At 38.4% G+C, this 137,089-nt stretch overlaps 2 protein-coding genes across 2 annotated transcripts in view; both read right to left on the bottom strand.

Annotated features, from left to right (window-relative positions):
- Positions 1-22,091: 22,091 nt before the first annotated feature.
- On the bottom strand, positions 22,092-117,422 carry DERA (deoxyribose-phosphate aldolase). The gene is made up of 9 exons (XM_054591392.1): positions 117,297-117,422; positions 83,521-83,618; positions 82,243-82,390; positions 80,688-80,783; positions 78,568-78,702; positions 64,712-64,840; positions 27,489-27,601; positions 23,054-23,203; positions 22,092-22,688 (listed from the first exon to the last, which is right to left on the bottom strand). Exons 1-9 carry the CDS (start codon positions 117,325-117,327, stop codon positions 22,632-22,634), a joined length of 957 nt encoding a protein of 318 aa, XP_054447367.1. The 5' UTR covers positions 117,328-117,422; the 3' UTR covers positions 22,092-22,631.
- Positions 117,423-126,157: 8,735 nt separating this feature from the next.
- Positions 126,158-137,089, bottom strand: part of STRAP (serine/threonine kinase receptor associated protein) — a 22,018-nt gene continuing 11,086 nt past the window's right edge. Inside the window, exons 5-10 of the mRNA XM_054591393.1 lie at positions 136,226-136,322; positions 135,411-135,548; positions 133,052-133,188; positions 128,540-128,689; positions 127,939-128,004; positions 126,158-127,219 (exon numbers count right to left, since the gene is read on the bottom strand). Of these exons, the coding sequence (XP_054447368.1) occupies positions 127,158-127,219; positions 127,939-128,004; positions 128,540-128,689; positions 133,052-133,188; positions 135,411-135,548; positions 136,226-136,322 (650 nt within the window). The 3' untranslated portion in view covers positions 126,158-127,157. The remainder of the gene's footprint in view (positions 127,220-127,938; positions 128,005-128,539; positions 128,690-133,051; positions 133,189-135,410; positions 135,549-136,225; positions 136,323-137,089) is intronic.

Raw genomic sequence — 137,089 nt, forward strand, 5'->3', positions numbered from 1 at the left:
AGCATTACTGTAAACAACCATCCCCTTAATCTTGAGACACACATCCTCATTTACTAGAGAATGTTGGAAAAGGTAAACAGTTGGGAAGTAAATTTAAACCTAGTTCTATTAAAATATCTTTAGTAAGCAATTTTTTATATGCTAGAAAATTGTCACACAAAAGAAAACTCAATACAGCAGCTTTGAGTGGTTTGCTGTAGTTCTTGGAAACATAAAGGAAAAATGGGATTTGCAAGCCATAAAAGGTAGTGGGTCTAATAACCATTACTTTTAAGAAAAGAAACACAGACAGCTACTGTAAATCAAACTTATTTAGCAATGATGTCTTTCTACAGAATTTAGAGAATGAACTTGATGAGTACTAATCCAAAGAATGTAGGAACGATGTTGTTGAGAAAGGAGAGGGGTCAGAGGTACAATGATGATAATAAAAATGATCATTATAATGCTAACTAGTATTCCCTGAACTTTTTCAGTGAGCCAGGCACTTTCTAAGACTCTATGTAGTGTATTAATCAGGTTTCTCTGGAGAAATAGAACCAAACTGTTTCTCTGGAGAACTCTGACATATATACATATACACACGCATATACATACACATACACAAAAATATGACATATATGTATGCATTTATATGTATATATGAAGAAACAGACAGACAGAGAAACACAGTGACAGATTTATTATAGGAATTGGCTCAAGCAATTATGAAGGCCAAAAAGTCCCATGCTCGGGCTGTCTGCAAGCTGGAGACCCAGGAAAATTGGGATATAATTTAGTCCAAGTCCAAAAGCCTGAGAACCAAGGGTGCTGAAGTCCGAGTGCTGATGTCCAAGTGCAGAAGAAAACGGACATCTCGGCTCAAGTAGAGAAAGTCAATGTGCCCTTCCTCTACCTTTTTTTTCTATTCAAGCCCTCAAAGGGATGATGCCCAATCACACTGAATGTGGTCTATCCATTTAAATGTTCATCCCTTCTGGAAACACTCTATAGAACCCCCAGAAATAATATTTTACCAACTATCTGGGCATCCCTTAGCCCAGTCAAGCTGACATAAAATTAACCATCATAGGTGGTTACTGTTATTACCAACCAGCTTGACTCCCCTTTTCAGCACACTGTTCCACTGCTTATCTCCCCAACAAAATAGAGACACACATACTTTAACGCGTGTTAACGTATTTATGGACGAGCATGAGATTTCCATTGGTATTAAACTATAAAACATAGAGCCCTTAATTGCTATACTCTTTACTTAATAAATGGGAACAAAAGGAAAACAAATATTTAAGATACTCTGATTTGCCAAGCAACATGGTAGGTGATTTGGTGTAAACTATCTTCTTAAAAAGCATTCCCGATGTCGTGGGTGGTAAGCAGGAGTTGGTTTCAATTTTTACCCTTTGTCAATCCTGCCTTCTGATGAGAGTATCAATGCTTATAAATGCTGGGGGATGAAATAGATGTCTTGGAAGCTCATGAATAAATATGTGTTGTGGTGTCGCAACTCAGAGCGGTTTGGATGAAGCAGAACAAAAGCCCTTCAAAAAAGAGTCATAGTTTCCTTGAGATTCCTTTGGCTTTATATAACAGAAACTTGCTCAAACATGTTTAAGAAAAAATAAAGAAGGTTTCATTATAATGCCATAGGGGGTTCCCATGGAAATCAACTGCAAGAAGTGTATCCAAGTCTCCTGCAGATAAGAACGGGGGAAGAAAATGTTGACTGAGTTTGCTCTTCCCTTCTTACCAACGGTCCCTCCTTCCCACTGCTCTCTACAGTGATTCTTCTGTGTGTCAACCTACTGCCTCTTCTCTTTGCTCAGTTGTCTCTGAGCCACCCAATCCCAAGATACCTCCGGCAGCCTTGGGAGAAAGGAAATGTTTGGTCCCTCCAGCTTTTGGATGATCTACCCTTATATCCAATTATCTATGACCCAAGACGTAGGGTCAGAGTCATAAAATATAAATGTGCAGCTCTAACGCCTCCACCTACGGCTGATGACTCTATGTGGGAATAGGGAACTGAAGGTCTTGCAAGCAATTTAACCAGAGTCTAGTCTACCTCAATACTAGAAGGTTACTGCTACACTGCTTCCCATGGGAACTTGAGTAAGATGCCTGACCTCTGTGTATCTCAGTTTCCTCATCTGTGAAATGGGGGTAGTAAGATTTTTGTGAGGATTCTGGGATTTAATTCACATGACATGCTTAGAATGGAATACAGTTCACCTATTATTATTATTATTGTTTGTTGTTATTGTCTGGGGTCAACTCTTAAACCTATATATTTAATAACGTAGAGATTCAACACCATTCAGCATACTCCTTATTTTACTGAGATAATCACTTCTTTCCTACATGAAAAATTTAGTATTCCATAGATATGGGGGTGAAAACATTGAAAGATTTCAGAATAAGAGGAATGAGAGGTTTAACTCTTTTAGAAACATCGTTTTAGGTGACTCACACTTTTGCACTCTTTAAGCATACATAAAAAATGTTATGGTAGTTAAACAATGGAAATTTTTGGATTCCAAGGAGGAACATATAGAAAAATGAGGCCCGGGCAGTGGTCCTTAGGGCAATTGGCCGAACTACTGTAATGGGACTGTCCAGTCAATTAGTTCCAGCAACGAATTTCACTGGCTTTACCATTTAATTGGCTAGTAGCTCTGGGATGCGGGCATTTTTGAACAAAGCAAAACAAAGTGACCCATTAAAATAGATTGCAATGAAAGAAACTAGGCTCTGTCGGGCGCTGATTTTAAATAAACTGACCCATTTTGAATAGCGGCAGCTTTCTTTTCAAATCTTCATTATTTGAAGTTATTTCATGATTTCTGGTGTAGATATAGTCTTGGCAACATTCCTCGTCCTTTGATACAATCTCCCCTCCATTTCCAGGGTTCTGTGTAACATCGTTGACAATTATTTTAATTCTAGTCAGTGTCTTAATTCTTATTCTTTCTCTGAAATCTAAAATTATACACGTCTTTTAAAGAATTTAGATAATTTCTGCTTTTTTTTTTTTGCTAGATTGGTGTCCCTCCCCCACCCCCCTTTTATTAACTTATCATTCACTTTTTCTGCCTTTCTGCATCTTCTGTCAAAAAAAAAAAGCTATTTTTTTCATTCTTTCCCTCTGTACTGTCACTTCAGATTCACAGTTGCTGAGTGTTCCAGGAGCCCATGAAAGGGACTTTCTCATGGTGTGATTTGCAAACTTTGAAATAACACCCACCAGCAGAAGCACCATATGCTCTGAAGTTACACAGTAAACTGACAGGAGCATCTCATTTGTCATTTGAAATTCAGAAAATGTCAGCAATTTTCATACCCAGCAATTGCCTAAATGCCTATCTGGTTAGCAAGGAGTAACATTTACTATAAAAGCACATGAAAATATGAAATTTTATATTGTGATTCTAGAGGAATAATAATAGCAATGCCAGTATTAAGACCTACACAACTTGATGAGCATATGGACAGACATATCAAATTTATATACTCATTTTATATTCTATGTGTGTAACTCTAGATGAATGATTTCATCTGTAAGGTTTATGGCATTTAGGCTATTCACATTCTATAACACTGGTAATTCAAATGTGCCTTTTTATGATAAAATATAATACCAAAGAATATTTTTTAATCCATTGAAGGCAAATTTAACATAAAACACAAGCTGTTCCCTTTGTGATTAAGCTAAATTTTCATCCAGCTGCACTTAGCTGCAACAGAGCAAGAGTGAAAACTACTACTTGGCAATTCTTCCTAATTAAAGGATGTTAATTACTGCTAAATACTATACACTTTCCATGTTATAAAGGTTCATCTAAAGCAGAGTTATTACAATACTAAAGAAATTAATGATAATTTCAAATCTAGTAAATGTGGCCAAAGTACCCATTAGTTCATACTTTTAAGTGACTTCACAATGAAATTTCTGAATCGGTATTATAGAAAGACCGGAATGGCCTCACGCATTCAGCACATCTTTTATGCATTAAACACAGCACCTGGTGGTGTCTCTTCTGCAGAAGCAGGGAATGTGTGACAATGAAGAATGGAACACAATAAAACTCCAGGTGTTTCCTTCACTCCAAATTCGCCTTGGCCAGCATGGCCTCCCTGGGATAGAGGATGTAAGACTGAGCACTCCACTACCTCTATGACCAGCAGATCATAGCCAGAGGGTCAGGGAAACTAACATTTACTGAGTCTTGGAAGCTTTCTCGTTTGACACAACAGTCCTTCAGGGTAAATATAAATACCTCTGTTTGCATGTGAGGATTTGGGGGTTAGAAGTGGAAGCTGCTGAGTATAACCAATTAATGGGTGGCAGAGCTCTACTTAGTGCCCATTCTCTCTGACCTCAGTTCATGGGTTCTTTCCATTTTTTCCCTATTACAATACATCAAGAAAATCTGAAAACACTTTTGCTTATGAGCAATTATTCTGCTTTCCCTTATCACTTGGCCACAAGTCCTGCTATGTCTATTTGAATTTTGGCTCAAGAGGCGACTTGTAAAGAGAACTCAGACTTGGCTCTACCCCTGATGGAAAGTGTAACATAGAAAAGTCACTTCATGCCTTTGAGCCTCGATTTCCTCACCGACAAAATGATTAATGACCCTAAGTCTCTCCTAAGATTGTGATGATGATCAAATAAGGTAATGTATTGGAAAAGAAGGTATTTATAAAACTATAAAGCATGATACAAGACAACATACTTTGGCAATGTGCTCCACAAGAGAATGAGTATAGAAAAAGAGCAATTTGGACTCTTTATAACCCACAGTTGGTAATTATTTTTATATAATCAAAATCCACCAATGGTTCTAGGCAGTTGCATAGCTGAGTTATTACAGTACTGAATACTTAAAAATGTGAGCTCTTGGGTCAGAAAGATAGACCCGAGTTCAAATCCAGGCTTCTCCAATTTCTGTTTGTTTGAACTTAATATGTGACTTAACCTCTACCCCCATCAGTGTCTCATCTGAAAAACAAAAAATAAGGTACTATATCATAGCGAGAGATGACTTTATAGACATGCACCCTGAATACTTACATAAGAACCCATGCTCAGAAGGTATCCACACATGGCTTAAATGCTCTGCTGACACTAACTTGAACGTCTTAATACTTTCATCTTTGAACTTGTGCTTTGTAAGTGAAGTTCAATGTGACAATGGAACATGCACGTGAGAAGAGAAGATATGCATATGCATGTCTACCTGAATTTCTTGCTACTCCCCTGTGGTATAACACTCAGGATGCACTATGAGCACAGAGTCATGCATGGGAGTTCAGTAAGATTCAAAGCAAGCGCAAGATGAGCATGTTAGTTCTATGAGTGAGTAAATGGAAGCACTGTTCTTGTCTTTTGACCTAAAACTTCTTTGAAATAAAGAAAGAAGTCAAGTGCATTCAAACAAACAGAAACAACCAAGGAAGTCTATCGTATTCTTTCTTACATAAACGTTACTTCCCTGTATTAGCCAACCACTTATCCTGAAAATGATGGCACTGAAGGAAAGGAAAAGATAAGACAACCCACAGGGTCTCTCCTTTCAGTCCGTCCTTACTCATCAGTAAACCAAAGGTAGAGAGTGTGGAAGAATGTGCATATTTCAAGAAGTGAAATAAGAATACTTGAGTTAGTTTTACACAAAATTCTGCTATTCTGATAAAAAAAAATATACAGACATGTATGAGATACAGAATACAAACTGTATAATTTTTTGATTCTGCATATGAGATAAATGTTCTTATATTTGTATTTAAAACTGCTAATAAATATGAAGATGAAGGTAAAATTTATGTTAATAATTAATAAAAGTTTTTAGTTAGAATGACAGAGGTACCAAATAAGAAATACCATTCCCATGCCTAGAGAGATCATAGAAGAAAAGAAAAGGCTTTATATTTCAGTACTTTTCTGAATAAAGGACTCTGCATCTTCATATCCCTACAAATTAAGTACCCATCTCTGCTCTTAGCGTTTGCAATTGGGAAATCATTTGGTAAAGTGTCTGATACTTACTCAACACGGACTAAACGCTGGCTACAATTGTTGTGACTGTTCCTGAAGTTTTATGTTGTTAAAAGTGTAAAAGTGTGCAATAGAAAACAGAGGTTAAACATATATGCTCTGCATTCAGACAGCCTACGTCTAGGCTAAAATCCATATTCTTTCACTTTGTAGCTGTGTGATCTTGGGCAAGTCACTGAATTCTTCTGAGCCTCAGAAAATGACAGGGCAGACATCACAGGGTTGTTACAGAGAATCAGTGAGTCAATGTGCCTAGAATAATGCCTATACAACATGTAAACATTCATTGCATTTCAGCAACTATTAACTTTGCTACTGTTTTTGTTATTGGAATACAGACGAGGAAGAAATTAATTCAGTTTTGGAGAATTCAAGGAAGGCTTTACAAAGGAGATAACATTTGAGTTGTCCCTTATGAACTTCACATTCGTAAGCAGAGAGTGGAAATGAAAAGCCAGCCATATGGACAGCTTGAAAGGGCCTACACCATTTACTGACTCTGAGGGCCAGGCCACGTTAGTCAGAGACTCTTCCAAACTTTCAAATAACTCTTGTAAAACTATTAAGGCCAGCATGCTATTCTCTTTACATGTTGATTTATGTTCTTAGGAAGACCATTATAAGAAAAAATAAAATTCTTTAAAAACACAGAGTTGTCAGAAACAATCCAAGTTTCCCTCACTGGAAGACTGCATAAGAGAACCTCTTAGCAGAATAAAATTGCTCTTCATGTGCAGGCATACACAGGAATCAATCAGCCCTTTCCCGCAGCTCTTGTCTGTTCATTTTATATAGTTGCCCAGTTTGACAAGAAATCCAGAAGAAGGGTTGAGGAGTGTTGTCAGCATAAAGATGGGAGAGAAGTGATGTACTAGGCTAATAAAAGGACTCACAAAGGTCCCTGAAGTCATAAATCCTTCTTGTGGCTTTTAAAATCTGTTCCTTTGTAGGATTGCAATGATGGAGCTTTGACAGAGTGCCCTTTCTATCCTCTCCCCTACATGCCGGGAACCCTGAGCTAAGTGTGTGGAAAAAAGACAAAATGCAATATAACTTCCTGTGTTAACTATTCTGCTCTCTCTCTCTGAGGGTCTCTTGCAGCCTTGCTGATGGAGACAGTGCTGCCTGGGCCTCCCTGATTTTCTCTCACCAGCGCCCTGCCCTCCTCATTAATTCTCAGGCTTGCCTCCTTCCCACGTGCGCTTGGAGAACTTACCTGATTCTCTTGGGCATCAGTCTAAATCCTGGCACTAATCCTTAGCGGTTTTTATTAAGTAGGTGGGTTTCTTTTTGGTTTCAAGTCAGGTTCTCAGGTGAAGCATCAGGAGCCTTCTGTTGTCTGGTCAACCAGAAGTCACGACTTCTTGGAGTCCTCCAACAGGGTGACCATTGCTCCTGCTCAAAGATGACCTGTTTGTGGAATTCCTGGGCACGGCTCAAACAGTGCGCTAAGTCAAAATCCAGTGCGTGATTCGCAGTGTTCCCCAGGCCAGGTTCACCCCTCCCTGGTCCATGGAATACAGGTTTTGCCCTCTGTTTTTGTAGCTAGAGTCTTTCAAGGACACAACCTTGAGGGAGTAGTATGTTCTTGATATGGCCAGTGTACGTGACTGACCCCAGTTAAGGCCTCTATATAAACTTTTAAGATGCTGGCTTGTACGTGCAGAGATTGACTTGTCCTGCAAGCATCCAAAACAAGCCTGTTTTGCAAATCCTGTTGCTTTTAAAACTGCTACCTACCAATTAGTCGTGGTCTGACTCTATTTTCTGTCACTCCCTGCCCTCTCAGGCTGGACTCTCAGGCTGGAGTGTCAGATTTGGAACTCCTGAGGTTTCAAACCAGTATGCAGACATACTCAGTTGCCATGTTTCTATGTTTGGGATAATCTGCTTTCCCACACTTGTAAAATGCAACTGATGTTTATATTAATTCAGGTAAAATGCAATTAAGAAAATAAATTGATAAATGCCACTATAAAAATGTACTACTCAAAGGAAAATACTAATGTCTTTTTGTTGGTGTTTTTATTTACCTATATATTGGGTTGGCCAAAAAGTTCATTTATTTTTTTTTCTGTAAGATGTCTCTAGTAGTGCTTAGATACTACTAAGCCAATACTACTTTTCCTTACAGAGTGTAAATCTTTCAAAGTTGCTGGAGATACACAGGAACCTAAGTGCCCTTCCCCCAATGAGGACATTTAAAATAAATCAAAAAAGGAAAATCTACCCTTTTAAAATAAATCTAAATTAGCGTTTCCTTCAACCATGTATGGTAACCAGTGTATTTATTCCACCTCCACCGCTCATGCCCCAAATATTTGTGGGTGTGTGGTTCCTGTCTCATGTTCCTCTCTCTGGAGCCAGGTCCCAGAGTGACAGAGCACGTGGAGCAGAATCACAGCTGACCCAAACGTAGTGGGAGCGAGATGTGGACCTGCTGCACATGAAAGCATCATCCCCTGATCTACGGTGAGTAATTCGATGCAGCGTTCAGTGCTTTAGGAGAAATCCAGCCTCACCGCTTTATAGTCACTTTTCCATCCTTTATTTTTCTTGAGCCTACATGTCATTCACTGCATGTCAGTCACGGTTAAATGACTTCAGGCTGTTTTAACAAATTAATTTTGCTGTTAGAGGATGAGGATCACTCCATAAAGTACTTAGTGGCTGCTCATGGGAATGATGAGCGCGTGTATTTGATGTGTAGTCATGTCTCTAGGGGTTGGACGGGACCATGGTTCCTAGGGTCAAGCTGAACCAAGAGAGTTTTTGCCTAAGCTGCTTGTAACACCTTAAGCAAGAGGAGAATCAGGATCATAGTCAAGATGAGAAGTGAAGATTACAGCTAAAGTTGTGGAGCTAATTGTCATGTCTGAATTATATAAGTGAGTTGTAAATGGGAGATTGTGATGAACTCAAAAACTTGGAGGACCAGAATAGAGTGAGGGTATGAAGAAAGAAGAAACCCAGGATAAGAAGCCTAAGACTTAAGGCAATAAATATTTGAAGCACGCTTTTTTGTGTGGAGCCACAGAATTCTGAAGATATTTAAAAGAATGTTCCTAAGACTCTGAAGGCAGTTCCAAAATAGCAATTCCAAAAATGCTTTTATCAGCGACAAAGTAGCATTGAAGTGTATAATTGTTCCAAGATGCCTACTCTGAAGGAAAAAAAAAAAAAGTACCCATTTTGGTGTGTGAATTCTGATATATTTGTTAAACATAAGACATATTAGTTTGGAGTGACTCTTTGAATATGCAATATGATCAGACACAGGAAAAACCAACCTGGAACACTGGTGTATTTTATTTCTGTATTGCTAGAGGTCCTATACTTTTTTTTGTTGTTGTTTTTCTCAAAATACAGAGTCTTCTTAGTTGAAAATATTTATGTGTGTATGAGAGCATAGGAGGTTTTTGTGCATTGTTCTTTGAAACTTTTTTTCTACATGACTGCATTCTCACACATCTTTTTCCATGGGGCAGAATCACTCTGTTTTTCTTTGTAGCCAACCATCACTTCATAAATCCACAGGGACCCTAGTTCTGAAAGATTGGGCGGGGAACTATATTAACTTTATATCAGCAGATGAAACGACTTGGCTTTATTTGAAACTTTTGTCAGTCTGACCCCATATGGAGAAGTACCTCGTTGTGCTAGGTTGCAGTAGGTCTGGTGACATATCTGATGACTGTGATTCAACTTACACTCTGGATTTCACCAGTTTGCTTTGAGATTTGGGCTAGGTCACTTCACCTTCTGGAATTTGTTTCTTCTCCTGGTGTTTCCTACTCACTTCACAGAGATCTTGTAAATATTAACATCGAATGTCATTGAAGCACTCCTGAAGAAAGGCATGCCTCCAAATACAAGGCTCCACTTCATGATTATCACATAAAAAAACAAAGAGTTTTACCAAGAGCACAGTCACGTTTTACTAAATCCAGCTAAATAATGAAAAGAAAAATGCATGAAAGAGATAGAAACTAACATTAAGTCCTAAAGATGTATATACAACAATACTTTAATCAGGGTGAGAATAAAAGTAAATCAATAAGCAAACTGTTTGCAGAAGGTATTTTACACTGTTTACATGCTTGATTTTAAGTTATTGTCTTTCCTGTTTGGTCAAGGATATAGAATATAGTGCAGGGGACAAAAATCTAACAAAAAACGTAGTGGTCACCAGAGAAAACGCAAATTAAGTCGCAATGAGATAACTACACACCCAGCTGAATAGATAAAAATAAAAAGACTGGCATTACCAAAGGTTGATGAAGATGTTAGGTGGTCAGAAAAATAAATTGCTGTGGTAGTGTTAACTGGCACTTTCTTATAAAGTTAAACATAACCCACACAATGACCCCACAATTGCATTTCTAGATATTTACTCAAGAAAAATGAAAACATATATCCACAAAAAGACTTGTACAAGAATGTTCATGGCAAACTTTTTCATAATAACCCTAAACCGGTAATAACCCAAATGTGTATCCACAGATGAATAAATAAAATACGATATGGTCATACAATCAAATACCATTCAGCAATAAAAAGGAAAAAACTGATACAGCAACAGAACGGATACAACTCAGTCACTGTGTTGTGTGAAGGAAGCCAGACAACAGAGTGCATTAGATTCACCTTAACTATTCTGCTATCACATCCACATAGACTGTTGCCCATTTCTGGTCATAATATATACCTATTCACACACACACACTATTTGTAAATGTTAGAATGTAAAATCAATTAAAATAACTTTAAATTTTTGAGTGCTTTCTATATGCCAGACACTATGATAAGTGTTCTATATGCACTGTATCACTTAATGGGTAAGGTACTATTACTTTTATACTTCATAATATTTTTTGATAGCACTTAATATTCTCCTATGATATTCTCTGGTATTCATTTAGTCATTTTTCTGTTATTATCCCATATGATTTCTTACTATAGACAATGTTTGATGAATAGTCTTATAGATATGTTTGTGCACATCTTTTTTTCCTAGGATAAATTCTTCCATGTGAAATTACAACTTTTTGGGTGTGTGTTATCAAGTTGACCTCCTTCCAAATTTTGTCAAATTAGCCTTCTACTAGAAGTAGATGGAGCACCTAATTACCCACTCACTTGGCAACATTTGGGATCATTACATCCATTGTTAATCACTGCCAGGCTGAGAAATAGAAATTGATGTCTTCTGTTTGCTGTTTTTTGACTGTTACTGAGTTTCTACAACTTCATAAATTTAGCTTCCTATGTTATACAAAATACATATTCCTTTTTGCCCCCTTTTCTAGTACAATGTTCTATTTTGTATATCATCTTATATATCAGGGCTTTGATTTTTTTTTTCCTTCTTGTGTTGCAAATGTTTTCTCTAGATTCTTTTACTTTAAAAAAACTTTATTTTTAAATAGTTATAGATTCACAAGTTGCAAAATGTAGTACAGAGTAGACCCTTCATCAAGGTTCCTGCCTTGGGACATCTTACATTAACTCTAGTACATTATCCAGACCAAGAAATTGACAATGGTACACACTGGCTATAGACTGCAGACTTATATGAATTTCTTCATTTATTTTTTAAGTCTACTAAGGGAGATTTGAGACAAATTTTAAAGCATTCATTCTTTTTTTTTTTTTTAATTTTCCATTTCTAGTTTCTCGTTTCACATGTAAGAAGCTTGGAAGTGGCCACACCATCTTAACGAGTAAAAAGCTGAAGATACTGAAAAATCAACAACTCTTCTTGGATCCATAAGAGAGAGGAGGACTCAGGGCAAACTGCTGCCCCCAAGATTGGAGATATGGACAAATAGAGTCATGGCTATTGAGAGCAAATACTCACAAGCAGAAACCACTGCGGAACCAGTGCTGAGGTAGGAAAATCTGAACTGTAATTGACGAGCTGCTGGAGGTTCAGTGCAGATGAGTCTGAGAGCTGCAAAGTCTAACGTTAATTTTCTACCTACAAACCCCCTTGGTAATCCTCAAACATTACCTATTGTGTGAAGCTTTAACTTCTGTTATAGTCTCCCTCTACTTACATAACATGTTTAATCATATAAGTAAATTCATCAAGTAGTAGGAAGGCTGTTACATGCAAGGTACCGGGGGTACAAATACAAATAAGGCAATATTTTGCCTTTAGAAACTTGGGGTAATGATATCTATGATGGCATTTCTGACATAGTTCTCATATTGTTACCGTCTGCATTTATTCTGTCAGCAAATTGGGAAGCACTAAGCACACAGGCACTCTTTTTCTATGAAAGAATTTACCCATGTCATGGCACCCTCTGAAATCTCTCTACATCATTTGAGCCTCACAAATCTGTACTCAACTTTCACGATGTCCCTGATATTTTTCCAAACTACTCTCAAGATCTAACCAGACCAGCGTCACCAGTTAGGGTATCCCCTAAACCTAACAATTCATTTTTTATCCTTCCCATTTCCCTAGTAATTTTATACTTGGGTAGATGCCTTTGTGCGTTTGTGTTTTGTATTTATAGCTACAGTGGTAGAAACCTACAGTAACACAGCTCATTATATAAGGATGTGGAAATCACATGGGCCAAATCCCAGGTCCTAAGACTCAGCAGTAAATATAATAAAAGCCTAATATAACATATTTAACCTATAAGGAGGGCACTGTTTCTGTCCCCGAACAGCTCATTACAGAGATTCCACTGCATTGCTGGTTCCCCCCATATCCATGGCAGCCTGCAGACTGCTTGAGAGTATGACCACTGGCAGGATGGTTAAATGACCATTGGGGATTGGTTTTCACCCCCCTGATTCTATGAGTTTCCTTTTCTTGGAATTATGGCACAAAGGCTGCATTTTACCAAAGCGCCTGGCACATAATCCGTACACAGTCGTTAAAAGTGCAGATGCTGGAGTCAAGAGTAACTAACTAGCCTCAACTCTCAGCTATATGCGTGACCTAAGTCATGTCATGTGTCTCTGTCTCCACCAACTCATCTGTAAAATGATAATAATCATACCTAACTTATAGGTATGTTGTGAGGTTTAAATAGCCATAACCTATAAAGCACTTAGAACAGTGCCTACCACATACTAAGTATACAATAAATTCTGAATTATTAGGCAGTACCAGAAATATGTTCAAAAATTCTATAATTCCATGAATTCCATTACTTAAGATATACATTTAATAAGAAACACTGGAGACTAATTTGGAATCTGAAATTTATAAACTTATCCAAATCCTTTTAAATACCTTGTTTCATTAAATTGAAAAGAATTTTAAATTAGAAAAGCGGTTAGTCTTTTTTGAAAACTAATTTTCAACATATATACCCGGCAGATACATGTTGAGTCTACCAAGGACTCCTAAGTCTATGCTTGCATAATTTTATATTAAAATATTTATATCCATTTTTTAGAGCTCAAATCAAGCATTTATAGAACTATAATATCTCTTGTCAAAGATTTGTCGCAGGTGTGTCAAATGTTCTACTCGCCCCACCGGGAACAGGCACTGACTGCAGTCTGAAAGACAGTATCAGGCAACATATTAAGTAGTTTTGAAAGCTTGGAAAGGGAAGCTAACTTTCAACCATGGAATGGCTTAAGCAGTGGGTAAATTTGGCACATTTGCTCTTAGGTCATTTAAAAAGCATTAAAACATATTTTAAAGATTTCAAACATGCAATTATTTTTGCTGCCACTCAAAACATAAAATAAACATTGCCTTAAAAAGATGTGCTTTTTTTTTTTATCTAGCAAAATAAACAACTTAATGAATAAAAACCATTTTCCCAAACGATTTTTTCATATATCTGCAACTCATCCAGCAGGTTTTAAGTCTAAAATTATAGAAACTCTTCTTAAAATGTATCATTGCCCTCCCCCAAATTAAATGCATTAAACTCGAGTTGTTGTTATTTTATGAAAAACTCCTCTGAAAATATGTATCATGCATTTATTTAGGAATTCCATTCACTAGCAAAACTGTATCTTGTCCACCTGGATGGCACTGATTTTTTGGTGCTTATCTGGTAGATCAGTCTTATTTTATAATAACCTTCCTTGTATTTATCTAGACTAATAAATATCTTCTAAATTCACTTTACAAATTAATCTGGCGCATCTATCTGCTTTAAGGTATTTTCCTACATATTTTAAGAGGTTTAAAGCGATTACAACAGGCTTACTTATCAGAGTTCCCACTCAGGCTGGGCATAAAGGCCTTGCAGACAGGCAGACTGAATACAAGACTATATGCTCTGTCCCTGTCATTTTACAAGTTTCGGGCATAGAGTCATCATGATAATGAGAGAATACACAGGCCAACCAGACCACTGTCCTAGACCATCCTTGTTTACCACCTGTCCCCAATTTCTTATTCTGTGATCTGGTTTTAAAAATCTCTTTTCCTATACCTGCCCCAGGCTGGCATGTTTGTTGAGCGATTCATTTAGAACCTCTTTGCTGGCTCAGATTTCTTTCCACTCTTAAGTCCCAGACTTGCAAAACTCCGTGTAAGAAATCTGTGTGCCTGTCCCAACACTACCTAGTGAAGACCCATTCCCCATCCCTTATCTAACCTCCCCCCAAAAAAGCCTTTTTTTATGGCATAAAAAAAGAATCAGAAAAAGACACAAGGCAATAATTTTATTATAAGAATTATTTAAAGAATTATAGAAACCAGTCTTCATTATTAAGTCAGAATATTGAGAGAAATGGATTCTGATTTTGAATCTTCTTTTCTGATGATGGATGGGCTTCAAGGATGACCAGTAGGAGGAACTGGAGAAGGAGAAGCATATTTATACTCATAAAAAGATTAGATTTCACCCTGGCTGGTGTGGCTCAGTGGATTGAGTGCTGGCCTGCAAACCAAAGGGTCAGCAGTTCGATTTCCAGTGTAGGGCACATGCCTGGATTGCAGGCCAGGTCCCCAGTAGGGGGCTCACAAGAGGCGACGACACATTGATGTTTCTCTCCCTCTCTTTCTCCCTTCCTTCTCCTCTCTCTAAAAATAAAAATAAATAAAATCTTTTAAAAAATTAGATTTCTATTACCAAAACAGTATATTTTAACACAGCTGATTTTCCACTTTTTTTTTTGTAGTGTCATCATGGTAGTAGAAAGAATAACTGGAACTTTTTAAACAGCTTCTACATGCCAGACACTTTCCAAGTTCAGTATTACTTATTATTCCCTCCATAGTCCAATGCAGAAGACGTTTGACCTGGGGATTAGATATGAATCATGCCATAAGCCTCAGACACTACAGTTTCCACCCCCATTTCTCAGCACTTTCAGTTTTAGAGTTGCTGTTCTCTCTATTAGTGACTTTAAAGTGAAGCAGAATTTGCATTCATCGCAAACACAATTATCAGCTTCTTCTATTCAAATATAACATTTATGCAAATTCTAAATCCTTTGCATCAGAAAAAGTCAGCAGATCAAAGTAGGTGTCACACCTTAGGCAGGTGGACCCATAACTTCTATGGACCAATCGGGACAGGTGCATAGACCAGCAGCAGGAATTCCCTGGACCCAGGAATTCTCTTTGTTTGTCATCAAAGAGAAGCAGAGGAGTTAGGGTTAAAGGGGGAAAAAAAAATCATACAGCAACTCCATATTTGCAGGAAGCAGTTTGTTGTTGAGGCAGAGCCAGAGAACCCAACTATAACATGAGTAGCCCTACAGCCATTGTTGTCTGGTAACAAAGGATAATTAAGGCCAAAAATAATTCACTCAAACACTCAATCTGTGTCATAAGGAACTATGTGTCTGTCTGTGAACAGTAAGAATTTTTGCTGGCCCAGGATACGGACATGGCATCTCTCCCATGCTCACTTCCTACAGTACCTAATTCAGAAAAAATCCACACCATCTATGCAAGGCTACTGCAAGAAAGTAAGAGAGGAAATGCTCAGAGATAAAATGGAAGACAAAGAATACTTACCAGAAAACAAAATGTTTCCATAAAGCAAATAAAAACTGGGGCTAAACATATTGCCAGACTTTAAAAAAATAATCCAAACAAAGCTACTTTATCTATAAAGCAAGAGCTCATATCAAATAAACAAGAGCTTGCGGAAGATACCTGAAGACAATAGGAAAAGAGAGACAATTTGGCAGAGCCCAGGAAACATATATTTCACTAGCAGCAACCACATCCTGCTAAAAAGTAAAAACATGGAAAGAAACAACAATGTTAGAAATAGACAGTGCAATTCTTTTAAGAAGGAAAAAAAGAATTCAAAAGAATTATTAAAAAATAATAGCTAGACAGAACAGATAAACAAAGACCTTACTATATGCAATAACCTGAATAAACTTCAGTATCCTGAAGAGGTGCAAAATAATAAAATAAGAAAAAAGTTAAAGATATACTCCAATATAACTTCCCAGAAATATAAATCACGAGTCTATAGCTTGAGAGGGCACACTGGACTCCAGGAAAAAAAATCATACAAAACATTCAACACTAAATCACTAAAAAACTACAATCAAGTTTAAGTAGAGTTACTGGAATTGGAAAGAAAAAAATAACTGTTGTGAATCATGGCAAAAAGTTTAAGTCACAATGTTACTTTCCACAGCAATGCTCAATGTTAGAAGACACTGGAGCAATAGAACAGTCCTCGGGAAATAAAGTGTGTGATCCAAGAATTATACACAAATAGCCATTAAAATGTAATGAAAATGAACATTTTTTGAGCTTGCGAAAACTCTGGCAATAGGCCCCAAACTCTTCTTGAAGAAACTGGTATAGGTCAAATTTTGAAAAGCAAAAAGATAAATGGAGTGTTGGTCCTCAGTATTGACTTCACTTGACTGTAGGACTAAAACTAAAATGATTACGGAGATTATGGTTACAGAACAAAATTACATGTTACAAACTCTAATGACGTAGAAAGAATATAGCACAGGTTTGGGGTGGAAGAGCACAGGTGATGGGTAGTCATGTCAATATGCTGACTTTCTCATCTGGTAGAGCTGGGGAGAGGAAGATTATTGAACCTGATAAATCATGTAATAGAGATATTAGTTATTTCTAAGTTTAAAAAATATAATATGAAAAATGATATAATCATCGAGAATAAGGTGAGTTTGGGAAGAATTGGAAAAAAATAATTTTATCATTATTCCCAGTAGGAAGTCAATAGATAGCTGTCTAGAGATATAGATATTTAAGTATTTTGGGGAAGGCGCACTCCCCTATGTCCCTGGCGAGTGTAAATGTAAGGGCTTCGGGGACTTCTCTAGACCTGTCATATGGAGCCAAGAGACAAGGGGTGGCTACATGTAGAATTCAGTTACAGGGACTGACCAGAAGTAGAAATACAGCCAAGGGGCAATGAGTCTTTTCCTATCACAAAGTCTGAATGATCACTCCAGTACCACCTTGTCATAGTGTAGTTGAAAACTACCATTACCATGTGCCATTGAATACCATGCACCATTTCTCTCCAGAAGGCCAAACATGTTTTCCCCGCATCTTTTATAGCTAGAGCACTGGCCTGTGACTGAGGCTCCAGCAAAGCAGACCAGCCACACAGGTGTTTGTTACCCAGGACAGCAATGGAAGAGTCCATCTCTGGCCACTGCGACAAAGAAGGGTTTCGGCTTGCAAGGGCAGCGAAGGCACCAATTTGGGTATCCAGTGCCCAAAGGAGGTAGCACTGGGTCTTCCCTGGAGCAGTTCTAAAGAGAGGTTTGGATGTTATTCCTAGCTGGCTGCCTCTGTGCCCAAGAATGTGGCCTTCCTATTCTGTAAGATACTCAATACGCTTTAAAAATAAATCTCTTTTCTGTTTAAACTAGGTAGAGGGGAGTTCTGTTATCTGCAACTAAGAACCATGCCAGACTGTGTATAGTCTGGCAGAACACACACTTAAAAAGACAAAATCAATCAATCAATCAAACATCTTTCTGTGTTAAAAAGAACAAGGATCCAATGTTTTTATTAACCCCAGCCTGGGGATCCCTTACATAGTAGCTTCAAATTTAGAAGCCAAGTATCTGTGAAATGTCCCTACTCTAGAACCTTTTATCTAGTTCAAATATAAGTTAAAGAATGGGCTCTGTTAAAATGGGTCTTGGTTTTAAGTGTAATTACAGTGGAATCACCAAAAGTTTAGGCATTCTAAACAGGTAAAAAATCATTCAGCTGGATCTTACTATGCCGGCTTGGAAGATTTTGGGGATAATGAGTCTAACCCCACCTGAAATGTTTATTCCAGGCTCCAGAGCTTGCTTTTAAGCCCAAAGTATAATCAAGTTCACTGCCTACTGTAAAAGGATTAAGAGGTAATGTCATTTCCATTGTTCTGTCTCTTGTTCTTGGCTATGAAGTACAATAAAATATACAAATTCATTCTAGAGTTTCATGATTAAGAGTTGCTGCAGCTGGTGGGCTTTACTACGGAAAGATGCATTTACTTTGGAATCTAGCTGTTGAGTGCAGGCTTTCTAGTTGAGTGGTCCACAAAGTGTGGTTCCTAGGTCATAGTATTAAACATCAATTGGGAACTTCTGGGACACAAGAATTCTGGAGCCCCATAGCTGACTTACTGACGTGGAAATCTGGGACACACGAATTCTGGAGCCCCATAGCTGACTTACTGATTTGAAAAGTCTGGAAGTGAGGCCAGAATTCTGTGTTTTATAAACTCACCCAGTACTTCTGTTGTATACTAGTTTGGGAAAATAGTTAGGGCACTGCTTTCTTTGACAGCACAACTAAGCACTCCCATCAAACACATTTCTGTCAAGGAACCATAGAAAATAATGCCACAAAACCTAGACTGCTTCTATTCTACCTATGTTTTACAGTACAAGATGTATCAATACTTCTTAAAATAAAAAAATCAAACTTTATGTCCGTTCTTTCCAGAGATTCTGATTCCTTCAGCTCACCTGTTCTTCCTAAAAAAAGTTTTAGTTCATTGTAAGGTCACTAAGTAGTTCACATATATTGCAATCAACATTCTGATCCTCATTTGTCCTATTAAATTAAGAACTGACCAGATGGCTATTCCTCTGACTCTCTCTCCCAAGCAGGTTTTAGTTAATTAAAAATGATTATTTTTACTACCTATTTTATATATCAGCCAGATGTTACCTGTGGTCATTTCTGGAAAGGATCATTTGGTGGAGGTTATAAAATATATGTGTTCTTTTGGGAGGCAAGACTCCTGCGCATGATCAGGAAAACAACCGCAGAAATTGATTTCACCTCATACCTTTTTCATAGTGCCAAAATGAGCATAGTATTTCGTTTCCTTAGAAAGTACATTCAAATTCTTCTTCTTTCTATTTCTGCACTCTGGCCACATTTATGTTGTATTAAAAAAAATGATCAAGTTGATGGAAGAAATATTAACATTGGTCTCCTTCTGAACTAGAAGTACAGGTTGATTTTTCCAAAGAAACTGATATGGTTTTTCTAGATTGGGTTTAAGACATATATGTATAGCATAGCAAACTATTCTGCTCCATCTGAACAGGCACTATGTCGTGTTCCCATGAGGATGCACTTCCAAGTAGACATTTGAAACAGTTTCCACTTTGCTTAGTTCTCCTCAGATGCTGAATTTCATACAAACTAATTTGCCTAAATTTCCCATTAGTGATAAAATAATCCACAGTGAGAGAATGATACTCAACTTATGAAATTGTTTTGTTATTACACTAGCCATTTTCTCTCCTTGTAGACAAACTAGAATCCAAATAAGTCCCCCTTTTTTTTCTTAAAAGAAACATCGAACTTCCTTTAAAAAAAAATTCAGTTCTTGAGGTCACCAAAAATTCTGAAAGTCTAACAGATAAAGTTAACAGCATTATCACTTGGGTTACATTTAGATGGTTGGTCTTTGCCAAAACACTACTTAGAAGGCAAAAGTGAGTCTTTTCAAAGTCTAAAGTTCACATGCTGACAAACATATTAAGTATGGCAGGATTTATAAAAAAATTAAGACACTTTCAATTCCAAAGTACTGGCTATGTCTTGTAGAATATCTCATGGCATGATGTGGATCTAGGTTATGTGCTCAGCTATGACTTTCTATGGGACCTTGCAAAAGTGTCTTTTCTCATGTAAAAAGTGATGGAAAGAACTATATACTCCCTAAAGTCACTTTAAGCCCCTAAACTTTATGATTGGTTGTTTTAAAATAACTTTAAAACTTAATATGCTTTATTGAACAATTGTGACAATTTTCAGGGAGATTGCTTTTATTGACTTAGAAGCTTTAAGCACAACACAGCAGAACTCATTTTCTGATTGCATAAAGCATCTGATCCCAGGGTTCTCAAGTAGACAAATCTGCCTGTAGTAAATCAGTCACCTCAAAAGTGACCTCTTCCTCGTATGCTCTCATAGCAATCAGCATTTACTGGGGGCTTCCTATTAGTCATCTTGGTTACATTTCATTTCAAGACCCAGGTAAGGTGCAGACATTCCCGATGAAGAGGCCAATAGTCCTTGGAATAAGCTGTCCCCCTAAAATACAAGATTATCTACCTTTAGATCAAGCCATGTTCATCAGTCTCTAATAGGTTTGAGGGACTCACCAGTCTTAATTTCCTATGTGAATCTATAATTGTCCACAGAGGTCAATTTCAGTGGATGCCTCATATGAATTAGAATTGAAGATAATGATGCCTGTTCACTTGATCAACTAAAATGACCAGCTGGGTCTAATAGGAGGAAAACAGAAACCCCTGTGAAATTGGAATAGCTTCAAAGGTGTTAGAATGTAATTATTTACTATAAAGTTTCTTCTCCAAAGGTGACTGGCCACTGAGCTGGTGGGCACCTGGGCCAGCATGTTATGAAGGGGGATATAGCATTTGGAGCCACAGACCATATCTAAAGGCATAAGTCAAAAGTCAGCTTTCTGCTAGGTGTTGGATAAAAACAGGATTACTTTTCCATCTTATTTTAGTCGCTTCACTTATTTAGAGAGGTGCTTTGAGGGATGTGCCTAACTGACTCCTGAGAGGCAAATTCTAATATAGATTGCTACAATAAATTTTTCTCTTGATAGCCATGAAACATTTTCTTGGGTTTGTTATAATTATCCTTAGGGTGGTATAATTCTAGGGCTGAAAGCACCATGATATCACCTGCTTCAACCCCTTCATTTTACAGATGAAGAAACTGAGGTCCAGAGAGGTGAACTGACTGGACTGAGGTCACAGAGCTAGAGAGAGGAAGAGGCTGGGCCAGAATTCGGCAGAGGAGAGATGCAAAAACAACGGACTCCCAGCCTAGCATCGCTTACTTATGAGTAGCTGGAGGTTCATTCAGGAAGGAAAAGATTCCGTTAAAAAAATCACAATTTAAGAACAAGTAGGTTCTATAATGTGGTAAAGGTGCTAGCAAGCAAAACAGAAGGGGGTGTAAAGTTGACAGAGGACTCAGTGGGTGAAGGAGCCAGTAGACGACAGTGCAGACCGTCATTCTGCATCGCTGACAGTGAGCTCTGTTTCTGTGACTGTGTGGGCGGAGGGGCAGTTATACACGGGAGTGACGCCGCAGACTCCGGAGCCGTACTGCCTGCCGGGAGTGATCCCGGCCTGCTAATTTTAAGCTCTGTGACCTTTGGCAACTTACTTAAGTTCTCAGTGCCTCAGTCCCTCCTCTCTATAAAAGGATGCTAACATCAGTATTCATTCGGAAAGGATTTAAACCTTAATATACTTACATAACTGTTGAAGAGATTAAACAAGGATTAAATAAAGTGATGTGTAGGGTTTAGCACTTATTGTGCTATATTATTGTCTGCTCTTTTACCCCTATTCGCTATACCAGAAAAATCATCAAAGTTTCAGAATATGTACATAAATTGTATTCACTAATAATGTGCTGGGAGGGGGTGCTTTACCTAAGATAAATGCCCAAGGAGCCTACTAAAGATTCAGGATTCAGAAAATCATTAATAAAGCCTCTTTATATGTTTCATGGATTAATTTTTCAATATGTACTATTGCAATTAAAAGTTAAAAAAATAAGCAACTGCAAGGGTTTGTTTGTTTTTATTTAAAACATACATTGATATCCATAGTTTTGTATATGACAGAAACTTCATTAACAAAACAATTAATAAAAGAGCATATCTGTAGCAAAAATTAAAGGTGGATTTTCACATTAGGAAATTAGTGCCTAGTTAGTGACTCCCAAAGTTGTTTGAGTGCAGCGGCAGGTCAGGATGCTGCATTTTCTTTTGCTAGAGAATGTTTCTTGGGCAGTTTAACGCTTTTTCCCTTCAAATTTAATGTTGTCAAAGCTATCGTTAACATATTACTCAGAGTTTTTAAGAGAAAACCTTCACAAAATTAACAGTGCAGATCTAGTAATTAAGACCATTTCACCTGTGCCTGAAATGAGTACCATGTGTGGAATAGCTGATATTTTTCTTTCATTCTTTGAATTACAGTCAATGAAAATTTTAAGGGAAAAAAGACAGTTTCCTGTTCCCTCATTTTTTAATGAAGTAATTTTAGAAATTATGTAGAAAAATAATTTTTAAACATTGTAAAAAAACAAACTCTGGAATTTGTTGCTGATTTAAGGCATTGGAAGATCATGATAGGCTGCATATCTTCCAGTCACGTGATGATAAATCTGTGAGGAAAGCAATTTCGTTAATTAGTAATTATTATATTATTATACATATCAATTAATAATTACACTATTATATAATAATTAATAATTTTAATCAATGGTTCATAATTATACTATTATATAATAATTAATAATTTTAATTAACATTTCATTATAAAGCCCTACTTTTATGCAGTTCAGCAAAATCTCCATCCAACCTACTTCAGGAAGGAGCAGGTTTGCTCAGAAGAAGGCAGGGATTTGGGTACGATGATGTAAATCAGAGGAGTTTTCAATTCTAGTTCTTATAGACCTATAGGTGACTTTTCGTTTCTTTCACAAAAACACTTGTCAGCTTTTTCCAAGGACAATGGGTTATCACTCACCTGCCTTTCGATGTCCAAAAGCAGAGCACTGGCACCTATTCGGAAGAGCTCTGGCTTCAGCCACTCATCCCCTAGCTCCTCCTTTACGAGAGACAGCCAAGCAAGGGAATCCTTCGCAGTGCGGATGCCTCCTGCGGGTTTAAAGCCTATCTGAAAGGGAAGGTGGGAAAGGGAACAATGTTTGTTGTTACTGGATTACTTTTGAAAATGGGACTGCATTAATACAAGTCTCGATTCTTTCACTCTCCTTTTTCCTTCTATTTCAGTTCACCCAGCAAAAGAGCTTAGATCACTGACTCACACCCATTCACACTACAAAATGACTTTCTCAAGATTAATGGGAAGAATGTCACTGCTTCTGAGGAGACTAATGAGTGAATAACCTTCATTAACACTTCACTTATTGTAAAGTTGTAAACCTCAAACATTTAGACTACAGCTGTGAACCTGGGATAAACAAACAAAAAGAAAGTGTCAGTAAAAAGGAAAACATATCACAAAAACCCATTCATTCTATATTTCTACAAGTAAGCCTGTATAGACACCTTTCAGCCCTTCCTCTTGAGGTGCCAAAGATGCTTAAGTGTATTTAAAACCAGAGGAGCAAATGAGCGAGGTCACACCAACCAAACTGGCAAAAATCAGCAAGGAGGGTTGACAATTGTTTCATCAGCTTAACTGCAGGGACTTTCTTCCCCTGAGTTGTAAGTAGGCAGAGTTATACAAGTTCTGTCTGGAAAGGAAAGTCCAGCCATTGTTAATATAACAAGAATGGTTTGCACAATATCAATGAAACCTGGCAGCCAAAGAGAGTAGACTGGAATGTGCATGCATGGACAATGACAACTTCACTGTACTAGTCAGTGGAGGAGATAGATGCCATTGAGTGAGCATGTGTACTATGCGGCAACAGCATTCAAAATGGCTGAACGAGAAGAGCGATGAATCTACATCAGATTTTGCATTAAGCTTGAATATTCCTCTGTGGAAATTATCCAAAAAACTCAAAAGGCCACAGCTATGGGCAACTGGTGATTGGCAGCTTCATCAGGACAATGCACCATACATGCATCACCTCTCATGCAGAGTTTTTTGACAAAACATCCAATCACCCAGGTGACTCGGCCCCACTACAGCCCAGATTTGGTGCACTGTGGCTTTTGGCTTTCCCCCAAACTAAAATCACCTTTGAAAGAGAAGAAATTTCAGACTGTCGGTAAGATTCAGGAAAATATGACAGGGCATCTGATGGTGGCTAGGAGAACTGTGTGAGGTCCCAAGGTGCCTAGTTTGAAGGGGACTGAGGCGTAATCGTTCTATGTACAATGTTTCTTGTATCTTCTTCAATACATGTCTCTATTTTTCGTATTATAAGGCTGGATACCTTCTGGACAAGCCTTGTACAAAGCAGCCACGCCGGCCAAATAAGCACAGTAGAAAAAGACAGGGTAGGGGCTCTCCACACTTTAGCAGTTGTTTAGGGTATCCATAAACCAACACACTAAACCAATATCTGATGTTTACAAATGATGTCCCTGAATCCATTAGAAAAGGGTAAGTATGTTTTATATACAGTAAAATCTGCTTATCTGAATTTACTTGTCTCAAGAACTTGACCATACAGGAGAATAGAGACTCTATAGATAGGAGCAATAAAGAAAACACCCTATGGCCCAAACACTTAAGCTCATGCACTTGACCACTCAGAACTAATGGTTTCATAGGCAGCATCATCAGAGGGTGACTGCTAACAGAATTCTAGAGAAGGGACACAATAATAAATGAAAGGTCCCACTATCAACCCAAGCTAGAGACCTCATAGTTAATTTGGACTCTACCATTTTCCTCACCACACCCCACTCAATTGATCAGCAGTCAAGCCCTACCTTCTTCACTTCTATATGCCCCATGCACACTTTCCTCTCTACTCTCACTTCCACTGTTTTAGTTTAGCTTCTCAACAATTCTCACAAGGATTATCAGTAAAGACCTCCCAACTGGTGTCCCTGCCTCAATCACACAACATCATATAGCTAAGCAGCAGCTGTACAGAGAGTCTAACAATGTCGGTCTATTGCTCTAGAACCCAAGTGACTCTGTAAAAGTGAGGGGAGTTGGGGCAGGGGGGTGGGGTGTGGAAGATAAAGGAGATGCGGTTATTTATTAAGAACCAAAAAAAAAAAATATTAGCTGATACTAGCACACATGTTAATCCCAGGAGCATTTCTATCATTGAGGCAGTTCTGCAATAAAGATTTTTCTATATGATTCAGTTGTGTCAGCCAGTCTGTTTAGCAACAGTTCTAAAGAGAAGTTCTAGCATAAGTGTACTTTTTTAAGGGACAGAATATGGAAAACATAAATCCGCAATGAAATTAGTTATGAAATATTAAACCTCTGCTTCTCAGGAGTGACACTAATCATGGTCTGGAAGGCAGCTGATCACATTTTAAAACGCCCCTTAAATCAATGATGTAGAAACTTTACAGTCTAAGGGAGGGCTGCCCAGGCAACAACCTGCAAGGATGTGCCTGATTTGCCAGATACACATAGAGCACCTTACCGTGTAAAATTAAATGTGATCAACATGAATATAGTTTGACTCATACCTGTCCATATCCTAATGAAACTGGCATGACCTTTGCTTATTAGCTGAGGAAAGGGTCAACACAATTAAAAAATAAAGTGCTGAAAGACAGCAAAATGTCTTTCACTCTCTATACTGGTCTAGAACATTAAGCCTTTAAAACTTTTATTGAAATTATTTGCTGGTTGTCTAAGGGATCCCCGGGGAAGAGACTTGTTCATTTTTGTGTCCTTAGCATATAAGATAGGTTAACATGGCACATAGTTAATGACTCAAGAAATGGTTGTTGAAACTAAAAAAGGATTGGGTTCCCAAAGGAGAGTTTTAGTGCCAACTACGGAGGTTATGAAATGTGGAGATGCCTGAGGTCTACCCTGGACCCAGAACTGCAGGAATGAGGGCCCAGGCCTCCATACAGATAAAAAGCTTCACATCTATTTGTATGTTCATGGGCTGAGAATAAGAAGCTCTGGTCTAGTAAGTGATGGGCCCACTCACTCAGTTGTGAGAGGGGGGTGCCAAAGATAGAGTTCTCCCATTTTTTATAGCTTTACTTAAATTTTTTTTTAAGTTGGATCACTGCAGAAAAGTTACCAAGTAGAGGTTATTCAAGTTGGGTTAACTTTCCTATGTAGGTCACAGTAGGTACCTACATACACCTATTCATGCTTTTTTTTAAGATAGGAAGTTATTCTGAAGAAGAAAATTCTGGAAGGAGTTCATTTACTCTCAATTCTAGTACATTCTAAAAAAGGTCTCTAAGTCCAAAATAAACTAAAGCTATGGACACATATAAAGTCATCACATCCGGTTGGCAAATGATTAAAGGGCTTTTGGGGGGGGTTCTAGTTGGCAGAAATCAGGAGATTGGTTTTAAAAGATGTTTTCTGAGGAAGGGAAAGTCCCATTAAAAAAAAATTACCCTTCTCTCCAGTAATGTAAAAAAAAAAAAAAATTCTTTGAGATAATTTGCAACTAAACAAGCAACTTGAAGTGAAAAAGGGAAATCCAAACTCATTTTAAAAAACACCTCATACGCATTTTTTCTTTTAACTTCATGTTTCAAAAAATATGTATTATTTTTCGAAAAGCTGACAAAAGCTAGCATACACCCTCCTCAGCTTAACAGTCTTCCAAAGAGCACATCTAACTGCCATAAAACGCAAAAATGGATATTTAATTCAAGAGCTATATAACGTCTAGCTACCTTTTCCCTGCTGTTTCACAGCATTTCATTATTTTGTTTAATAAGTTCATCTCCTCAAGAATTTTCTCTTCACCTCATATTATTAAAAGTAATAAGTTTTTCTGGACCGGGGGTTTCCCAACAGAAAAACCAATTTATGTGTGTCCTTCAATAATGACAGGAAAAGATTATTTCCCATTATATTGCATACTTTTCATATCACCACCACAGCTTATCATTCAATAAATGTTACTCTGCAATTCTTTCCATTCCTCAAGGAAGTTTAATTTCTGCATTAACCTGTTTTCGCTGGCCAACGCCTTACCAGAAAGCCTCTGTGTTGCAGCAGAATTAGTTCATTAAAGAACCCATTTAGGAATTTCTTGTCAGTGATAAAATTGTCTTCAGTTAATAAAAAAACATAAAGTAAGTTTACATGTTGATCACACATACTTACTCCCACACTCACACTTATTTTCTGTTAATCACACATTTTTCTCCATGAATGTGTTCTTTTGTAATGAAAGGTAAATTAAACATTTATCTTAATAAGGGTAACTCATTCACACCTTCTGCATATAAAGACAGTTATCTTGGCTCTGACTAGTACCATAAATAACATTATCTATACTTTGAAGACAGATTTGCTAGCAATAAAATACCTTGTTTCCAGTTTTCCAGAAGAAATCTCTAATGGCCCGTAGCATTACTATAGCTACTGGGAAGGTGGCATTTACTGTTTCTTTTCCAGTAGAAGTCTTAATAAAATCTGATCCTAAAACAAAAGGAAGAAACACTGTATGTTAATTTAAAGGCTTATTTTTTACACTTTTGAGTCAATGGAAGAAACGAGTAACGGACATTTTTCCCCTGAGGAACACAACAGTATTTTTCATGAATTAGTTGAAAAACTTTTTTAAAAAGATATGTATATTCTTTTAAAAATAATTCTTTCCATACTTTTTCTTCTCCTTATTATAAGATGAATTAAATTAAGCACCAGATGGATTCTCACGAACCCCTGGGGCTCTTGCCTCTATATTTCCATATCACCAATTAAAATCAAGTTGGTTTATTTAAGGCATAACTAAGATGAATAAAACAATTTTAGTCCCTCTGCTTAACATCATATAACACTTTACTACAAAACTGGCGTGCCAACTCATTTTCCCCTCACTTCCTTATGCTTGCTAGAAAGTTCGCGGTACAGCTGTGACAGCACAGACGAACCCACATTCGCTGATCGCCACTGACTTGTTTGTTAATAAAAGCGCTGTCTTCTAACCAGATTAGAGTTTTCATGACAGGCACCCTGCTATTTCATAAGTCGCAAATATTTTAAACAACTTCCTGTCTCTCAAATATATCTTATACCTATGGATGTTTAACAGAATAACACAAGGAGACAAAGAAACAATAACAGCAGTTAACATTCCCTGCGGGTGATGCACTGTGCACTACTGTAGGTGCTCCAAAAGGATCAACTCAGTCAATCCTCATGACAAAAGTTAAGTACTAAAACGATCCCGTTTTTAAAGAGGAAATTGAGGCCCAAAAAGTTAAGTACCTTGCTTGAGGTTACATAGGAAGCAGAGGAGGGAGAATTTTAACCAAAGCAATGTAGCTTACCCAATATGCTACAGTGTCTCTGAGGAACTTACCCACAGTCACATGGTCAGGCAGCCAAATGGAATTTCTGCCTTTCATGTGGTGACCTATTCCCAAAATACTCAAAGTGTGATCACAGACCAGCAGCACAGGCACTGCCAGGGGGCTTGTTAAAAATGCAGACTTCTCAGGCCCTGCACTAGACCAACTGAATCTGAATCTGAATATCAGCAAGGTTCCTAGCTGATTCCTACGCAAATCCACAGCCCTGGCCCACCGAGTCTGTGGACGCATGGGTAAGGCAAATCTCTGATTCTCTCAATGTCTATCCAAGAAGGGGTCGATGCAAGTGGAGGAAAGGAGTGGCCAAAACTTCCCTCTCTAGTTTCAGATGGAAAAGATACTTCCATGACGATTCTGTGGATTGAAAAGTTCAAATCAATACATCTTTAGTAAGTGCAATGTGTGTAAAGCACCGTCAAAAATATAAAAACAAGTAACTAAAACCCTTGCCCTCAAAACTATATACATTCAATGTGGAGATGAGGCATAATTCTGGGTAATCACTTGATGAGCTAAAAGTCAGCAGATATGGTTTCTAGCTCTGGCTCCGAAATACCTCGCAAATTCCATCTCCCAATAGCTCTCATGTGTAAAATAGATCTGAAAATTCTTACTGGCTTCATAGTGTTATCCAAGGAATCAAAAGAGACAATCTAATGTGAAAGCACTCTGAAAACTGTCAAACATTATACAAATATGACTGGAGCAAAAATCTAGGTAGGCTTGCAATCTGTAGAAATACCATAGGAATTCTGACATATTGACAGGTCAATGGAAGCCTTCTTTTCCTTCAGTCTGTAGGTAGGCCCATTTGGGCGAAATGAAGACATACCTGTCATGCCTGCAATTCAACAAATATTTACTAAGTGCTTACTACGTTCTACCAGGGATGTCCAACCCACAACTTGTAGGCCACCTGCAGCCCAGGATGGCTATGAATGCAGTCCAACACAAAACCACAAATTTACTTAAAACCTTTTTTTTGCTAATCAGTTTTTATTAGTGTTTGTGTATTTAATGTGTGGCCCAAGACTACTTCTTTCAGTGTAGCCCAGAGATGCTAAAAGTTTCGACACCCCTGTTAGGCTGTTTTAGATGCTGCGAATAGACCACTAAACAAAACAAAGTTCCAGCCTTACTGAGAATTTCTAGAAGAGAAACACAATAAACAAACAAATATATAACAAAAGCCAGGTGAAGATAAGTGCTATGAAGTAAAATAAGAAAAGTAAAGAGAGTGATGGTTTGGGGAGAGGTAGCTATACTTAAATAGAATCTAAAGGACATCTCTGATGAGAGATATTCAAAGAGTAAATAAAGGGAATCTGTAAAAAGAACCTCACAAGCAGGGAAATAGCAAGTGCAAAATGCAAATGCTACATTGATTAATAAATGAATGAATGAATGAATGACCACAGAACCTAGCATCTATGACATCAGAAGACAATCAAAAGAACAGATCAAAGCCTCCAAATAGATGTAAGGGGAACACCCTAAAATAATTCACAATGAGCCCAAAATGTGTTTGCTAATATGTGACAGTGCTGGGATTCACAAGAAGGCTTTTAGGTACAACACTGGACATCATCTGAATTCTTTTAAGCACCTTGGAAAAGATGATTATTGATATGAAAGACAGAGACCACATTTAGAGGCCTAAATAAAAGGTATGGTCATTTAAAAATCACACCATCTAAAGTTAACCACAAGAAGCAAGAATTTGGAGGAGGGGTCAGAGAGGAGGCTCTCCTGATATATTTGGGAGGAGCAGAGCAGAACACCTACCATGGCAGCAACAGTAGTCCAGGAGTAGTAACGGTGGCCTACACATTATTTATCTGTCTTCCCTTCTTGACTGTATTATAAGCACATCAGAGGGCAGGTGCTATATCTTTCTTATGCATGTCCCTAGAGTATGACGCACATGAGAAGCTCAATAAATACATTGTAGATGGATGGGTGGGTGGATAGATGAATAAATGGATCGATGGCCAGCCATAGCGACCAGGAAAAGGCATACTATTTTCCACCTTGAACTGTCTAGTTGGGGAAAGGAAGACAGTTTGGGATTTCATTCCAGGCTCATTATCAAAGGTGGGCGGGTAGGTCAGAAGAAAATATTGTTTTAGTTATTTATTTTTAAATAAACTTAATTTTAGAACAAATTTAGATCCACAGAAATATTATGAAAAGGTAGTGCAGGGAGTTTCCATGTATCTTATACCCAGTTTTCCCTATTATTAACAACTTAGTATGGTACATTTGTTACAATTAATGAACGGATATTGACATGTTATTCTTAACCAAAATCCATATTTTAGAGTTCCTTAGTTTTACTCAGCATCCAATCTCATCCAGGATCCGACCATACATTTGTCATGTCTCCATAGGCTTTTTTTGGATGTGACAGTTTCTTAGACTTTCCTTATTTTGATGACCTCAGTAGTTTTGAGGAGTACTGACTGGGTATTTTGTAAAATTTCCCTCACTTTGGATTTGTTTGATGTTTTTCAGATTACACTGGGGTCTGAGATTCTCGGGAGGATGAGCATAGAGGTAATAACATGCCATTGTCACCATGTCATATCACATGTACATACTATCAACATGACTTACTACAGGTTGATGTTAGCCTTGGGCACTTGGTGGAGGTAGCGTTTGCCAGGTTTCTCCACTGTAAAATTGCCTGCCTTATCGTATTTTCAATATTGTACCATTTGGAAAGAAGTCCTTATAAGGAATAGGGAGTCACAATCCACCTCCTTTAGGGAAGAATAACTACATAAATTATTTGGTATTTTTTGCATGGGAGATTTGTTTCTTCATCCATTCACTTAAAATCATTTATTTATATCAGTACATACTCAAAAGACATTTATTTTATACTTGGGTTTATAATCCAGTATTACTTTATTTTGCTGCTCAAATGGTCCTAGCTTTGGCCACTGTGAGCTCTTCCTGTTGCTTCCTGTATTCCTTTGCATACCACCATCATGTGGACTTTTTGGTTTTCCAGCACTTTCTGTTAACAAATGCTCCAGACTCGCCTTGTGTGTTTTCAGCCCCAGTCTCGGAATGAGCTATTTCTCCAAAGACTGCTGGCCCCTTTTGTTGGAGACTGATATTGGAAATCAAGTCAACCTCAAATAACACTTGCACCACAAAGGTACTGTAGGTACCTTTTAACAAAGTATTACTAATTTCTCCCTCTTATCCCTTACAACATTGCTATCATTCATTTCACTTATCCATTTGGTGTAATCACTCAATACATTGTTACTATTATTAAACAGTTCTCTTTTAGATCAATTGAAGGGAAAATTAGTTTTATTCTTTATTTATTCTTTCTCTGACATTCTTCCCTGTTAATATAGATCAGAGTTTCTGACCTATATCATTTTCCTACTCCCTAACATTTTTAAAAAATATATTTTATTAATTATACAATTACAGTTGTCCCAGTTTTTCCGCCTTTGCTCCCATCTGCCTGGTACCCCTCTTCACTCCAGCAATCCCCGCCTTTAGTTCATGTCCATCGGTTGTGCATGTAAGTTCTTTGGCTTCTCTATTTCCTATCCTATTCTTAACATCCCCTTGTCTGTTTTGCACCTATCAATTATACTTCTTAATCCCCGCACCTTTTCCCTCATTCTTCCTTTCCGCCTCCCAGCTGATAACTCTCCAAATTATCTCCCTGTCTATGATTCTGTTCCTGTTCTGGTTGTTTGCTTAGTTTGTGGGGGGTTTTTTTCCAAATTCAGTTGTTGATAGTTGTGAATTCGTTGCCATTTTCATGTTCATAGTTTTGATCTTCTTCTTTCTCTTAAATAAGTCCCTTTAACATTACCTTATCTGGGAAGCATTTTTTGTGCCTTTTCATGCTAAATGATAGCTTTGCTAGACAGAGTAATCTTTGATATAAGTCCTTGCCTTTCCTGACTTTGAATACTTCTTGCTGGCCCCTTCTTGCCTGCAAGGTTTCTTTTAAGAAATCAGCTGATAGTCTTATGGCAACTCCTTTGAAGTAACTCTGCTTTCCTCTTGCTGCTTTTAAGATTCTCTATCTTTAATCTTTGGCATTTTATTATGATGTGCTTTAGTGTAGTCTTCTTTGGGTCCAACTTGTTTGAGACTCTCTGTGCTTCCTGAACTTATATGTCTATTTCCTTAGCCAAATTAGGAAGTTTTCTTACATTATTTTTTCAAATAAGTTTTCAATTTCTTGCTCTTCCTCATCTCCTTCTGGCACCTCTATGATACAGATGCTGGTTCATTTAGAGATGTCCCAGAGTCTTCTTATACCATCCTCGTTTTATCTTTTTGAATTCTTGTTTCTTCTTGCTGTTCTGATTGAATGCTTACTTCTTCCTTAAGTTCTAAATTGTTGACTTGAATCCTGGCTTCCTCTCCTTTGCTGATGGTTCCCTGTAGATTTTTCTTTATTTCCCTTAGTGTAACCTTCATTTCTTCCTTTATGTTGCTGCCATACTCAATGCCATACTCAGGATTTGACCATCCTGACCACCAGTATTTTGAACTCTGCATCTGATAGGTTAGTTATCTCTGTTTCGTTTAGTTCTTTTTCTGGAGTTTTGTTCCTGTCTTTCATTTGAGCTGTATTTCTTTGTCTTCTCAATTTGGCAGCTTCCCTGTGTTTGTTTTTGTATATTAGGTAGAGCTGTTTCGACTCCCTGTCTTAGTAGCATGGCCTATTGTAGAAAAGGTACCTGTAAATTGGGTGGGATGGAGACTTAGGTTATCTCCCGGGCTGGGCAACCCTCTTCACCACTTTGTGGCTGTGTCAGGGGAGGGCTTGGAGAGGGGATAGAGCCACTGTCTGGAGGTTTTCCCAGCACTCGCCCTATTTCCAGTCACTTTACCCACTCCCCATATGTGACTGGCACCTTTCCAGCTATTGCCCTGGTGCTGAATCCCAGAGTGGGTGAGTTTGCATATGTTCTAAGACATGAGGACCCTTTAAGCAGAATCTCCTGAAAACCTGGCAGTTTCTTCCACCTCTCCAATCCCCACTGGTTTTTACAGTCTGAAGTTATGAGGATTTATCTTCCTGGTGCTGGAACCCTAGGCTGTGCAGTGTGGCCTGGGCCTGGGATCGCTCATTCCCAAAGTATCTCTCCTAATTTTTATCCACCACACGTGAATGTGGTACTGACATTCTGCTGCTGCTGCCACCTCTCTGCACCACACTGCATCTCTCTCTGCATCTCCACCCCTCCTACCTATCTGGATGAATATGGCTTCTTTAAATCCTTGGTTGTCGGACTTCCATACAGTTCAATTTTCTGACAGTTCTGGGTTATTTATTTTTTGAGGTTTAGTTGTAATTCTCTCTGTGGTTGCATGAGGAAGGGAAGCATATCTACCTACGCCTCCAACTTGAATGGAAGTCCCTAATATTTCTTTTAACATGTCTTACAGGGAAGGTCTGCTGGCAATGAATTTCCCCAGTTTCTGTATGTCTGAGCTCATTTACTTTAAAGGGTAATCTCACTGGACATAGATTTCTAGGTTGGTAGGGTTTTTTTTCCTCTCTCAACACTTTAAGTTTTTTACTCTATTCACTTGCTGACATAGTCTCTAATGAGAAGACCATGAACTATTTGCTTTTTCTTCTACAGTTCAGGTATTTCTGTTTTTTATTCAAGACTTTCTACTTGTCCTTGGTTTTCTTCAATTAGAATATGATATATCTAGGTGTAATTTTTTTTAAATATTTATTCTGCCAGGCATTCTCTGAACTTCCTGGACCTGTGGTTTGACATCTGTCATTAATTTTGGAAAATTCTTGACTATTACTATTTCAAATATGTTGACTGCTCCATTTTCTTTTTTTTTCCCCCCTCTGGTATTCCAATTACATATATGTCACACCTTTTGCAATTGTCCCACAATTTTTAGGTAGTCTGTTCTGTTTTACTCAGCCTTTTTTTTCTCATTATATTTCACATCAGAAGGTTTCCCTTGACATATCTCCATGGTCACTAATTCTTTCCACAATGTACTGATAAGCCTTCCTACTAATGGGCTCAATCTTGTCTACTGATGAGCTCATAAAGCATTCTTTATTTCTGTTCCAGTGTTTTTGATTTCCAGCATTTCCTTTTGATTATTTCTGAGAGTTTTCCATTGCCCTACTTACATTACCTATCATTTTCTCATGCTGTCTATTTTCCCCACTGGAGTCACTAATATATTAGTCACAGCTATTTTAAATTTCTCTTTCTGATAATTCCAACATCTCTTTTATATTTGAATCTGATTCAAAAGCCTGTTTTGGCTCCACAGACTATTTTTTCTTGCCTTGAGCATCTCTCGTAATTTTAGTTGAAAGCCAGACATGATGTATTGGGTAATAAGATATAACTATTATACTCATATAAACAAGCCTTTAGTGTAAGATTTTAAGTTAAGTTGGCTAGGAGTTGGGCTGTGCTTAATGTTTGCTATATCTATAGGTACTGGAGTCTTCAAATCCTGTAGGATCTTTGGTTTTTTCTTCCTTGCTTCCTTTGGGTTTCCTAAATATTCCTCATCAGATTATCTTCCCCTTCCTTTACCAGAGTCAAGAGAGGATCTTTCTTGGCTCATGACTATGAGAATCTGGGGCTCCTGAAGGTTAAACACACAAAAATCCTGGGGTCATACTCAGCTTCCAGTTATTTGTCAAATTTACTATTTAAGTGTTCCTACCAGTTTATGGCCCTAGCAGGTAAGTACATCTCAATTGTAACTCTCAGGATTTGCCTGTCTCTCCAGATTTCAAGATGACAGTTTGCCCTGCTACCTAACTTCTTTGACGGGTCTTAGAAAATTCACTGATTTGCTGTTTTTTCAGCTTTTTCATGTTCTAAGGGACAGGAATGACAACTTCCAAATTATATATGGTAGTTAAGGTATTTTAGACATATACCAAAAAATTAATATGGATAACTAAAATTGGAAAGATTCAGAGTGATTCACTTTAGATAGAATTATGTATAAACCTTGAACGAGAAATAAAATGTAAAAAAGAGAGGGCAGATAGAAGAGCAACACCATTAGAAAAAACATGACAAGCATAGAAATTATAAGACTCATCCAAAGAGTAATAAATGGGTCCATTTAAGGAAATTCTGTGAGGGGCAGGAAACACAGGTGTTGAGTGATGGTAATATTTAGCGGCTGTGTGTCAATGTGTGTTTTTGAACATGTGACTGTAAAAGTCCGTTAGGAAACATGAGGTCTGATCACTTGAAATCAGTGTTTAAGATGTTAAATTTGTCGTCTTGTTAGATAGTTAGAGGAAAGACAACAAAGAATCAGAGAACACACAAGAAATTAAAATAGTAGTACACACATGCAGGCACCAAGAGCTATTTCTTTAAACCCAGGAATAAGACCAAGCTTTAATTACACAAAATACTTTAGAAAGTACATTGGTATTTCACTACTGTCAAAAGAACAATGGATTTTCCAATGGGACTAAGTGGGCACACGCTTTTGTTTTACTTCTTTTTAATATTGCCTCCTTTGCCCCTCTGCTAAAACAAAGTTACCTCAGAGAAATGAATGCCAGCTTTCAAATATCCAATACCACAGAACACCATAGACTCTCCTCAGAGCTTATGTAAATCCAACATTAACCAAGCTCACTTCTGCTCCACTTGAGGAAAAAACCTTATGAGAAAACATCTCACAATTAGAATAGCTATCCCTATAAATGTTCTTTCATCAGTGCCCACAATTTCAATGAAATTACTAACTTAGGAGATGAAAGGTCTGGAAAGTCAAAAGTAGCACATTAAATGGAATAGTATTCGACTCTAATTAGTTGAAATTAAAATTAATAATAAATTTATAGTATTATATTAAATTGTATTTTTTTATTTTCCTAATTTGAAACCTCTAGCACAATACTTTTTTTTGTGGTCTAAAGAAACTCAAAGCTTTTCTAAGCCCCATAATTACAAGTCTCCATGGTACAGTTTCATTAAAAACTTTCATTAAACAACAGCTGCCCTTGTATATGGTCTTCTAATCAATTTGGTCAAACAGAATGACTTCTAATCAGCTGTTGATAAAAATAGAAGATGAAATTTTAATTCTAATAGATTAACCACAAACTCAAGACAGTCTTCAAAATCCATCTAGCTCTATTCTCCAGTGGATTTAATGACTATTCAGCAACTCATTACTAAATAGAACAAGATGAACATTTTCCAGTTCATTAAAGAAATGTACTATGTATTTTTGCATTGTCCTCATGATTCGTTACAGGGAGTCTTAATTACAAGATAATGGATAATGGTTATTAAATGCAGACTGCAGTAATGAAGCTCTATTCATTTGCGAACCTCAGAGACTGCAAAGAGAGGAAAATAAAATTACTAGCTTCAAAAGATTAACGGATCAAATTATTATTCAATTTTGAAAATCTCATTCAGACTTCATAGAAACAAGAAGAGATTAAAAACTAGTATTAAGACCAAAGTAGTACATTTAAAAAAATAATATCTTAAGGCTATTGCTGTATAATAAGCTTCAGATGTGATTATTAGAAAAACATACAGCTAACAATGGGAAAACATACATTTTTTACTTCTTAAACAACTCTTATTTATGAGATAGGAAGTTACTATTAGGATCTTAAAGAGAGTCTGGGAGAACATGGAAGATACATGCTACTATGCTACAAAAGAATAGCACAATGGAAGGTATTATTAACATTTTATACTTCACTAGTGAAAAATAGGATTAAAATCAACTGCTGCTTGAGAAAGCTTGTCATTAAGTGGAATTCATGCCAACTCAATAATAAGAGCTTCTGGACACATTACTCATTAGCATCATGCTTTCTATCATGCTCTAAAAAAAATTACTCATTAAAGTTAGCAAGAGAGTTTTGTATGGTAATTCTGATACTAATTTATACTTGCAATCTGCAGTGGGACACCTTTTTTTAAAAACAAATATACTGTACCAAAATATGAAGCCCTAATTTAAACATATTCTTTGTATTATTTTCTTCAACAGAGGCCTGAAAATAATTTGGGGAGAGATAAGGATCCAGTGTTATGGTTGAAGAACCGGCCAGAGTAAAGATGAAAGCAGAAGGTCCCTGTGGAGGTATCAATATGGTGTTAATACTCAGTCTGGAGACCAATTATACCACAAAGACATCCTTACATGATCCAGAGATAATAAGTAACCTTGTGAAAAAGAGTGGAACTGTTTTCTAAAAGAGAGAGAAAAAAACGTAAGAAGGAAATTAAAAAATAAAAGCACTTGCTCTCTCAATCTCAATTGTGAGCTCTGGAAATACTTCTCAGTTGGTCCAGTCTATCAGATCAGAAAGGCAACAGTGCACCATAATTAAGCAGTAAGGCATGCTCAAGCTCAATGGCAATCAGAAAGCAATCACAATCTTAGAGTTAGAAAATATTCCCGATACCCCAAGGGTAAGATTGGCTCATGATGACCACATTCCCTGTAGTTGCCTTTGCCTCAATAAAAATAAAAATGTGGCTATTTAAAATAATGCAAAACAGTGTGATTCAAATGGAATACAAGGTGCGGACTATATAATACTTGGTAATTGACAGTAATGTCCCTGGCAGAATTTTTCAAACAATTAGGTTAACCATACAAAGATATGTGCTAGAATCACTTGACACAAACAAGAGTCCTTGAATTATGTCTAATATGCCAGAAGTTTCCTTTCACTTTTAAAACTTAGCTTATTTGAAATGAGCTTCAGCGCTGTAATAACCCTAGAAATAAATTACCAATCAATGAAAATATCTATTTTAGAGAGGATTTAAATTGTTAATATTTCTCTTTTTTAAAAGATGTTATTATTTATAGAGTGTGGAAAGGAGGGAAAAAAAAGAGAGGGAGAGAAACATCAATCTGTTGCCTCTCGCTCACCCCCGACTGGGGAGCTGGCCTACAACCCAAGGCATGTGCCCTGAATAGGAACTGAACTGGTGACCCTTTGGTACACAGGCCAGTGCTCAATCCACTGAGTTATACCAGCCTACATTATTTAATCTTTCAAACAACTCTAAATGTTTGGTTTTTTTTGTTGTTGTTGTTGGTTGGTTTTTTACAAATTTAGTAAAAGACAAAGATTATTCAACTCAAAGGTAAATGAGGCCATACTGTCAGCATTTTGGACCAAGAATCAACAGAATGTCTCCTAAACCAAGCTCTACGCTGCCTCTGATTTTTATATTGCATTAGTGCTCCTGAGAATGTTTGCAAATACCTGCACAGAGTTAGCAATTCAGAAAAAGGTTCCGAAAATGTCATGCTGCACTTCTTAGTTCTCACCTCTCTCACCTCCCTCCCCTATCTTCTGAGGAAGGTTATCAAGGAAGGAGAGTTGGGGGTAGGAGAACCCTAGAAGATAGATCTGTAATTAAAACAAAGGTTCTGAAATTAGACTGTGGGAACAGTTGCATAACATTGTGAATATACTAAAACCCCCTGAACTGTACAGTTTCAAGCGTGAGCTTTAGCTCGTGATAATTATATCTCAATTTACAATAAAAACAGGGAGTGTGCTTATGAAGGAAAAGGCAGGTAAAAACCAGCAAATGAACTCTAAGTAAAATTATCAGTTAGTGGACAAATCAAGTGTACATAATCACCTGGACCTGCACCGCTTTTCCTGAACTCACGTCTAAAGGCTTCTCCTAGGCTTCTCTGCAAGTGGTTCCCCCAGCACAGCACTGTAATCCAGGCCTCCTCCCCAACTGTCATTAATAATGACAGCATTTAGCCATCATTGGTCTAAATAGACATGGTTTTTTATTGATAATGTGTTTACTTTGTAGATGAGTTTAACCAAATGCACAGCATTCGTGATCAAGCATTAAACTACTTAAAGCATTACTTTTGAAGAACAATATGTCAACACGTGTATTGTTATAGTTCCTTAAAAATACTTTTAGAGAGTGGTAGCAACATTGAGAATTTCATGCTGTCCAAAGAGAGAATTTTGACTCAAGGGCCTTTTAGGACACCCCCGTCCCGTGATGCCATCTGGGACACCCCGATTTGGCCTCATGTGCAGGCGAAGACTATACCGTGTGACATGGCAGTCCCTCCCAGTGTGGCTGCTGAGCACTTGAAAAGTGGCTCATCCAAACTGCGATGTGCTGTGAGTATAAAATACACACAGGGTTTGAAAACTTAGTACAGAAAATAGAATGCAAAATATCTCACTAATAATTTTTATATGGATTATATACTGGAATGATATATTGCGGATTTGTCGGGCTAAATAAAATTTATTATTATAATTACTTTCACCTGTTTCTTTTCACTTTACTAATGTGGCTATTAAAATTTTTTAAATTACCTATCTTTATTAGGCAGGAACGGTCTAGAGGTTCAATGAGACACTGAAATCTGTATTCGCCCTGCCTAAGCTACAATTTGATGTCCTTTTAAACTAATATCCTTTAAGTGTTGGTTTTAATTTATTTAGGAAAGAGAGACTTAAATCTGCCCCAAGGTAGAGTAAGAAGCTCCCTGGTAACAGCACTTAACTATTCTCTCTCATCTAAACAACGGGGTTCTGTCCCCACATCTGAATACTTCACTCACCAAACAAAAGTTCTGGACCCACCCTCCCTAGAATGCAGCAAATGTCTATTTGGAGAACATACAAACATGTCCCTACGTCTCATGCCCAATGCCAATCCCATACAGTGGAGGAATTCTAGTAAATACAATTTTCTCCAGTTTTGAACATTTTCAGTGGTTTCAATGCCTCTATGGATTAGCACCCTGGGAAGCTGGCCAGTTGGCTGGCCCCTTAATCCTGTCTGGAGTCTTGCTTTCAGGTTTCAAACACACAGAAATGACTCCACACCACACTTACAAACTGCGTATGACTTGTGCTCACCGCTTTGTGCTCAAGCCAACCACTCTTTTTCCCAATCCTTCAACATCCATTCAGCTAATATTCACCGAGCACCTACAATGTATTAGTACTACTGCACAAAGTGGGAACACACCGGTGTCCAAGACGAGGCCTTCCTTAACGGGCCTCTGCGCTGCGAAGGCAACAATGCCTCAGTTACAGAAGTTATTTGTTTTCTCTCCGTCAGGCTACCTAACAAAAACATCTTTATCTGTCTCCATCACATTACCCCCTGTTTTTCAGAGAGCTGGTGGCACTGCTGAAAAGGAAAAAAAATGAGATTCATGACATTAGGCAAGTACCTGATGATCAAAAGAAAATGCCAGAAATGCCCACAGGCATTGTTACTGTATAGGTACAATAGTTTGAATAAAAAAGGAAAGTGTTTTAGACTCAGTATCAAATGAAAATATCAATCTGTAAACCAAGTTACTGATGCCAAATGCCTCAAAATCAAAATGCTTTCCTTTTTTGGCCAGCCTGTGCAGCTGAACTTACTGGTGAAGGGATTTATTATGTTAAGCAAATGTCCTCTATTGATATGGTAGTTTTTAAAGTCATCTTATCTTAAAATGACACAACCATATCTAACACATTCTTTTTCCTTCTCATTTGCTGGGAGAAAAGAGGGAGATGGAGCCTCAATATGAGGTAAAATGTGATTTGGTATCACTATATTTTGGCAAAGAAGAGTAAAATGAGGAAGCGTTTTAACAAAATAACAAGCTAGATATGCTTTAAACAACTGAATTTCATTTTGATTGTGCTTCCCATTGTCACAAGCAAGTTTGGAATGTATAGTATATATTAGCATTAAAAGTCAGGTATGCTTGTGTGGAATCTATTAACTCGAGAGAAAATTACTCAAATTGAAGAAATAGCTGCTTAAAATGGATTTAGAAATATATTTTACTGAACAAAGCAAGCTAGAAAATTAGGCTACTTTATCAGGATTAGAAAGTGCTATGAATTTTAAACACAAAGCTTTTAAAAACAATGCAGAACATATTTGAGATTATCATACCTCAATGTCATTATAAATCTTTTTTTCAACAACTGATGATGTCTGCAGAGTTACTTTTTTACAGTGACCTGTCTTTCATTAATAAAAAAATTGTGTTAATTTCTCTGTGGGGTTTTATCTCTCGGTGACTGTTTCATTGTACCTGGAGACTCACATGCTTTCCATTAGCAGATGTGTAGATGGGTGAACCTGGAAAAGGCTCTGAAAGGAAACTATTCAGCATGTGGAGCTCTCAGTTTGGCCATGTGGGTTATTGCAGTTACCACTTACCGACCACTTACAGTGACAATAACTGCCTCTCAAACTGTTCACAAACAATTCTCAAGTTAAAATCCTGTCTCTATTTTTCAACTAGTCACATGTTCATTTTAATCTTTGCTCCTTTTCACTCAGCCACCACTAGAGACCTTGATTCCTCAACAAAGAGGGATATGCTGGCAAAGGAGGCCCAGCAAATCTCTGTAGTAAGGGTCTAGTCAGAAAGAGTCACCTCAAACTTTTGCCAAGTCATGGGCATCATCAGGATATGAGAATCATTCACAAATTTCATGAAAACACATGAGGCAAGGAGAAGGGATGGGAAAAAGATGTTTCTGAACTGGGCAGGAAGAATGGTCCTGGCCTAGACTCTGGAAAAGTTATGAATCAATACAACATGCCTGCAAGCTAGGTCCATCCTGCACATTCACCAAAATTATCTAGGAATCTCCCAGGATGTCACACTTTTTTTTTTTCAAGGCACTGCCTTGCCACTGAATATGTGTAAGTGTGTGTGCGTGTATATATATCCTGTAGTTCCCTCATAACAGATGGACTATGGGTTCCTTTTTCAACAGTCTTAAATAGAAATTACATATAACCATATGGTAATGAAGTATGTTTCAGTTAAGTAGTTTACACTACACACTTAATACAGAGGTTTTATCTGCCTCTCACAGAACTTCCTATTAAAAAACTAATAGATTTGAGTTAAAGCTATTGTTCGTTTTTAGATTTCCCTTATCAAAAAACAGAATATAAATCGTTTCTTAATGTGTACAGTTAGATGTTCACCTATCTTCCTTTTAAACCCACATTTAAATTTTTATACGTATTTAATGTTTTTAATACTACCTGTATAATTGCTTTGAGTGTGGCATTTATTTCCTCCCCCTTAAGTACATGTTGTATCATAGACGTAATTTCTTGCAAGTATTTCAGGGGAGTTATTACATGTCGAAATCCAAAGTGAATACATAGGTAACTTAAAAATATAAAACCTAAGTGAAGAACATATTTCAGCTGTTAAGTTTATAACCAAAAATAGGAAATGAAATTTACAGTGATAACCTGTAAGCTAAAAAGGCATTTAGGAAATGAAGTTAGAGACAGTTAACAGTGTCACCTTATGCTGGGTGTCCATTTACTTTTGCTTCTGACACAAATATCATTAAATTTACTCTTGAGAAAGAAGGTTTACTGGGTTGACTTGGCCCAGTTTTTATATTTAACACATGGAAACTAAAGAACACAAAAATTTTTAAGTATGAAGGGCTTAGAAGTGTTGAAATATGGAATGGACAGGTAAGACAGGTTTGTTACTGGCATTTTCATCTCAAAACAGTTCCTTTCTCTGAGTCATTGTTACAAACATAAAACGCTGAGTCATATCTTCCTTAAAATGCTGAGTCATGGTTATGGACTATGCTGCGTCTTCCTAAAAATTCAGTCACTGCTATGAAAAATGCCAAGTCATGTTTTCCTAACGATTCTGAGTCATGGTTATCAAAAACACAGAGTCATGTTTTCATGGAATATCAAGTCATGGCCATGAAACACACTGAGCCATGTTACGTAAAGATGCTGGGTCATGGTCATGGCAAAATGCCAGGTCATGGCTACCAAAATGCTGAGTCATGTTTTCCTAGAATTCTGAGTCATGGGGCATTGTTCCCTCTCTGACTCCTCCCCCACATACAGTGCCACAACACAGCGACGACGTGAGTTGTCCCACCTTAGAGAATACCTAAGGCTCCACCCCTGACAATGTAAAAGGTGTGACAAGACAAAGAAGTATGGCCCAAATGAAAAAACAGATCAAAACTCCAAAAAAAGAATTAAGTGACGAAGAGATAGCCAACCCATCAGATGCAGAGTTCAGAACACTGGTAATCAGGATTCTCACAGAAATGGTTGAGTAGGGTCACAAGATAGAGGAAAAAGTGAAGACTATGCAAAGCGAAATAATGAAAAATATACAGGGAATCAACAGTGAAGGGAAGGAAAGCTTTCTTCCTTTTGAATGTAAACATGATGACTGGAGCTGAGGCAGCCATCTTTCAACCATGAGGAAAATGAATAGAGAATAACAGGCACCAAACGTGACATTGATTATGAATCAAGTAGGAAAGGGGATCCTAGTAAGCTGTAGGTATTATTAGGAAAAGCTAAAATTGAAAAGCCACAGAAAAACAGATTTCTGTTGGAGGAGCAATCGTCTGAGAGACTAATGAATGAAGCATCTATACACTGATCTGCCTGAACACGTTATTGAAGGAAAAGAGAAGGGAACTGTTTTACTAATAAACAAAATATAAGGAGTTCTAGCAATAGTGAAAAAATGGAGGAAGAAACTAAGGTCCAAGTCCTAAAAAGCTTATTGGAAAATATACTGAGCCTGAATAAGCTGAAATATTTTTCAACATATCTGTCTATCCCAGTGAACTCCACTCTTTGAGGGCCACGGTTACCTCACTCACCAGCCTTATAATGACCACATAGAGTGAGCACAGTGGTCACAATATAAACTTAACAAATACAAAATCTAAATAAATTCAGTATTAGGTAAGCTCTAATAAAGCATAATGTCTCTATGGAACACACCTAAACTCAATGACCCTACAACTGTCTATTTGTATAAATAAATACGTTATTATTTAATTAACCTCTTTAAATAAACACTTCTATAGCACTTAGCATGTACTGGGTACTGTTCTGAGAGCTTTATCAATAACCTGACAAATATTAAAAAATTGAGCAGTTCCCTGACACTTCAGGCTCTGACTAAAGCTGTCTTGCTGAGAAAGTTTGGGAGTAAACGCGGCCTAGACCTGTTTTCAGACTATCCAAGAAGTAATCTTTTCTTTAAATTAAACTTATTGGGGTGACACTGGTGAATAGAGTCCTATAGGTTTCAAGCGTACATTTCTATGATACATGATCCGTATATTGCATTGTGCCCACGAATAGTCAAGTCATCTTTTGTCACCATGTGACTGGCCCCCTTTATCCTCTACCATCCCCCACCCCCTTCCCTCTGGTAACCACCATACTGTTGTCTAGGTCTCTGAGTTTTGGCTTAATGTCTCACATATGAGTGGAATCATGGGGTTCTTAGCTTTTTTTGACTGATTTATTTCACTTAGCATAATATTCTCAAGGTCTATCCATGTGGTCACAAATGGCAATATTTCATTTTTTCTTATGGCTGTGTAGTATTCTATAGTATACATGTACTACATAATCTTTATCCTGTCCTCTGGTGATGGACACCATGGTGTTTCCATGTCTTGGACACCGTGAATAATGCTGCAATGAACATGGGGGTGCATATATCTTTGTGTATAAATGGTTTTGAGTTTTGGGGGTAGGTACCCAGAAGAGGGGTTGCTGGGTCATATGGTAACTCTATTTTTAGTTTTTTGAGGAATCACCAGACTGTTTTCCATAGTCTTAATGGCAGCACAGGCTTCTGATTCCCAGCTCCAGAGACCTTTCCTCAGCCTAGTCTGTTCTACCCCAAGTATATGCAAATGACTACAGTGTCCTAGCCTGTGTGCTCAGCAATGATTAACAAGCTTTCCTGCCTAGAAACTGCTCCATTCTGAGCGAGAGCCAGGCATCTGTGCTAAGTGGCAAATAGGAGTGCTAGAAGGAGAGGGACATGAGAAAGGGTACAAAGACAGACCTGGAGTCCACAAGCGGGGTAGATGTGAGGCAGTGAATGGCTGAGGTTTCTTTCTTCAGCAGGGCGGAGTCAGAGGAGCGGTGTATGGAAAGGGAGCAGGTTATACCACTCTCACTAATAGGTAAAGTTTGGGTTTTGTTTTTCTGACATTAGTCCTAGTTTCAGTCAGTTTAACTGAGCAAATTTATATTAAATTTCTTTTGCTCTCTTTTTCTAAGCTATGTATTTAGCCAGAGCATTAATACACAAAGTATCTTAATTGACAACACCGTTTTCGCCCTAAAGGGAAACTTTCTCTTTTCTTAAAGAGTTTCTGATTTTGGTTGAACAAATGTCCTGACTTCGTTTCATGGTGGGGGGCGGGGCGTGGGAAGGCGGGGAGTACAGGGTGAGGAAGGGATTCTAACCTTATGTTTTTAACTCAATGGATATGTTTTCATCAAATATTTTCACAAAGTCCACATCTAATTCTCTTCATCTGTCCACTAGGTTTGCTCAAGTAATGTTACACAGTTACTTCTTTTAAATGGATTTAAATTTTAACAGGCTTAAACTAAAGAATAAGGATCTAACAGTGGAATTTCACACATTAGCCACAGGAACAACAGGAAGGGGGTGGTGTTCAAAGAGACTGCAAGGGAGGTTTTCTAAAATTGGACCACTTACACCAGCATGCTTCTGCTCCTATAGTTATGTGTTCATTGTAATCTTGTCTGCTTAAAAATTTATACTCCCACAGAGCATAATCTTCTATGTCTACAGGACCTGACAGAACCTAATAATATTCACTGACTCTGTTCTTCAGTTCAATATTAATAATGATACATGAGAAAAACCTTGCCATATGTAAAATAAGTGTGGTATGTTGGGCTTAAAAACACAGTTTTCCTTTCTGTAAACTTTCAGGGTCTTTTCTAAGTGCATGTGCACTGTGAATGGCTTACAGGGGTATCTGTTACACAGTGTACCCACAGTTGTATGACAATGTGACAGAGAAGTTTTCACTGAAATATTATGTCACAGAACAGTTTGGATAGCACTGTTTTAAATGGAAATTGTCCCAAAACACACAACCTTTCTTCATGCATTTGGTTGGAGGCCAGCTGGTCTTTAGAATAACCTTTTCAGTCCTGACACTATTTTTCTAATATTCCAAATCATTCGAGGGCAAGTGTTGTCAAATTCATTACACTGGCTAGCTAATGAAAATGTGTTTTCAAGTAGACTACATGAAAAGAAAGAACACAACCTTTTAAACTTTTAAAACTGTTTGGTTTTTTTCTTTTAGCAAAATTTAATTTGAACTCTTTCGGGCATGAAACCAAATCCTCAGTTGCTGTTTCTTCTTTATCAAGTTATTCATATACTCTAATTTTTAAAATAGGTTCATAAACCCCATTAAATTACCAAAAGATGTCGAACCCCTTGCACTAAGAAAAACACATACACAGATGATCTTTGTAATTTATAAATCAATGCTTCCTAACCTTTATTTTCAAAACACCCAGGGTATTTCTATCTTAATCTATAATAAGATTTTCTTTGTCTCAGAAAAATTAATAAACATAATCTATGTTAATTTTTGAAAAAAAGAATGTGATGAAGAACCAAGGCCCCATTAAGTCACTTATTGTCATTGTACAAAGGATTCATTTGCAAATACTGTTTTGTCTTTAAGAATAGAGCATACAATTTAATATGCTACAGAGATAACTAATAAAAATTTAAGAACATGGCTGGTTCTTTTCTTTTTCCTTATGTCAGAAAATAGTAACCCCCTTCTATGTTAGTTCCACTTTTTTTCAGTGCATTAACAAAAATTGAGAATTGTTGCATTTAAAATTAATCTTTCATTAAAAACTGTGAGATGGCTAGATTCATAAATCAAAGGAAAAAACAAAATTTGATGAGGGAACAAGGTTGTTAGACCACAGTTGGTCTTTTTTAGTTTAGTTTTATTTTATTTTGCTTTCTGCCATGGTTCCTTTGCTGTATGTAAGGTCTCTGGGGGAATTATGTGTGCTTTTAATTTTTTCTCTGTATCTATTTATGTATTTTGAATACTCAGATTCATCTTTAATGATCTGTGTATATTAAACTGCTAATTGACTCCACAGATACACCAGTTACATTTTTTACCTTTAATTATTAAATCAAGCAGTTTAATACCCATTTCTCCAACCTGGAGATGGAATGCATTCCCAGAGTTTGTAAATTCATAGCTGGCTAGAAATTAAAACATTCCTCTAAAGATAAACAATATTTCACAGCATGTTCTACCTTCCCTAAAACCAAGTGCTACCAGCCCCTACTAAGTGTTCCCCATATCAGTGTTTTCTCAGGAACCAGAGGAAGGCCAGGCGATCCATCGGTCAGTAAGCCTCTACAGCCCATCACCTCCATCACCTCTGTCATCGGCCAGGTTGGGAACGGGGTCATTCTGAGCTTTAAATTACCAGTGGAGTTTGCATTTGGACAGGGAATCTCAAGACGACAGGTGAGGAGGGCGGGGAATCCAGGTCTTGGGGCAAGCGGGTGGTGAGGAGTTATGGGAGCTGAGAGCTTCTTAGGCACAAATCTCTAGAAATACTTGTCACTCGTGAGTCACGTCCTAGTCACTCTTGCCTCCTGGCACGCCCCCACCAGCCACAGACTCCCTGGCTTTCTCCCATCAGTTCTAAGGTCTACACCCTCTCCACTGTCACTTACTGGGTGTTTTAGCTGATAGGAAGCTCACCAAAGTATATAAATACAATCTTGCTGCTTTTCTACCCAAAACAAGCACTCAGCCCTTAGACACATGAGCAAAATGATCAAAAAAGGTCCTCCCTAAATTCCAGCTTTGCTTTCCTTATTTAGAAATCATTACTTATGAGCTGAATTGTGTTCTCCCCAAATTTCATATGTCAAAGTCCTCAACCACCAGCATGTTGGAATATGACTTTTCTTGGCAATAGGGTCACTGCAGATGTTATTAGTAATTGGAGTAGGGTGGGCCCATAATCCAACATGATGAGTGTCCTTTTAAAAACAATGCCATGTGAAGACACTCACATGCGCGCGCACATGCACAGACACACACACACACACACAGAGAACACCTTGTGAACATGAAGGCAGAATTCGGACTGATGTTTCTACCAGCCAGCACACCGCCAGAAGCTAGAGGAGACGCATGGAACAGACACTCCCTCTCTGCCCTCAGAAGGAACCAACCCTGCCAACACCTTGACCTCAGGCTTCCAGTCTCCAGAACTGTGAATCAATAACTGCCTGTTGTTGAAATCACTCAATTGTTGATACTATTATGTCGGTCTTAGGAAACAACGTAAGAATCGATTTTAAAAAATAAAAACGACATCACAGACCTAAGGCTTAAGAAGTAAGTCTCGAACAGTTCAAGGTTAAGTCACTTACATTTCAGGACAAAGCCAAACTCAACTCACCAGGGTATTTCACCACAGAGCTGGGGACTGAGAGATGAGATGAGGAAGGAGCGCGCAGCCAAGAAACTAGCCCTGGGATGGGCCAAGCGGCGGCTGCCGAGGAGTGGGACTGTTTCACTGTCCGAGACAAGGCGGTGTTTCTGGAACGGATGAGAAACCAGCGACAGGCAGCGAGCAACTAGCCAAAGAAAAAGAGAAGAGGAAGAGGGAACTCCGCAGGGCAGCTCTGAGGAGCAGGAGCATTCCCAAGTTCTCCGCCAATGTTCTGGCTCGTTCCTGGTCATGTGTAGGAGTCCCATTAAAGCCCAGGTGATACGCCCTGGATCCCGCAGCTGTAATTTCCCTAGCAAATAGTCAAAGTTTATAATACAGTATCTGGCAACCATTATCCTACTTTTCTTTGAGGGGCCCTATTTGGAGCACTAAGGAAAGGGGTAGTGTGATTAAAATCCACACTGGGATTTCCTTTTGAGGACCCCAGAGCACCTGCACTGTCAACAAGTTTCTAGCCTAAATGTCTCCTTCCTCCATGTGCCAGCCATTTCTGACTACGGGGATCAGGAGACAGAGCCATCAGTCTTAATGTTCCCCCAGCATGTGACCGCGGCTGCCTCAGAAAATTCTTCCTCTAAGACCATTTACCCTACTAACACTGTTACAACCATGTAATAGGCATACATTCAGACAGGTCCTCTGGAAATTGGTCAAGTCAGTAATCCCATAAATATCTAGAAATACCCAAACACTGTACACCTTAAAGAACATCAGCTACCACATCCCATTAGATCATGAGGCTGTGGCTTCACAAGCATCCGCCTCTCTGTTTCTGAGCCTGAATCTCTTTCTTGTCTCTGTGTGAGTCGCTGCTCCTCTGAGTCGACTGTCTTGAGTAAAATCCCTGAACTTTTCCAGCCTTCTGAAGGGGCAAAGAAAACAGTTAGCAGAAAGGGGTGGGTTTAACTAAAAAGTGTATTCGGCGAGGAGGGCGAGCCTGCTCAGCTCCCGGGAGCATGGGGGTTGAAAAGCGGAGCAGGAAGAAACAGAGTCGGCTCTGCCCGGGTCTGTGTGACGGACAGGAGATGAAAATGAGAAATGTACTTCGGAAATAATTTCAGCGGAAAAGTATATTTAATAACCACTCAATTGAGAAAATACCATCTCGGATGAAAATGCCTCAAAGTAGTTTTGAAGATTTTTATTTTATATTTTTGAAAGGCATTCCACTAATGGGTACCGTAACATGAGAAGGCTGAGAAAGGCAGAAGAAAATGTGCTTTTTACTTGTCTAAGTTATCTAAGCTACAGTCTTAGTTAGAAGCCTCAGCCTCTGTGAATGCAAATATAGGTAACATTATAAACTCTGAGGTAATTTATATGCTTTTTTCTTTTTATTAAAAAATAAACAGGAATATTTTAATTATTCACTAGAATGTTAATATCAAACCAGTGTGATAGCAGCTAACATTCTACAAACAGCCTTTTGCTGGCTTTGTGTGACATGGATGATCTAAATTCTTTCCCATTTCATTGACTATTCAGTGCCTCCTCCGTTGTCCCTGCCCAATTTAGCAGCTTTGTAGCATGGAAAACACACTTTCGGATGCCCCAGTTGATGATAAATTTTTTACAAAATGCGTACCATAACGCTTATTCTTGGGTCGCTAGCAACACAAAGCATCACCCCAATAATTCAGGTAGAAGCATGAATTTCCTTTTCCTCCTGAATCACTAAAACAACTGTATTAGTTCTCCATTTCGCTTCACATGCCTTGTCTTGCTAATGCTTTCGAAACCGAAAAATAGCCTCTCTTTCTTTTATCTCCATAGCCTGAATCAGGTTTCCCTAACGAGGTTAAATAGATTTTTCCTTGTTACAAGAAAAACAAAAAACAACAACAACAACAACAAAAAAAAAAACCAAAGGGAAAGTGGTGAGACTGACAATAAGGAGGAGGTCTCATAAAGGGGAGCAGAGACGGGACCCCCCGCCGGGGAAAAAGCCTTGCTTCTCTTGAATTCCCTATCCTGACAAACGGCATCGTTATGAGTTTTTCTGTCCCCTCCCTCCCTGTTTGGTACACAATCACTCACCAGATTCTAGTCGGTCTGCCCTCTTAATTTTCCATAGCTGTTCACTCCTGTCCATTCTCACTGCACTCACTTCCACCACTCGGCTCCTCATCGTGGTCAGCTAGACTGTCACGATAGCCTCCTATCCAAGTGCCCTGTCTCCAGCCTGCAACCTCTGCCCAGGGGTTATGTTTCTCTAATGAGTATCTAATCGTTGCTCCACTGCCACAGGGTGTTTGGAGTAAGGGTGTCTTGCTGAAGACCTTTATCCCCAGTGCCTGGCACATAGCAGACTTCACTAAATCCTAGTGAAGAAAGGGAGAGAGTAATTAGAGTAAGTCTTCACTTAACACCATCAATGGGTTCTTGAAACTGGGACTTCAGGTAAAATGCCTCATCATGAAACCACTTTTACCACAGGATAACTGACATAAACAAGAGTTAGGTTCATACAGCATATTCCTGGTCATAAAAAACATCACCAAACTTTGAACTAGAAACCCAAAACACTTCTAATATTAAAAACTGAAATAAATCGGAGCTACACATACACTTAAAAAAGATGAATAAAAACAAGTAAGGTTATTCTTTTCCAATCCGTGTATTACGGTCCAGGGTTGCAGGTGGCTGGAGCCTCTCCCCACAAGGGGCACAGGTGGGACCCCACCCTGGCCTGACGCCCTTCCATCACAGGGCACTCCTACACCCACGCCCACTCTCAGGCTGGGACCACTCAGACACACCAGTCCACTTCATGCGCTCGGCTCTGGGATGTGCGAGGAAACTGGGATCCCCAGAGGAAGCCCACACAGATAGGGGGAAAATGTGCAAACTCCACTCACAGTGGCCCCAGCCAGGGATGAAATTTTTTTTTCTCATCAACGTTAAAACAAAACAACTTTGAACAAAACAACATTACTTGAGGACCTGTTGCACTCAATTGCTCATTTCTCAGGGTAAGAATTTTCCCTACCCGCCATCAGGAAACCCAGATTCTTTTCACATGGCATTAAGCCCCAAGCTACTTATCAGCTTGGTTCCCCACCTCTCCTGCCACTCCCCCACTTCCTCTCCATTGCAGGCTTTTTCACCAGGACACACTCCTTCACATCGCGTGAGCTTCTCTGCCTGAAATGCCCTTCCTCCACGTCTGTGCGTAATGACTCCTACACAAATGCCACTTGCTTTGCCAAACTGTTCAATGACATCCCCAAAGAAGATTGGTCAAGTTCCTACAGGACTTGGCTTAAATGTCCCTGTGGCTCCTGACTTCCCAGAAGGGTACATCATAAACCCTATTTTCCACTTCCTCATCAGAGTAATAGCTAATGTCAGTGCTTAAAGGGAAGAAGCTATGTCTTTCTTGCTTTCTTCTCCCTTCTCTTTCTTCCGATCCTTCTACAGTGCCCAGAATATTGTTGGATAAACATTAATGTTCATTAAATCCTTGCTGGATAAGCCTATTCAAAGGAAAGAGAAGTCCCTAGGCATGAAGATGCCAGATAACCTTAGCTCTTCTCTTCTTGACTCACCTCCTTCCCTCTCCCCAGTTCCTCAGTCTTCCCTGCAGCCCCAACCAACCCCTGTCCTCGTTTCCTTCCACTCCTGGCATGGCTTCGAATTAGGCGAGTCGTCATTCAAATCCTAAACCTAATATGTTAAGTATGAAAGAAGGAGAAACGTTGATCTTACTATCAAGGGAGTGAAAGAATAAAAAATGTTCTGCGAGACCTAAGTGGAAAATATAAATGCATGTCCCTCCAAAAGAACACTGTTATGTGTATTGGCTGGTACCTACAGAACGATTAATGCAAAACCAAATTTCAGCTATTCTGTATGCTAAACTCTGGACTGGCCTAGAGACAAAGTATCCATGTATAATCTTGTTTCTATGGGAATACAATAGGTTCCAAATAAGCCATCTGTAACTTAACTAATTACTCAGGCATTCAGTGTGTTAATAGTGGCCTGTCTCTACTAAAGCTCCCCCTCCACGGCTAGAATTTGAAATTCTCTCTCTGGATAATTCCCAGACTACCAGTGTGAGAGGAAAGAATACCTGTTAGTATCAGGGAACCCAGGTTCCAGATCAGAGGTTCACTCATTCCTGCCCACATAGGAGAAGGAAGTGTGGATATTTTAAACACGACTAATTCTCTTGGTTCCATTCAAGACCAGGTGAAATCGGGGCTCTGATGGCAGGATTTTTTTCAACTGTTTATTTAAGAGGCTCTTCAGGAAATCCTGATGTGCGGCTCAGGTTGAGAATCTCATTCTATAATGTGTTTTGACTTTAGCTATTTGTCCCTGAACAAATTCCTTGTGAATTTGACCTTTATGGATCTTGGTTTTCCCACCTATAAAATGAAAGTTTTGTGGTTGATGAGACTTCTTTATATTTTATAATCCTTTTTTGGTTTTCAAAGCATTTACAATCTTTATTTTGCTTCAACCAATTTTTTCCTCAGTTAACACATATTTCCAAGTTTAAAAAATATTATTTCATTTATTTGGCTTATAAAATAAACCCAGAAACCTGCAAATATTTTTTAAAGCAAATAAAGAAATATTCACCCATGCAGAACAAAAGAGAGCACAGGAGAATCACTTGTTCCATTTTCTAACTTTTAAATGTTTAGTTGCTCCATTTCTCTTGGCTTATCTGACAACGTACAAATCAAGGAAAAACAGACATGAATTTGTAAAAACCTTTTAGTGGCTTAGACAAAAGGAGTGGCAGGCAAAATTCCAATATGAAAAGTATGTTTCCCACATACAAACTAGTTCCTAGGAGGACAAAAGTAACATATACAATCACCAATTTTTATGGATTTTTTTGAGAGCCATTATGTTAAATTTTTTAAAAAGGAAAAGAAGCAAGTTCCATACTATTTCACCCCCTCAAATGTATAGTTTCATCATTCTAACAAAGACTTTTTTGCATATGCTTCCATTAAAGTCATGACTGCAGAATAAGCTGATGATTTCAATAACACCCCCTCACTTCTTAAGTCATTTTATTGCATGGCTTGCTGAGCAATTTAACACATACGGTCCCTGATTTCTTCATGCTAGTGATGGCAATACAACCTTTGTCTTGCTTCAACCAATTTTTCCCTCAGTTAACACATCTTTCCAAGTTTAAAAAATATTTTTTCATTTATTTGGCTTATAAAATAAACCCAGAAACCTGCAAATATTTTTTAAAAAGCAAATAAAGAAATATTCACCCGTGCAGAAGAAAAGAGAACACAGGAGAATCGCTTGCTCTGTTTTATAATATTATGGTACATTGTGTAGTCTTCTGTCAGTATTTATTATCAGTCATTTAGTTTATGATAGAGAATAACTTTTGATTACTGATGCTTGTAGTATTACTCACTCTGTCTTGGACTGTTTGAAGATCTGTATTTTTATTACAAAGTCTAATAAAAATAAAGTGAAAAACCCATAGGTCCCAAAACTGATTCCTGGCTTGTGTTGTATGTCACTCCTTTCCAATCTAAAAAGTATTTCTTTCTGCTGTTACTCTCTGTCTCTTGCTCATAAGCAAATTTATCTCCTAATGCCTCATTCTTTATTTTAGCCATTAATCTCCCATTGAGAACCTTACCAAATGCTTTTTGCCGATAAAAATATTTAATACCTACTAGATTTCCCCTACCCACAAAACCATCCAACATTGCTTAGAGGGGGGAAAAAAAATCAATCTTTTGTACCTGGATTTAAGTTTGCTGATTTGACTCAAATAATTTTTTCTCTAACTTCTTCAGGTCTTTACAGGAAATAATAGAACCACAGTGCAAGAACTGTATTTCTCTTTGTTTTTGATTGAATTGTGCCTCCCCCAAAAGATATGTCTAAGTTCAAACCGCCAGTATCTCAGAAAGGGACCTATTCAGGGGTAGGGGCATTTCAGAGGTAATTAGTTAAGTAAAGATAAAGTCTTAATAAGTAAGGTGAGGCACAAAATGAATGGTGTCCTTGTAAGAAAATAAGTGCCATAGACACACACAGGGAGATGATGGCCATATAATAGCAGATGCTGATGCATCTATAAGCCAAAGAATGCCAAGTATTGCCAGCAAACACCATGAGCTAGAAAAGACAAGGAAGGATCCTCTCCTACAGACCTCAGAGGGAGCACAACCCTGCCAATACCTTGATTTCAGACATCTCCCTCCAGAGCCGTGACTATACATTTCTGCTTTTTTAAGCCACCCAATGCGAGGTACTTTATTACACAGCAGCCCCAGGAAACCAATACGCTCCTCTTTTCCCAATGTTCTCACATTTTGGGGCCCTGTCTATTTCACACATGCATGTGCGCGCACACACACACACACACATGCACACACAAACAGAAAAAGCATCTCTAATGGTCACTGAGTATCACTTAATCTATCAGTAGTTCCATCAGGTTGGCATCCAGCTCATGATTTGAATCTGTCTCCTGATGTGGCCCATCTAATTTCTTCCACCAGCCGAAATCCATCTTTCCATGACTTCTAAAGGCTGGTCCCTCCTACCTCAAGGTAACAAAGAACAATCATCCTTTTCCATAATGTGTGTGTGTATGCAAGTATTTGAACACACCAACACAACCCCAGTGATCGTTCTCTTCCTAAATGTAACATCACTCACTGTTCTTGGGAAGGTTTCCATTTTCCCGGTTCTATGCTGGGAAATTCCTCTGCATATGCTCCAGTCCCATTTCCTCTCTCCCATCCCCTTTTATCTCTCACCCACTCTGCTTCTTCATCCTCACGCCGCCCTCAGCTTTGACCTCTCTCCTCATCCTTCATCAGACGGACAAGAGAAACAGGTCCGCTTTTACCATCACACCCTAGCTGTTCTCTGAGTGCCTCTAGTACAGAAGTCTGAAAATAAACAGGAACTTCAGTCCAGTATTCAAGGGCTGTTGTTAAGTCTTGCCCCTGCTGATGTTCCCAGTGCATCACCATGGCACCATCAGCAGAGCAGGCAACCCCCCCAAACAATGGAAATGCCTGAAGTGAGGGTGCCCTCAGCATCCTTTCTCTTCATGGCCGCAAGGATTCACTTGGGCCTATCATGCGCTTGCTTTATCTTTCTCTTTGTTTACTTCCTGTCTATCACCTCCTACAGTTTTTATCCGAACACTGTGTCTCCCCATTGTCTCACTTTCCTTGAACTGTACAAAAAAGTACAGTTCAACATATAAATCTCATGCAGTGATTCTAGAAATGCATCCATGCCTCCAAAGGCTAAGCACAGCTTATGCAGAATATGTTATATACAGAGCAACTGCGGGGTGGAGAACAGCACTGTGCAATAATTAAAGTATGGAATTTGGAGTCAAAGTCCTTCAGATTTCTGCCACATCCTCAATGCATGGTCTTGGTCTAGTCACTTAACTTCTGAGCTGCAAGGCTCTCATCTACTAAAAGAGAGGGCACTTCCCTTATTTCCCTCTAAGGACAACTGCAGAAGGAATATGTAAACTACTAACTTCACACAGTTTATTAACCTTTATTTATTTCATTATTCAACAAATATGTATATTAAGTATACCCATTCAAAAATTCTAATTTCCCAACATTTAAGAGTTTGCTAGTAGATTAGTAACCACCTGGCACAGGCATTAAAGAATAATAGCCATAGTTAATATGTGAAGAATTAAAAACAAATGAATAACATAATCTCAGAGACAAGAGCAAATGTCTACAGATTTAACATCTATGCCATGTACCACAATTTCACTGAGGAAAAAAATGCTTAAGGTTTGTTTTAATGGGAAAATACAGATATATTAAAATATTAAATGTTATACATGTTGTTTATTAATGTATCTATTGATGCCCCTTTACCTGAAAACTAAACCTATCAACAAGCATTTCCTAGGCACTTAGTATGTGTTAGCCTGTGTGCCCAGGAATTTCTCTAGGCAAACCAGGTCTGGGGAAGGCTGCTCTGCAATTCTAAAATAAGATGGATTACATTTTTTTAAATTTCACACAGTAGCCCTGGCTGGTGTGGCTCAGTAGATTGAGCACCGGCCTGTGAACCAAAGGGTCACTGGTTTGATTCTCAGTCTAGGGCACATGCCTGGGGTGCAGGCCAGGTCCCCGGTAGGGGGCACACGAGAGGCAACCACACACTGATATTTCTCTCCCTCTCCTTTTCCCTCCCTTCCCCTCTGTCTAAAAATAAATAAATAAATAATCTTAAAAAAAAAAAATGTCCACACAGTAAACTTTTACACAGGCTACTACAGACCACATAAAACGCTAAGCTTTTCCTTTTCTTTTTATTATAACCCCAGAAGCGAAGTCAAAAGGGGGCAAGGAAAACATTTTATGTCTAAGCGTATAAACTTACACTTTTCTTTAAAACGATACGCATATACCAAATTCACCATCAGTAGTTCCCGCACTGCTAGGAGGCCAGCAAATACTACCTCTCTTCTGCAGAGCCCTTTATTTTGCCCTCAACAAAGGAGAAGGAGAACGTGGGTGAATGGGGGTAAACTTTCTGAAATTTTTGCTTGGGGGTCTCAGTTTAAATTTACTTCCTGAATGAGATGTCAAAGTAATTAGTTTTTACCCTGTATGTGCTGCAATTTTCAGGGCTAGTTTAAGAAACTGCAAATAAATTTACACGTTAAATCCTTTAACTTTTGTCTTATGCTTTCCCCACTTATAAACTTTCCATTGCAGCAAACCTTTCATAAATTGAAATGCTTTTCCTATGAAAAGCAAATCTTATTAAAAAAAAAAAAAAAAAAAGCTGGATCACTGCAGGGGGCTCTGTGCCATCTGGACCAATAGTCTTCAACACACAAAGATTTGCAGCCTAGGACGAAGGACTCGGTGTCACTTGTGACAATCTTTAGAAATATACAGCCACACTGCCATTTATTCTACTATTTGATTCATATTTAAATTTTTTAATTTTTTTTTTAATCTTTGATGTTAATTTGGTACTAATTACGGCATCCTGTTAGGGTTTTGGTTTCCTTCAGTCATGGCAAGTTTCTTACTTTCTTCTGCTTTATTTTTTTAATGGCTTCTCTTATATTTTCTTTTATTTCTCTGCTTCCTCTCATTGTTTCTGTATTACTTGGATCTCGTGGGGTTAAATTTCGAATATTCCCTCCCCTGGTTCCTAGTTTGTCTGTTTGTTTGTCTTATTTTTTTATTTCCTGTACATTACAAAATCCCAGCCAAGTTTCAAACTCATTTTGCATTCTTTCAAGGTCTGCTCTTCTCAAGCCCCATGTTTTCGTGTTAGTTCTCTTCCTACCCGCAGACCTTCATCAGCAATTCAAACCTGATGACATTATGATCGCATCTTGAGTGTTTTTCTACCCCAATCTTATTTATCAGGCCTGCATTATTTCTAAAGATAAGGTCTAGAATAACTTCAGAGCAGAGCTTGTTAACTATTGCGTGTGTGCAAACAACCCAAGATAAAGCCACTTCTCTACATTCTGGCATTTTCCCCAATGTGTGCATTTGCTGGGCTGAAATCCCTTAGCAGGAGATGGGCGTGCTTTTAGGCTTCTCTTTTCTATAAGCATATTTCCCTTTCTATCTTACTTCCTATCACCATGTTCTTGCATAGCTTAATGAAAAAATATGGCTCTCCTTTCTCCTCCCTAGTTATATTTCCTTCAAATTGTTTACTCCCACCTCACCTCCTCCTTTCTTTCTCTCTCTCACCACAGTTCCACTATTATAAGCGGAATATCCATTTGCTTTGACAAAAAGTCAAAACAAAAAGTCTTCATTAGTACTTTTTTTGCCTCTAATAACTACTTCAAAATCCTCGCAAACCTTCAATATGTCCTGCAACTATTTGGATTGTCTGAATAATGCCATCGATATATAATCAATCTCTTGTTACAGGTTTGCTTTCAAAATAACATGTCCAAACTCTGCAAAGTTGTTGCGCACCTGGAAAGATGAATCTCGATCTTAACATTTCACTTTGCTTATTTGCACTTTTCCTGATGTTGCTATCTTTCTTTCTCATTCATTCGTTCATTTGTATATTCCAAAATATTTTCCTAGGCTCTCCCAGATGCCATACACGTAATAAGCACATGGAGTACAGATAAGTAAGATTTAGTCCTTGTCTCAGGGAGGTTCACAGTTTTGAAAAAAAATCTAAAGGTAGAACAATTGATGATAATACTATGTGACAAATGCTCCTGGTATTTACAATTGTCCTAGGAGCATAGCAGTATAAACAATTAATTAATTCCACCTTAGAGGATCATGGAGAGATTTGACATAGTATGAAAATCTTATTTAAATCTTTAAAAGCAGCTAAGGGGAGGGAAGAAGGCTATAACAAACGGAGAAAGCAATACATAACAAAGACAGAAGTACCTGGAATATTTCCAAATATCAATAATGACCATATGGAATAGAAGCAAAATATCCTTTGAACTGATATTCTTATTTTACCATTGGAGAATACCTGCCTCATGGAGTTGTTATGAAGAGTAAGTATAAATATACATAAATCCCTTTAGTCCCTGGCATATGGTGAATGCTCAAAAATTGATAGCAGTTATTATTTTATTATAGATTACATATGTGCATTTCATCTTTCTTTTCTTTCTTTCCCCCCCACCCTGGTTCACGGTTTGGTTTTGGATCATTGTGGGTACTGAGTAAGTGATCTCCAGTTAAGTGACATCTTATTTGGATACACATCTAAGGAGCCGAGGTATCTGTTATAGCTTCCAGAGTAAAATAATCAGGAGAGATGGCAAATAAACATAGCTGAGAAGTGTACCATAAAAAAGCTAGCTAGACCACATCTAATTGTTATTTTCAAACAATCAGACTCTTTTTATACCTTTCTTTTTTAAGAGAGAGTCACAGCTTGACAAAACAAGTTCACATCCAAGATTCATTGAACAATCCTACCAATATAACAAGTTTTGGGATAAGTACAGAATGAAATCCAGCTCAGTATCTTCTATTTCCTAAAACTACACAAAATGTTCTTGAAAACTGATGTTCTGAATAATGCTTTGTAATAATCTGCAGGAAAAAGAGATTCAATTGTGTTCCTTTGTTATTGAGGTGGGATGGGGTAGGAAGGTACACTGATATTTTTTAGTAACTTGCAAAGTATTTAATTTATAGTTTATAATGTAGCCATATACATTACTTTATTTGAATTGATAATCAGATTAACTTATTTGCTCAAGGTCACAAAATGTGCAAGAGAGAAGAGTGCAGGTCTTCATACTCTAATGACCATGCTTCTCCCCCTAAAACAATTGAAAGGCTACTAATCATTTAGTTAACCAAGATGCAAACACCTTGGTTAACTAAGTTTTTATACTTATGATGATGTATAACACCAGACTAACATAATTATATACCTCTACCTCTCTCCCCAGAGAATTAGTTTTGCAATAATCTAAATGGCTATCAAAATTACAAGATAAATTATTAATATAAAGGACAAACCTCTTTTCTTTTTAAAATTTTCATGCTAAATTAATGGGAAAACAGAAGTAATGAAGAATTCCAGGCATGATAGAGTAATTTTTACCAAGAATTGCCTTCTTGCTTTAAATAACTTTACAACTGAAAAAGTATGTAAAGCAACTCTTCAGGCACAGGAAAATTGGCAGCTTAAGATGCACTCTAAGATAATCCAGATATACATCAGCAGATGAGAACTTTGAACTGGCTATTTCAAATATGTTTGAAGACTTAAAGGAATACATAATCTCAATGAGTGAAAAACAGGAAAGCTTAGCAGAGATATGAAAATTATAATAAATAATCAAATGGAAATTCTAAAACTAAAAAATGTAAATAGCATTCATTTCATAGAATGAGCTTAAAATTTGAGACAGAAAATAAAGGTCAATGAATTTAAAGAAAGATCCATATAAATTAGCCAATGGGAAGAACAGAGCGGCAAAAAGATAAAAAAATAAACAGAACCTCAATAACCTGTGAGACAACATCTAACATTAATGTACTTGAGATCCTAGAAGAGAGAGCGAATGAAGTAAAAAATATATTTGCAAAAAAAATTTCTTTTAAATCTTGAATTGGGTGAAAAACATTAGCCTACAGATCCAAGAGGCTCAGGAAACTACAAGTAGAATAAATACAAAGAAAACCCTACTTAGGTACTTTGTGATGAAAGCAGTGAAAAACAAAGAAAAAGAGAATATATTGATTGATCACATTCAGAGTAAAATGAGATGAGACATCAGTTACAAAAAAAAAAAAAAAGAAAGAAATGAAATTCCAAGAAATGGAATGAAAGTACTGAAATAAAAATAGTCATTAGAGGGCGGAGGGATTGAGCAAAAAAGCAAACAAAGGCACAAGGACTCAGGGACATGGACCACAGTGGTGACTGCTGGGAGCTGTGGGGTATAAGAGGACTAAATGGTGATGGAAAAGATAAAGATTAAATCTTAAAAAAGGAAAAAACAATAAAAGAATCAAAAGTACAAATAGAAAACAAAAAATTTTAACATTGTTATGTTTCCTTCCTGAAGTTTTTTGTGTAACTATTGTATATAACTTTTAGCCCAAACTGAGGTCATACTACATACCTTAAAATCTGTTTCATGTTCCCTGTGTCATAAGCAAATTCTAATGTTATTCTAAAATATCTTTTAATTGTTACAAAGTATTTAATAACATAACTACATAATGATGTTTTAATTTTAAAAAAAGACAACGGTCAGCCCAGAACTCTATATATAATAAACAATCCTTGAAACACATGAGTGAAATGAAGATATTTTCAGATGAACAGAACCTAAGAGAATCACCAGTAAACTTGCAGAAAGGAATAAAGATAGAAATGACACATGTGTGGGAAAATATAAAGGACTGGCTTCGCGTAGCTTTTTTTCTTTTAATTTCTTTAAAACACAGCCCTGGCTGGTGTGCCTCAGTGGACTGAGCGCCGGCCTGTGAACCGAAGGGACACCAGTTCAATTCCCAGTCAGGGCACATGCCTGGGTTGCAGGCCAGGTCCCCAGAACGCGAGATGCAACCACACATTAATGTTTCTCTCCCTCTCTTTTCCCCCTCCCTTCTCCTCTCTAAAACTAAATAAATAAAATCTTTTTTTAAAAAAACCCACAAATATTTAAACAAAAATCACATCATTGTATTTAGAAATTCGTAACATAGGCGGAAGAAAAACATGAAAATAATCCAAAGGACTGAGTGTAAAGTGGAACAATATTAATTCTAGGTAGTCAGTGATAAGTTAACAAAATAACAGAAATAGATCTCACCACTATTATCTTTGGTTGGGGGGAAACAAGCACAAAATCTCACATGATGTTCTAAAATTAACAAAGCTAATCTATGGTGGGTGATAAAATCAGATCAGTGGTTGCATGTGGGGCAGAATGTGAGACAAAAAGAATTCACAGGCAAGAAGCACATATGACATTTCTGGGATAATGTAATATACATATTGTCAAAACTCGTCACATTGTACACTTAACACCTGAGCTTGGTTGAATAAAAATTTACATTCAAAGAAATTAATTTTTAAGGAAAAATTAAAACAACCACAAATATAGGAAGCAATGTGAATTTATAGGTCAAAATATTTTTAAATTTAAAAAAATTCTTCAAAATTTTAAAACTACTTCATTTCTTTTACATACCTTCTTAACAGAAGAGGAAGCATAAACTGTGGGCCAGGAAGTGTGCTAGATGCTCTCACATATGATATTTCACAAAGATTGTGTCTTTAATTTATGATAAGATCCAGCACAGTGTCTTGGAAGACAGAAAAAGCAATAAAGCTGGAACCACTTGGGTTCAAATGATGACTACACGTGGTCTCTTGGTTTTGCGACCTTAGGCAAGTCACTTAATTTTCAATTCCATCAACTATAGGACTGACATGAAGATTACAAAAATATTAAAGTAGACAGTGATTAAATGAAGGAGATAAACAACAACACGAACAGGGGACAGGGCTATTGCAGGCAGGAAGATACAGGGGAGAGCCCGGTTCAAGTCACGTGTTTGTCTGTGGATGCGTGGAGGAGAGGGTGGAACAGGAGCATCCAAGCGTGATGACTTAACACCATGTTCCTATTGTGAGCAGTGGGTGCATTGATGAGGATAGAGTCAGAGGATGGCCCAGACTGAGCATACTTTCGTTGTGACCTGAATGACAGCATTCTGGGCTAACAATCCCTTGCTCTGGCCAAAAGCATGACACGTGAGGCTCCTTGGCCACTTCACACTCCAAGGGGCTTTACCCAGTTTCCTAAAACTTGCAGAGAGTCTTCTATTACTATAGATCTTGGAAGAGCCAACACACCAATGACCATCTATTCTTTCTTCTCCTTAGGTTTTCAGAGATTGTGCTCTAAATGAGACAACCAGAATGGAGGTCTTCTGGATACAGTGGCAGTAAGCAGAGCAATGCCATCATTCACGCCTGGTGGGCTGCTCTTCAATTGAGTGCCAGGGAACAGTGTTAGGTGTGACAGAGTATTCTAAAAGTACATGGGTATAAAAATCTAGCGGGTGACTCTAATAGAGGCCCAGAGTTAAGACCTGAGAAATCTCATATCTTCACCCGAATATGGAGCCACTAGAAGGACCCCTAGAAATTCAATACTCTATCACAGAACAGTGCGATAAGTTACCTGATAGAGGTTTTAACAGGACACTATGGAGGCACAATGGAGAGATAATGGACCACGTGGCAGGGAGGAAGCAGTATTGGGAAATGTTCTTGAGAAAAGTGACACCTGCGCTGAATCCAAAGACGTTAAGCAGCTATTTGGGCAGAAGGTATTTCAAGGCAGGGGCACAGGCCAGACAAAGACTCGGAAGGGTTGGACGGTGCCTCCCAAAGAAAGCTGCGAGTAATTCCACAGAGCTGGAGCCACCAGTGCGGAGGGAGAATGAGGGGGCACAGGCAGGGTCTGGGGAAGGACCATTTTCAAAATCAGGCCGAAGGAATCTACCGTCGACCCTGAAGGTGAAGGAAAGCCACGGAAAGATTTCAAGCAAGGAGCACCACAATCAAATCAGCATTTTTAAGAGATCATTCTGGCAACAGTGAGGAGAACAGCCTGGAAGCGGACAAAAGCACAGACAGGGAAACTAGTTCGGAGACTGCTGAAGAGACCCCAGCAGGAAATGACAGTGGCCTGACACGGCAGCACTCAGCATGGAGAGATGTATCAGAGAGAGAAAAGAGGTCCAGCACCCAAGACTTCCTTGTTCTCCGATTTTATGGGAAGGTGAGAGAAAGAAGGAATCAAGCTCGACTCCTGGGTTTCAAGCTTGGATGTGTAAAAGAGTAAGTCAACCTACGTTTGAAAGCTTCAAAAACAATGATACTGCACTAAATTAAAAAGAAAAAGAATTAACACAGAAGCATAGGTTTCCTTAGACAGTACAGGTACACCATCACGAAGAAAAATCAAACACTTAAATTCACAGAGAAGAATAAGTCAGAGTTAAAGAAATTCCTGTCTAACATGTTGATGAATGAATAATCGAAGAATAACAAGGAAGGCAATTCACTAACAAGAGAGCCATCTACTGCCCTACACGGATAGTGCAGCGATGAAATGCCACCAGAAAATGTGGAAGAGAGCCCAGTGTTTTAGCACTTCATACTGTACTTGTAGTCGCAAAATATCTGACCCTTTCCCGCCAAAAATCCAAGTGGGTAGCACTTTTGGCTCGTAATCAAATGTTTTCACTTATTTGTTTCACCTACAAAACATCAATTCAATACATATCATCATTTGAATATAATATGCTTACCTGCCATCATTGCTACCATACTGGCTTTATAGACGTTAGTAAGAGATCCGAGTTCTCCTGTTGCTAGGATGGTTTTGAGATGGGCTGACCCACAAGCCTTGCGAAACTGACGGATCTCATCATACAGGGCTGGAGGAAGAGACAGCGGAGGCAGTTACAAAGCAGGCAAGCCATAACGTGACGTGGCAGCCCTTTAGGGCTGGTAGAACCCACCTCAGATTTAGAAATCATAATACATTTGTCACTTTCTAAAAATCACCCCAATTTAACATAGCTTAGAGCACTGTGTTGCAGGTCTCACCCTGCTACAAGGAATGCTTGGTTGGCTACCGTGAAACAGTTTCCGAGCCCTGGCCCCAGGTCCAGAGGCATGAAGCTTTTAAAGTATCATTATCATGACTTGCAAATTTCAGATAATTTCTACCTCTTCCGGTGACACAGGAGAAAAGAAATTTACCTACCATACATACAGAGGTGTACTACTTTGCAAACTAAAGAAAAAAAAAATCTTCAGGTCCTTATTAGTTCTTCCATTCACACATAATAGGTTCTCTTGTTGGAATATAAAGCAGGCTTCTCCTGAGAGCTCAGCTAATGACAGTAACAACGTAACAGCTTATCCCACTATCTGCCCAGGTACATGTCTACAAACCTGACTAAACAGCGTTGAGGGGCTATTGGATGTACGTGTGCAGAACATGCTGTAGAGGGATTTACAGATGCAGCTTTGAATCTATTAACCCCTGACCCCAGACCCACATCTGGCTTTCTTGGGCTCCAGAGAGCATCCTGAAAACAGCTTGATTGTTACTTATAAAACTATACACAGCAAAATAAAATCGAGGGGCAAAACACTTCCGATTTAAAGTAACAGAATTTTAGTAAACACAATGAGTATAGTAAGTATAAAAGCTTTTGAAAAATTATTTTCCAGTCTTTTGTCCTGACGCCAGCGGATCTGGGCGCCCTCTCGCCCTGCATCAGGTTGGCCACGCTCATGCCTTGAATTTAAGCTGCTGCAAATTAACAGGACTGAGAGCAGGGCTTTTTCTTTCTTCTGTGTGTGTGTTTCATAGCAAGTAGTTTCATAAGCACACAGACTAAACTGAGTAGAAAAGAAACATTCATAATAAGGGTTAGGATTAGGGTAAACACTTTTTAATACAAGAAAGAAAGTTCTGTAATTCATAGGTTTCCTAGAGTACATATAAAAGACTTAAAAGACAGCAAACCCATGAAAGTTACTAGCAAGGACAAAACTTGTCTTCCCAATCCTAGAAAACCTGAACTCAAGTTGAAGCTTGAAAGTGAAAACAATACAAATAAAGACAAATATTCTATTACAAGATGCTAGGTAAATTTCAGTGATTGCTGCCACAAGAGATGGTACTCACATGTTTTTAAGAAAAGATGGAGTATTTTCACAAATCCCTAATAATCTGTAGTTCTGAGTATGAGAGATGAGTTGAGATGCCACACCACCTACCTTATCCTGCCCATCTGACAGTAAATGTGAGAAAATCATCTTTCTAATGCATCCAACATAACAACATGTGTGAGAATGGTATTAGGTATGAACAGTAAAAAGACTATATGACAATAATTTATATTCTTTTAACTTACTGCCTGACTTACTGAATCTAAAATGAGGAAGTTGTTCTCTAAGAAATAGTGACAAAGAAATCTCTTGACCTAAAAATTCAAGAATGCTAATTCATAGTTAACTTGTGATTTCATTAATGACTTTTCTTCCACAGTGCAGTGTCACCATCAAAAACAAGCTGGAGATTCAAATGTGGATTTAAACCCAGCTTCACAGCTCACTGTGTGACCTTGGGCAAGTTGTTTCTCTTAGTCTTGGTACCACACTAAAAGTATCAATAATAATGTTTGTTTTATAGGGTCGTTATGAGGATTAAAAAGACTACACACACACGCACATACACACACAACTTAACACATTGCCTGGCCTATTATACGCACTCCAAACATGTAATTGTTACTAAGCTCAGAATTCTAGTAAAATGAGCTTCCATTACGTTTTGTGTGATGAAAGTCAAATCTTGTTTCATGGCCTGATCCTGGCACTGCACTGAAATTTTTTATAGGGATTAGTGCTTACAATCAGTGAGCCATCAGATAAGGCTTGAAAGTATTTTATTACAGCACTTGTTAAAGTGAACTTTGGCCTGTATAACAAAATTCTTAAAACACTGATCTCGACCATATTTATGGACAAAAGTACCATCCTTTTTCTAAAGAGTATTACCTTTTGATATCCAGTGAATTTCTCCACCTACAGTTAAAATCAGCTAGAAAACCTAGATGTATTTTATGACTCAATTACCAGCCACCTGGAAGTTATGTTCTTTAATCCATGATCCAAACAGAATGAACCAAAAATGATCATTTAGAGCTTAACTGGATTTAACAAACACACAACCAGTGCCGTTTTAGGCTTTAACTGCCAATTCCTCAAACCATTTTACTGACCTATTTCACCACATTAAGAGGGACGGGTTTTACAGAGCAAATATCTTAATCTTTGAAGTTCAACGTTGGGAAAATTGCCGCTTCTTTCTGTTACTCTTTTTCCCAGAGTATACCAGAACAATTAAAGAAAAAAGCATATCTAATCTGGCCTTTATAAAGCGTGGCTTGGGCTCCATCAAGCGAATATTTCAACCTGGGCCTCTGAATCTTAGAGAGCGATACAAAGATGAAAGAATGGTCAGAGATGTTCATTAATACTGCAGCAACGGCAGCAGACGCAAGAGCCCCGGGGCCAGAGCCAGCAGCGTGGTACCGTGCTGGCCAGTGGCAGCAGGACCAGCAGGGGCCCCGTGACCAAGCTCCTTCCATGGTTCAGTCTGCCTGTATCCTCCACTCTTTACTGGTCATACTCATTTTCCAAGCCTGCTTTTCCAGGACTCCTACTAATGCAGAGAGTTACTGCATATCCTCCTAATAAATCCCTTTCAGCTTAACTTAATCAGAATTGATTTTGTTTTCAACTCACAGGTCTAGCATAACAAATATTTACTGAGGAAGGATGGGAGAGCAGACAATAGCGTCAGTGCCCCAAATGTCTGGGTTCATATCCTAGCTGTAAACTTTCTTTGTTATTTGATTCGGGCAAGTTACTTAACCTTTGCCTTAGTATCCTCATCTATAAAATGGGGATAATAGAGGTACCAATGGAGTTATTTCAAGCACCACATAGGTTAATACATATAAAGTGCTAAGGATAGTATTTGTCACATAGTTAACACACAAGAAATGGCAGCTGCTTGTTTTCCTATTGGTGGTAGCAGTGGTAACGCTGTTACTATTGTTGCTGAGTGCTTATGAGGTTCAGACTACACAGGGACTGAGAAAAGCAGAGGACACCTTGATCTATGTATAAAAGCTCTTTGGGGCACTGGCAAAGCAGTCTGGAGGGGAAAAGTTTACTATATCACAGAGAATTTTTTAAAAACTCAGAGCCCATGCTCCTCTGGATGGTACAGACTCCTGAGATAAGAAGACAGTTTGGGCTACTTACTAAATTTGTAAACATGTAGGAATTACTCAATTTTCTAAGCCTAATTACTTAGGGTCCCACAGTTTGTTCACCTATTTTTCTGAAGATTAAAGAAAATAACACATGTGGCTAGAACAGCACCAGGTATACAGTAAGCATTTAATCATTCGATACTAGTTTTTCATATTTCTCCTTATAATACTTCCAGGAATGCAAAAATAACTTTAAACTATAAAACAAATCAAGCACTGCTCTAATACTTACTACAGTATAATAAGAATTTACAAATCTTACATTTAAGGAAAAGAGACCTCTCCACACAAGCCACAGAAGCCACGGGAAAATATCAGAAGTGTCTAAGTAGTTCTGAGCACCTTGGCATGACAATGATAGAAACCTCAGAACTTGATAGATGATAAATGCAAATCGAACAACGATGACTGAAATGTAACCCTGTCAATCTCAAATCATCATGTCCTTTAACATACTCAACTGTCACTTTCCTCTCAATATAAACAAGCAAAACAATTTAAAAAACTAAGGATGGATCTCCCTCTACAGCAGGAAATAACAGCAGCAGGGTGTGGACTTACATAATTGCAACTGAACTGTACATGTGGAGAAAATTACAAGTGACATAATGAGCACAAGAGATCTTCTTTCCAAAAAATTCTTCATATGAAATAATTACTCAAAAGAATGAAAAATGCCCTCAGTTTTCAAAGCATCTTCCTTTAAAAATTCTCAAATTGTTTTCTCTGCATCAAGGGACACTCTTACCAGTGAAGACTGGGAATTCTGGAGGATCTGGTGAGCTCTGACCCGCCTGAGTTCACGATACTGGGCCAGGGAGAGAGCCCACAGGAAAAAGACATTTCTATACAAGGAAATTGGTCAAATAAGTAAATACACAGAGAATGATGGGAGCAAGATTTCTCACTGACAAGAAAGAGGGACATAAATAAAGAAAGGAAGTGGTAAAAACAAACCACGTGATGTCAGCTTGTAATAAAAGTTGTCAGTGCGAACTCATGGGTTCTAGAAAAAAATAGATAAATAGACAATAGACAGACAGGCAAACAGATAAGATGCATACATGTTTAGATGGGCACATTGTATATATGTGAACATTCATGTATTTCCTAGATCTGTCCACTGAGAAGGCCTAGAAACAATAAGATCCCCATACAACCTTCCATTGCATGGTCATAAATAATTTATTCAATCATTTTTCTTTTATTGGATATTTAAGTTTTCTGATTTCTTGCTCTTATGAACAATACTTTGGTAAACATCCTTCTTGTTAAATCTGTGTATACATCATAAACTTATTCCCTAGAGCACCGATTAACTTTGCTCATATACTTACATACAACACACACTCAATGTAAAAATTTCAAACATTACTGAAACTGAAAATTCCCCATTAAAAAAAAAGAAAAAATAATTTCTGCACAACGAGAAAAATAATAATTTGAAAGGCTGTTATAAAAGATGACTGACAAATGAAAATGGAATTCAAACACTACAACTGCAAATTAGTCAGAATAATGCAGAATTTAACAAAACACATATACCAGGGAAGTGGCTGGCATAGTGATGTCACATTAAAAACCTGATAATAAATGTTTTGATGTATAATGAGGTTTTCAGGAGTAGCCAAAGCGAGTGTCCTAGAAACCTGGAATATATTACATTGTAGATGCTTAATCAATATAGTGTCTCAATCAGCAGAAGGGGTTGTCTCCTGTCTGTCTCCCATCATCCCTCCTACTTTTGCCGCATTGATGAGGAAAAATGGAGGTCATAACCCGACCTTTTGCTCATCATTCCCAGCTGAAAAACAAGGGAAGGTGGAGTGTTCACTGACAGGAACCAGAGAACTTAGCCACTCTGGGAACGGTGTGCACGCATGACAATGTAGACCCAAGGGGCCGAGGGGGTCACTCTGCACCTGTTTTAAACAGCATCGAAAACAGGAGGAAATGGGCCTCCCCGTGTCAGCAGGAACTTACAGCTATAGCATTTTACTTTTCTCTATTTAAATTGATAGTGTTTCTCTCCAGCTTCCACCTTAAAGGAAAATATATTCTTAATCTCCAGGCTGCTGACAGTCTGTTAAGTTTTCTGGAAAAGCATGGCTACAGATATAGAAAATTAAGTAAAGCTTTCATGGATAGAAATTATGATTTAAGTAAGAATCCTAGTGTTTAAAGACTGTATTTCCTATCTAAAAGTCATAAAGTAGATTTCCTTTTATAGTTTATGCTACTCAAAGGCACTTAAAAAATAATTGTTAATGAACATATCTAAGCAATTATTTTTTGAGTACCATAAAGATGTTCAACACTGCACAAAAATGGCCTGAAAATAACTCTTTAGATAATTATGTGTACAGTAAAACACTTAATATAAAATTGTACAGCAACTGTTTAAACTAAAAAAGTCACAAAGTGTTCAAGAACAGTCTTCTTCCACCAAGGCATCTAATTAATCTTGTATGAGCAAAACAGAGAAAAGCTAAAACACCAGGTAGAAAATAACCTACAAGAAATAAAACACACATTTTTGTCAATAGTATTTGAAGTTTTGAAGAATCAGAGCATAAAAACAAAAACCATAAAAGCATACAGCTGCCATAAGTATCTCCAGAATTTTTCTGTTATAAACAACCCCCAAACTAAGAAAGCACAGATTTTGGATGATTTCATTCTTCCCCCAAAAGTGTCTATGAATGTAGAGATTGCTTTTCTCGTATAATATTATGGTTAACAGCTCTACAAAATGAAGAAAAACACTAGTTTCTTTTAAGGGATGCTCTTTCTACCACCCCTCTTGTAGAAAAATAAATTGTTGCCCAGATTCAAGACTTTCAGAATCCATTTACATAAGACACAATGATAGACGCTGTAGCTTTGGCCCAAATACTTCTTTCTCTCACCCTCTACTCTTGATAACCATTGGGCATGTGCTCCGCAAACCAAGTTTAGGAGAACAAGTTGGGACTGCAGAACTGAAGAGGTAAAAGGCACACAAGGCTCTGGATACAAGGGACAAACAATATTTCCAATTGCCACATTGAACATTCTATTATGGAAAAATGTCACACACAAAGCCACCTTTTGAGTCATGTCTGTGGGTGCTCCAGGGTGAATAGGGTTTCCAAACACTGGTAAAGGCACATATCTAGGTCCTGAGCTCAACAAGCTAAAAGACTGTTGAATGAGGCAGAATATGATAGCACTTCTATGTCACTAGTAAGATATTAGGTAAATATAGGCAGCAGAGAGGGGTTATAAAAAGGTAAAAAAAAAAAAAAAATGAATACCTCTATATATTTACAGAGCATGGAATGCATTTAATTTTCAAAACCTGCTCAGTAAGATTTATGTGATGATGAATCCCTTTTGCTGAATGCTTTCTTCAAAGAACTACTTAAGGATGCAACTTAGATGTCAATTTCAATATCATTAAAAAATACAGTATTATAAGCACTTATCATGGGAATAATACCCACAGACAAGGAAACGCCAAATATAAAATCACAGGCCATTATGGTTTGGAAGAGCTATAGAAATCCTTAAGTCTTATCCCTTCATTGGTAGCTTATTTAAATGCAGGCAGAGAGAAGTGACGCATTTGCCCAAAGAGTAGATATAATTAGCAAAATCATAAAGACTAAAACCCAAGCCTTTAGGGTTCCACTTCACTGATTCAATACATGCGCTATATGAAGCTTCCTTCCCTTGACACATACCAGCAGGAGGAAGAAGGGGAAAGTGAAGAAAACGCAGTTGGCCTGGAGGGAGTCATCTGGGCTAAGCAACAGGATGATCAATTTACACACAGCATCCCTTTTAATCCTTAATATAACCCTGTGAAGTAGATGCCAAAATACTACTTGCTACGTTACCAAAGGCACAGAAGGCACAGAGCAGTAACTTGCCCAAGAGATAAGAGCTACTAACTAACAGTAGTGCCAGGATTCCAACCAAGGTCTATCTCAGGCAAAGACTCTGCTCTCTACTCTTCCTGTCTACCAGCACTACGCTTCCTTCATGCTCCACAGTCTGTAAGTTCTATATCAGTTCTGGGTCTCGTTTGCTCCAATGATGACTGGTCTACCTGGCTGGACAAGTGGCTGGCTCAGTGCCCCCAGCTCCATCAGTCCAGCACGGCCTTTCCCCACCCCATCACGGGCTGCCATCTTCATCCAAAGCACGGCCATCCCAGAGAAAAGAGACCTGTCTTTTTCCTAAGAGCACAGAAGCAGATGCACTTTCTGGCTAAATTCACCAGAGTAGCATTTTATTCCATAAGCCACCTGCGTTACAGCTGACTGCAGAGCCAGGCTAACTAAATAGAAATACACGGAAAATATGATTTGTACTAATTAATCAGTATGCACATTCAACGACGCTTCAATTATCCTGCAGCTAAAGTATGTGGAGCCAAGAACTAGAAGTGAAAAGAAAAAGTTCCAAGTTAGTGCTTCTCCACAGAGCAATGAGATGGTGAAGGAGTGGGGTGGGGTGAAATCAAAACCACCTGGAGCAATTTTCACAGTATAGGAACTCATTCTTCCCTCACCTCCAACCCCCAATTCTGATAATACACACACGTGGTGCGGGGTGGGGTGCAGTGCAAGAATCTGTGAGAAGAGGAGCTGGGGCGAATAACTTGAAAATGTCTGTCAGTTGTAGACACAGAGAACAGACTGATGGTCGCCAGTGGGGGAATGAAGGTTGGAAGACTGAGTGAAAACGGTGAAGGGATTAAAAAGTACAAATTGGTAGTTGAAAATAGTCCTGTGGATGTAAAGTACAGCATAGGGAATATGGACACTAATATGGTAATAACGGTGTATGGTGTCAGGTGGGCACTGGAAACCCTGGGGGGACCACTTTGTATAGATTGTCTAACCGCTGTGCTGTGCACCTGAAACTAATACAAAATAATATCGAATGTCCACTGTAATTGAAAAATAAAATTGAAAGTTCTTTAAAAAACATGTCTGTCAGGTAATTTGGAGACCCAGCAATATATTCCACACCTTATCCAGTGAAAACTACTGTCCCGAGCTGTAAGTTAGATGGTGTATATTCCTGGGTCCAGATGGAAGGAATGAGGGAAATACTGGCAGGGGAAGACAGTGTGCCAGAATGAGCAAAACAGGAGGTGACAGCACAAAGCTTAAGGGTAAAGGACCAGGCGAAACAACAACTCCAAAAATGTTTAAATGAAAAGACAGAGAAGGCAGAAAGCACAGCAGGCTGGCCCATTAGCTGTGGGGAAAGTAACCTCAGAGATTTCGGCCCCTGCAAGAACCACTGTGTTCCAGTATAATACAATCATGGATACGACAGCGCTGAAATCAAACTCAGAATGTGTTTAAGTCAGAAATTAACTTAAAATTAACTTAAAGTCAAATGTAAATATTTTTTTGAATTTTTTTCTAAAATGGTTAGATTCTCTGATTGGGTCAAGATTCACTGATTTTGAATGTTTACATATGCGGAAATGACAGGTGAAAAGCAACATGGTTTAGTAGGGAAATGGAACATGAGTTTCGGAGTCAGTCAGACCCGGGCTCTGATATTTCGGAGGCTTGGTAATCTTCAGCAAAAGCAATGTAGCCAAAATCAGTGAAGAAGTGTGCAGAGTTGGAGGTGAAGTTTCAGAGCTTGCCAGGACAGGATCTGAGGATCCCAAGACTCAGGGATGCCAGGGCAAGCGGGGAAGCTTATAAACAAGATGGCACCAGAATCTGGGGCAGGGGTAGAAGGAGGGACCTCAAGGACCTACAAGTACCAAAGCCATGACAACAGAGTGTTTCCAAAAAGGGGAAACGCCCACTCTGTCCCATGCTGCTGAACAGTAAAGCTAAATAAACAACCCGAAGAGTATCCCCTGGGCATAATGAAATGAGAGGTCATTGGTATCTTGGTTAGAAAAGATTCAAGAGAAATAAGTAAACTCAAGAGTTTTTGCCATCAGGGAAGAAAAGAAAGGGAAATTTAGCTGGGGATAAGGCGGAATGTTGGCATGTGGGGGTTTTTAATGAATAAGAAAAGCTTACATACGTTCAGATGCTGATGGAAATGAGCAAGAAGAGAGAGACTAAAGATACAAGGAGGGAGAAAATGGCCAACAAATGGAGTAAGGCCTCTGAAAATGTGGAAGGAAATGAGAGCCACGGCACAGCAGAGGAATTGGACTCAGGAGGAAGGAAAGGAAGAAGCAGATCTGATACTAGGACCTTGAGGGAGTTCCTGTCTAACATTTTCTGTCTTCTCTGAGGAGTGGCAGGTAGGTCGTCTGCTAAGAATGAAGGAGTCTCAAGGTGGACAGAAGAGTTAAAAGTCTGAGAAAAGCAGAGATTTTAAATCATCACCACAAAGAATCCAAGAGGAGGAATACGAGCCTCCTCCAATCTCTTCTTTCAGTTCACACCCTAAACTGGGGATCCTTGTGACCATGAGAAATGGTTGAGATGCATTCTGAATATCAGATTTTAAAAATGGGATTCTTTCTTTCTGCAACCAGTGTCCTACATACCTCAGTGCACAGAGGAGAAGGACCTACATTTGAATGTGTAATAGCCCGACAGATATTTCCATCAGCAAATTCCAAGAAATCAATTTTAGACTCATATTTTAATAAACAGCTTATATTAAAACATGAAACTGAAAAATACAATATGTAATCAAATTGAGAACCGAAAGTAAGACAAAATACTGCAGTGGAAAAAATCCTAAGTCATGCTTATTTTTATTTAGAATTAAATTTCTAGTATTAAACGTTCCTTTTCAATTTGTTTTGGGTCAAGAGGTTATTAACACCATAAAAAAGGGTTAATAGAAAAGTATGGTGTAGGACAAAGATGTGTTATTATATTTTGCATGAATGCCCATTATTGGAAAATTATCAGTTCTTAAAAACAACTATTCCTAGTTCATTAATGGATGGCCAATTATATCAGAATCCATTGCCTACTGTATTTTATTTTCCTATTTAGTAGTACTCTGGAGACAAAAGTACAGGTTACAATATAAACTATACTTCTATATCTACAACTTTTTTAAGCTTTTAAGAAAATTAACAGGAATTGCATCCATAAAACAACAGAATGTAATAAAAAGAAAATAAGAAAAATCTCATACAAATTACAAATATAAAAGTAGAAATAACTTTTAAATCAATAAAACAATTTGAAGGTAAAGTTGAGAAAATCTTCCAGCAAGTAGTATAAAAACATAATGATGAAAAATAAAAATGTAAAATATCCACACCAAGGCATACCATCGTCAAATGTCTGAATACAAAGGGTAGAGAAAACCCTAAAAACTTCCAAAAAGAAAAACACAAAGAATCACAATGGCGGTGAATTTCTTAAAAGTAACACTGGACGCTAAAAGACCATTAAGAAATGACTTCGAGACAAAGAAAATATTTACTTCTACCTAGAATTTAACACCTGGACAAACTTTCGTTTCCATATGACCCTAGAACAGAGGTACTGCCAGACACTTGAAGAGTGGTAGCCACAAACGCACCAATATTTGTTCCTCCTTTCCTTCCTGGTACCCAGAAGACTATACTTCCCAGATTTCTCCAAGTTAGGTGAGGCCATGGGTTTGGATCAAGTGCCTGTGAACCGAATGACATGTGCCACTTCCTGGCCAAAGCTGTACAGAGAGGTGTGAACTCCATGTTTGCTGAAGAGGCCTCGTGTTGACATGGTAGAGCCACAAGGTCAAAGCAGTTTGGATCACTGAGTGACCGTAGGAGAAGCAGCTGCCCTGGAGAGTTACCTGATCTCCAGCAGACTTGTTTGAACCATTAATTATTAAATTTAAATTTAAATTAATTTAATAATTAATGGTTCAAACAAGACTTGATACTTGATAAATTAAAAATTGATAAATTAAATCATAAACTACAAGGCTTATTTGTAGTACAGTATGTCCTAACCAATATATAACCTACCGAAGATATTTCTAACTGCACCAGTTCTCAAAAAGTTAACAGCTACCCTGTGACCCAGCAATTCCATTCCTAGGTAATATACCCAAAAGAAATGAGTGCATGTGTCCAAGAAAAGACAGGTACAAGACTATTTGTAGCAGCTACAGTTATAATATCCAAATACTTTACACTTATAACACATACCATAGTAAAAAACAAAGAAAAGATTATTTATAAAAGACATAAATTAGGGCACATAGTTTTTTATCCAACTGAATCACATAGGGTTTATTTCCAGATTTGTCTTAAGTATTATGCTTACTCATTTTTTTCTCTACCTCTAGCCCTAAATCTTAACTGAAATCTGTGACTAAAAGCAGACAGACGAAATTAATGCATAGAAACAAGGGACATCTACTTCAAATAGGCCTTTTAAGATTTATTGCAATTGGCCAAAACACACATGGACTATAAGAAAGGGAACAAAAATTGAAAGTACAAAAAGATATTTGTGACCTGTCAGGAATTTAAACCTGGCCAGGGCTAAAAATATTAATAAATATGGAGGGAAGTGTAAGGCAATGAGAATGCCCTAACATTTTTTTTTCTAGAATATTCAGAACTCTTGTATCCCTGATTGTCTTATCTTAGACACAGCTGACAGTCTTGGGGGCTGAAATCTCTGGTCCAGACTGTTGTGACTTTTGACTTCGTATATCTTTTTATTTAAACATTTTGCTTTGTTTGAGCCAATCCATTGCTGTTAAACTGTTTACTGTCACATCCTGTTTCGCTCATTATAGCACATTGTCCTTCCCTGCCAGTTCCTCCCGCATTCCCTTCCACAGAAATGTACACCAACCTAACTTATTAAGAATGTACAGAAATATAGGTAATATTCCAAGCTAAAAGACTACATTTTCCAGCTCATGTGCAGCCACGCATGGCCCTGTAGCCCAGTTACGGTCAAAGAGGTTAAGCAAAAGTGTGTAAGATTTAGGGACAGGACAAGCCCTTCTTTCCTGTTGTCTAGTAGATTAGTGTAAAGGGCGAAGCTTCATTCAGAAGCTGTTTTAGAGAATGAATGCCCTTGAGTATGAGAGTAGAAGCCACAGGCTTTGGAAGTGGAAGATAAAAGTAGCATAGTTCTCCAAGAATTTTGTGAGGCTGGCACCCTGAAATACCCCTGAAATAACCTCCAGAATTTATATAAGAGAATAAATCCTCAGTGTTTAAACCACTGACTGAATCTTTGCTGCGCTACAGCCAAAAGCAATTCTTAATGGGTAAGCAATTGAATTAGGATTTACAGACAGTAAGAGAGACGGGTTGATAGATACAGTCACAGAAAGATATCCATGAGATTTTGGCAAGTCCAATATGTGGGCTAAGGAGAAACACATTAAATATAATCTTGCTTTTTATTTAAGCTTGTAAAAAGGGGGGAATATATGTTTATATATATGAAGAAAAAAGTCTGGACAGTTGTACATTGCAGGGCTTATTTCTAGGGGATAAGATTTTGCGGAAGATACACTTCCTTTATTAATAGTTGGAATTTTTGTTTTTAACAATGATCATGTATAATTAGAACAAAGCAGGCCTTTTATTTGGTATTCACATTATCTAGAAATAGCATTAAAAATTTTTAGTTAAACTACTTTTTATAATGACTTTTTTTTAAAAATGGGATATTGTACTTATTTTAGCTATCAGTGGTCTCCCTGGTATACAAAATATATTTAAGACAGAGGTAAAATCTACTTCTTTATTATCCAATTATAAAAAACAATAGCATGTTACTGGAATGAGCAATGTCTTATTGTAATCAGTGTGATAGTAAGTCATGAATCTCAAAGGTAAATATAAAATAATATTTATAGAAACTATGTACAAAAAAATAGGAGTACAGACTTAGCAGTTATTAATAATTCCACATCCTAAAAATCTACAAAGATTAACATAAAAAAGGGAAATTTCCTTCATTATATTAAAATAAACTTTGCATAAAAGACTTGCCTGAAGTGATTATTGCACTGAGTAATAAAGCAATACAGAATAGAATAAAAGTTAATAATCTATTGCATGGAATAACTAGTCACCTAAGCACTCAAAAGAAGATCTAAAAAGCTCAGGAAGGTATGCAACTTTCAAGATTTATAAGGGGCACAAGGATGAGTATGATTCGTAAGGGGCATGTGGCTAAGAAATGCTAGCCATGATTTCTCCTAGATTCACTCTCTGATCCAATCACTTGTGATCTGGATCAATAATTTCCAAAACACGCTGTCTCTTACCAGATCCCCACCATTTCATCTACCAGGGAAGAACTGTGTCTCCCTCGTAGGTAAGGACATGCACCTACCTTCCCACTGGCCTGTCAGCACCAGGGTCCTGTTAATTACCACATCGATTTCTGTAGCTCCATCTTCTACAGCCAATTTGATCTCTTCTAATCGCGTTTTTAAATGAGTCTGTCCAGACGGAAAGCCAGTGGCCACTAGTGGAGAATAAGAAGAAAAAAAACAGAAAGGAAAGAATTTTATTTGGTCAGTATCTCAACAAAGAATTTCATACAAAAAAAAAACACACAAAAACAAAAAAACCAAACAGCATTTAGAGACCAAAGCATTAATGACCCTTAAGAACTTTACACATACCCTGAAAAGCTAAGTGTGAAGAAACAGAATGTAATCTCATCTAGTATTGGCATTAGGACAAACATGAGTATTATATCCTCTAGAAGATCTGAAATTAAGTTGCTTCAGACATGCTCATGAGGGTTCTCTGAGTAAATAGCAATTTAAAAATATGTCATCACACTGATATATTTATGATGCTCATAAAATTGTAGTTGTGTCCATACCTTGATGGACACTAATTCTGAATCCTACTCTTGATCAGCTGGCCATTTTACCGTTCACATTTTTCTTGATTTACCATTCACATTTTTAGATGCTGTAACCAAAGTGTAATGTAGGTTCCTCCCACTGCCTATCTTGAAACAACGAGCCAAAGAGATAGAAATAAAGGAAAGAGAATAAAGGAAAAAACCTGATTAGTCCACAACACTGGGACTGGGACAGAGCTGGGAAGAGCAGGGCCAAGTATGAATAAAAGGAAACTGAACATACACCTACACTTTTGAAAAAGTACTAACAATATTTATAAGCACATCATTAATTCCATTCTGGCATCTAAAGATAATTTCTGTGTTGCCTTGACGTTATTAAATTCCTTGGGTCTGCTACCTTAGAGGAAAGCCTGTTTCTCTGGTGTATAGAGGAAAAGCTGAATTGACTGAGCCTGATGAAAATTTAACATCGATAAAGGTGTAGCTGCCAAATACTTTGGGAATCTTCACAAATAGCTTATATATAAATACTGTATATTATGTTTCTTTTGATGTGTTTCTAATAAAAAATTAATTATCATTATAGACTCCTTTTTTAAAGCACCAAGATATTCCTCCAACGTCTTTTAAAAGTAGACTCTAATGTTATGTCTACCATCCATCCATCTATCTGGCAACAGGCAGGCACACATACCCAAACATACACACTGAAGCTTTTAAAAGGACTTTTCTTTCCTTTATGCCAAGTCCTACAATGTCTATCTTAAGCCAATAACTCTTGAACATACCCTCTTTTCTTTATCTTCCAGGCTTTGGGGCGGCTCTCATTATCTCCCACATGGATGGTGGTAAGTCTCCCTAACTCTAACTCACCCTCTCTAATTTACCCGCTACCATGCCCTATCACAGTACATCATGAAGCTGATCATGGCCCACCTCTGCTTAAAATCCTTCATTACCTTCCCCAAATGCCACCACCTGGCATGGTCTCCCAGGAAGATCTTCACCTTCAACTCCCACAGTTCCTGCTTTGTCTCACCTTAGGATCGAACAGCTGCCAACCACCTGCAGTTCCCGAACATGCCTCTGTGCCTTCACCCATGCTTGTTCCTCTAAAATGCCATTCCTTATCTTTTCAACACTAAACTACTCCCTACCCTTTAAGATCTAGTGCAGTTATGACCATCTCGATGAAGCATTCCCTTACTGAGTGTCACCAACCTCTGCTGAATAAATCAGTCCCCACTCAGAGTTACAACTATACCTTCTACATATCCTTATTATCGCTTTTTTGCATTTATATAAAATACTACATATCTGGCATTATGATTTTTTTAACTTGACGCTTCTTGCAAAACAACAAGAATATAGAACCATTGTATATTCTTGGGAAACAGTTCTATATTCTTGGGAATTAATATAATTCCCTTTAAGGGAGTTAGTAATTAATTAATCAATTAATGTTAATTGCTACTTAGAAGGCAATTAATAAACACTAAAAGAATAAACAAATACAACCAATCAAATACATAAAACTAATTCAAAGAGCAGTATAAAACTATAATGCCCCAAGGTGTTTGAGCTCAAGAGCTGCAAACATGCTGAAAGACAACAACAAAAGCCGGTGTTACCTGACGCCACAGGGATGTCACAGCCTGCAGCTTTCAGCGCTTTCACCGCGTCGCACACGCGGGCCGGGTACACGCAAACGGCCGCTGTGCTGATGCCTATGAAGAAAGAAATCACAGCGGCCTTCTGGGCGTGAGGTACAACTGACACAACATGCTTTTAATTATTATTTATAACACAACATTGGCAGAAATCAAAATAGAGAAAAAAATAATTCCTCTACAATGTCGCCAAAAAATCAAAGGGTTTTTCTTTTCCACATTCCTTTCCAGTTCTTGACAACATGGATCATTTCCTCATCATTATGGTCCTAGTAAAACAACTGGGATGCATGGTTCTCTACAGTTAAGACCACTTTTAAAAAATTCTTGAATAATAAACTTGGTCATCTTGCCTCAATGAAAATGTCTTATTTCACGTAACTAACAAAATCCAGATTTGTACAGCATTCAGACAGTGGATTAAAAAAAATGTAAGTGAATCTTGCAGGGTAGTATAGCAAAATGACATTTAATTACTCCTATCCCCTCTTTGGTAAGACATAATAAAATATAAATCTGGAACCCCCTTTTTGAGGAATAGACTTTTAAAAAAATAAAAATTAAAAAACCAAATAACCACTGTAAAACAATAACATAATAGCATAAAACTTATATGAAATCATTACTTTTTTTAGCCCCGATCCCCCAAAAGTAGTTACCATTCAGTGCTACTAATAGGTGCTGTTTTTACTGTCAACTCAAAAGAAACATCATAAATATTTTTCAAAAGCTGTGGAGTGTTTTAGGTCTACAACTTATCTAAGACTCCCTGGGCCAATGCAACATCTCCAGTTACAGTCATTACGGACAGGCGCTCAGGAACCATGAAGCAACCCCTTCATGGAAAAGACCTGGCTCCTAAAACCAGCCCAGCAAGTAACAGGGCACGTCTCCTTGGAAATAGCATTTCACCTTCTAGGTCTCGGTTTCCTCATTTAGAAATAAGGTGATCAACTCTCAAAGGTCTCCCCCATTTCTAAAATGTTATGGTCCCATACTTATAGCAACTCTAGAAAGTTGCTGTAAGTTCTTTCATGTATACTAAAAGAGTGAATGTAACTTTTTCAAAAGATCTATCCTAATATCCAAGCATGCAATATTTCCCATTTGCATTTTATTCTCAAAAGTATTCCATTTACTCACAGAAAATACTTTATGTATGAGATGTGATTATTAAGTAATGAGACTGGCTTTTCCACACATGGCTAGGGAATCAGAATCAGTATTTTAGAGTCACTAGATAGAAAATTTCTAAAACTGAAGAAGCAGAAAGAAAAAGCAAGAAACTCTCTGCCAGCAATTTTAATCCATGATGGCAAGAACTGACCTAAACATGAGACTCAGATTCTTTCCCTGCTGTTTTTCAGAGACAAATCTCAATTATTTGTTTAGGTACATAATTCTATCATGGACTTTATTGCTGCTATCATTTTAGCAGCTGAGTGTTAAATCTTCTTAGATTTAGTCATCAGCATTATTAAAAGGTACACAGCACAGATTATATACAATAACATACCTTTATCATGCATATTTAAAGCTTTTAAGAGATCTTCCCGTATTGGGTACTTGGCTTTATAACAGAGCCTTTTAATGTTGGAATATGTGTCATCGCCTGAAAGTGTAGTAAGATCTATGAAGGTAACAGCTTTCAGAAGCCAAGCAGCCTGATTTGAAGACAAAATAAAAATAAGGTTAAAAACATGAATTTCCACCCCAGTTAGTAGAGAATCACTAGACAAACATGAATATTAAAATCTGACATCTATGCTACTCTAAGGCAGACCATTCTGTTACGATATAAACATTGCTCAACAGTGACCAACAACATGAACATGATGTAGAATAAAATAAAAGGTGGAAGAGTAGCCGTAATTATTTTCTCCCATAGATAGTCCAAATTGAAATCCCTAATAAATCAAGACTCCCCACATCTGACTTCTCCATCTCATTCAGAGGGAGCCCTTCTTGGCTACCCCGAAATGGGAGAACGTGGTAACAAGAGCATTTCTATCTCACATTTTAACTCCAGCCCTGGGATCTGGGATAAGGCATTATAAAAAGACTGCTGAACTTCTTTGTTTATTTCAATTTAATCCAATTCCATTTTTTAAATAGTACTCATACTTCACAACTCATTCTGATGAACTTCCTTTTAACTTTTCAATCAGGATATTTCCAAGGATGAACAAAATGTGAGATGTAACCCAAAAGGATTCAAAGACAACATTTTGCCTCCCTTGTAAAATGAACTCTCAGTTCCTTTTAGGCCTGTGATGCACGGCACGTCTTTGGTTGGTATCCATGGGAGAATATGCTTACCGCAAGTACTTCACAAAACATTATTTTTTGAATTTTGAAAAATGATTTATGAAAATTAATAGTCAAGAAGACATGATGGTCAAAGGAGGTCACCTAAGGGCCTCAACAGTGGGCACATCAGGTTTAGATGTTATGGCTGGAGAATTAAAATAGAAGGCATCCAAAGAAGGTATGTCTAAGCAACTGAATAAATGTGTTGAGAAAATATGCCATTTAATGCACTCATGAATAAAGATGCCTCAAAATCATTTGCGGCTTTGCCACTCAAGAGTGATAACATTTTTAACTTGTTTGGATAAATGTGTTATCTTTCTCCAACCCATCATCATCTTATATGAATTATTAAAATAAGTCACGGACAGCTGCAATCTTTTAAGTTTAGATGCATCTTGAACGAAATTCAATACTGTGGCCTTGAGGGAAGAGCCCAGGCATTGTAAACTACAGAAACAGAGTGTTCGAGAAGAACCCTTACTTGCCACTCTTTTTTCACGGTTCTGCGAGCCTGGATTTGCTCTGCACGTCTCAGAACTGCCGGTTGATTCACTTGTATTTTGGAGATCCAGCTGAGGTCTAAAGGGGAATGAAGAATACCTTATAAAACTTAAAAGTTTTATTAAATACATTCACCTATTTTTTTACATGGTCCTTGAAAGGCTATATTTATCATTTGGCACCATAGCTCTTTTAAAGCTTATGTTTCTTTTTCACACAACTGCAAATTAAGAGCCTTGTTGAAAGAAGCCCAGTCATGAAAAGCCATACTTCGCATAAAGTTCAGTACATTTGGAATGAGAAGAACATGTATTGATTCATTACACAGACATCTCTAACAATGAGGGGAAATGTTGTGTTACCCAGGCCACGTGCCTCACTTCTGACAGCAAAGACTTATGTATGAGTGCCCAGTCCAGAAGAGCAAATGATTAATACATACTTAAGTGAATTAATGTTGGTGCTTACAGGTTTCCTTGATCACTACCCCCTTACTGACAAGATTAATATCTACTCTACACTGATATGCTTATAGCCCAATCCTTCCTAAAAGAATTTTTCAGAACATGTTAGAAATTACAACATTAATATAACAGAAGTTGGAAAAATGCAAGCAAACAAGACATCTATCTCTGTTGCTTTGGTTTTGAGATGCTCTCTCCTACCTCCATCTCACCCTCCTTTGCCTCTGGTTGACTGTAAGACCCAGCCTAAGTGAAAACACTGCCAGCTCCCCAGACAGAGTCAACATTTGGATATACCTTTCCTATGGAACTTGCATTTAGTTCATCAAGGAGTTGTGATAAAATGGTCTCTTGTACTTCTTACAGTGCGAGTCAGGACCTTATTCATCTTTGAGTGTCTAAACCAAACAGCGTCTGGTGCACGGGTTTCCACTGCATCCCCCATCACTGTAACTCAGGCGGCCTCACAGTAAATTGAGCATGTATCAATTTACCTACTATCACTAACCTCACTTCTGTATCCCCCTAGCAACCTCAGTTTTTAAAGATTCTTCTTAGGAGCTTTAAAAGACTACTGTGGAAAAGGTTACTCATTAGAAAACGTGTCACAATTCAACAGTTATTTATACTGTGATGGGGAAAACTGCTGACTGCATACTGTTCTATGTAACAATGCAGATAATAAAGTATTTGCACCCACCACAAAGCTAAAACCACAAAGAAAACCATTTCCTTCAAAAGGCATTCTCTCTCTCTCCCTCTCTCTCATTTCCATTTGATTCTTCTTATCAATTTTAACAGTATAGAAATTCCAAGTTAGCATTTGAGTGATTAGTAATGATATTCTTATTTAAATATCACTGAAGAAGGAACATAGTCTGGGTGCGTTTTTCCTAATTAAATTATTTTGTTAGCTGAAATCATTTAACAAACAGATTTTTAACATTTCAATCCATCTGCTCCTCGAAGACAGTGTATGTTTTCCTGCTTGTCTGCTGGACCAACCTCACAGAGAACTGGGAGTTTAAGGTCAGGCAAATGAAATCTGCCTCTTTTTTCCCACCCAAAGACTGATTTGGTTCTTGATTAAGCCCAAGGGAATAGGACCAGATAGACACACTGGACTCGACCCAATTTATCTGAGACTTAGAAGAACCTTTCTCTAACCAAAGGTACGGGGCTCTTTTTTGTTTTTTTAATTACTAATAATGGTGATCAGGTTCATGGTAAAGACTGTTTCAGGCAGATAGTAAAAATGAGTGAAGCAAGCACTTGAGTGGACTACAACTCTCACCACCCGCTGACAGCAGTTGAAAGAGGGAAGCGTAGGACAATGGGGCGGGCTTTGAGGGGCTGCCCTTTATTTCAGGTAACCTCCCTGGGAGCTCCTCCCCTCCTGCCCTCCCCTCCCCACCCACTGCCGCCACTGCTGCCGCTGCCGGAGAGGTCTCGGGCAATCCCAGTCTTCTTGATCTGGCTTCTCCTCCCTCTCCTGCCCCAGCTTCCCCCGCTGCCAACTGAGCACTGTGGCAGAGCCTTTTCAAAGTGCTGGGAGTTCCCTGACACATCCCATTCTGCTCCCTCTCTGGCCCTGTGCACACTGTTGGCTCCTCCTGCCTAGAATGCCTTTCCATACCTGCCTGTACAGTGAACTCTCACTCAACCTCTACGACTCAGGCCAAGGATCTGAATAGACATTTTTTCCAAAGAAGACATAGAGATGGCCAGCAGGTACACGAAAAGATGCTAAACACCACAAATAATCGGGGAAATGCACACCAAAACCACAATGAGATATCACCTCACACTTGTCAGAGTGGCTATTATCAAAAAGATGGGAAATAAGTCTTGGCGAGGATGTGGAAAAAAGGGAGCCTTCGTGCACTGTTGGTGGGAATGTACATTGATGCAGCCACTATGGAAAACAGTATGAAGGTTACTGAAAAAAAAAAAGAGAGAGAGAGAGAACCAAACAATCCAACAATTCCACGTGGATTTTTATCTAAAGGAAACAGAATTGCTAAATCAAAAAAGCTATCAGCACCCATATGTTCACCGCAGCATTATTTATAGTAGCCAAGATATAGAAACAACCTGTCACTGATGAATAGATAAAGAAAACGTATACGTGTGTGTGTGTGTGTGTGTGTGTGTGTGTGTGTGTGAGAGAGAGAGAGAGAGAGAGAGAGAGAGAGAGAGAGAGAGAGAAACAGAATGTTATTCAGCCATGGAAAAGGAAATCTTGACATTTATAAAAATATGGATGGACCTTGAGGGCATTATGCTAAGTGAAATAGTTCACTCAAAGAAAGACAAATATTGTATGACTTCACTTATATGTGGAAGCTAAAAAAATAAAAACTTAAAAAAACTAAATGCATAAACATATAGAATAGACTGGTGGTTGTCAAACACAGAGGCTGGGTGAAATGCGTAAAGGAAGGGACAAAAGGTACAAACTTCTAGTTACAAAATAAATAAGGCACAGGGATGTAATATATAGCATGCTGACTATAATTAAGAATGCTGTAGTGTATATTTAAAAGTCACTTAAAAGTTCTCATCACAAGAAAAAAATTATAACTGCACGGTGCTGAATGTTAACTAAATTTATTGTGGTAATTATTTCACAACAATACATTTATCAACTCATTATGTTGTACAATGTTATACACATAAAATTAACACAGTGTTATACGTCAATTATATTTCAATAAAAAAGACTCAGTTCAAATGTCACCTTCACTGTGAACCTTCTCTGACCCACATAGGTTGAGCTATTTTTGCCTCTGTGTTCATCCACGCTCATTTACAGTCTACCTTTAGTACAGTCCCCTTCCGTCTGAATGGCACTAATTTCTCTAAATGTTTACTCTCCCAACAGATGTGTAAAAATCCAAGCAGAGTGCTTAATACATGATGGCATTCAATAAATTAATGAAGTCGTCCCCAAGGTCCAGAAATGATCAAATTCTAGAAGTCTTTCCCAGTTGCCTCTTAAAAAAAAAAAGATTAGTGTTTATTCTCCCCTCCCCCCAACTCTATTAAGGTACAGTTGACAAATAAAACATATATATTTAAGGTGTACAACTTGATACGTTGGAGATCGACTGAAAATCAGTCACCACAATCAAGGTAATTAACATATCCCTCTCTCCCACATTTCCCTTTTGTGTGTGTGTGCTCAGAACATGTAAGACCTATCTTCTAGCACATTTCCAGTCCACAATACAGTATGGTTAACTCTAGTTGCATCACTGTACAATTGATCTCCAGAACTTAGTCATCTTGCATAATAAAACTCTGTACCCCAATTGCTTCTCATTAGAAAGGACTTTTGGACCTCCACAATAGAAGTTGGGACTGAAGCATGAATGGCATACCTGAAGACATTCACCTTAAAAACTGACTTTTACGACAATTCCCCACCAAAGGTTAGAACCCGCGAGGCCTGCTCTCATGCTTCTCAGATACGACTTGCCAGGGGTCCCTGCAAACCATCTATTGGAGAATATAATAAGATTACTTCTTTCACAATATCAGCCTACACTGCTAAAAATATCATTAGTGGTCATAAAATTATCCAGCCCCATATTTAATCTAGCCACAGAATTTGCCTCTGTGACCTCCCATGGTAATGAATTATAAGTGACTATCTCATTTTATTAGCACTTAATTTGCTACTCTTTAATTTCATCAAATAACCCTTGTTCTCATATTATGGGGTCTGGGGAAAAGAAAGGACTGATTGGCCTTTGTTATGTCCTTCATAATTTTAATATTTTATTCGAGTACCCTTTAGCGTCTCCTTTCCAGGAGAAGTGATTCTAATGCACACGATCTCATCAGGACCATAGAAGCTGCTCTTGTAGGGCCAGAAGGGGTTTCAAGTACACGTGTCTTTGGGGAGAACAGATATGAAACCATAATTGGAAGGCGATAATACTCTTTTCTTAATACTCTCCACTGAAGAAAATCCCACTGTTTCTCTTAGTATATCATTTGGTGGCTCTCAGGCTCTCTGTCAGTTATAAATTTGTTCTCAAATACTCTTCTCACAATTATTTATGATATTATTTTTCCTGTTCAAGTCTCAGTGGAGACAGAGATCATTTTCTCCAAAAATCTACTTTGTAGCCTTTCCATCACTCCCATTTGCAGTTCTATGGATATGTTTGTACTTCACAATATAAAACATGTAACGCCTAATGTGAAAGAAGGTTTATTTTGTATTTTAATTTTACATTTGTTTCTAATGGAGAAAAAAGAAATTGTGATACTTCATTAGAGATTTTTTTCCCCCAAAACTTTGGGAGAGTAAAAAAATTTAAATTCCCCATGTTTTCTCTGTTCATTCTTTCTGGGGTTTTATATGTATTTGTACCACCCGAATTTGTTCCCTTGTGTTGTCTCCAGTCGTTTTCTGATATCTACTTTGTACAGTTTTAATCCCAGACTCTATTACTAAGAACCTCTTCCTAATTATCTATTTATTTCTGTGTTGTTTTCAATTCTAATTTGCAACTTCCCAGGAATTAGCCGCACCCTCCTATATGTACAAGTGCCTAGCACAAAAATAGCTGCTCAGTGAGTCTAGTGCGTCACAGTGAACTTAGTTTTTACTTCAGACGTTGAAACTAGTGAACTATCAATTTGATCAGTCCTTCAACCTTAGCCATGGACAAGGTTAGCTTTGCTAGGAAAAAAACAAAAACAAAAACAAACAAACAAACAAAAAAACCCCTGGATGTTAGTACATGCCTGATCCAGCAGGCTCAGGAGATATTTGATCTATAAAAATAAGCATACTCAGCCTTGTCTAGTTACTAAGCAAATAAGATACAAGACAAAGGCTGTGCTTGGAGCCTGATCCTTGCCAGAAGGTGGGATCTACAATTGGTCTTCTTCCCATGGCCTGGTGTTCAATAAACCCTGAGTGAACCCACTACAGGGCATCTAGGCCCCCATTGGACATGAGCAAACTCTTCTAACATTCTGCCGTGTAAGCCCAGACCTTAGAATCCGGAGAGATGCTCTTGAAACCAGGACACCAGCCACCTGACAACATGCATTACCACAGCACACAGAGCTGTGCTCCTGTGTCACCTCCCCAGAGCCACTGTGTCCCTATCTCTAATTCCCATCCCACATAACATCAGCAACCAGATCACTCTGCAGGATATCAATCCAAGTCTAGGTGAGTAATGAGTTTATTAAACCCCCTTAAATACTTCAACTTAAGTTGCTGGCACCAAGTCAAAAGCCAAGGTGATCGGCTAATTTGCTCCCTCGGCACCAGTCTTGTCTATTCTCTGCCTACGCTCCTCTTCCATCTGGTTCTCATTTCTATTATGTCTTGTATCCACAGTTACATGGGTTATAACACTCTTTCAGAATGTTCGAGGAGTTGGCCAATGCCCAATGGGGGCAGGGATGCCCTAGAGGGCTCACCCAGGTCTGACTATGACTTCCGTTTATTCATTTATTCAACTAATACAAAAGGGGTACCCACAATGGTGCCAGATACTGCAATAGGCTCTGCAGATTCAGCAGTGAATGAAAAAACAAAATCCTTACTCTCCCTGAGTTTTTTTTAGTGAGAAGAAACAGATAAGCATATAAATATATATTGAATCTATTATATAATATATGGGCTACATTGCAAAGTTATATAGGATAAGAAATGGATGCCCTGGCCGGGTGGTTCAGTGGGTTGCAGTGCCATCCCATACACCTGGCGGGTTTGATCCTTCGTCAGGACACACACCTAGGTTGCAGGTTCAATCTCTGGCCAGGGCACTTACAGGTCTGCAGGAGACAACTGACTGATGTCCCTCTCTCTCTCTCTCCCTCCCTTCTTCTAGCCATATCAATAAACATATCCTCAGCTGAGGATTTTTTTTTAAAGGAATAGACAATGCAGGGATGGGCACCAGCAGGGAAAGGCTGATAAGAAAACATTTGAGCAGAACTCCAATTGAAATAGGAAGTGAGCAATGAGGCCATCGGCCAGTGAAACAGCATTCCAAGCAGAGAGGAAAGCAAATGCAAAGGGCCCAGTGCAAGAGTGAACATGGCATATCTGAGGCAAAGTAGAGACACGGGTGTAACTGGAGGACAGTAAGCAAGTGGGGCAGGAAGTGGTAGAGAAAAAGGGAGGAAGGCAAGGTCCAGACCATAGAGTAAAACATTTTCCAAACTGAGAGTCATGACCCACAGATATGTCACAAAATCATTTCTGTCAGCTACAACCAGCATTTAAAAGAAGGAAAGAAGAAAGGAAGGGAGGGAGGGAGGGAGGGAGGGAGGAAGGAAGAAGAAAATAGAAAATATCAGGGTCCGCAGTATGTAATACAGGTAGGGGCCATTTATGGAAGTTCTGTTTTAATTACATGTATGTAGGTATGTACTGTGTGGTAATATAAAATACAAAGTCTATTGTGAGGCACAGCCAGTGAGGTTAGAAAGCCCCCTGAGTAGGACTCTTCAGCCGAGAGAGGACTTGAGGTGTGCAATGGGAATTAATTCTTAAATGGGAAGTGTTTATAGAATTCAGAGCCGGGGCTCAAGGATATGATTTACATTTCAAAAGAATACCTCTGGTTGCTGCGTGGAAGCCCATTAAGAGTCCCACCCAAGAGTAGGTGGTAGCTTCAACCTGACACTCCAGTGGCAGGGAGACAGTGGTCAAAATCACACCAGGCCCCAACTGCCTGGAGCATTTCCATTCTGCCTTGAAAATGTGCCTTCAAATAAATAGGAGCCACTCATTCTTTGGCGTTACTATTCCCTTCTGGGGAGTGACAGTTCAAGAAAAGTTGATATTACATTGTATTTAAAAAGTAAATAAATTAATAAAAAAAAAAAAAAAAGGGGGGGGGAAGGCAGAGACAAATGTATTTAAAAAGTAAATAAATTAATAAAAAAAAAAAATAAAAAAAAAAAAAGAAAAGTTGATATTACAGAAGCAGCTCCAAGGTTCACAAAGCACAAAATTCAAGGAAGTCTCCTCGGCTCTCTGCCCATAAATACCCACAGATAAGTGGAAGAGTCCACAGATTAGAACCAGCTGTCAGGGCTGGCTTCTCTGTTTCCTCTCTCAACCCTTACACAGGTTGACTGTTGGAGTGAAAGCTAGCAACTCTACCCGATACAGTCCATCTGCTGAGCTTTTAGTTTTCACTAGTGTGACCACATCATCCTGGGCAACCAGGACATGCGCAGTTGACATTCCCTGTCCCCTCTGGCTTGGCCTTCGTGTTGTATATTCATTTTAAACAGACAAACCAGTTTGGATTTGGTAGAGTCCACCTTCTCCCACGGTCTCCAGTAATATCATGTGCAGTGAACAGGGATCTCACCTGAACATGTAGTTCACTCTCTAAGACCAAACCTTGACTATTCTCCACCCTCCCAAAAATAATAGAACTAACACTCCCAGTATGCAGGGCATTCACTTATACCGAAGGCATCTGGGGTATTTGTGGCTAGCAACAGCTAAGTCCTTCCAGTCTTGGGTGATTGTAGAGAAGTGTGCAATGCTATTGTTTCTCTGCAGCCATTTTGTATAGCAGCCAGTTGTGCCCTGGCCTGAGCCCAGAATTGTAGAGATACATACACACCAGGCCACCAGTCAGTAGGGTCATGAGAAGTGTTTGAACCTGTAAGCTAGGCGAACATGGAATATGTATGGGGAATCTCTTAGATTCCTTAAAAAGAGCAGACTGAAAGCAATGCTTTAGTCATTTTTATATTCAATAAATCTAAAATTATTTATTTGAGGTTAGGATTTTTTAGTGCGCAAAAAAAAAAAAATCCATCAGCAGCAGCGAACTTGAAAAAAGTATGTTTAATAAAAAATTAAACTTTGAATTTCCATTTCTCAGGAAAGCTGATGATCTGTAATTTGCACAAAATGCTTTTCAACATTTATCCCATGCCAACATAGCTCTACAGAGATATCACTGGCTCTAAGAAGACCCAAATTTGCTATAAAAGCATCTGTAGGTACTTCAAAAATTAGCCTGTGCCTGAAGATGACTAAAGATGACAATTTAACACAGCCTCAAAAGATACTTACATAAAACTCTGAAGCATGACTCTCCCGTTAGATAAAATGAGTGCTCTAAATAGTGCTCATTTTACATCCAAATTTCCTGGTATGTATAAGAAATAAAACAGCAGCTATTCATTTTTTGGCTCCAGAAGCAGAATTTCACAAACAACTAGAAAATAACAGTTTTATATCAGAATCAAACCAAGTCTCATCCCATAGCTACTATTTGACAAGAAAACTTAAGAAGGAAGAGTTATCTCAGGTCAAGGAAGGAGAATTCAAAAAAAGACTATGGAGGAAGTGATAGCATCAAAGGGCAGAAAAAAATGGATGATTTAAAAACATGAAGAATCAGATTAAAGCAACTACATTATTTTGCCACCCTTAATGAAATAATTGATACAGGCAAGCATTATCAATGGATATAAAAGACACTGAGTGGTCAGCTCACAGGGCAACCGGATATTCACATGGTATTAGAAGTACTGCCTCGTACATTCCTTGCAGGTCAAAAGGGGTGAACTGGAACTATACAAGCCAAAGATGAGCTGCAGTCTCCTTAAACAAATGATCAAAGTCAACATCAGTAACAGCCAAAAAGACGTTCACTATGTGCCTCACAACATGATATAATATGAAATACAGCACATCACTAATGAAGTAAGTATTCATACCAGTGCTGTTTAATCAGAATCTAATCAAGTTTTAGATATGGGATGGTTAGTTTTATATGTCAGCTGGACTGGGTCACAGGGTGCCCAGGTACTCATTTAAGAGTTATTCCTGGCCTTGTCTTGTGAAGGTAATTCCAGATGGGATCAACCACTTGAATCTCAGACTGATTAAAGTAGACTGCCCTCTGCAATGTGGGCGGGCCTCATCCAATCTCTTGAAGGCCTGAATAGAACGAATGGCTGAATAAGAAAGAATTCTCATTCTCCCTCTCTCTCTCTCTTTCTCTCTCTCCCTGTGGGTCTCTAGTTTGCCTCTATAATCACATGAGCCAATGTCTTACACTAAATTTCTTTATATCTGTATCAATCTAGCTAATACTGATCATGTTTCTTTAGAGAAACCAGACTAATACAACATACAACATCAAATTAAAGGAAACACAGAAGATAGAGAAGTTAAATAACATCATGAGGAAATAATCAGATAAATCCACCAACTGGGACAATCTACAGGTCAGATAAGCCAGTATCACCAAGCTCAGTTAAAAAAAGAAAAAAAAGAATCCTGTTTCAGATTAAGGGAAACAAATACAACAACTGAATATAATGCCTAGCCCTTATTTTGATCCTGGCTTGAACACATGTTGGGGACAACTGAAGAAACTGAAATATGCACTTGGCATTAGACGATTATCAAGGAATTATTTCAAATTTGATTAATGTGATGATGGTATAAGAAAATATTTTTACTCTTTCAAAAATGCAAACAAATATTTATGAGTGAAATGTCATGCTATTTATAATTTTAAAATATTTCAGAAAAACATTACCAAAGCAAACAGTAAATAATTAACAACTGTTAAATCTAGGTGATTGCTATATATGGGTGATCACTTTATTAATCCTTCTACTTTCCTGAATGTTTGAACTTTTTAGTAATAAAAAAAACTAAAAAACAAAAGCAAGCTAAAATAAATAACATAATGAATAAAGGAAACGGTAACAGTCAGCCTCCAAAAAGGCCCAGTGATTCTCATCCAGTATTCATGCTCCTTCTACAGTAAATAGCACTGACCTGTGTGACCAAGAAGATATTATGAAAATATCAGTATGTGGCTTCCAATGTTTGCTAATAAAAGACACTGTGGCTTCTGCCTTCCTCTCGTGGTTCCCTCACTCAGGGAGGAGCCAGGTGCCATGTCATCAGGACACGCAAGCAGCCCGAGGGATGGCCACGTGGTGAAGACCTGAGCGCTCCCGACAGCCACAGGCTCTCAACTGCCAAGCATGTGAGGGAGACCGTTGGGAAGTCCAACCACGAGAAGGCTGTAGCCTGGGTGGAAAACTTGACTGCAGCCTCACAAGAGACCCCACGCCAGACCCCCAGCTAAGCTGCTTCCAAATTTCTGACCCACGGAAACCCTGTAAGATAATAAATGTTTACTGTTGGTTTAGGTCACTAAGTTTTGAAGCAGTTTATTTCAGAGCAATAGATAACATACAAAAACCAACAGGAAAAGCTGTTAATAGCAAACTGATTCACAAGTATAACATGGCAGATTAGGAGCTATTTTACTTTTTTCTTCTCAAACTTTAAAATGTAAATACTTAACACTCCATTAGTGTAAATGCATGAACCAAATTACACTAAAAACTAAACAATGCATTTAAGATTAGTACATTTACTGTGTGTATATATAAATACTGTATATATATCATGCCTTGCTACGTTCTGTATGTTTGTGCCCCTCCACCGATCCCCCAAAATCCATATGTGGAAACCTAATCCCCAACAAGATAGTATTTAGGGGAGGAGCTGTGAGGAGGTGATTGGGTCATAAGGATGGAACCTTCTGAATGGGATTAGCACCCCTATAAAGAGCCAGAGAGAACCCGCACGCATTTGCCATGTGAAGCTCCAGGAAAAAGACGGCCCTAAATGGGGAAGGGCAGCCCCCCCGAGACATTAAACATACTACACCTTGATCTTGGACTTCGCTGCCTCCAGAACTATGAGAAATAAATTTCTGTCATTTATAAGCTACACCATCTATGGTATTTTTGTTAGAGCAGGCTGAACAGACAAAAACACATCTCAATTAAAAAATTATAGTGAAATTCTATATTAAAATAACATAGCAATAGACGCCTATGTTTCAAAACATAGCTCAAACATAAAAAACATAAAAACGTTCAGCTCAATATATTGACAAAGCTAACATATTTTTGGCTTTTCAAAGTATCTTTAACTTGATGTCCATCAATTGTTTTTCTAAGCTCTCCTCCACAGAGTTCTGTTAGCACTGAAAATACCATTTGCCATAATAAAACTAGTGTCAACCAATGGCTGACCTCTCTGGGGAATGAATAGCAGCTTTTCACTTGCACTCTTTCATGCTATTGTTTAAATATGTTTAAATCCATGAAAAAAAAAAGGAATACTTTTTTCTCTGTTGGCATTTTTCCTAAACTCTTAAGGGGAAACATTATAAAAAGGGTTTTCAGAAACTAAGCATTTCTATCAGGTTCCCAGTATGAGGCATTTCATTAACTATTTCAAAGAACTCTTAACCTGCCAGGTTGGGACTATATAGTTTTCCTCAGCAATCCACATATCAAAGCCGTTTGAGAAATGTACTCTAGGCTTGAATCAAGAAGTCAAAGAAAGAGGCAGTTAAAATAGCCATTGGTTTCCCACCCATCTCATTTTTAACTTAGTACTCTTCCAAGTGAGTTTATTGTAAAACTTTACCAGCACAGCAGTAACACATCCAAACCAACAGGCCGCCCACTGAAGCCTAGTGCTCGACTGACAAGGACAGAGATTCACAGGAGCACATGGGGCAGCAGCTTCTAGACTCCAAGGGTCCCCAAGAGATTTACAGCCAGGGGAACAACGGGCAGCAGCAGCTTGTCCTGGGCTCACCTCCTACACTTCTCCAAGGACCCATTTTCTCTGACTTTTCAACGAGCCAAGAGCAGCCCCATGATGGCTCATTTCTTTCCTATAACGTTTCTAGGAGCCAAAGTAGAGCACCGCCCAGGCTCTCCTGTTGCTTCTTCTACCCTAAGCCCTTCCTTTGTTTCACTGTCTCCAGCTTTAACGAACCCACACTTTCAAAAGCACCTGGACTCATAATGTGGTATCTTTCCTGCATGAAGTCAAGAACCCACACACTACTGCCCAACCCAAAGCAGACCTGCTCTGGGCCTAATCCCTTCCAGGGACAATCTCTGCAGCAACTGACCAGGCCAAGAAAAAGACCCACAGATACTGAACAACTGGAAATTTTTTAATGAAATGGTCCAGCAAGATCATCCTATGTTTGATAAGTCCCATTCACACCCAGAAAGCTTTCAATGTGCTTTATACTGCTACAAAGTTTAGAGGAAGTCCCAAGACAACCCTCACTTCTGATACAAATTTTAAGTTGGGTAGGGTGGTCCCCAAGACCACTCTCAGGTTTGATAATTTACTAGAAAGACATCCAGAACTCAATGAAAGCTAGAAAGCTGTTATACTTGCAGTTATGGTTTACCACACAAAAAGGATATGGATTAAAATCAGCCAAAGGAAGACATGTGTGAGACAGAGTCCAGGTAAATTCCAATCACAGAACTTCCAGCTGTCCTCTCCCAGTGGAGCAATGAACAGTGCTAACTCCTCCTTGCAGTAATGTGTGACAAGGCACACAGAGCGCTGCCAACCAAGGAAGCTCACCTGAACTGAGCTTTGGCATCCAGAGTTTTTAATGGGTCTTAGTTACCAAGATGGTAAACCCCCAGGTGGTTGACCTCAGTTCCCAGCCTCTCTAGAGGTCAAGCTAATACCACATGACCCAAAGCAGTCACCACGGACCATACTGCCATACCTGGTGTGGCCCAAAGCGCCCAGGTAAACAAAGATACTCTCATCGGGCAGGACAATCCAAGGGTTTAGAGCTTATCCTCCCAGGAACCAAGGGTAAAAGCCAGATCTGTCTTTGGACAAGACTAAATTCTTTACTATACAAAAACCTCATTCTTAAATTTAAAGGGACAACAAAAATTAACTGGGTATATAAGAAAAGTTTCTAACATAAAAGATGCATAGTAAAAACAACTGAACAGGAGTGGAGGGCTTGGAGGAGGCAACAAAACATTGTAAGAAGCAGAAGAACACTTGAGAATAACTACAAATAATGTCCTGATCCATAAAAGAAGAGGAGAAATCTATTATGGACAGGGGGGGTTCTACGGCAAGGAACATCACAGGGTGATCACTAACTGGACAGGTCATGGTGAGCAGTCATGCCCCAGGCCGATAACTTCTTTGGTAAAAGGCACATCTTTCCCTTAAACAAGCCCTGTCCATTGTTTCTGTGCATCTAAGTTAACATAACTTTGAAACTACCATCCTAAGAGAGAACATAACCTTTTTAACTATCCTGTAATCCAATCCCCAACTTACTTTCTCCCACTTCAATGTAATCTTTCTTACTTTCCCCCCTTAATTTCAAATGCATAAAAGAAGCTGTAAACCTTTCATTCTCCTGAGCATTTGAGATTTTGCTCCCAGGCATATGTCATCAGTTTGGCTTAAATAAACTTACAAAGATTCTCTACAGCTTTGGACGTTTCTTAGGTAGGCACTACTAAGAGAAAAAAAAAAACAAAAAACATTCATCCCTGACTGGTGTGGCTCAGTGGATTGAGTGCTGGCCTGAAAACCAAAGGGTCGCTGGTTCAATTCCCAGTGTACAGGACATGCCTGGGTTGCAGACCAGGTGCCCAGCAGGGGGCACATGACAGGCAACCACACATTGATGTTTCTCTCCTTTTCTCTATCCCTTCCCCTCTCTCTAAAAATAAATAAATATTTTTTTTAAAAAAAAGAAAAACAATTCAAAAAACTAAAGAGCTCTTAGAAATTAAAAATATGAGATCATATGGTACTTGTCTTTCACCCTTTGGCTTATTTCACTTAGAATAATATTCTCCAGTTCCATCCATGCTCTCACAAAAGGTAGGAGTTGCTCCTTTCTTTCTGCTGCATAGTATTCCGTTATGTAAATGAACCAGTTTTTTGATCCACTCACTTACTGATGGGCACTTAGGCTGTTTCCAGCGCTTGGCTATTGTAAATTGCATTGCTATGAACATAGGGGTGCATAGGTTCTTCTGAATTGATGATTCAGAACTCTTAGGGTATATTCCCAGAAATGGAATCACTGGGTCAAAAGGCAGGTCCACTGCCTTTTTAATTTTTTGAGGAAATTCTATACTGTTTTCCACAGTGGCTGGAACAGACTGAGAGCAACCAGGCTGGGGAGCAGGGTGATAATGGTGGAAAGAAGGGAAAAGGACTAGTCCCAGAGCATGCGTGAACGACCCAGGCATACGGACAACTGTGTGGAGATTGACTGTGGAAGCAGGGGGTGGGCTGGGCAGAAGGGGACAAAGGGGAAAAAACTGGGACAACTGTGATAGAATAACAATAAAAAAATTTTAAAAAGAAATTAAAAATGTAATAGTGTAACAGTAAGGAACTGTTATAGTGAGGAACTATAGCCCACCCCACCATTCTGTTGACATTGTTTCTGTAAGGGCTGACTCTGACTAATACATAGCTAACAGATAGACAGCATGTTTGTATAAGGATCCTAGGAACTAGCTTCAAAACATACAGACTGACCTTTGAGCATCCCAGCTCCAAGAGATTTGCTGAACTTCAACCATGCAGCCAGGATGACTAAACCAGGACCGTGCACACAGGACCATCACCTGCCTCATCAGAATGGACTGTGCTCGTTTGCACATAGAGAACTTTTCAATCTGCTCCTTTGATCTCTTTGTTCTGTTCCCCTCTCCCTGTTTATAAAAATCTCTGCCTCCACTGAGATGTGGAGATGGGCTTTGCGACATAGTCCCCTACCTTCCATGTGGCCAGCACCCAAAAATAAACCACTTTCCTTTACATCAGCACCTGCCTCTCAAGTATTGGCTTTTGAAGTGGCAGGCAGCCGGACTTGCGTTCGGTTATAGTTCTCTATGCAGCCGGGACAGCTTTTGTAGCATCCCAGCCAGGACAATGTGGACCCCAGGAAGGCCCAGAGTGCCCGGGCTGGAATTCCAGCTGACCTGTGTTCAGTTACAGTAGCAAAAATGACAAGACCAATAGAAGACTTGGAAGACGAAGTTGAGGGAAATCTCCCTATCCCCCATCCTCCCCGCCCCCTGCCAAAATGAGACAGGAGACAGAAAAGGGGGAAAAAAAGATAAAATCAAAAGATCAGCCTTAAAAAAAAATAGTCCAACACCCAAGGAATAGGAATTTCAGGAGAAAGTTAAGAAAATGAAAGGGAAAAATTAATCAGAGAAATAATTCAAAAAAATTTCCCAAAACTAAAGGAAGCCATGATTCATAATTGAAAAACCCATCAGATAGACAAGGCAATTTAAAAAGCGACCCCACACCAAAGCACAGCACCATGAAATTTCAAAACTCCAAAGGTAATGAGAAAATTTTTAAACTTCCAGAAAGAAAAATAAAGGAAGTCACATTTAAAAACGAGGAAAAGAAGAGCATCAAGTCTGTCAAGAGGAACACAGGAGAGAAGGCAAACACAGTGGATGAATGAATGCCTTGAAATTCCTGAGGAAACAGAATTTCAAATAGAGGATTCTGTCCTGGGCCAAACCTTCGATTAAATATGACTGAAGAATGAAAGTATTTTTTGACATTCAAAGCCTTTATTTTCAAGAAGTTGCTGATTGTCGTACTCCATCAGATCAGGAAGAAAATGTGAACAAGGAAAACATGGCTTTTCCATGAATTTCCAGAAAACGGGGGATCCAGAGAGCAGTGTGAAAAGAAAACCTTGGATGAAGGCCCAGGGAGAGCCCGGGGCACGAGGTGCGGCAGGCCTGCAGAGGCGCTGGGTGCGGACCGAAGAGGCGAGGGCGCTAGGGGCAATGCCTTCAAGAAAAATCCAAAATTAACAAATAACACAATCTCTTTGAATGTACCAAAAAAGACAGTTTCATCTCTGACAGCTGGTATAGGGCTGAATTAGAAATAATTACATTGAAAACCAAACAATTCCAGAGAAAATAAAAATTTATTAAGAAAATAAAACGTAATCATACCACACCATATGGCTTATAAATTAGTATTTACACAGTCATAATAGAAATACTGAAAATTTGTCTAACTAAAATTATATATAATGAGAGGATGGAAAAGGGGCTCTAGGAGAGGAAGGGGAGATATCAAGTGCGAGAGAGTTAAATCATTATGTTCCATAACAGAAAGTCAATGAATTAAAATTTAAAACTGAAAAATTAAAAATAACAGTACAAGCATGGTATTTTGAAATATGGAGTTAAACCCTAGAAGAAAAGGCTGCCTCTGGGGAGCAGGAACTGTGGATGCAGAAGAGCGGGACAGGAGTTTGCGATATTAACTCTCCTAGACATGCCTTCTGAAACAATAGACATTGTATATTCAATAAAAATTACAATTATATTTTAAACGAGAAGAGAGAAGCATTTTACAATTAATCAGGATGAATACCAGCAGGCCTTATGCTGTATAATAAAAGAAGTTGGGGAGTACTCTTTACAGTTTTTTTTTAAGAGAGACAGGGAGAGAAAAAGAGATGGGGAGAAACATGGATGTGCAAGAGAGATATCAATCAGTTGCCTCTCACACACCCACAACTAGGGACCTGGCTCACAATCCAGGCATAAGCTCTAACTGGGAATCGAACTGGCAACCTTTCGGCTGGCAGTCAGTCCTCGGAGCCACACCAGCCAGGGCTGTTTTTTGTTTTCTTAAAGGGATCTTCTCCCAAGATTAGTTAGGAGTGAGAGTTTGAATCTGAGATTGACACTAAAGAGCCAACTTCACCTCAGTGTTTATAAACAACTTAATATTTGTGAATTACTTTATTGCTCTCCTAAGTCTCCCAAGAGATTTGGTTCCAGGCATATATTCAACATTAAGGGTCACTGATTATTTCCCAATAATTCTCTAAGTTCCATGAAGCTATTTCATTTCCCCTCTATTTCAGAAATTTCATTAGAAAGCAGATCATTATACTCCTGAAAGATGCAGCTTCTCCTTCCTTAAAGGCCATTAGGACTTACATTCTGGACTTCACATATGGACTTATGGAATGACTAAAATCTCAGCATATCCCAGAGGTTTTGATTTTTGCAAAAAGAAAATAGCTCAAGGGCAAGAAAACAAAAAGCCCTTTACAGTTATACTTTACCTGGCCAATCCTTCACTTTTATGAAATGGATCCAACTCTATCAGCCTAAATCAAGTGTTGGTTCTTCAGCCTCTCCCTATACCTGTTATTTCTTCAGGCAAAGCAAGCTAAGGATCTATATGGAGCTCATGGGTACTTGTCAAATTTGGAAAACAAACAAACACACACACTTACATATCAAACAATATTATGAATTAATCCTTGAATTGACAATACTCTTCAAAAACTATCATCTAAAAATGAGTTCTTTCATGTTTTTCAGTCAAGTTAATGTCTTAAATAAATTTGCTAATAGACAAAATTTCCCAAGTCATAAGACATCTTATTGCCTACATCTTGATTTTGCTACTATGCATTCTCATGAAGACATTCCACAAGACTTTCTAAACCAACCTTGAATTTCCAAATACATAGTTTTTCACTCTAATGTATTCTGAGAAATACCTGATCAGAGTTTCCTCAAGCCCCTAAAAGTGCCTAGTGTTCAAAGAGAATCATTAGAACTTACAGAAATTCATCGAGAAGCTGGCAAACTTTGGTGCCCTGCTTAGGAAAGATCCAACCCTCAGCTTCTTGAGATTTGATCAATTATTCTAGGAGCTAAAAGCTTCAGAGAAAACCTATGTAAGTCTTTCCCCCTTGAGAGAATTAGTGATGGACTTTCCTAAATTAAAATCTGAAAATGTCCAAAATTGTCCTGTTATTTGACTTCACATAAGTCAACAGAAAATATCCATAAGGTCGCTACCCATGCTGGATGTTGTGCTACTCATACAACTTAGAGTCTGCAAGAATGCTTACATGCGAAAACAGGCCTGCACACAGAGAATCCTGTCCAAATACCATAGGCATAATTTAAATGCTACAGAATAGAACTAAAAAAATAATTTAAAAATATTTGTTTAACTAAATAAATAAATGTATGTATTTATTCCCTCACCGAAGGACATGTTTTTTCCATTGCTGTTAGAGAGAGAGGAAGGGAGAGAAACATGAATGCAAGAGAAATATCGACTGGTTGCCTCCCATACACGCCCAGATCAGGGATCAAGGATCCTACCCACAACCTAGGTATGTGCCGTGACCGGGAATCAAACCCTCAATCTTTTGGTTATGGAAGGACACTCCAACCAAGCCAGACCAACAAAGGCATATTTGTTTGAATTTAAATATGTTAAGCTGCAGGGGGAAAAAAAGAAGAAGAAGAAGAAGAAAGATGTTAATGGAACTTAATGGTTATATAAAATCTGTACATACTTTTCCCAAAACCTACCCTCCATTACCGATGCCTATCTTCAGGGTTCTTCTGTTCTCACCACACTATCCCACCTAAATCTCATTTCAGAAAAAATCTATTATCAGTCATTTGCACTACACCCATGAATTTAAGGTAATATATGACCCCTCCCAGGAACATTTATTTTTATGTTTTACTTCTAAGGGAAGATATAGTAAATTATGAATGACATACTTTATGAAGGGTGTTAACAAGTTATCTCCTAAAGTTTGTGAGCTCATATTATTCCTCACACTTAACCTTTTGGGCAAATATTTTGTAAATGACCTACTGAGACTCGCTAGCATTTTGTGACTAATATTTGTGTATTTAAATTTTGAAACCAGTGCCTACTGTACTAAAAAACATTGCTAGTTCTCAAATAATAGTGTATGAGCATGTGTCTATGATGACTTATCCTAAAATAGGCACAGGATGGCACCAGTAAGACTTATCAAATGAACACTTCCTCTATACTCTTGTTATTTATCAATTTTCAAAGACGCTAAACACAAAAATAAGTTAGAAAAATAAAAGAACTCAGGATGGATAAATTCGCGTTGGAGGGGAACCCCCAGTGATAAATACCTTTAATATATTCCCATATGAAGAAAAGCAAATCACCAGAAAGGTACTGAGGACAGAGCTAGTTTCAAAGCCCGCTGCATTCCAGCACACACTGCAGCTCCAGCTGCCCTAAACTCTTTGGACTCCTCCTCACAATTCCATGTGATATTCCACTCAGCAAATACCCTTGTTCACAATCAGTCAGTCTTTAGTTTTAAGGTCAGAACTTTCCAACATTCCTATTATGTCTTGTGAAAGGGAAGGGTAAGTAATTCTTACTGAGGCTCACTACCTTTCAGACACCATGCCAGTTGTTCTATTTGTAATATCTCATTTAATCTTCACAATTACTCTATGATTTAGCTTCTATTAACCCCATTTTTTAGGTGTGAAAACTCAAAAATCATAATTAGAAGAATCAGGATTTAAATCCCACAGAGTCTGAATTCAAAGTCCAATTTCCTTTCCAAAAAAAAGTTCTATTTAGTTAAATGGGTAACCATCCCAACATACATATTTATTTGCAGAAACTGCAAATCTGGGTTGTCTAGAACTACATAACCAAATTCTGAATCTTAAACAAGAGATCTTCCTTTGAAACTGAAGTAAACTAAGTTTTGAAAGAAAAGTAAAAATAAAACAAGACACATTTATTGTGTAGCTACAATAGGTACTATACATTTTTTTTAATCCTCACCTGAGAATATGTTGATTGATTTTAGAGAGAGAGGAAGGAGGAGATAGAGGGAGAAACATCAATCCACTGCCTCCCATACGTGCCCCAACCAGGGATCAAACCTGCAACCTAGGTATGTGCCCTGATAGGGAATCGTACCGCCAATCTTTTAGTGCACAGGACAATACTCCAACCAACTGAGCAACCTGGCCAGGGCTGTACTATACATGTTTTTGTCTCTTTCTCACTACCCTTTGATTTGCAGAAAATATCAAATGCTCCCCGGATCCCTACTTACCACAGTCTCATGCTATTCCACTACTGCCTGTATCTTTGGTTAAGTATATTTTTAAACACACACAGAAGGAGTGTGGAAGGTAGGTGTACCCCTTAAACAGCAGACGTCTAACATGTGCTAAAACACCCTGACTGTAAGCAGGCGCAGCTTGAGGTAATGGTGTCTCCCAAAACAAACAAACCAACCCCCACTGCATTATGGAGCACAATCTCTGCCAAAGCTGCCTGGGAATATCTGCTCAGAACTGAACTTGAGTGGAAATCACCACCTGCTGGGGGCTGATTCGAAACACCGCTTCCCACAGCACCTGATCCTCTGCAATATCTCCTCAGGAAGAAGTTCTGTGGCACAGTTTTTGACAAGGTGACTGGTTTTCCCTGTGCTTTCAGATGCTCTGTGACAAATCATCAAAAATGTCCAAGCGCCCCCACCCTGCTTTGAGAAAAAAGTAAGTCATGAGTTGTGCCAACTCCAAAGTTGGCCTGAGTTAGGTGTACAGTAACATCTCCTGGCCACGTGGGTCTGGAAACATTCCCCCTTGTGGAACCCAACAGGAACACAGGCTTCCCACTGCTGCTTCACGGAGCCGGGTGAACCTGAAGCAGTCAAAGAAATCACATGGTTGAGTCAGCTTCCTAAAGGAGCGGGCTCCTGTCCAGTTTTCAGAGAACATTACTGTCTGCAGGGAAGGATTTCACAGCTACAGGTTTAAGGTCAACTACACAAAACACAGAGTGAAGAGAAGTCAAAATTGCAAAATTTCAGGTATAGCAAAAAGACTCTCCACCACCCAACATTCCTTGTGGTTAAATATTTCATATTGTACAATTAAAGTGTCATTCCTTGGTATTTATTAAAGCCATCTTCTCCAGGAAAAAGTAGCTCTTTACACCATCAATCTCACACACATTGGTAGGAAATGAATTTTCCATTCTTCTCCCAGACAGCTTTTAAACAAAAGGGAAAGGCACCCTCAAAGTAGACAACTCGCCTTGACCAGTGTAGCTCAGTGGGTTGGGTGTCATCCCACAAAGCAAAAGGTTCCAGGTTGGACACATGTCTGGGTTGCGGGTTCTTTCCCCAGTCGGGGCACATACGAGAGGCAACTAATCGGTGTTTCTCTCCCACATTTCCCTCTCTTTATCCCTCCCTTCCCCTCTCTCTAAAAACAAATAAATAAAAATCTTAAAAAAAAAAAAAAAGTAGACCCCTCATAGGTAGGGAAGGCATGCAGCAAGGGGTAGTACATCCAGAGACAGATTTCCCCTTGCCTCGTGAGGGACGCCCCTGACACCAGCTGACTCTCCATTGTTCAGGGACTCATGATCCAAACAGGTTGATCTGGGCTGCTGGACTTCCCCTGTTCTTTTCATTGCTCGCCCACAGCACATGTACCATATAGTCCAAAATGCAAATATATGAAGAGTTGAATATGAATCACTTTTTCTTGTTTTAAAATCCCTATTAGAGGAACAAGGAGCAAGAAATTTTAAAAAACTATTAATTAAAATGACACTTGGAGATTATCTATAGATTTCTTATGTACCCTTTCTTTGGGTTTCCAATTAAGACAGTTAAACAAGCAGTTGGTCATATATGGAATGTGAGGTTATATGAATGATTAAAAATACGAGTATGTAAAGAGGCAATGTAATCTTCAGGTTAAGAGCAGTCTCTAGAGTCACACAGACCAAGGCTGAGTCCCAACTCACCATTCACTTGCTAGCAGTATGACCACGGGCAACATGCCTTACCTCCCAAAAGCCAGCTCCTTCATTTGTAAAGTCAAGATAAAAACAGTATTGGGACTACATAAAGTTGTTGGGAGGAGTAAAGAACAGGCTAAAGCATGTGCTTAGCCCAATGCCTTGCATATCATAAGTACTCAATAAATATTAACTTGTATTATAACATTCGTATTCCTACCTTCATGAAGGCAAGAGGATCTCCCATTTAAAACCTCTTAAGTAAATCAATTTAAATTTTGTTAGCATGATAATAATCAAGTAGTTATGTAACAATATAATGTTTATCTAGAGGTATAGTTCAAAGTAGTATGGGCAAAATTATGGGATGTCATTTTGCACTTCCTTTACAATCCTACAGCACAAGAGGAGGGCCAGGAAAGCAAGTGTGGCAAAACTGGCGTCTGCTCAATCTGGGGGACAGAGACATGTGAGTTCATTACCGCAGTCTCTCCACTTCTGTGAATGTTTGAAAACCTTCACATTAAAAGGTTCAAAATAGCCCTGACTAGTGTGGCTCAGTTGGTTGGGTGTCATCCCCCTACCTCACGCTCTAGCCCCCAGCAAAGCCATTGGTTTTTCTATTCAAATCCCAATCATCGGTTCAAATCCCGATCAGAGCACGTACCTGGGTTGCAGTTTCAGCCCCCAGTTGGGGTGCATACAAAACGCAACTCATCGTTATTTCTCTCCCTTTCTTTCTCCCTCCCTTCCACTCTCTCTAAAAATAAATAAAATCTCTTAAAACAATGTTTTTGAATAAAATAAAACAAAAGGTTAAAAATAATCAGTTGTTCTGTCAATATACATTTATTGAGAACACTCTAAGAGCCTAATATATGACTGGTGCCATAAGATGAGAATTAACAATTGTTTTTAAAAAAATCAGGCAGGCATTGACTTTACCTTTCTGGCATGTTGCCAAGAACCAAAAAGTAAAGAAAAGGCGCTTGATCTGAAATAGAGATTTCAGAGTCCACAGAGGGGTCTATGCCCCTGACTGATCAGAAAAGCCCCAGCAGCATTTGTCAACCAGGGTTCCTCAATGAACCAGAGAATTAAAAAAAAATATATATGAATGATTTTTTTTTCTCACTCCTCTCAATGAAAAACTAGAACCCTTCCAGATACATCAGAGAGAAATTGATTCACTGCTTATAAGATGCCCTTGGCCAGTAAGGCTTAAATCCCTTGCAAACCCTAAATGTGGAGGGCTGCTGGAAGTCCCACTTAAACCCACCTGTTCTTAGTTTACTCACCCTTCTTGTAACTTTTATTCTCTTGTTTCTAGCCTAGTGCCTATTGGGAACAGCAAATAAGAAGGCGGGGATCTGCACAAGAGAAGGGTTACGGCCTCACTGAGAAGAGGGACCTAAAAATGTATTAAAAATGCACTCAGTGAACCAAAAAGCAGAGCAGCCCAGCCACTTGATTAGCACAAAGAGGCTCTAAAAGCCTCTGGAGTCCAATATATACCTTTTATACTAACAGTTAATAATTAATAATAAATACTTAAAATATTGAGCACTTATAAGGAATTAAGTGCTTGTAACAATGATCCTCCAAGTCACCAAAAACAATTAGATTCTACCCAGTGCACATTACAGCAGACAGGGACTGAACCTTCAGAATTCTATTTCTCCAGGGGAAAATACTGAGCAATTTTAACTCCCTTCTCTATATTTATGCACTTTCAAAAATTTTTATAATAAATATGCATTACCTTCATAATTAGGTAAAAACAACTTTTAAAGATACTTAATTTTAGGAAGATTTCATCCCAGATGCATAGGTTTTAGCCTTTTATTCATAGTTAGAAGAGTAAAACCTTCACATTAATTCATTCTCCAAAGTTCACAGATAAATATGCCTCTTATGTGCCAGTTATTGTCCTTGGTGTTAGGAACATGTGATCAAAATAGTGAGAAGAAAACTTACAGAGAAAAAATTCAAAATAAGTAAGAGTTAAAAGACATATAGTAAACAAGAGGAATAAGAGAAGATTTCATGAAAGTGGATCTAAACTGACGTCCAAGGCTAACAATCACTTCCCAAAGGCAAAGAGAACAATATCAATAGGTATTCCAAAGAGAAGCAACATTTGCAAAGAACAAAGACCACGCTGCCTGCCAGGATGGGGAGGTGGTAACAGGAATGGAACCCAGGATCCTTCAAGACAGAGAGAGTGAGAGTGTCTGGGCCCGGCGCCCCAGCCAGTAAAAAGCCATTGTAAGTTCCTAGAAATGGCAGCAATTCTCTATCATTCATTTAACAAACACTGATAAAAAACAGTTACATACCTCACGAAAAAGTACTGTTCTAAGCTCTGTGAGGGATACAGAGACTTAACAGGCACAGATCCTACCTCAAGCAGCTTATTAATGAAGCATCACTACAGCACACAAACACAAGGCAGAAATCGGTAGGTACTAGAAGAGAAGGCAGGACCCCTCGGAGGTAAGTGGTGAACAGCCCAACAGAGCAGGTAAAGCAGGCCTCCTGGAGGAGATGAAATAATGAAAGCAGCATTTTTGGGACATGACTGGAATAGTGTCTATCGTTTATTTGTCGCTCATCAAGTTAAAGGTGATTTAACTATACTCCCACTGAATATTCACACTAACTCTGCCATGAGGACTTTAGGTCCTTTTACAGATGGGAAAACTGAAGCTCTGAGAGATTAAATTACTTGTCCAAGGTCACACAGTGTTAAGAGTTAAGGTCTCTCTGATTCCAAACCCAAGTCATTTCTAGAATGCTGTATATACAGTCTTCAGAGTAAAAACCAGTTATACTTAATTCATCTATTTGTCATACAATTTTAACAGAATGTAATGGACATTCCCATTTTCAGTCTTGTGAGAATTTTTACCTGGCTAAACTTGTTCATCACTTCCTCACAGCACTATTTGACTGTCCCCACTAACTCAATTGTTACTTTCTACTAATGACAGAGATTACATTAAACTGATTAAACAAGATTATATATTTTTCATGAAATGGCAGTACATTCTAAAATAACCAAGTAATTAAAATAGCAAACCCGAAGCCCTGGCTGGGGTGGCTCAGTGGATTGAGTGTTGGCCTGTGAATCGAAAGGTTGCCGTTTCGATTCCCGGTCAGGGCACATGCTTGGCTTATGGGAGGCCCACAGTTCAGGGCGTTCAAGAGGCAACTTATCCATGTTTCTCATGCACATTGATGTTTTTATCCCTCTCTTTCTTCCTCCCTTCCCCTCTCTCTAAAATTAAATAAATAAAATCCTTAAAAGAGCAAACCTGAAAACATAAATACAATTTGTACTTTTTGAACAAGTAAGAAAAAGTTTAACAAAATGCAGATTTTTCTGGGCCAAATGAGAAAGACCGAAGGTAGAAAAATCGGCTACATACAAGGCTACCATCTTGACTTAGGTGTGTGATCGAGTAAGCTAAGCATAGGAATAGAAGGAAAGAGGAAGAGGTGAATCCAGAGGATTTTATTTTTTTAGCAGAAGAAACAGTAAGTCTATATAATCAATACTCCGCCATGCAGAGGAAGAAATACAAAATAAAAGACTTTGCTTCCATAAAGATTTCTGAAGTCAAGATGTGCACTAATGAAACATCCAGAGAAAGAAAATATATAAGAATGTCTTCTATCATGTTCAGTCTTCAGAGAAAGGGGGTGACGGAAATTGACCACTGCATTTCTTGCCTGGAAAGCCAGAAGGGGCCGTGATGGGCACAGAAGGAAGGAAAAGGTCTGCATTCAAGCACAGGAAACAACCTGCAATTCCATGAAATGGTAATTCGAAATAATAATCAGAAAACTCAGAAAAGTTCAAAACTAGAAGGCTCCTCAGAGATCATATGTCTGTTTTCTGTTTTGTTTTTTAAATAGATTTCATTTTTCGAGACATTTTAGGCTCACAGCAAAATTGAACAGAAGGTACAGAGACTTCCCATTTCCCCACGCTCCCTACCCAACACATGCATAGCTTCCCCCACTATCAACAGCCGCCCCCCCGCTAGAGTGGTACACTTGTTACAAGCGACGAACTACAATGTCATGAATCTGTTGTACAGATTTGAAGTGTACAAGCCAGTGCACTGAAGTCCCCAGCCTATGGTCACATGGCCAGGTGCTATCAGAGCTGGGACTAAAATGCCCGGGTCCGATCCTGTACACTGCACGTCCTTTCCAGATAAACCACAATGCATGACGTGAAGTACAGAGGGCCAAGTGCAGATTCTCTGACATCCATTCTAGAGGATGCCAAATTTCAACTTGTTCTGTAACTATTATAACTATTACTAAATATTTAGTAACTATTACTAAAGTAACTACTGTAAAGCACCAAAACAATCTAACTTTTTTAAGGGAGCGGGGGAACCTATTATTCTCTGGGACATCTTTGATATCATTAGCACCACTGCCAACTGTCTAGACTCTCCATGCTAATTGTCACTGTCCCACAGCTTCTATCATGTAATTACTAGTATAATAGGACAACCAGTCAGAATATTCACTACAAACTGAAATTGTGATATTTTTCTTCCTGGAGCCAGATCTATGGAGGTGTTCTTACTCATAAAAACCCATGTTAGATCTTTGCCCAGCTCAAGAGATTTCCCACAGCATTTTTACAACCTGCAATTCCATGATTATTCAAAGGTTAATACTAAATACAGCGTTGGCTGTTCATCATTTGAAACAGAGCAACTGCATATTCTGATGATGAACAAAGTCTGTTTTCCCTGACGAGAGGGCAGTGGGCTCCCCTAGGGATATGTTAGTTCGATGAAGGGAAGTTTCTCAGTGGAAGGCCTCCTGACTTCTGCTCCTGTCTCTTTCACAAAGACATGGACGGACTGTGAAAGTAGGTACACAGTAGGTACTCTACATGTGCTGAATGGAAGAGTGTAAGATTACAGTAACCACTGGCTCGTGAAGAGTCAAGAGTTTTTAAAAAGCAAAAAATAAACTCTGCTTATAATGGTATAAGACTAAAGTACAGGCTGGGGGCAAAGGTTGGTTTATAGTTGTAAGAACATGAAACAGTTTGTTCTTATATTATTATTTATTAGTTATTGTATTATTTTACATATGAACAACTGTAAGCCTAATTTTGCCCTCTGAATATTTCTTGTTTCTTCTCTGAAAAATCATCAGAAGCATCTAAGTTTTCCTTACATACTGAAAAAAAAGGTAACTTCCTTCAAAACAGAACGTACAGAGCTTGAACTCCTTCACAAGTACAAATATAATGATGATTGCCACAACCTGCCTTCCTTCACAATGCAAACTTAGGAATTTCCAAGGAATCGGGACTGTGCCTTTTTCTATCTAAAAATTTACTAAATTACTCTTTCTGCCAGACAATCTCACCTCTTCAGGTAATGGGGACCTTTAGGGTCCATTCCCTCTGTAACAGAGAATGAAAAGCATATCACTTCTATACAGTATTGTACTGTAACCCAAATTAACTGTACTAATAAACTAGTCTGTTGGAACAAATCCAGGAACAAATTTTTTGTTTTTGCTAAGAGCCTCTATTTTAGCCTCTTTTCTAGTACACTGTCGGGACCAGCAGTTCCAGTTCTTGTCCAGATAGGAGCTGCCCAGCCGCAGGAATTTGGCTGACACAGGTTTCAAGAGCAAGACTTTGGTTGGAACCAGCAAGAACACTGCCTGCATGTCCCCACTTCCCTTCCTTGTCCTTATAAAAGCCACACGCTTGACCAGAGATGTTAAGACAGTTTTTAGGATACGAGTCTGCCATCTTCTTGGGTCACGGGCACCTGAATAAACCTCTTTCCTTTTCACTGGCACCTGTCTCAGGAGTACTGGCTCTCATCTGGGTACACAGCTGAACCTTCAGTCTCTGAGACCATGGAGAAGATACACTCATGTCAATTTCCAAAATCATCATGAAGAACACTGGTTATGTTTTTGGAGCAGCCACTGATTGGCATTATTTGAATAAAATATGCACCTTATTTGAAATACAATGCACCGTTCAGATATATGCACCTGCTTAACTGCCTTACCCTCCTGATTTTTCCCATTTTTTTATACTCATTTTAACACATTATTTATTTTAATCAGAAAATGAGAGGCTAATTTCTCCCCAAATTAGCTTACTGAACCTTTGCTAACATATACCTTTTACCTTTATATAAAAATATAATAAGCATTTTTATATAAAAGTGACTGAGATGATTTATCAAAAATAGTCATTTAAGATTCTCTGAGTCTCTAATTAATCTGGGAAGCTCTGCAGCTTTTTGCAGGGTTCTTCTGAATGTGCAGTGTTCATGAAAACCACCTGGGGAGCTTGTGAAAATGCAGTTTCCTTGTCCCCTAGCATCAATATGGATAGTTACAACTATTGCGGGGCTCAGAAATGTGCATGTTGAACAAGTATCTCAGGTGGTGCTAATTCAGGGCCACAGCCCAAATGAGCTCCTACAAAGCTAATGGCAGAAGTTATACAAAATATCGGAATAAACCAGCAGAGACAGAACCTGCGTTTCAATTCCAGTACTGCCTCTAACCAGCCATGTGACCATACATTTAATTTCCCTGCATCTCCATGTACTCATCTGTAACAGAAGAGTGTTAGACTGATACCTAAAATGCTTTCCTGCTATGAAATATTGGTACATTTAAAAAATAGAGGTAACTATAAATGGGGACACTATTATTTTTCCAGAAAATAGAGTTTGAAATATTTATGAGTGATGTTTATTCAAGGGTCTCTACATGAGAGATAAAAAAAAATCTGTGTATCTTAAGCATGCCAGATACCTAATTGAATGTCATATATCAGATATTTTAATGAAATCAAACACGGATACACACGCTCCTATCTTGTGGCCCTGGGGTAAGAAGTGTGACCACTGTGTGTTTAGTAGAATAGCTTATCTGAATCTGGATTACAAGAGCAGTTAATTTGACTCTCTTAACCAGACCTGAAAGTACCACAATCTTGACATTATTAACCACATCCCAAACGAACCAAAGCACCTGTTAAGTGACACCTTTTTAGGAGGTAATTACCAGAGGCTACTCTCATCTGAGACTTTGCTTTAGGGAGAAAAGCCTGACCGTAAAAAGACAGTCAGAAGTTGCAGCCGGAGTGTCTCAACATTTTTAAAAACCTGTATAGTTTGCTGGAGCTGAGATGAAACATTTATTCTGCTCTTGCAACCACTTTGGTTTCCAGGGAACTGACTGCTGCGGCTGAGGCAGGCTGAGGAGAGGTACATCCACAGACACGCACACAACACACACCAAAGTCAATGGAAAAATTTCAAAGTGCCTTTTTATGCCTTTAACTCAAAGATGAACACATTTCAAGGTGACCCAATCCTCAAGTGACAGACAGTGTTTTAAAAGGGCCAGAGCTCTCCACTTAAACAATTTCTAGTGACATGCTCACATCGCATCCTCAAGGGCTCCATCGGCTGTCTCATTTACTAGTCTGTCTTTCCTGGCAGAGGCGTCCCATTTTAAATAAGCGCTTGAAGTTTGTCTTCCTTCCTAACAATTAGAGTCCACAGGGCTTAGATGCTTTTAAAAAATATTTTTTTTAACTTAGCAGGCACCATGGAGGACTTTTAATTATTCAATTATACAACAAACCCAAATTATTACTTTGTAGTTTTTTCTAGCTATCAAAACAGTACCAGAATAATAAAACACAGCCTCATCAGTCATGTTTATAAGCAACCAGTAAAAGACGTCTAAGGTAAAATCAAAGTTAGTGTTCATAAAAGGATGTCCAATTTAAAATCTAATAATCCATACAATCATTATGTTGACTCTGTGTACGCATTTCATACACGGGATAATTTTTCTTTTTTCTTCACTAAAATATTGTTCTTCATCACTATAGCAAAATAAGAAAATTACAATAGAAATCTGAAAATGGGGTTCCTACAGCTAATGAAATAAGCCAAGCTCAGGTCCTTTGCAGAAATTACTCCCCGTCAAAATTACCCGCTCCCAGAAAACCACCGCTAGAGTCTTTCCGATCTGACCACTCCTCTATGGTCACTCTCATCGAGCTGCCATGATTTCCAGGACTGTCTCCCTTCAGTGACTGTGAGCACCGGGAGAGCAGAGCCCGGGTTATGCTCACTTTGGTACGGCAGCCACTAGCATGCACAACAACAAGTGCCAGGAACAGTGGGCACACCAGTTTGGGTTTGTTTGTTTTTTAAATTGTATCAAAATACAATATATAAAATAGATTTAAAATGTTATTCTGGTCTTCTCCTACTTCCTGTACAACTGTCCTAAATGGGCACGGGAGGTGGGAGGATGTGAGCAAGGTGGACATTTGGGCCAGGCTGGGTGGGGGAGTCATCACGGCCGCAGTGGGGTGTGGGAACCTCAACAAGGGAAGGAGGCACTCACACAGAGGAGTCGCCCAGGTTCCAATCACAACACACAGGGAATCTGCACAAAAGGGCAGCCCAACGTGGAAAGTCAAGACAAGCAGGATAAGGAAGCCATCCACAGGCAGGGGCAGCCCGATGCAGACCGCAGCGCGGCCCCTGGGAGTGCCAGCGAGGGCTGCAGCCTGACGCAGGGGCAGGGCAGCACCCAGCTCGGGGGTCAGAGCCTGAGAAAGTGTCGGGGAACGTCTGCGGTGGGTGGGGTGTGCACGGCCCAGCATGTGAAGTTTCAAATACGGAAGAGAGAAGAAAAGAATAAATCCTGTGGTGTTGGACTAGTATTGGAAGTATCACTGTGAACTCATGGTTTTCACCATAGACATATATTGGGTTGGCCAAAAAGTCCGTATGACTTTTTTCCATAAAATAAAGGACAGATTTTTCATATTCACCAATAACCTTATTGATTTGGATATTTTGAGTATGTCAGCTATCTTCCTCTGCATGGTGTAAGGTTGATTTTTCTCAATTAATGTCTCAATTTATCACTATCAACTTCAACTGATCCACCCAACCATGGAGCATCATCCAACGAGAAATCTCTAGGATGAAATTTCACAAACCACTTTTGACATGTTTGATCAGTCACAGCACCTTCTCCCTACACTGCACAATTTTTTTTTTGTCTTTCAGTTGCATTTTTACCTTTCTTTAAAAAATAAAGCATTATATGTAACAGCGATGGCGAAGTGGTTAAGGTGTTGGACTTGAAAAATAAAGCATAATATGCCAAAATGTTGTATATTTTCTTCCATCTTCAATATTAAAATGACTACACAAAAATTCACCAGTTTTGATGGGGTTTTTCAAATGTACGTTGATATGACAGCTGTCACAATATTGTCTAACAAAATTGTATTGAATGAGGTTAAAGACAGCTAAGCACCACTAGAGCCATCTTACAGGAAAAACAAACTTTTTGGCCAACCTAGACAGATGGATTCAGAAGTGTGTATGTGTATGGTACATACATTCTCCAGCTTTGCCAAGTGAGAGACATGGGAATAGAGACAGTCCGGTTGCCATGAGCATACCTACTGCACAGATCTTGGCTTCTAAGTACCATTATCCATAGAAAGAAATGCTCCTTGGAGAAAGAGCTGACTCCAGTGCTAGGACAGGGGAAAAAGTATCAAATAAGCCTGGAATACCTGCAAAGCCAGAAAATAAGGAAATTCTTTAAAAATAATAGGGCATGTCAGGAAAAAAAAAATGAGAAGAGAAAGAGAAAAGCTAGGGTAAAGGGGCTCTCAGTAGCAAAATCTGAAACAATTTGAGCATTAAATAATAACAGTAACAAGTCAGGAAATCTCAATTGTATAATAATATAACAAACAAATAAAATTTAAAGTTTGCAGAATAACAGTATACCTAAAGAGTTTCAAAGTACTACCCTTGAACAGGGCTATCTAATTTCCTAAATAAACAAAAATGGAAAATAACTATTGATGCATACCGTATTTGCAATTATTTTCATTGTGCCTCTGGCTCTACGCCCAGCTCCTGAGCCAGGCCTACCTCCTTAAAAGCAGGGACTACCCTTGTCCATCTTCTGTCCCCAGGACAGTAAGACACAGTACACAACTGGTACTCAGTAACTACTTGTTGAATGAATGTGCTTCATAAAATAAATCCCATCATGATTCTTAGTTTGGCAACGAGCCAAAGCTGATCTCTTTTTATCAAGTTTTAAACAAATAAACTGCCCTTTCTGTTTGTTCTGACTTGGATTACAGAAAGTGCCTTTACAGAGCAAAACAGTCCTTACATTCCACAATAATCATGACCTCTGATGATTTTAATTTGTGGATATGTGCCTACAACAATGTCTTGTTAACATAATACAGGAAACCCACAGAATTGACCCCATCCCCTCCCAAAAAAGAAAAATCAGTCTTCAATTGCTTTTTTTCTGTTGTTTTTCAGATACTCTTGAAGTTTTCATTTTTGCCTATTATATCTCAATCAAAAAGAAAGTAAAAATGGTTTAACTGTATTTCTTGAAAGAAAAAAAATAAACTTCTAAGTTTAGGGAAAATAACAGCGCATCCTCTATGGGCACAAAGTCACACAGTCACACCCCTGAAGACACTTGCACCCCATCCCTAGGCCCCATCCAGCATCTTTCAGGATCTTCCAATCCAGGGAATATTCCTTTATTACTAAAGTCCACATTCCAGAAGTAGAACTAGAGTTTAAAACATAATCTCCTTAAAGACAGCGAGTAAAAGGGAATCGACTTGAAGAAATCAATTGTCTTTCTAAAAACACACTCTTGCCATCCAACAGACTCTCTGGACCACCTCTAGACCGTTTAATTAGAACAGATACTTTTAAAGGGAAAAAAAAAGTTCTTTATGTACTTTTATATATATATAAAATTTTATATATAAAACTTAGAGCTAATTTTCTCAAAATTAGCCCCTAAAAACAACTCTCTATGTAACACCATTATTTAGTAACACTTAGAAGGTATACACAATGTACCACATACTTCACGTCCTCTTAATCCCAAACCATGTTATGAGGCAAATACTATTATAAACATTTTATAGATTAAGAACTTAATCACCGAGTGATTAAGCAATGTGCCCAAAGTCACACAGCTAGAGTAAAGATCCAGGATACAGATCCAAGCTATAAAGCTTTAACAGAGATCCTTAACCTTTGGCCGATCACGGTTTTGCTACGTTTGAATTACAAATTTTTCACATGTTTTTGAAATCAGAACTAAGTTTTCTTGCCAGGAATATTAAATAATATCAATAAAATTTTTAAAATGGTGAAATAATTGATTGAGCACTTTTACAAATCTTCGTACCTCTAAAATCATACGCAATTTTTGTAAATTATACAGTACAGAGGCCTGACAACGTTTCCACCAGCAAAGCCACTTTGGGGATACAGCTATTAGATCACACAGGAATTCTATTAAGAGTGGGCAAGGAAAGTTTCCATCTGTTTGTTGTTTGTTTCAGGGGTTTGTTTTTGTTCTTTTACAATCAAGGAGCTAAGAAGGTGAACGAACAATGGGCAGACGAAAGTCGGATCCTTTCCTATTCCTTCCTCTTAGAAAAAGAAGGCTTGGGGGTCAAAGACGGCGACAACGTGCCCAAAAGTTAGGTCTCCCCGGTTCCGCCTTGGGGTGGGAGCGGCCCCCGAGCCGCTGCTGGCCGGCCCAGCGACCCCTCGGCTTGGGACCAGGGGCGCCGAGCGGCGGCGAAGCCCCGCGCTGGCAGGGAGGAGGCAGCAAGCTGGAGGCGGGCGCGCGGGAGGCGAGGAGAGGGGCCCTTACCGAGCTCCGTGCCCGGGTTGCGCGCAGACATGGTGCGGGACGCTGCAGCAGTTGCCGGCTTCTGAGCCTGGGATCGCCTCCGCCCAACCCTTCCTCCTTCCGGGCGGCCCCGCGAGAAAGAGGCGATCGCCCCGCCCCTGTCCCCTTTCGGGGCGGAGCCGGGCACTTCGGTCGCTCGGTCAGGACCCCAAGTTTGCCCTCTGCGAGGAAATCCTGCCGTCCCCCTCCCGGGTCCTCTCCACGAGGTGCAGAACGCGGGCACCAGCTCGCGGAAGGAACGCTCCCAAAACCCGTTTGGAAATATTTAAGTTGCCGACTGCACGGGATAAGAACGTTTAGAAACTTTTGACTGTGGCTTTGCATACCAAGGGGGGAGGCAGCTCTGTGGCCTGAACAATAACGGGGCCCAGGAGAAGACCTGTTTTCTCAGCCTTGCTCCGACACTTTGACACTGGCCACGTCAAATGCCTTACCAAGCTTCATTTTCCTCATCTGTAAGAAATGACCTTGACAGTTTCTTGGAGCCTGAAACTCTGAAGCTGTGACACTTTTTTTTTTTTTTTTTCAGTCTGATTTCTGTGACCAGAAGATTAAAATTGTCTGGAGTCGCTCAACATAGGCTACTTAGTCAATTCATCTGTACTCACAGAGGGCCCTCCTGAAAAAAAACCAAACACGTGCTTTTAGATGTTTGCTGGCATTTGAGTCTCAGAACAGTCCTACCAAGTATGTATCATATCTCCTTATATCTCCATTGCTATACCTACAGACATTAGAGTTCTTTTAGAAAGGCATCCTGGTATAGTGGAACCTGAGCAGGCTCAGAGTGCATAGAACCCCTTAATATACCTGCAATTCCACTTACTAACTAGGTGGTTCTAGGAATGTTATTGTCTACTTGACTGAAAAGTGGGGATGATCAAAATAGACTTGCCTGTAAAATTGTTGCATATGTGTAAAGCATCTAGGACACGCCAAGGCATATAGTAGGTTAAGTGTTCAGCAAATGGAAGTTGTTAATATTGTCAGGCTCTCAGGGCAATTATGGGACTGAATAGCAAAAGTAATCCCAGTCTTATTTCCCTACACTAAGCTGCCTCTCAGGCTAGTTAGTTACAATAGTTAACTATGGTGAATATTTTGGATGTGTCTAGATTCTACTGATAACATATAATAACATTTTACCTTTTTTTCTTATTTTAACCCTGAAAAAGAAAAAGCAGCCCCTCAAAGCCTGAAGCTGGCCTGGCACAGCTACATCATCGTGTTCTACAGTAAACATAAGAAGATTCACAGAATGCCAACATCAGCGAAGGCCACCATGACCATGATGGATCAACAGAAAAACAAGGCTGCTCAGAATCTTGTCTGAACACAGGAAAAAAAGAGAAAGCAAAATGAATATTGCCCAAACCACAAAAAGTACCTAATAGCCTCCTCCAATCCTGGCTAATATAAGTGACTGTCACATCCCTACCCATCAGTTTTAGCCTCATCCCATTCTCCCTGTGTTTTAGAAGAATTAAGATAGCTTGTCATAGTATTGTCACCACTTCCTGCCTGCAATCCAATCCAGAGCAAAGGCACAATTCCTTGAACTTTCCCCAAATCATCATACACAAGCCCAAATCACATGTTATTTTTAACATGCTCTTACTAGGACACCTCACAGTTTCCCATGGTGAACACTCTCTTCCTTATTGAAATAAGTCAATGAACCCAAATTTATCCAATTACGGACAGGTGTGTTCCTGGTGGTCTTCAAATGGAGAACACTGACATTCTTAAAATATGCAGGGGCAACAAATAGAATTCTATCCAAGCTATTCATTATATGTTCATGTATAATGTAAATTTATTAAAACAAAACAAAGAACTGTGAGATTCCCAATTTAGCTAAAAAAGCCAGAATCAGGGCAGCCTCCTACAGCAAACATTTTAGCAATATATCTGACAAGAATTTCTCAAGGACTTTTTTCTAAAATTGACCTGTTATACAGTACCATTCTGGAATTAATCTCTACCACTTGAAAGTATGTTAAGTTGGCACCATTCAGAGAGACAGTGGTGATAGAACACAAAATGTGAGTTTCTTTCATGGAGAAATGTAGCTGAGGTTCGCTTTGTGAGTTTCCCTTTGTGAGTTTCCCTTTTAAATGCAGTATTGCCTTCTGAAATTTTGGAAGGACCCCCAAGGCAAGACCTCTCAGAGAAAGATCTATAAACCACTACTGCCACACTGCAATCTTCCAAGAGTATTTCTCTAAAACCGATTTTAGACTTCACCACAGCCCTACTCCGGGGCCCTGGAATCTGCATTTTAACACGTTTCCTCAAATGGTATTTACACAAGCCAAGTATAAAACATCAACCTAGACACAGAGGAGAGCAAGCTATGCATGCCAGTTTAGAAATATAGTCCAAACTGGCACTTACAAGGGTAAAACTGTATTTTATTCTTTTTTAATCCATGAACTTTGCATGCCATTTCTTTTTGTGGATGTTTTGAATATAAATTTTAAATTGCCATGTAAATTTGTCTTCCCATCCCCATTCCTCCTTCAATTTAAATTAAAGCCCCAGGAATGTGTCATATTTATCTTGAAGCCTCAAGAACCTACTTGGCCTGGGAGATAGGAGAATTCCAAAGGTCTTTGACTATTTGTTTGGTTAGTCCTATGCCTAGTGTCTATTACAGTACTTGGCGCAGAGTAGGCTGTGACTATTTGTTAGGTAGGTGATTGCGTACTGTCTGTGCTGGTTCCCTATAGTGTCCATTGTTTTATCTAGTCTAATTTCATTTGTAGTCTCTAATTCCATGATTTCTCAGAGCAGTCACTCCACTTAGTCAATCCACTTAGATAATGTATTGTCAACCAGTTTTTTTAAATCTATAAATGTCTTTATTCTTCATTTTTTAATCATTGTTCAAGCACACTTGTCTCCAGCGTCCCAGCACCACTTTCCCCCACCCCACCTACCCCTGCCTCCCCCACTTTGGCTTTGCCCTTGGGTCCTTTATACATGTTCCTTTACGTCCCTTCCCCTTCTAAGTGAGGTGGGGAAAGTATGGAAGCAGGGAAGATTAGGGAGGGGTGTGAATATTACAATTGATTATTTCACAACTGAAGGGGGTCCTATAGACCATGTAATTCCTCCTTTACGGTGAAAAAAGAAAAATAAGTTATATCGAGTCTTTTATTAAGCTAAATTTATTCAATTTAAAGAAGTTTTTCATTCTGAGACCACATCCTTCACTACAACTTGAATTTTAAGGTGTCCTTTTAAAAGGGAAAGTGGTGGGGGGTAGGCAGAGACAAATGTATTTGAAAAAATAAATAAAAAAATAAAATAAAATGTCCTTTTTTAAAAATGAAGATTGTGGTGGTAATTTTTTTTCTTTTTCAATAGCTTCACTTGGCAACATTAGTAGACCATTCTATCTTGCCCATCTCCCTGTTTTTCTAATCCATTAGTCCACCAAATCCCAAAGATAGGGATTAGTGAAAGATTAAATACATAATATTAGTTAATATTCTAATGAGGTAAGCCCTTTACATCAGTTATTTGGTATTTCCCCCAAAATATCTGTGTGAGAACTATCGTCTCCCCTTACAGATAAAGAAATTGAGTGTCAGAGAGATTACTTTGTAAGTACTAGAGGATGATGCAAACCCAGGCAATTTAACCCTCCAGGCCACACTTAGCTATGCCCACCCTCTCTCTCAGGCCAAATTCATTAGACGAACCATTGACTCCTCTGCAATCAGGTTTCCCATGTACACTTATGCACCACTTCACAATGGGGATATATTCTGTGAAACGCATTGTTAGGTGACTTCATAGTTGTGGGAAGATCGCAGAGTGCACTTACACAAACCTAGGTGGGCAGAGCCTACTGCACACCTAGGCCATGTGGTATAGTCTATTGCTCTTGAGCTACAAACCTGTATAGCATATTGCTGTACTGAATACTGTAGGCAGTTTTAACACAGTGGTATTTGTGCAACTACACATTCTATACATTAAAAAAGATAATTTATATAATTAAAAAAGACTAAAATATGGTATTTAGTCTTTACATTAATCTATATTAAATATTAAATTTTAATCTATACATTAAAAAATAATTTATATAATTAAAAAAGACTAAAAATATGGTATAAAAGTTAAAATGGTACCCCTGTATAGGGCACTTAGCAGGAATACAGCTTGCAGTACTGGAAATTGCTTTGGGTGAGTGGAGAGCGAATGTGAAGGCCTAGGACATGACTGTACACTGCTGTGGACATTATAAACACTGTGCACTTAGGCTACTCGACACGTATAAAACCCAAGATTATATCAAGTGCAAGAGAAAATGGTGCAATCAAGAGATGCAGTAGACACGAGACTGCTGCTGGGGTTACATGGCATACTATTTTACAACAAACTTCCTTTTAAGTAGAAATACACTCTAAAATAATAAGAAAAAGCATAGTAAATACATAAACCAGTAACATAGTTTATTACTGTCAAGTATCATGTATTGTACATAATTGTATGTGCTATATGACTGGCAGTGCCGGTTTGTTTACACCAGCATCACCACAAATGTGAGTAATGGAGGTGCTACAAAAGACAGCAACAATGTTACTAGGCGATAAGAATTTTTCAGCTCCATTATAATCTTATGGGACTACTGTCATATATGCAGTCTTTAAACTATAATCAGTTATTTTCTACTTGACCAAGTTCCATTCTCTCATTAATTATGTAAAGTGACTCAACCTATAAAATACTACTCATTAGCTATTAGCTGCATACCTCAACCTTGTGTCCACAGGTAAATTTGTTAGCTGCCTCATTTGTTTCTTCAGGAACTCTATTTAGATTTTTTTTTTAAGATTTTATTTATTTATTTTTAGAGAGGGGAAGGGGGGTGAAATAGGGAAACATTGATGAATGCGGGATATATCAATCTGTTGCCTCTTGTACTCCCCTATCTGGGGACCCAGCCCGCAACCCAGGTATGTGCCCTGACTGGGAATCAAACCAGAGACCTTCTGGTTCAGAGGCCGACACTCAATCCAGTGAGCCACACCAGTCAGGGGAGGGATCTATTGATTTCTAAAGCACCACTGATCTAGGTGACACTTCATCACACTGAAAATTGTACATTCTGATAGATAAGAAAGCCAAGCCTCCCAATAACGATCTTGCTCCAGTAATTCTCCCTTAGGATCCCCTTAGTGTAAGAGAACATGTAATGTACACACATATGATAACCATATAAGAAACACTTTTTGTTTTAAACTATCTGGGTATAAAACACAAAGTACTTACTGAAGATGTATTTTCCCTTGGTCTGTATTTTCAATTCCCCCATTTTGTTGTTTTCTGAAAAATTACATCCCTTTCTCTACTCCCCGCACCTTAGCCTCAAAGAAAAGGCAGGCTAAATGAATTCCATTGAACTTAAACTATTAAAAATGTAACCTACAAACTAAATTATGGTACATCTTTACTGTACTTTGTTGTAGTCATTAACAAGAATGTTGAACTTTTCTGATGGAAAAACACTTAAGAGAATTGATGGACCACGCTGAATTCTGGTTTCTTGGAAACCTCTGAATGACGGGAACACTGAAAGGTAAGGATTCACAATGTAAAATACTAAAACTTAGGCAGGAATTTGTTAAAGTGACCTACTGGACATTAGAACATAAAAAGGAAGCCCCAGAACAAAAATGCAATGGGAAAGAATGAGCGGGTGCAGGAGATGTGGGACTGTACGGTACCAGTGGGACTCCTCCTAGGTAATTCGTTGGGTCTCAAGTTGGCTGAGGCTATTCAAGGGTAAAGCAAGGACCTGAGTAGGTTCCTGCCGTGTCTGACTCTACAGTGGAGAGGATGGTGCTCATGGGGGATAACTGGGAAATAATCCTCCTGGTCTGATAAGATCTGGCGCTAATTTAGGGCCTTGTTTCAACTTTTGAGTATTTACAGAATACCAGCCACCTAAGCAAAGACAGAACTACTGAAGACAAAAAAATATGTAAGGTTACTTCAAACAGTGGTAAGAACTATGAATAAAATGGGACAAAAGAAGGGATACAGGGCGTTTCAGACTTGGATCACAACAGGCTGAACCATGCAAATATTTAGGTAACAGTGAGCCAAGCAGATAACAAGCAAGAAATAACAAGCGAAGTGAATAGGCCTTGAGACAGAAATAAAGCAACTTTGGCTAGAGCTGTGCAAGAAAGGGAAAAATATAAAGGTCACAGAAGGCTGAAGTCAGAGCATAATAAAATATGGTGCAATATAATGGGAAGCTACAACCTTTTGGCATCTCTGGGCCACATTGCAAGAAGCATTGTCTTGGGCCACACATTCAATACACAACATTAATGAAAACTGATGAACAAAGGGTTTTAAGTACATTTACGACTTTGTGTCAGGCCCCCTTCATAGCCATCCTGGGCTGCATCCCTGGATTAAACCAAGGTAGTCAACGGATCTCTTCAAATCCTAAAGCAATTCATTCTCTTTCCTACTGTATAGAATATTAAAAGGATACAGGCAGGGTGGGGGGAGTAGGGACAGAAGAGAACAGTTAGGAAGGCACTGCAAAGGTCTAAGTGAGACATGAAGACAGGCTGGCCTAGGGGGCTACAAAGGTGACCACAAGGCAAGGTGCAGATTCAAAAGAGCCCACCGGACTTCCACGTACACCAGATTTTGGGATTACAGAGAATGGAGTCAAGGACATGTGTGTTTTAGTTTGAACAAAGGAGTATTAAGTAGTACTGGAGTAACAAGTTGAAAACAAAACAGGTTTGGTTGAAAAATTAACTGTTTTAGATAGGTTAGTCTGAGGTGCTTATGAAAGGTTAATAAGGTGGAACACAAATACGCCATTCAAGTCTCGTGCTCAGGGAGGCAGGCCTGACAAACAAATTTGGAAGATATAAAAGATATGAATACCACAGCCATGGATGATTTTTATTTTCCTTTGGAGAGAGCAGGGCTACAAGGTATATATGCCTGAGGTCAAGCTAAAAAAGAAATTGCAAATAGAGCAGTCAGAAATACGGCAGTCAGAAAGGTATAAGGAAGACCAGGAGTGTGGTGTCATACAAGTGCAATAAAATATTTCAAAACAAGGAAGCAGACAACTATTGAATGCTTTTGAAGGTTTTAGTAAGATAAAGACAGAAAAGTAATCACTGGGTTAGAAACATGCAGGACACCGGAAACTTTCACAAGTGCAACTACAGTATATACAAACGGTTTGCTAAAATAAATTCTACTGTAGCATTTATTACTAAGTGTGGTATGCAGACTGATGGCCCCCAAAATATATCCATGTCCTAGTCCATGAAACCTGTGAGAAACCTGTGAGAGGGACTTTGTGGATCTGATTAAATTAAGGATCTTGATCTGGGAATATTATCCAGGTAGGTTCACTGTAATCACAAATACTGTTAACTGAGAGGGGGTAGCAAAAGAGTCAAGAGATTTGAAGATGCTCTGCTGCTGGCTTTGAAGACAGAGGAAATCGGACCAACAGCCAAGAAATGCTGGTGGCCTCTAGAAGCGGGAAAAGGAGACAGATTCTCTCCTAGGGACTACAGAGGAATGCAACCCTGCCAACACCTTAGGTTTGGCCCAGTGAGACTCATTTCGGACTTCTGATCTCCTTTAAGATGAATTTGTGTTTTGTTTTTTTTCTTTCATTGGTTCTAGAGAGAAGAGAAAGGAGAGAGAAAGGGAAGCATCGATGTGAGAGAAACTTCGATCTGTTGCCTCCTGCTCAAGCCCTGACTGGGGACCAAACCCACAACCCAGGCATGTGCCCTGAATGGGAATTGAACCCGCAACCTCTTGGTTTGCAGGATGATGCTCCAGCAGAGCTACACCTGCCGGGGCTGAATTTGTGTTGTTTTAAGCCACACTTCTGTAATAATCTGTAACAGCAGCAATATAAAACACAAGATACCAAACACTAGTTCTCCCCACATCCTGCTTGGTGATCTGTATACTCAGCATACACAAGACTATGAAGAAAAACAAGATTACCCATTAAACTAGTAAAATCCCTAAAACATACCCTCTGTTGTTAAAACAAAACTAATAATTATAAGGAATTCTAGAAATCTAGCAAAAGCTGAAACCTAAAATGTCTTAACTGGGTAAACCCGTCCCTTCAACTGTGCTAAGAGCTTATCCAAGACATAAACCAGAGACCTGACCAACATGAACATTCTAGTTGCATAAGGTATATTATGACAGATCTTCATGGCCTGAAACTCAACTTACAAACTTAAAACAACTTTTACAGATTCTAAGCCATATGCCACCCAGTGATAGGTTCAGCATTTATCTGTATAGAGTTTTATGAAATCTAAGTAGAAGAAATTCCCTTGGGTCATAAATTTCATAAATACCAAGCAATCTCATGATTCCAATCTGGTGCATATAAATCTCAACCTCACTTACGGTAAGTAAGGCTCTATGACTAGAGTCTGGCCACCTGTGGCACATTGGTAATTCTGCTGCTAAAAAGCAGAGGGCCAGGTTTTCCCTACCGCAAACACCTCTTCGCCCTCTAAGGTCATCATGGCCTACAGTGCTCTCTTCTGGCTACCACAGATTTTCAAAAACTCACACTCTTGTGGGTTATTTCTTTTAAAGGAAAGTGATCAAGGGCCATTCACAAGATGTATAGGAGAGAAAAAAACAATTTGGCAGAAATGTTATTCGTTGTTTGAAAATATTTCCAAAGCACTAGTTTCAATATGCCCTCCATATTTTAAAAACTGAATACAAGTCTAAACTCAGTTGATCCATTTTATTGAAAGGTTGGTAACAGGCTTTTTGAATGCCATCTGAACTTAAAGGATACAGTAAACTAAACATTGCAAGTCTACAGTTATCCCATTTTTATAAAATCTTTGCTATCTATGCCTATATACACATAGGGATGCAGTAATGTGCATGAATGTTCACGGAATTTTAATAGATTTTGGGGGTGGTGGGATTTTGAGTGATTTTTTTGCAATCCTTCTGCTAATTCCGAGAGGGTTTTTTTCTTGTAACTGGGCATGTATCATTTAAATAAGTCATTATTCTGAAAGGGCTTTTTTTTGTTTTTTATTTTAAGGCAAGGCAAGCACTTCTATCCAGTCTAAAAAGGAAGGAGGTAAATGCAACCCAAGTAAATTTCAAAAATTCAGTACAATAGAATTTCAAAATTAGGAAACAATGTTTACTGCAGATTCTTTTAATCAGACTGTTTTGTTACAGTTATGATATAGGTGATTTCCACTTACAAAACTCATATTTATCAATTTTCCCAAGAAACACTGTTTTGTTTTAGAGGCATTTTATTTAGACATTAACAAAAACAATTAGATGTTCAGAAGCAGTATACAATGAACGAGAGATCAAACTAGTATTCCCTCTTTACACTGAAAGCAAAAAAAAAAAAAAAAAAAAAAAAGGCTTTCTGCTTTAAGGGAAAAGTCAGAAAAATAGGACAATATATTTTTTTCCCACCATATCATCATCAACAGCTACAAGAACCTAATTGTAATAAGAGAAACTGAATCTTGGTTTTCACGTATTCATTAAAAAGACATACACCTTCCAACTATAAGAACATAACTCCATTTGCTTTCACTGGGCACTCTTGCATTTTCACTTACAGACACCACCAGGTTACGTCGAGCACTGGAGCTAATCCCTCTATATACCTCATTATTTACTGCTCCATGTTTGTCTTAAGCAGAGACCAACTCTAGAAGGTTGATGCTTTTCTCTGCCTGCCTGTTTTAGTCCGTAAATTGTATACTATTTGTAGCATATGCATGATATTCAGGCCTTCACTTCAGGAGTTGAGCTATAGATGGAATCTGAATTCTCTGAAGCGATTTCTTCTACAATTACAAAACAAAACAAAAAAAGTCACATTAGTCAACTTTATCAAGGAAAGAAGGAAATATACATTTCTGTGTAATGAAGGAATTAAAAGGATTTTTGAGGTTTTGCGGGTGTTTTTTTTAGTGTTCTGGCGAGAGGAAGCAAAAGAGAGTAAGTGTACATGCCAATAATGATTCATACCATTGAAAAAGCAATGAAGAAAGAGATCGTATGTTTTACCAGTTAACACTTTTACACCGCAACTTAACCTCCCCGGGGCCCACCTTCTTGGCTAAATCTCCAATGACTCCATCACATCTTTGAAAGACCTGACTCCTCCTTTACTTGAATCCCAAACAATATGATATAATCAGGGCATATATAATTTGTTATGGGAAAGAGCACTTAAGTTTATAGTAAGTGCTTCATCAATATTAAATAACTACAACTGTAACAATTTGTTTATTTTAGCGTAAGACTCGTAAGTTAGACTCTAAGTTCAATAAGAATAAACACAGGAAATCAGCTGTTCCATAAGACATCACTGTGCCTACTACTGGGCAGTAGGTGTTAATATTTGTTACAGAAATGTGTACATATGGATATATATTTAAATTTTCCATTATTTAAGTATTTCCATATTTAATAAATTTCCTCTGTCAATAAGTAAAACTCACTTAACACTTCAATTTTAAGTCCCATAGGATTCTACAAAAGTTATTTCATTAGTATTTACCTAGCTCCTCTTCCGTTGTCTCTGGAAAACTGATCTTTGGCTTGGCCAGCTCACCACTATCTTCTTCTATGAAAAGACAAGCAATGGATTGCATTACAGTATTACCAATAATAGAAGTTATTTTATCAGCAAGAAAAGCAAGCCAAGATTATTCCAAGCAATGAGATACAACACAATAGGAAAAACTCCTTTTTTTAGTAATAGAAATAGTGTGTCTTTGCTTAAAAATTACTTTTAGGTTCAAACAACTATGTTGGGACCAATCTAACTACTTTTATTAAAAATATGTGTACTGTATTAATAAGGTACTCAGAGATTAAATATATTTACTTATAAATTCCTCATATTGCCCTCTTTTGAATTCGGTCCATTCCACTCACCAAATCACCGAGTGCAAAAACACAGAAATAGAATAGATTATATACAAAAATGTAAACAAAGAATACAGTAGCCGATTTTTAATCACAGGCTTCCCTTTGCATAAGCTATATTATATAATTTAAAATCTCTAAGAGACAGAAATATTGAGATAACATTAATGATAAAAAAATGACATAAAATTATAAAGTTTAATTTGATAACTCTGAACAAAAATTCTTACCGGGAAGCACACATTTCCAAAGGCCGTATGTTTTTCCTACTACAGTTTGCCATAGTCTCAAAGTTCCATCTTCAGAACCACTGGCATAGAGTTCTCCATCAGGACTAAATCTCACGCAGTGAATTGGACCGAAGTGTCCTTTGTAGGATTCTAAAAGAGGAGTAGGAAATGGTACATCATGTCTACCATTCATCAATAAGATTATCCAATTCTAGCACACATTCTGGTTTCAGATAGTCTCACTTTCAAAACAAAAACAAAAAACAAACAAAAAAACCAAGGCTTCATGTCCCCATAAGGATGAAGGAAAGGAGTGAATGAAAACCTCCCTAAATTCTACAGAAAGTAAATTTAAAGTCTATCAGTTCAATTCCAAATTTCATATCCTAAACTCAGTGCCTATCTAGCAGGGAACCAAGTCTTCATTATGACTATAGAGAGCCACTAGATGGAGCTCGTTTACACACTTTCTCTTAATTTCCTACCACTGGTCATTCTGTCACAGAACACTGAGATAAAAGATCAATAATGATCCTTATTTTAATCTATGAAATTTAATGAGAAAATGCATAGATTAGCAGTGGTGGTCTGTTTAAATATCTTTATTTACAACTTTTCTCATTTATTTTGTAATGCCTCACCACCTTACTAGTTTTCAAAGCTCTTTACTGGACCAATGTTCCATCTGTTTCCACGTCTATTCAACTCAAAGAATCTCAAGCACCATCTTCCCCCATCTCTGTCCTATCAGAGACTATCATGAGAGTATTTATCACAAGTAAAAATTATCATGCAAGTAGAAAGAATAAGAGGTTTCAGAATGTGAATGGCTGGGCCCAAGGTCTGGTATTTACTAACTGTACCTCAGATATCAGGCAAATAATTTCCTTCTCTTTTTCAAAGCGAACGATACTAGTGGCCAAAGCATTCTAAAACTCTGAAACTGCACACTAAATAAAAATTAAAAAGAAACTCTTACTTAAAAATTACTTATATTCAAGCAATAAAGAGTGAACCATAAGCAATTAAAATAGATTTTATATGGCCCATTAGCCAAGGTTCCACTTATCCAATCCAAATCCATCAGCCTTCTCAAGGAAACAAAACAAAATTGTCTTTTACTTCTGGTCAAGATGGCTACAGAGGCAGGCAGGACTCTCCTCTTCAAACGACCAAATCAAAATTACAACTGAAATGTGGAACCACCATCACTCAGAGCTGTCAGAAACTGAGTTAAATGGTAGTCTGACAGCTACAGAAATAAAGAAACCACATCCATTCCAGACAGGTAGGAGGGTTGCAGATGCAGACCAAGCTGGTTCTTCACCCACGCGTAGTGAATAAAAATTCGGGAGGGTATCTTGGAAGCAAGGAGTCCCGGCCCCATTCCAGGCCCCCAAGCCCAGGGTTCCAGTGCCAGGAAGATAAGTCCTCATAGCTTCTGGCTGCAAAAACCGGCAGAGATTGAGTCGGTGGAAGAAATTTCTGGAGCCCCAAGCAATTCCTCCTAAAGAACGCACACAAAGACTCACTTGCTCAGACTCACTCCCTCTGAGCTCCAGCACCAGGGTAGTTGCTTAAAAGGCACCAGTGGAATAAAGGGAGAAACTGAAGTGTCTGGCATGAAGGTAAGCAGAGGCCATTATCCCATTTGTAAACCCTCTGTCCAACAGAGCCAGCAGGCTGGTGCCATATCTGAAACTCCATCAACCTGGCTAACACCGTTTGACCTGGCTGGGAGGTGCCCAAAGACTGCCCAACCCAACCTACAGGCTCACCCAATCTGCTTTTCCATATGAATGGCTGGTCTTGGCTCACGCGTCACAACTTCCTAAATCCTCTCCAACAAGCAACAGCTGGCTTCAGTGAGCCCCCAGCCCCTGTACCTCTTGCCCAGTGGCCCCAGGCCTGGCACTAGCAACAGCTAGCCTAGATTCACAGCTTGGCTGCCCTTGGGAATCTCTAAGCCCAGCACAAGCAGCAGCCATCTCAGACTGCCTCATAGCTCAGGCAGGGCGGCCCTGGGCAAAACACAGGTGGGGGATGACCTTGGCCTGCACCACCCAGGAAACCCCAGGACCAGCACACCCAGTGGACAGCTTCAGACCACGTCAGAACACCACCACCCTGCCCCTGCACAGCTGACCTTCCACGGAGGGTGGAGGTTGGTGATATGTGGTCACAGACAGTCCTACAGCCAGTCCTTGCAACTGACTGACCTCAGTAAATCCCTCCCACTGATCTACCAAAAGCAACCAAGGCTCAACTACAAGAGGAGGGAGTACTCATCCCACAAAAAAGGTACACCTTGTGTACCCAGCTTGGGTGATAGGGGAGGCTGTGCCACTGGACCCGACAGGACACCTACATTAGGCCACACTACCAAGACAGAGTCAAAGCAGCTCTACCTAATACATAGAAACAAACACAAGGAGACTGCCAAAATGAGGAGACAAAGGAAATGTGGCCCAAATGAACGAACATATCAAAACTCCAGAAAAAGAGCTAAACAAAATGGAGATAAGCAATCTATCAGATGCAGAGTTCAAAACGCTGGTTATAAAGATGCTCAAGGAACTTAGTTAGGACCTCAGCAGCATAAAAAAGATCCAGCCAGAAACGAAGGATACACTTAACTGAAATAAAGAACAATTTACTGAAATAAAGAAACAACGATAGAGTGAATGAAGGTGAGAATCAGATCAATGATTTGGAACATAAGGAAGCAAAAAACAACCAATCAGAACAGCAATAAGAAAAAAAAAATCCAAAAAAATAAGGACAGTGTAAGCAGCCTCTGGGACAACTTCAGGCATTCCAATATGCGCATCATAAGGGTGCCAGAAGAAGTGAAACAGCAAGAAGTTAGGAATCTATTTGAATAAATTAAAGAAAACTCCCCTAATTCGGTGAAGGAAATAGACATGCAAGTCCAAGAAGCACAGAGAGTCCAAAACAAGATGGATGCAAAGAGGCCCACTCCAAGACACATCATAATTAAAATGCCAAAGGTTAAAGATAAAAAGAGAGAATCTAAAAGCAGCAAGAGAAAAGCGGTTAGTTAAGTTCCCATAAGTCTGTCAGCTGATTTCTAAAAGAAACTTTACCGGCTAGAAGGACTTGGCAAGAAATACTCAAAGTCATGAAAAGCAAGGACCTACCGCCAAGATTGCTCCCCAGCAAAGCTATCATTTAGAATCAAAGGGCAGATAAAGATCTTCCCAGACAAGAAAAAACTAAAGGAGTTCATCATCACCAAACCATTATTGTAAGAAATGTTAAAGGTACATACTTAAAAAACAGATCGAAACTGTGAACAACAAAATGGCAAAGAATACAAATCTATCAACAATTTCATCTAAAAAAAACCTAACTAAGCAAACAAGAACAGAGACAGAATCATGGATATGGAGAGCGTTCTGATGGTTGCCAGGTGGGAGGGGGCTGTGGGGGAATGGGTGAAGAGGTGAGGGGATTAAGAAGTGCAAATAGGTAGTTACAGATTAATCATGGGGATTCAAAGCACAGCATAGGAAATGGAGCAGCCAAAGAACGTATGCGCATGGCCAACCCAAGGACATGAACAATGGTCGGGGGGAATGCCTGAGGGAGTGAGGGGTGCTGGGTGGGAGGACTAGAGGGGAAAGTCAGGACAACTGTAACAGCATCATCGATAAAAATAAATAAATAAGTTTTAAAAAATCGTTTTTTCTTCTTTATTATTTTAACAAGCCTAGTTCACTGGCTGGTCAAGCAGGATAGCTAGAAATAAAGTAGAAGCTTATAGACAAAAAAAAAAAAAAAAAGTATAAAAACTAAATACATTAGTTCAAAAAGCAAAAACTATTTGGGACGGTTAAAGTAAAGCCTTTGGGAAGGTTAAAATACCTAGTCCACCAGATAAATGTAAAGTTACGATGAGCATTAACTTCAAATTAATCTTACATGCCTTTCCCTTTCCTTTATTAAGAACTATTATCATGAAAATAGAAGCAAAAGTCAAGACTCCTAAAAAAATAAAATAAAAACAAACCAAAAACCCCACCCCCTCCAATTCAAATCCCCAAGGTATCCATACAATAGGCTACAGCTGTTTCCACACCTCCCTCCCCCAATTTACTAGAGAATCTTAGGGATTCCTACGTTGGCAAAGAGGGGGGGGAGCTAGGCAGACAGGCTACCTACCTGCACTGTACTTTAGAACAAATCTCCTTGTATCTGTTTAGTATGACTTTGACATAAGCTTGCCCCTCCAATAAATACACTACACTATTTTATAAAATGTCAGAATACAAAAAAACCTAAGTTAAAAGGAAAAGGTAAATTGAATTCAGCATACTTTAAGTTCTATAAACATCTCTACACAAAATGGATAAAAATCCTTGACTTTTTCACTTGGAGGTTACAAGCTTGTACTTAGCCGAAAAATTTGCTGGGGTGTTAATTACTAAAACCTAACATTTGATAAAGGTAACTATATTATTTTAAGGGAGGAAAAAGAGGACAACTCACCTAATTCTTCTCCACTATTATAATCATACTTATAAAGTTTAAAATCTTCACCACCTGCAACAAGAAATTCTTTCTCAGGATGAAGAGATGCAGAATTGATGGTTGCAGGAGCTTCAAAGGATTTAATTGGGTCCAAGCTGGGAAAAAAATTATATAAGTACTTTTAAATTTTGAATATTGCATAAATAATACAAGGAAATAATTAGTTATGTTTAACTGGTCCTAAATTTTGAAACCCAACAAACATGTAAATATTCACCTAGTCAAGTACAGCAATGTTAAAAAACAAAAACAAACAAAAAAATCTCTCAGTATTAGCAAAAAAAGTTCATAAGGATACTATGCCCAAGTGGAGTTCATCCCAGAATACAGAGGCATTTCAATAGAGGCAGATCCACATTTTGTGCAGTGGATGTCTTCCCGGAAAGGTGTGTGCTGGCTAATTAAAGCAGTATTAATATATTGGGATTTTTTTTTTTGCTTTGAAAAAATTTTAATTCAGTATTGCTTGGTTTTTCCATGGCAGACATACACTATCTTTGTAAACAGAAAATGTTTTTACAGTAACTAATGATATTAAAGCATCATTTATACATTATTCTCAATTGCTGAGAATTTATAAAGCTTCTGCAACAGGATAAACCTTCAATCCCATAAAATATAAACTGCTTAAATTGGCTCAGTTTTTACTATCAGGCAATAAAAGAACAACTAAATCTGAGACTACAGCTATGAAATAAAATTCAATCCATAACAACAGCTTCACCTGAATATCAATGACTTTGGATACTGGTTCTAGTCCAACCCTAAAAATCATGAAGTCCTCCAATACAAAACATTAGTGCATTCCAGCTCCTAAACGCCGCCATCCTATTCCCATCACCACACACTACAAAGCATGAAAAGTAAAGTTAGTCATGACTTATGTGGCATCACTGAAGAGAACTTTCCAGCTCAAATGTTAGAATATTTAATAGACCAGCAAACGCCGGCCACCAGACTATGACTTTGGGCAATAGTCTAACGCAGGACTGCATGTTGCCCATAGCCAGGAGTGAGCAATTAACAGAGCTGTACAATATAATGTCTTTGGGCAATATTATTCCATTTTTACCAATTCACTAGGTGTGCATTGGTTCCTTTACGTTCCTAATTGCTCTCACTTAAAATCTTAAAGTTGGCCCTTTACACAAAAGTTTCGGACTGCTGATCAGAGCAAAATGTAGTATAATCTTTAAGGAAATTAAGTAACCTGTATACTAAGAACTTTAAATATATTCCTATCCTCTGAACTCTTATTTACAGAATTTTTTTGTAAGGAAACAGAGAGGCACCCTAACACTCACTGCAATGTTATAATAGGGAAATTGTCACACAATCTAGTGCAACCTATAATGCAATGTACTGAGTAAAACTGTTTTCCACGATTTTTTCCACAAATTTTTAATGGTCAAGAATATTTTTTTTTAAATATACTCATTAGGGTTCCAGGAACCAAAGTGGGGGTCGGGAACCCCACAAATAAACATACATATATAACAACAACAAAAAAAAAGACTGGCAAAAAAAAATAGAGCTACCATTAATATTCTGCAATCTGTGGTTGTAGCACTGTGGGTAAATTTTTTTAAATTATATTTTCCATATTTTGAAGAACACTTACTATATTTATAGTCACAAAAATTAAGCCTGTTTAAAAAAAAATCATTAAGTCTACACATACTTGGGAACAGGGGAAAAAAATGATTTATCCAAAATTTTAAGGGAAAACAGGAGAATCACAATCATGGTGGTTTTATGTAGTAATGAAAAACATTAATTACAGTACCAGTCCAGTGATCCTTTAAAGAAAAATAATTTCAAAGCTGTTAAACTGCACCAGTAAATATCCTAAATATCTGAAAATTAATTTGATTCACCTCTCTGATTAAAGTATACCAAATTCTTTATAAACACATTATTAATGGTATGGAAACGTTTCTCTCCGATTTACATAGCAGCAATTTTCAACTGGTGTGCCACCAAGAATTTTTAAAACATGCAATACCTGATTATTTAGTCAGGGGCACTGACCTATCTTCCCTTAGACTGTCAAATAAAAAATGACAACAGCCAATATAACAATAGATGTTCGATGTAAATAAATCAAAATTATACCTATTTTTTTGTCAGATCAGCAAAAAATATATTTTTGGTGTGCCGCAGATTCTCAGTAATTAATTTACCACAGTTACATAGTACAGGCCAACATCTGCCTTTTAAAGACTTTAATATCTTTTCATATATGCCTTCTAATTTTAAATATTCTAGGTTGTCCTTTCTTACCAAAAAAGAAAATGAAGGTATTTCTTTGACATACCTTACTGCACTATGAAAAGCAATAGATCGTCCATAAGTTATTACCAAAATCTCTCCCTCAGGAATATATTCCATACTGCTAACAGACATATTAAAATTTAGAGATTTCACTTCTGTCATTGTAGCGTGATCCCAAAGGCTGCAAAAAAGAAAGAAAATATGGTGGTATTTGCTCATTTAAAAAGCTTGAATCCTAATTACACCTGCAGATTAACCAAGAATCACAACTGTAAAACAATCTGCATTCCAACTCATAAATTACAGATACACAAAGAAGTTCTGGGTTCCTATACAAGGTCAAATTACTGTTTGCTTGTCAGTAAAGTCAAACTTAATATTTAAATACACTTCCCAAACAATTTTAACAAAACTATGTTATTAAGACCCGTAGGCCCCAATCTAATTAACTTCAGTGGTGCTCTTCTTTAAATAATGGTTCTTACATTTTGGTGAATCTGGTGATGGCTACATATCTAACTATGTATCTTTCCACAAAAAAATATATCTTTTTTTTTTAATACAAAATTGTGTATAGAATTTCGGGTATTTCATGGACTCCCTATAATCAGCCAATCCCTGACGCAGGTAAAGAGCACCTGCATATAAGGTGTTTGTCATTTTAACTAAGTGTCTTGTAAATTCTACTTTGTTTATTATAGTTAAATGGATAACTCCAGAAGAACGTGACCTATGTACTGAAGTTTTAATGTTTAGAGACAATACTTCCTACATGAGAGTTATAAAAAAATATTTAAAATATAAGCTCTAAGGTCAAATATTTTTCAAACTTTAAATTACTAAAGAAAAATTACTTACCGGACAGTTTTATCATCAGCTGAAAGAATCTGTTTATCCTCACTGCACCACAGGGCCTTTTTAATACCAGAGGTATGGCCACTGATTTCCTTAGGTTCTAAAAATATTGAAATATTTTTGTTAATATTTGATCTCCAAAACTGAGCAATATGGGAAGAATTTAATATGTAAAAAGAAAAAAAAAACACACACTTTAAATTACACCACAACTTTATAAAGCTCAGCACAATTCAAACTTGCTGTTTATGTAGAATACATTCTATTTTTCTATATTAGAACAAAAAATTTTCTGCATGACAAAGAACCCAAGAACTATGATTCTGTATGCAGCAAAAATAAATACACCACTCCTTTTAGGCTACTTTTCTGGTATCAGAAGCTTATTGTAGCACAATAAAATAAAATAACTAATGTGGCATAATTTCCTACCACGGACCAAGGAACAAGACAGCCTGAGTTAATCCTAGTACTATCACTAATACTGGGACCTTCATCCAAGCCACTGTTATGAGTAACAGACAAAAAGGAGGTGGGGAGGGGGAGAGTGTAGAGGTTAGGAGAAAAGGATAATGAAAGGCAATGCAGTATTCTCAATATGGGGGGGGGGGGCAAGACTAGGTTTACAGTTGTGAGTGCATGAAACAGGAATTTATTCTTGTAATATTATTAATTATCATCCATACTTTTGCCCCACCTGCAATACTATTCTACACTACTTTGACTTTGGGCAAGTTACTTAACCTTTTGAAGACTACATTTCTTCAACAATAAAATAGATTAACAATAATTCCTACACCTCATAGTCTGAATTTAAGCATCAAATTAAAAATATACATCTAAACTGTTTAACCAGGTCTCTGACAT

Source organism: Pteronotus mesoamericanus, unplaced genomic scaffold (genome assembly GCF_021234165.1).
Source record: "Pteronotus mesoamericanus isolate MK-2021 breed Mesoamerican mustached bat unplaced genomic scaffold, CSHL_Meso_final scaffold_21, whole genome shotgun sequence".
Lineage (NCBI taxonomy): Eukaryota > Metazoa > Chordata > Mammalia > Chiroptera > Mormoopidae > Pteronotus > Pteronotus mesoamericanus.

What these genes read in the sequence shown, in the direction of transcription:
- DERA (XM_054591392.1), bottom strand. Translation starts at nt 117,327, where the DNA reads ATGTCTGCGCGCAACCCGGGCACGGAGCTCG. An exon ending in TGACATCCCTGTGGCGTCAG is followed by an intron (nt 78,703 to 80,687) that starts GTAACACCGGCT and finishes ATTCTCCACTAG; the next exon opens with TGGCCACTGGCTTTCCGTCT. An exon ending in TTTTGGACATCGAAAGGCAG is followed by an intron (nt 22,689 to 23,053) that starts GTGAGTGATAAC and finishes CTTTCCTCACAG; the next exon opens with ATTTATCATCACGTGACTGG.